General features: G+C 41.9%; 1 protein-coding gene and 1 pseudogene across 1 annotated transcript; one reads left to right on the forward strand and one right to left on the reverse strand.

The window, feature by feature from the left end:
• Positions 1-15,324: 15,324 nt before the first annotated feature.
• Positions 15,325-107,022, reverse strand: LOC102806764 (carotenoid-cleaving dioxygenase, mitochondrial-like). Its single transcript, XM_085493091.1, has 8 exons — positions 106,850-107,022; positions 81,747-82,150; positions 21,470-21,611; positions 19,920-20,374; positions 19,309-19,423; positions 18,660-18,745; positions 17,752-17,863; positions 15,325-17,408 (listed from the first exon to the last, which is right to left on the reverse strand). Exons 1-8 carry the CDS (start codon positions 106,959-106,961, stop codon positions 17,248-17,250), a joined length of 1,587 nt encoding a protein of 528 aa, XP_085349217.1. The 5' UTR covers positions 106,962-107,022; the 3' UTR covers positions 15,325-17,247.
• Positions 83,046-84,462, forward strand: LOC144358737 (uncharacterized; annotated as a pseudogene).
• Positions 107,023-114,897: the final 7,875 nt, after the last annotated feature.

Here is a 114,897-nt window from a genome sequence, read left to right on the forward strand (position 1 = left end):
CCAGCAAACTTTACTAACTTTCTCAATCTCATCCATAGTTGGATGACTACCCAACTTTGCTAACTTTTTAAATCTCCTCCATAGTTGGGAGGACAGCGAACTTTAATAATTTTCTCAATCTCATGCTTAGTTGGTTGGCTCACTAACTTTTTCAATCTCAAAAATAGTATCTGGATGAATAGAAAATGACAAGTAGAACTTTTTCTGCGTTTATGTATCAATGGTAAATGAACATCTAGTTGGTTGCCACTACTTTGCAGTACTTTGCCTCTACTTTTCCGTAATTTCCCACTACTTTGCCGTACTTTGCACTACTTTGCCGTACTTTGTCACAACTTTGCCGTACTTTGCAGTACTTTGCCCTTACTTTTCCGCACTTTGCCACTACTTTGCCGTACTTTGCGCTACTTTGCCGCACTTTGCCACTACTTTGCAGTACTTTTCCACTACTTTGCCACTACTTTGCCGTCCTTGCCACTGTTTTGTGGTACTTTTCAGTACTTTGCAGTAGTTTGCTACTACTTTGCCGTACTTTGCACTACTTTGCCGTACTTTGCCACTACTTTGCAGTACTGTGCCACTGCTTTGCAGTACTTTGCCACTACTTTACCGTACTTTGCCACTACTTTGTGGTACTTTGCGACTACTTTGCAGTACTTTGCCATTACTTTGCAGTTGTTCGCCACTACTTTGCCGTACTTTGCCACCACTTTGCAGTACTTTGCCACTACTTTGCCATACTTTGCCGTTCTTTGCCACTACTTTGCCGTACTTTGTGGTACTTTGCCACTACTTTACAGTACTTTGCCACTACTTTGCCGTACTTTGCCACTACTTTGCAGTACTTTGTACCTACTTTGCCGTAGTTTGCCACTACTTTGCCGTACTTTGCCACTACTTCGCAGAGCTTTGCCACCACTTTGCCGTACTTTGCCACTACTTTGCTGTACTTTACCTTTGCAGTACTTTGCCACTACTTTGTCGTACTTTGCCACTACTTTGCAGTACTTTGCCACTACGTTGCCGTACTTTGCCACAACTTTGCCGTACTGTGCAGTGTTTTGCCACTGCTTTGTCGTACTTTTCTAAATCTCATCCATAGTTGTGTGGCCAGCAAACTTTACTAACTTTCTCAATCTCATCCATAGTTGGATGGCTACCCAACTTTGCTAACTTTTTAAATCTCATCCATAGTTGGGAGGACAGCGAACTTTAATAATTTTCTCAATCTCATCCTTAGTTGGTTGGCTCACTAACTTTTTCAATCTCAAAAATAGTATCTGAATGAATAGAAAATGACAAGTAGAACTTTTTCTGCGTTTAAATATCAATGGTAAATGAACATCTAGTTGGTTGCCACTACTTTGCAGTACTTTGCCTCTACTTTTCCGTACTTTCCCACTACTTTGCCGTACTTTGCACTAATTTGCCGTACTTTGCCACCACACTGCCGTACTTTGCCGTACTTTGTCACAACTTTGCCGTACTTTGCCCTTACTTTTCCGTACTTTGCCACTACTTTGCCGTACTTTGCGCTACTTTGCCGCACTTTGCGTATAATTTGCAGTACTTTGCCACTACTTTGCCGTACATTGCCACTACTTTGCCCCTACTTTGCAGTACTTTGCCACTACGTTGCCGTTCTTTGCCACTACTTTGCAGTACTTTGCCACTACTTTGCCGTACATTGCCACTACTTTGCCATACTTTACCTTTGCAGTACTTTGCTACTACTTTGCCTCATTTTGCAACTACTTTGCCACTACTTTGCCGTACTTTGCCGTACTTTGCCGTACTTTGCCACTACTTTGCCGTACTTTGCCACTACTTTGCCACAACTCTGTGGTACTTTGCCCCTACTTTGCCTTACTTTGACACAACTTTGCCGTACTTTCCCACTACTTTGCCGTACTTTGCCGTACTTTGCCACTACTTTGCCGTACTTTTCCACTACTTTGCCACAACTTTGTGGTACTTTGCCACTACTTTGCTGTACTTTGCCACTACGTTGCCACTACTTTTTAGTACTTTGCCAATACTTTGCCGTACTTTGCCACGACTTTGCCGTACTTTGCAGTACTTTGCCACTACTTTGCCGTACTTTGCCACAACTTTGCCGTACTTTGCCACTACTTTGTCGTACTTTGACACTACCTTGCGTACTTTGCCACTACTTTGCCGTACTTTGCCACTACTTTGCCGTACTTTGCACTACTTTGCCGTACTTTGCCACTACTTTGCAGTACTGTGCCACTGCTTTGGCGTACTTTGCCACTACTTTGCCGTACTTTGCCACTACTTTGTGGTACTTTGCAACTAATTTGCAGTACTTTGCCACTACCTTGCCGTACTTTGCCCCTACTTTGCATTACTTTGCCACTGCTTTGCCGTACTTTGCCACTACTTTGCCGTACTTTGCCACTACTTTACCGTACTTTGCCACTACTTTGCAGTTGTTCGCCACTACTTTGCCGTACTTTGCCGTTCATTGCCACCACTTTGCAGTACTTTGCCACTACTTTGCCGTACTTTGCCATTACTTTGCCGTACTTTGTGGTACTTTGCCACTACTTTGCAGTACTTTGCCACTACTTTGCCGTAATTTGCCACTACTTTGCAGTACTGTGCCACTGCTTTGGCGTACTTAGCCACTACTTTGCCGTACTTTGCCACTACTTTGTGGTACTTTGCAACTAATTTGCAGTACTTTGCCACTACTTTGCCGAACTTTGCCCCTACTTTGCATTACTTTGCCACTGATTTGCCGTACTTTGCCACTACTTTGCCGTACTTTGCCACTACTTTACCGTACTTTGCCACTACTTTGCAGTTGTTCGCCACTACTTTGCCGTACTTTGCCGTTCATTGCCACCAATTTGCAGTACTTTGCCACTACTTTGCCGTACTTTGCCATTACTTTGCCGTACTTTGCCGTACTTTGCCACTACTTTGCCGTACTTTTCCACTACTTTGCCACAACTTTGTGGTACTTTGCCACTACTTTGCTGTACTTTGCCACTACGTTTCCACTACTTTTTAGTACTTTGCCAATACTTTGCCGTACTTTGCCACGACTTTGCCATACTTTGCAGTACTTTGCCACTACTTTGCCGTACTTTGACACTACCTTGCGTACTTTGCCACTACTTTGCCGTACTTTGCCACTACTTTGCCGTACTTTGCACTACTTTGCCGTACTTTGCCACCACTTTGCAGTACTGTGCCACTGCTTTGGCGTACTTTGCCACTACTTTGCCGTACTTTGCCACTACTTTGTGGTAATTTGCAACTAATTTGCAGTACTTTGCCACTACTTTGCCGTACTTTGCCCCTACTTTGCATTACTTTGCCACTGCTTTGCCGTACTTTGCCACTACTTTGCCGTACTTTGCCACTACTTTACCGTACTTTGCCACTACTTTGCAGTTGTTCGCCACTACTTTGCCGTACTTTGCCGTTCATTGCCACCACTTTGCAATACTTTGCCACTACTTTGCCGTACTTTGCCATTACTTTGCCGTACTTTGTGGTACTTTGCCACTACTTTGCAGTACTTTGCCACTACTTTGCCGTAATTTGCCACTACTTTGCAGTACTTTGTACCTACTTTGCCGTACTTTGCCACTACTTTGCAGTGTTTTGCCACCACTTTGCCGTACTTTGCCACTACTTTGCTGTGCTTTACCTTTGCAGTACTTTGCCACTACTTTGTCGTACTTTGCCACTACTTTGCAGTACTTTGCCACTACGTTGCCGTACTTTACCACAACTTTGCCGTACTTTGCAGTATTTTGCCACTGCTTTGTCATACTTTTCTAAATCTCATCCATAGTTGTGTGGCCAGCAAACTTTACTAACTTTCTCAATCTCATCCATAGTTGGATGACTACCCAACTTTGCTAACTTTTTAAATCTCATCCATAGTTGGGAGGACAGCGAACTTTAATAATTTTCTCAATCTCATCCTTAGTTGGTTGGCTCAATAACTTTTTCAATCTCAAAAATAGTATCTGGATGAATAGAAAATGACAAGTAGAACTTTTTCTGCGTTTATGTATCAATGGTAAATGAACATCTAGTTGGTTGCCACTACTTTGCAGTACTTTGCCTCTACTTTTCCGTACTTTCCCACTACTTTGCCGTACTTTGCACTACTTTGCCGTACTTTCCCACTACTTTGCCGTACTTTGCCGTACTTTGTCACAGCTTTGCCGTACTTTGCAGTACTTTGCCCTTACTTTTCCGTACTTTGCCACTACTTTGCCGTACTTTGCGCTACTTTGCCTCATTTTGCAACTACTGTGCCACTACTTTGCCGTACTTTGCACTACTTTGCCGTACTTTGCCACCACTTTGCCGTACTTTGTCATAACTTTGCCGTACTTTGCCACTACTTTGCCGTACTTTGCGCTACTTTGCCGCACTTTGCCACTACTTTGCAGTACTTTGCCACTACTTTGCCGTACATTGCTCCTACTTTGCAGTACTTTGCCACTACGTTGCCGTTCTTTGCCACAACTTTGCCGTACTTTGCCACTACTTTGCCGTACATTGCCACTACTTTGCCATACTTTACCTTTGCAGTACTTTGCTACTACTTTGCCTCATTTTGCAACTACTTTGCCACTACTTTGCCGTACTTTGCCGTACTTTGCCACTACTTTGCCGTACTTTGCCACTACTTTGCCACAACTCTGTGGTACTTTGCCCCTACTTTGCCTTACTGTGCCACTACTTTGCCGTACTTTCCCACTACTTTGCCGTACTTTGCCACTACTTTGCCGTACTTTTCCACTACTTTGTGGTACTTTGCCACTACTTTGCTGTACTTTGCTACTATGTTGCAACTACTTTTTAGTACTTTACCAATACTTTGCCGTACTTTGCCACTACTTTGCAGTACTTTGTCGTACTTTGCCACTACCTTGCGTACTTTGCCACTACTTTGCCGTACTTTGCCACTACTTTGCCGTACTTTGCCACTACTTTGCCACCACTTCTTTGCTACCACTTTGCCATACTTTGCCACTACTTTGCCGTACTTTGTCACTACTTTGCAGTACTTTGCCACTACTTTGCAGTACTGTGCCACTGCCTTGCAGTACTTTGCCACTACTTTGCCGTACTTTGCCACTACTTTGTGGTACTTTGCGACTACTTTGCAGTACTTTGCCATTACTTTGCAGTTGTTCGCCACTACTTTGCCGTACTTTGCCACCACTTTGCAGTACTTTGCCACTACTTTGCCGTACTTTGCCGTTCTTTGCCACTACTTTGCCGTACTTTGTGGTACTTTGCCACTACTTTACAGTACTTTGCCACTACTTTGCCGTACTTTGCCACTACTTTGCAGTACTTTGTACCTACTTTGCCGTAGTTTGCCACTACTTTGCCGTACTTTGCCACTACTTTGCAGTGCTTTGCCACCACTTTGCCGTACTTTGCCACTACTTTGCTGTACTTTACCTTTGCAGTACTTTGCCACTACTTTGTCGTACTTTGCCACTACTTTGCAGTACTTTGCCACTACGTTGCCGTACTTTGCCACAACTTTGCCGTACTGTGCAGTGTTTTGCCACTGCTTTGTCGTACTTTTCTAAATCTCATCCATAGTTGTGTGGCCAGCAAACTTTACTAACTTTCTCAATCTCATCCATAGTTGGATGGCTACCCAACTTTGCTAACTTTTTAAATCTCATCCATAGTTGGGAGGACAGCGAACTTTAATAATTTTCTCAATCTCATCCTTAGTTGGTTGGCTCACTAACTTTTTCAATCTCAAAAATAGTATCTGAATGAATAGAAAATGACAAGTAGAACTTTTTCTGCGTTTAAATATCAATGGTAAATGAACATCTAGTTGGTTGCCACTACTTTGCAGTACTTTGCCTCTACTTTTCCGTACTTTCCCACTACTTTGCCGTACTTTGCACTAATTTGCCGTACTTTGCCACCACACTGCCGTACTTTGCCGTACTTTGTCACAACTTTGCCGTACTTTGCCCTTACTTTTCCGTACTTTGCCCCTACTTTGCAGTACTTTGCCACTACGTTGCCGTTCTTTGCCACTACTTTGCAGTACTTTGCCACTACTTTGCCGTACATTGCCACTACTTTGCCATACTTTACCTTTGCAGTACTTTGCTACTACTTTGCCTCATTTTGCAACTACTTTGCCACTACTTTGCCGTACTTTGCCGTACTTTGCCGTACTTTGCCACTACTTTGCCGTACTTTGCCACTACTTTGCCACAACTCTGTGGTACTTTGCCCCTACTTTGCCTTACTTTGACACAACTTTGCCGTACTTTCCCACTACTTTGCCGTACTTTGCCGTACTTTGCCACTACTTTGCCGTACTTTTCCACTACTTTGCCACAACTTTGTGGTACTTTGCCACTACTTTGCTGTACTTTGCCACTATGTTGCCACTACTTTTTAGTACTTTGCCAATACTTTGCCGTACTTTGCCACGACTTTGCCGTACTTTGCAGTACTTTGCCACTACTTTGCCGTACTTTGCCACAACTTTGCCGTACTTTGCCACTACTTTGTCGTACTTTGACTCTACCTTGCGTACTTTGCCACTACTTTGCCGTACTTTGCCACTACTTTGCCGTACTTTGCACTACTTTGCCGTACTTTGCCACTACTTTGCAGTACTGTGCCACTGCTTTGGCGTACTTTGCCACTACTTTGCCGTACTTTGCCACTACTTTGTGGTACTTTGCAACTAATTTGCAGTACTTTGCCACTACCTTGCCGTACTTTGCCCCTACTTTGCATTACTTTGCCACTGCTTTGCCGTACTTTGCCACTACTTTGCCGTACTTTGCCACTACTTTACCGTACTTTGCCACTACTTTGCAGTTGTTCGCCACTACTTTGCCGTACTTTGCCGTTCATTGCCACCACTTTGCAGTACTTTGCCACTACTTTGCCGTACTTTGCCATTACTTTGCCGTACTTTGTGGTACTTTGCCACTACTTTGCAGTACTTTGCCACTACTTTGCCGTAATTTGCCACTACTTTGCAGTACTGTGCCACTGCTTTGGCGTACTTTGCCACTACTTTGCCGTACTTTGCCACTACTTTGTGGTACTTTGCAACTAATTTGCAGTACTTTGCCACTACTTTGCCGTACTTTGCCCCTACTTTGCATTACTTTGCCACTGATTTGCCGTACTTTGCCACTACTTTGCCGTACTTTGCCACTACTTTACCGTACTTTGCCACTACTTTGCAGTTGTTCGCCACTACTTTGCCGTACTTTGCCGTTCATTGCCACCACTTTGCAGAACTTTGCCACTACTTTGCCGTACTTTGCCATTACTTTGCCGTACTTTGCCGTACTTTGCCACTACTTTGCCGTACTTTTCCACTACTTTGCCACAACTTTGTGGTACTTTGCCACTACTTTGCTGTACTTTGCCACTACGTTGCCACTACTTTTTAGTACTTTGCCAATACTTTGCCGTACTTTGCCACGACTTTGCCGTACTTTGCAGTACTTTGCCACTACTTTGCCGTACTTTGCCACAACTTTGCCGTACTTTGCCACTACTTTGTCGTACTTTGACACTACCTTGCGTACTTTGCCGTACTTTGCCACTACTTTGCCGTACTTTGCACTACTTTGCCGTACTTTGCCACTACTTTGGAGTACTTTGCCACTGCTTTGGCGTACTTTGCCACTACTTTGCCGTACTTTGCCACTACTTTGTGGTACTTTGCAACTAATTTGCAGTACTTTGCCACTACTTTGCCGTACTTTGCCCCTACTTTGCAATACTTTGCCACTGCTTTGCCGTACTTTGCCACTACTTTGCCGTACTTTGCCACTACTTTACCGTACTTTGTCACTACTTTGCAGTTGTTCGCCACTACTTTGCCGTACTTTGCCGTTCATTGCCACCACTTTGCAGTACTTTGCCACTACTTTGCCGTACTTTTCCATTACTTTGCCGTACTTTGTGGTACTTTGCCACTACTTTGCAGTACTTTGCCACTACTTTGCCGTAATTTGCCACTACTTTGCAGTACTTTGTACCTACTTTGCCGTACTTTGCCACTACTTTGCAGTGTTTTGCCACCACTTTGCCGTACTTTGCCACTACTTTGCTGTGCTTTACCTTTGCAGTACTTTGCCACTACTTTGTCGTACTTTGCCACTACTTTGCAGTACTTTGCCACTACGTTGCCGTACTTTACCACAACTTTGCCGTACTTTGCAGTATTTTGCCACTGCTTTGTCGTACTTTTCTAAATCTCATCCATAGTTGTGTGGCCAGCAAACTTTACTAACTTTCTCAATCTCATCCATAGTTGGATGACTACCCAACTTTGCTAACTTTTTAAATCTCATCCATAGTTGGGAGGACAGCGAACTTTAATAATTTTCTCAATCTCATCCTTAGTTGGTTGGCTCACTAACTTTTTCAATCTCAAAAATAGTATCTGGATGAATAGAAAATGACAAGTAGAACTTTTTCTGCGTTTATGTATCAATGGTAAATGAACATCTAGTTGGTTGCCACTACTTTGCAGTACTTTGCCTCTACTTTTCCGTACTTTCCCACTACTTTGCCGTACTTTCCCACTACTTTGCCGTACTTTGCCGTACTTTGTCACAGCTTTGCCGTACTTTGCAGTACTTTGCCCTTACTTTTCCGTACTTTGCCACTACTTTGCCGTACTTTGCGCTACTTTGCCGCACTTTGCCACTACTTTGCCGTACTTTGCCGTACTTTGCCGTACTTTGCCGTACTTTTCCACTACTTTGCCACAACTTTGTGGTACTTTGCCACTACTTTGCCGTACTTTGCCGTACTTTTCCACTACTTTGCCACAACTTTGCCGTACTTTCCCACTACTTTGCCGTACTTTGCCGTACTTTGCCACTACTTTGCCGTACTTTTCCACTACTTTGCCACAACTTTGTGGTACTTTGCCACTACTTTGCTGTACTTTGCCACTACGTTGCCACTACTTTTTAGTACTTTGCCAATACTTTGCCGTACTTTGCCACGACTTTTCCGTACTTTGCAGTACTTTGCCACTACTTTGCCGTACTTTGCCACAACTTTGCCGTACTTTGCCACTACTTTGCAGTACTTTGACACTACCCTGCGTACTTTGCCACTACTTTGCCGTACTTTGCCACTACTTTGCCGTACTTTGCCACTACTTTGCCACCTCTTTGCCACCACTTCTTTGCTACCACTTTGCCACTACTTTGCCATACTTTGCCACTACTTTGCCGTACTTTGTCACTACTTTGCAGTACTTTGCCACTACTTTGCCACTACTTTGCCGTACTTGCCACTACTTTGTGGTACTTTGCAGTACTTTGCAGTAGTTTGCTACTACTTTGCCGTACTTTGCACTACTTTGCCGTACTTTGCAGTACTGTGCCACTGCTTTGCCGTACTTTGCCACTACTTTGCCGTACTTTTCCACTACTTTGTGGTACTTTGCGACTACCTTGCAGTACTTTGCCACTACTTTGCCGTACTTTGCCCCTACTTTGCATTACTTTCCAACTACTTTGCCGTACTTTGCCACTACTATGCCGTACTTTGTGGTACTTTGCCACTACGTTGCAGTACTTTGCCACTACTTTGCCGTACTTTGCCACTACTTTGCAGTACTTTGCCCCTACTTTGCCGTACTTTGCCACTACTTTGCCGTACTTTGCCACCACTTTGCCGTACTTTGCCACTACTTTGCTGTACTTTACCTTTGCAGTACTTTGCCACTACTTTGCCGTACTTTGCCACTACTTTGCCGTACTTTGCTACTACTTTGCCGTACTTTGCCACTACTTTGCAGTACTTTGCCACTACGTTGCTGTACTTTGCCACAACTTTGCCGTACTTTGCAGTATTTTGCCACTGCTTTGTCGTACTTTTCTAAATCTCATCCATAGTTGTGTGGCCAGCAAACTTTACTAACTTTCTCAATCTCATCCATAGTTGGATGACTACCCAACTTTGCTAACTTTTTAAATCTCATCCATAGTTGGGAGGACAGCGAACTTTAATAATTTTCTCAATCTCATCCTTAGTTGGTTGGCTCACTAACTTTTTCAATCTCAAAAATAGTATCTGGATGAATAGAAAATGACAAGTAGAACTTTTTCTGCGTTTATGTATCAATGGTAAATGAACATCTAGTTGGTTGCCACTACTTTGCAGTACTTTGCCCCTACTTTTCCGTACTTTCCCACTACTTTGCCGTACTTTGCACTACTTTGCCACCACTTTGCCGTACTTTGCCGTACTTTGTCACAACTGTGCCGTACTTTGCAGTACTTTGCCCTTACTTTTCAATACTTTGCCACTACTTTGCCGTACTTTGCCGTACTTTGCCACTACTTTGCCGTACATTGCCACTACTTTGCCCCTACTTTGCAGTACTTTGCCAGTACGTTGCCGTTCTTTGCCACTACTTTGCCGTACATTGCCACTACTTTGCCGTACATAGCCACTACTTTGCCATACTTTACCTTTGCAGTACTTTGCTACTACTTTGCCTCATTTTGCAACTACTGTGCCACTACTTTGCCGTACTTTGCACTACTTTGCCGTACTTTGCCACCACTTTGCCGTACTTTGTCATAACTTTGCCGTACTTTGCAGTACTTTGCCCTTACTTTTCCGTACTTTGCCACTACTTTGCCGTACTTTGCGCTACTTTGCCGCACTTTGCCACTACTTTGCAGTACTTTGCCACTACTTTGCCGTACATTGCTCCTACTTTGCAGTACTTTGCCACTACGTTGCCGTTCTTTGCCACAACTTTGCCGTACTTTGCCACTACTTTGCCGTACATTGCCACTACTTTGCCATACTTTACCTTTGCAGTACTTTGCTACTACTTTGCCTCATTTTGCAACTACTTTGCCACTACTTTGCCGTACTTTGCCGTACTTTGCCACTACTTTGCCGTACTTTGCCACTACTTTGCCACAACTCTGTGGTACTTTGCCCCTGCTTTGCCTTACTGTGCCACTACTTTGCCGTACTTTCCCACTACTTTGCCGTACTTTGCCACTACTTTGCCGTACTTTTCCACTACTTTGTGGTACTTTGCCACTACTTTGCTGTACTTTGCCACTATGTTGCAACTACTTTTTAGTACTTTACCAATACTTTGCCGTACTTTGCCACTACTTTGCAGTACTTTGTCGTACTTTGCCACCACTTCTTTGCTACCACTTTGCCATACTTTGCCACTACTTTGCCGTACTTTGTCACTACTTTGCAGTACTTTGCCACTACTTTGCCGTACTTGCCACTACTTTGTGGTACTTTTCAGTACTTTGCAGTAGTTTGCTACTACTTTGCCGTACTTTGCACTACTTTGCCGTACTTTGCAGTACTGTGCCACTGCTTTGCCGTACTTTTCCACTACTTTGTGGTACTTTTCAGTACTTTGCAGTAGTTTGCTACTACTTTGCCGTACTTTGCACTACTTTGCCGTACTTTGCAGTACTTTGCCACTACTTTGCTCCTACTTTGTATTACTTTGCCACTACTTTGCCGTACTTTGCCACTACTTTGCCGTACTTTGCTACTACTTTGCCGTACTTTGCCCCTACTTTGCATTACTTTGCCACTACTTTGCCGTACTTTGCCACTACTTTGCAGTTGTTCGCCACCACTTTGCAGTACTTTCCCACTACTTTGCCGTACTTTGTGGTAATTTGCCACTACGTTGCAGTACTTTGCCACTACTTTGCCGTACTTTGCCACTACGTTGCATTACTTTGCCACTACTTTGCCGTACTTTGCCACTACTTTGCCGTACTTTGCCGTACTTTGCCACTACGTTGCTGTACTTTGCCACAACTTTGCCGTACTTTGAAGTATTTTGCCACTGCTTTGTCGTACTTTTCTAAATCTCATCCATAGTTGTGTGGCCAGCAAACTTTACTAACTTTCTCAATCTCATCCATAGTTGGATGACTACCCAACTTTACTAACTTTTTAAATCTCATCCATAGTTGGGTGGACAGCGAACTTTAATAATTTTCTCAATCTCATCCTTAGTTGGGTGGCTCACTAACTTTTTCAATCTCAAAAAATAGTATCTGGATGAATAGAAAATGACAAGTAGAACTTTTTCTGCGTTTATGTATCAATGGTAAATGAACATCTAGTTGGTTGCCACTACTTTGCAGTACGTTGCCCCTACTTTGCCGTACTTTGCACTACTTTGCAGTACTTTGCCCGTACTTTGCCGTACTTTGCCACTACTTTGCCACTACCTTGCGTACTTTGCCGTACTTTGCCACTACTTTGCCGTACTTTGCACTACTTTGCCACTACTTTGCAGTACTGTGCCACTGCTTTGGCGTACTTTGCCACTACTTTGCCGTACTTTGCCACTACTTTGTGGTACTTTGCAACTAATTTGCAGTACTTTGCCACTACTTTGCCGTACTTTGCCCCTACTTTGCAATACTTTGCCACTGCTTTGCCGTACTTTGCCACTACTTTGCCGTACTTTGCCACTACTTTACCGTACTTTGTCACTACTTTGCAGTTGTTCGCCACTACTTTGCCGTACTTTGCCGTTCATTGCCACCACTTTGCAGTACTTTGCCACTACTTTGCCGTACTTTTCCATTACTTTGCCGTACTTTGTGGTACTTTGCCACTACTTTGCAGTACTTTGCCACTACTTTGCCGTAATTTGCCACTACTTTGCAGTACTTTGTACCTACTTTGCCGTACTTTGCCACTACTTTGCAGTGTTTTGCCACCACTTTGCCGTACTTTGCCACTACTTTGCTGTGCTTTACCTTTGCAGTACTTTGCCACTACTTTGTCGTACTTTGCAACTACTTTGCAGTACTTTGCCACTACGTTGCCGTACTTTACCACAACTTTGCCGTACTTTGCAGTATTTTGCCACTGCTTTGTCGTACTTTTCTAAATCTCATCCATAGTTGTGTGGCCAGCAAACTTTACTAACTTTCTCAATCTCATCCATAGTTGGATGACTACCCAACTTTGCTAACTTTTTAAATCTCATCCATAGTTGGGAGGACAGCGAACTTTAATAATTTTCTCAATCTCATCCTTAGTTGGTTGGCTCACTAACTTTTTCAATCTCAAAAATAGTATCTGGATGAATAGAAAATGACAAGTAGAACTTTTTCTGCGTTTATGTATCAATGGTAAATGAACATCTAGTTGGTTGCCACTACTTTGCAGTACTTTGCCTCTACTTTTCCGTACTTTCCCACTACTTTGCCGTACTTTGCACTACTTTGCCGTACTTTCCCACTACTTTGCCGTACTTTGTCACAGCTTTGCCGTACTTTGCAGTACTTTGCCCTTACTTTTCCGTACTTTGCCACTACTTTGCCGTACTTTGCGCTACTTTGCCGCACTTTGCCACTACTTTGCCGTACTTTGCCACTACTTTGCCGTACTTTTCCACTACTTTGTGGTACTTTTCAGTACTTTGCAGTAGTTTGCTACTACTTTGCCGTACTTTGCACTACTTTGCCGTACTTTGCAGTACTTTGCCACTACTTTGCTCCTACTTTGTATTACTTTGCCACTACTTTGCCGTACTTTGCCACTACTTTGCCGTACTTTGCTACTACTTTGCCCCTACTTTGCATTACTTTGCCACTACTTTGCCGTACTTTGCCACTACTTTGCAGTTGTTCGCCACCACTTTGCAGTACTTTCCCACTACTTTGCCGTACTTTGTGGTAATTTGCCACTACGTTGCAGTACTTTGCCACTACTTTGCCGTACTTTGCCACTACGTTGCATTACTTTGCCACTACTTTGCCGTACTTTGCCACCACTTTGCCGTACTTTGCCACTACTTTGCTGTATTTTACCTTTGCAGTACTTTGCCACTACTTTGCCGTACTTTGCCACTACTTTGCCGTACTTTGCCACTACTTTGCCGTACTTTGCCACTACGTTGCTGTACTTTGCCACAACTTTGCCGTACTTTGAAGTATTTTGCCACTGCTTTGTCGTACTTTTCTAAATCTCATCCATAGTTGTGTGGCCAGCAAACTTTACTAACTTTCTCAATCTCATCCATAGTTGGATGACTACCCAACTTTACTAACTTTTTAAATCTCATCCATAGTTGGGTGGACAGCGAACTTTAATAATTTTCTCAATCTCATCCTTAGTTGGGTGGCTCACTAACTTTTTCAATCTCAAAAATAGTATCTGGATGAATAGAAAATGACAAGTAGAACTTTTTCTGCGTTTATGTATCAATGGTAAATGAACATCTAGTTGGTTGCCACTACTTTGCAGTACGTTGCCCCTACTTTGCCGTACTTTGCACTACTTTGCCGTACTTTTCCACCACTTTGCCGTACTTTGCCACTACTTTGCCGTACTTTGTCACAACTTTGCCGTACTTTGCAGTACTTTGCCCCTACTTTTCCGTACTTTGCCGTACTTTGCGCTACGTTGCCACTGCTTTGCGCTACGTTGCCACTGCTTTGCAGTACTTTGCCACTACTTTGTGGTACTTTGCCACTACTTTGCATTACTTTGCCACTACTTTGCCGTACTTTGCCACTAATTTGCAGTACTTTGCCACTACTTTGCCATACTTTACCTTTGCAGTACTTTGCCACTACTTTGCCGCATTTTGCAACTACTTTGCCTTACTTTGCCACTCGTTTGCCTTACTTTGCCACTACTTTGCCGTACTTTGCCACTACTTTGCCACAACTTTGTGGTACTTTGCCACTACTTTGCCGTACTTTGCCACTACGTTGCCACTATTTTTTAGTACTTTGCCACTACTTTGCCGTACTTTATCACTACTTTGCCGTACTTTGCCACTTCTTTGCCACCACTTCTTTGCCACCACTTTGCCACTACTTTGCCGTACTTTGTCACTACTTTGCCACTACTTCGCCGTACTTTGCACTACTTTACCGTACTTTGCCACTACTTTGCCGTACTTTGCCACAACTTTGCCGTACTTTGCAGTATTTTGCCACTGCTTTGTCGTACTTTGCCTAATCTCATCCACAGTTGTGTGGCCAGCAAACTTTACTAACTTTCTCAATCTCATCCATAGTTGGATGACTACCCAACTTTACTAACTTTTTAAATCTCATCCATAGTTGGGTGGACAGTGAACTTTAATAATTTTCTCAATGTCATCCTTAGTTGGGTGGCTCACTAACTTTTTCAATCTCAAAAATAATATCTGGATGAATAGAAAATGACAAGTAGAACTTTTTCTGCGTTTATGTATCAATGGTAAATGAACATCTAGTTGGTTGTTGGGTCAGTATTAAACGTAACACACATAAGCTCAGTGATGCTGCAAGCTATTTAATTTAAAATGTGTTTCTTAAAGTACAATTTCAAAACAATTTTAAGTGTCATACATATATATTTTAAATCAAACCATTGATAATTTGAGGAGATAAAATTCATTCTATCGTAAAACCAAAAAAATACAAGAATATTGCTTTTCAAAAGTATCGATACAAATAAAAATTTCTCGTAGTAGACAATATGATAATGTACACATTTCCCAATTTTTGGTAGAGAAAACAACTCATACATTCGTTAAAACACCTGCATATCAATAGTAACAAATACAATGTAGTCCCACAATATAAATGATAAGAAAGGCAGGTTGTCTCAGGACGGACATCCAGACATTTTCCCTGCCTGGCAACCACAACCAGTGAAAAACAATGGTTGAAAACTCTCAAACCATTTCCCAAACATGTGCAACATGTATAAAATTGGTTGTGGATTGTCTCATAGTTGTTTGTGATGTTTTTCTTGAGTTAGCTTTTTTCATCGGCTCTTCGACCAGTGTTCCACAGCAGCTTGCATGCAGAGCCCATAGGATTACATGGTACAGTGGTGTATGTCTTAGCAACATTGAATGTTCTGTGATGCCCTTGAGCATAGTAATTCAATCTGATTAAAATCCCAACATCATTGATGTTTGTAAATAGATTGTCTAATATATCACCATCAGCCTTACAGACAATTTGATTTAAAAATGATCACCATTGGATTTGGTGACAAATTAATTAAAACATAACATTGAATATATATGTATGTAGATAGAACTTAACTTCTAGAAATACAATTTTTGAAACACCATTTTATTACATCATTAACAGATGATATAGTATAAGTTTTTATCAATGTAATTCACAACAATTTGTAACAATAATGAATTCCATACAGCATACAGTGTGTGTTCAATTGCATGGATTTGCATATAGTTTTTAAATCTAGAAACAAGCAGCCTGTCGGCTGCGATAGCTCCGCTGTTAGCAATGCACATTTCAATTAAAGAACTGAAGATATCATTAAAATGAACAATATGTATAGTATCAAAGCAATCAGACTTGTTGACAAAAAGTCAATATATCACTTTTTATCAAAAATTACAAAAATATTCACTAAAATTGCAGAATTGAAGATATCATCATGATATGAACAAATCTGAGATGGATCCAATATATGTAATATCAAAGCAATAAGAATTGTGGTTTTTAACAAGAAGTCGAAAATATCACTTTTACCAAATATTACAAAAATATTCACCAAAATTAGAGAATTGAAGATATCATCATGAAATCAACAAATCTAAGAGAGGTCTACCTAAGGTACACCAAGTATAAAAGCATTCAGGCTTGTAGTTTTCAAGAAGAAGTCGAAAAAGTAAAACATTGACATGGACGACGATGGACGCCGTCGGACAATCACTCAGATGATAAGCCGGACAATCACTCAGATGATAAGCTCTGCTCGACAAAGTCGGCAGCGGAGCTAAAAATGTAATCAGTGATTTCCAATAAGTGTTTTGACCATTATATTTGATGGAAATGTGTCTCCCATAACACATTGTAATACATTACAGTATGGCATCAAATCCCCTAATACTGCAATATGGTTAAACAATTATTACCGGGGGTAAGTATTTTTAGGGGTGTATAGCAAATCAGAAGAAGGAAATCAACCTGGATATATTCATCATAGAATATAAAGTGCTTTTTAACTAAATGTAGTTATTTAATTATTATTCGAAGTACTACTGTACCAATATGATTTAATATATTTTTAAAATCCAGTACTGAACAACTGCATATGCTTATTTTTATGAACTAATATTTTCTAAAATTCCACTGCAAATATATAATAATATAATATATATTATATGCAAACAGCAAATCACAATGGTGGTATTCTTACTGCTGTTAGAAGCTAGTTTATAGTGAAATCAAACAATCCATGCCCACCAAATGAGTTCTGCACATGAGCAGGTGTCACAGCTCTTCCAATTTCTTCAAAAGACTCTCCATCAAGTATTAGTAAAAATGATGACTTCTTTTCATCACCTGACAGTACAGATGAAATGACTACACCTGTTAATGTAATATGAACAATACATCACATTTTTATGTACCTTAACACTTGGGACATAGATCAAATCATTTACTCTTTAGACTGTGCTGACCAAATTTCTTTTGTTGTAGGTAAATAAAACAATTCACACCTATGATGTTTCAGTGCCTTTAGACACAGACTGTGTTATTAGTACCCATAATGCAAGGTATCATACATCAAGCTCAAGCTGATATGAACCCAATAACAAGGAACATGTTCATATTTTAGTCCAATATCACTCAGGTCATACATGTGGGTCAAATTAAGTTAAATTATATCACATGTTTATACAAAAGGTTATCATATACAAGTATAACCTACCTTCATCTTCCTTTGTAGCACCAGGTTTGGCAATAAATACCGGCTCTGATCCAAACATATCATCTTCCTTCCATGCCTTTATTGTTCTTTTCTCTAGATCATATTTCAAAAGCTGGTAAGACAAAAAATCAATAAAGTGCTTGACACCCATCGAAAAACTGAATAGCGCTAGTTACAAATGACACCAAGGCATCCCATTACAGCAAGTGCTAACAAGATTCGTATGGGTAATTTTCAACTTCCCTGGGAAAAAATCCTTATCAATATTGCAATAACCCCATCAACTTCCCCCAGATGGTTGAGGCGACCACAAATAATTTACAAATTCCTTTGTAGAGTCACAACAATATGAAAACAGACAATAACTTAGTTTCAGTATGTAACAAAAGTTAATCAGTCCAAAATCAAGTGGTGTCAAGGGAAGTAAGATTGTCACAAAATGTAGCAAATTGTTTTCACAACATTAGATTATTTAATAGCGCCAATAAGAAAATTCTTGCTATTTTGCAATGTTTACAAGGACTTTCCTAGGGAGTTTAATAACTTCCTGTATGAATCTTGGTCACGCCCACTGTAATTATTCATGAAGACGTTCAATATGAACAAATTTGTGAACATGGATAATAAAATGACAATTTTTCACATATTTTATTTTATTTAAAGTAACGCTCCGAGATTATACTACATTTATTGTATAGTACATATATTTAATGACATAAATATTTCACGAATACACCCTAGTGATGAAATGTCAAACTCACAGATATGGGTGAAACAATGTCAGTTAAACAATTTTAATTTAGTTGTTTAGTTATTGATTTCAAATTTCAATTGGATTTGTTAAATGTATTTTTTACTTGTATCTGCTGTATGTATGTATGTATATATATATTATAGGATTGACCTACCTGCATTAGATCACGTCCCGAACTATAAAAATATCTGTACTTTTTACCGTTACAGTCATCATAATTTATTCTTGGAAATTCTGCAACTGAAATTAACAATTATTTTGTTATAATAAGGATTTTTTTACTGCAATAGAATGAGGTAATTGTTCTTATTATAATGATCACTGCACGCAAATTTAATGACAACAAGCTTTTTAGTGAGTCAAATATTCAAGTTTATCATGCACATAATTTATTTTTGTGCTGAGACTGATAAATACTGATGTCTCTAGGGTTTGCATGCCAAGGCCTTGTAAATATATTTCTGGTTGAATTGTATTTCAAAAATAGAGTGGTGAAGTATTTTTTTTTTGTCTAAAAGATATGATGGTGCAGGAATTTCACATGTTTAATCAATTCAAAAACAGAGGCTGCTGAACAGTAATGAAATAAATGAAAAAAAGAAGCACTTTGTGTGTTGTGTTAGGCGTGTACCAGCAACAATACATTGTGTACACAGAGTAACTTACAGTCTAGTGTGAAATGTTTTTCTACATTTTCATAATCATAATAATAATTGTTGGTGTCTACTACATACCCTGACCTTTAGGAGTCATGGTTTTCTGCATGTGTGTGCAGCCATAAGTCTATCCGCATTGTAACTTACTTATGTTTGGATCAAAGAGCAGTTCATGGTGACAATAGACACTACCATCCTCACGTAGCATGGCTGTAGCTTGACAATTGTCCAATGTAACGAAGTTGACTCCAACCTTAGTATTCTGCAGACATTAGAAGACATGTTCAGTATATCACATAACATCTGACAATTACACAATACAACAAACATGGTTGCCATAACATCTAATAACTATGCAATAAAACAAACATACTTGGAAACTGTATTGGTTATTTCCATTCAAATTTTAAATTTTCATGAATTTTTATCTTTAAGGATGCAATAAAAACATAAAATCATGACAGTTTCTAAAAGCAAAAATAAGCAGATTACAATATTTTCTATCTGAGAATTAGATCTCCAAGAGTGTTATATGCGAGTCAAACAAAAGCATTCAGTTAAAAAGTACATATACTAAACTCACAGTAATCTAAGTGTTCAAATGTACACATGAAGCACATTTTCCAAATAAGAAAGACATTAAACGTATCTGTAACACTTTTGAACATCTTTATGCAGAGTTTTAAAGAGGGATAAATTCCATTCCTTACCATGCTACATATATAATAATGTTATCAAGATATAAAAATAAATTGTACCTTTGGTATATATAATGGTAAAACAAATCGATATGGCCGGGAGAGAGGCAGATCGTGGCCATCTTGTGCTACTTTCATGTACATTCTTTTCATGATCAGGTCATCTTCATATGCAAATATATCAATAACCATGTGGCCGTTATCTTCATATGCATTAACGTGATGAAATAGAAATAGTGCATCTGCTATGTATTTGATCTCAGTTAGCTGACTGGTTTCCCGATTACACAGATGAATACGTGTTGGCCAGTCTTTGTGGAACTCCATGCAGTCCGCAAACGTATATCCCATGATCTTCATTATGACTAGCTTCCAGATATTTAAAATAAGTGGTTGCTCTACATATATGAAGTAGTTGTCTGTCATTCCAAAACTATGATAATATGAGGGATGCTTGTTAGACATTGGTATAGTACAAACAATGGATGCTTTTTGCAGTGGATTGTCTTGCACACCTACAGATAAACAAATTGTGTAAGTCAAACATTGGTTAGTGACTAGCTCTATATAAAGACCACCTGATTAAAGTGATCAACTCTATATAAAGACCACCTGCTTATTGTAACCTCCTTTTTATAAAGAACATCTGTCTAGAGTGACAACCTGCCTAGAGTGACCACTGCTCTACAAAGACCACCTATTTATAGTGGCCACCTCTATATAAAGACCACCTGCTCATTGTGACCTCCTCTATATAAAGACCACCTGCTTAAAGTGACCACCTCTGTATAAAGACCACCTGTTTATAGTGGCCATTTCTATATAAAGACCACCTGCTCATTGTGACCTCCTCTATATAAAGACCACCTGCTTAAAGTCACCACCTCTGTATAAAGACCACCTGTTTATAGTGGCCACCTCTATATAAAGACCACCTGCTCATTGTGACCTCCTCTATATAAGGACCACTTGCTTAAAGTGACCACCTCTGTATAAAGACCACCTGTTTATAGTGGCCACCTCTATATAAAGACCACCTGCTCATTGTGACCTCCTCTATATAAGAACCACTTGCTTAAAGTGACCACCTCTGTATAAAGACCACCTGTTTATAGCGGCCACCTCTATATAAAGACCACCTGCTCATTGTGACCTCTATATAAGGACCACTTGCTTAAAGTGACCACCTCTGTATAAAGACCACCTGTTTATAGTGGCCACCGCTATATAAAGACCACCTGCTTAAAGTGACCACCTCTGTATAAAGACCACCTGCCTATAGTGACCAACTCTATTAAAAAAACCACCTGCTCATTGTGACCTCTTCTATATAAAGACCACCTGTTTATAGTGACCACCTCTATATAAGGAACACCTGCTTAAATTGGTCACCTCTATATAAAGACCACCTGTTTAGAGTGACCACTACTATACAAAGACCACCTGCTTATATATATTACATATAAATGAAAAAACAAAATAGAAATTTACTTACCAAATGAGTACAACTGTAGACAACATATTTACACTTTATTGTCATATACTGATAGAAATGTTATTTCTAAAGATGCAGTAAAACATAATTGAATTATAGCTTTGTTTATTCTCACCTTTATCAGGGGGCGGTACTTTAATAATGTTATAAGAACTGTATAGACCATATTTAGTTCCCATATTGTACACTGTACCATCACTATCATATAAGGCATGAGCAGTTGCACCATTCACTGCCAGCACATTACTGTAATTAACCTGTACATAGGAAAGTAATTATTCATTTACACATTTAAAAATAGGAACACATATGTACAGTCAACTTTTTGTTAGTGGCAACCTCTAAATAAAGACCACCTGCTTATAGTAACCAAATCTATACAAAGACCACCTGCTTATAGTGACCAGCTCTATATAAAGACCACCTGCCTATAGGGCCACTTTTAGGCAGTCCCAAGGCATAAAGTATGAGCAACCTATCTTTAAAGACCACCTGCCTATAGGGCCACTTTTAGGCAGTCCCAAGGCATAACTTATGAGCAACCTGTCTTTAAAGCCCATCTGCCTATAGGGCCACTTTTAGGCAGTCCCAAGGCATAACATATGAGTAACCTGTCTTTAAAGACCACCTGCCTATAGAGCCACTTTTATGTAGTCCCAAGGCATAACTTATGAGCAACCTGTCTTTAAAGACCACCTGCCTATAGGGCCACTTTTAGGTAGTCCCAAGGCATAACTTATGAGCAACCTGTCTTTAAAGACCACCTGCCTATAGGGCCACTTTTAGGCAGTCCCAAGGCATAAAGTATGAGCAACCTGTCTTTAAAGACCACCTGCCTATAGGGCCACTTTTAGGCAGTCCCAAGCCATAACATATGAGCAACCTGTCTTTAAAGACAACCTGTCTATAGGACCATGTTTAGGCAGTCCCAAGGCATAACGTATGAGCAACCTATCTTTAAAGACCACCTGCCTATAGGGCCACTTTTAGACAGTCCCAAGGCATAACACATGAGCAACCTATCTTTAAAGACCACCTGCCTATAGGGCCACTTTTAGGTAGTCCCAAGGCATAACTTATGAGCAACCTGTCTTTAAAGACCACCTGCCTATAGGGCCACTTTTAGGCAGTCCCAAGGCATAAAGTATGAGCAACCTGTCTTTAAAGACCACCTGACTATAGGGCCACTTTTAGGCAGTCCCAAGGCATAACATATGAGCAACCTGTCTTTAAAGACAACCTGCCTATAGGACCACGTTTAGGCAGTCCCAAGGCATAACGTATGAGCATCCTGTCTTCAAAGACCACCTGCCTATAGGGCCACTTTTAGGCAGTCCCAAGGCAAAACATATGAGCAACCTATCTTTAAAGACCACCTACCTATAGGGCCACTTTTAGGCAGTCCCAAGGCATAAAGTATAAGCAACCTGTCTTTAAAAACCACCTGCCTATAGGGCCACTTTTAGGCAGTCCCAAGGCATAACGTATGAGCAACCTATCTTTAAAGACCACCTGCCTATAGGGCCACTTTTAGGCAGTCCCAAGGCATAAAGTATGAGCAACCTGTCTTTAAAGACCACCTGCCTATAGGGCCACTTTTAGGCAGTCCCAAGGCATAACATATGAGCATCCTGTCTTTAAAGACCACCTGCCTATAGGGCCACTTTTAGGCAGTCCCAAGGCATAACATATGAGCAACCTATCTTTAAAGACCACCTGCCTATAGGGCCACTTTTAGGCAGTCCCAAGGCATAAAGTATGAGCAACCTGTCTTTAAAGACAACCTGCCTATAGGACCACTTTTAGGTAGTCCCAAGGCATAACGTATGAGCAACCTGCCTTTAAAGACCACCTGCCTTTAGGGATACTTTTAGGCAGTCCCAAGGCATAACATATGAGCAACCTATCTTTAAAGACCACCTGCCTATAGGGCCACTTTTAGGCAGTCCCAAGGCATAACGTATGAGCAACCTATCTCTAAAGACCACCTACCTATAGGGCCACTTTTAGGCAGTCCCAAGGCATAAAGTAAAAGCAACCTGCCTTTAAAGACCACCTGCCTCTAGGGATACTTTTAGGCAGTCCCAAGGCATAACATATGAGCAACCTATCTTTAAAGACCACCTGCCTATAGGGCCACTTTTAGGCAGTCCCAAGGCATAACGTATGAGCAACCTATCTCTAAAGACCACCTACCTATAGGGCCACTTTTAGGCAGTCCCAAGGCATAAAGTAAAAGCAACCTATATTTAAAGACCACCTGCCTATAGGGCCACTTTTAGGCAGTCCCAAGGCATAACGTATGAGCAACCTATCTTTAAAGACCACCTGCCTATAGGGCCACTTTTAGGCAGTCCCAAGGCATAAAGTATGAGCAACCTATCTTTAAAGACCACCTGCCTATAGGGCCACTTTTAGGCAGTCCAAAGGCATAACATATGAGCAACCTATCGTTAAAGACCACCTGCCTATAGGGCCACTTTTAGGCAGTCCCAAGGCATAACATATGAGCAACCTATCTTTAAAGACCACCTACCTATAGGGCCACTTTTAGGCAGTCCCAAGGCATAAAGTATAAGCAACCTGTCTTTAAAAACCACCTGCCTATAGGGCCACTTTTAGGCAGTCCCAAGGCATAACGTATGAGCAACCTATATTTAAAGACCACCTGCCTATAGGGCCACTTTTAGGCAGTCCCAAGGCATAAAGTATGAGCAACCTGTCTTTAAAGACAACCTGCCTATAGGACCACTTTTAGGTAGTCCCAAGGCATAACGTATGAGCAACCTGCCTTTAAAGACCACCTGCCTTTAGGGATACTTTTAGGCAGTCCCAAGGCATAACATATGAGCAACCTATCTTTAAAGACCACCTGCCTATAGGGCCACTTTTAGGCAGTCCCAAAACATAACGTATGAGCAACCTATCTCTAAAGACCACCTACCTATAGGGCCACTTTTAGGCAGTCCCAAGGCATAAAGTAAAAGCAACCTGCCTTTAAAGACCACCTGCCTCTAGGGATACTTTTAGGCAGTCCCAAGGCATAACATATGAGCAACCTATCTTTAAAGACCACCTGCCTATAGGGCCACTTTTAGGCAGTCCCAAGGCATAACGTATGAGCAACCTATCTCTAAAGACCACCTACCTATAGGGCCACTTTTAGGCAGTCCCAAGGCATAAAGTAAAAGCAACCTATATTTAAAGACCACCTGCCTATAGGGCCACTTTTAGGCAGTCCCAAGGCATAACGTATGAGCAACCTATCTTTAAAGACCACCTGCCTATAGGGCCACTTTTAGGCAGTCCCAAGGCATAAAGTATGAGCAACCTATCTTTAAAGACCACCTGCCTATAGGGCCACTTTTAGGCAGTCCAAAGGCATAACATATGAGCAACCTATCGTTAAAGACCACCTGCCTATAGGGCCACTTTTAGGCAGTCCCAAGGCATAACATATGAGCAACCTATCTTTAAAGACCACCTACCTATAGGGCCACTTTTAGGCAGTCCCAAGGCATAAAGTATAAGCAACCTGTCTTTAAAAACCACCTGCCTATAGGGCCACTTTTAGGCAGTCCCAAGGCATAACGTATGAGCAACCTATATTTAAAGACCACCTGCCTATAGGGCCACTTTTAGGCAGTCCCAAGGCATAAAGTATGAGCAACCTGTCTTTAAAGACCACCTGCCTATAGGGCCACTTTTAGGCAGTCCCAAGGCATAACATATGAGCAACCTATCTTTAAAGACCACCTGCCTATAGGGCCACTTTTAGGCAGTCCCAAGGCATAAAGTATGAGCAACCTGTCTTTAAAGACAACCTGCCTATAGGACCACTTTTAGGTAGTCCCAAGGCATAACGTATGAGCAACCTGCCTTTAAAGACCACCTGCCTCTAGGGATACTTTTAGGCAGTCCCAAGGCATAACATATGAGCAACCTATCTTTAAAGACCACCTGCCTATAGGGCCACTTTTAGGCAGTCCCAAGGCATAACGTATGAGCAACCTATCTCTAAAGACCACCTACCTATAGGGCCACTTTTAGGCAGTCCCAAGGCATAAAGTAAAAGCAACCTGCCTTTAAAGACCACCTGCCTCTAGGGATACTTTTAGGCAGTCCCAAGGCATAAAATATGAGCAACCTATCTTTAAAGACCACCTGCCTATAGGGCCACTTTTAGGCAGTCCCAAGGCATAACGTATGAGCAACCTATCTCTAAAGACCACCTACCTATAGGGCCACTTTTAGGCAGTCCCAAGGCATAAAGTAAAAGCAACCTATATTTAAAGTCCACCTGCCTATAGGGCCACTTTTAGGCAGTCCCAAGGCATAACGTATGAGCAACCTATCTTTAAAGACCACCTGCCTATAGGGCCACTTTTAGGCAGTCCCAAGGCATAAAGTATGAGCAACCAATCTTTAAAGACCACCTGCCTATAGGGCCACTTTTAGGCAGTCCAAAGGCATAACATATAAGCAACCTATCGTTAAAGACCACCTGCCTATAGGGCCACTTATAGACAGTCCCAAGGCATAAAGTATGGGCAACCTGTCTTTAAAGACCACCTGCCTATAGGGCCACGTTTAGGCAGTCCCAAGGCATAACGCATAAGCAACCTGTCTTTAAAGACCACCTGCCTATAGGGCCATTTTTAGGTAGTCCCAAGGCATACTGTATGAGCAACCTATCTTTAAAGACCACCTGCCTATAGGGCCACTTTTAGGCAGTCCCAAGGCATAACGTATAAGCAACCTGTCTTTAAAGACCACCTGCCTGTAGGGCCACTTTTAGGCAGTCCCAAGGCATAACATATGAGCAACCTATCTTTAAAGACCACCTGCCTATAGGGCCACTTTTAGGCAGTCCTAAGGCATAACGTATAAGCAACCTGTCTTTAAAGACCACCTGCCTGTAGGGCCACTTTTAGGCAGTCCCAAGGCATAACATATGAGAAACCTATCTTTAAAGACCACCTGCCTGTAAGGCCACTTTTAGGCAGTCCCAAGGCATAACGTATGAGCAACCTATCTTTAAAGACCACCTACCTATAGGGCCACTTTTAGGCAATCCCAAGGCATAAAGTATAAGCAACCTGTCTTTAAAGACCACCTGCCTATAGGGCCACTTTTAGGCAGTCCCAAGGCATAAAGTATGAGCAACCTGTCTTTAAAGACCACCTGCCTATAGGGCCACTTTTAGGCAGTCCCAAGGCATAAAGTATAAGCAACCTGTCTTTAAAGACCACCTGCCTATAGGGCCACTTTTAGGCAGTCCCAAGACATAACGTATGAGCAACCTATATTTAAAGACCACCTGCCTATAGGGCCACTTTTAGGCAGTCCCAAGGGATAAAGTATGAGCAACCTGTCTTAAAAGACCACATGCCTTTTGGACCACTTTTAGGCAGTCCCAAGGCATAACATATAAGCAACCTATCTTTGAAGACCACCTGCCTATAGGGCCACTTTTTGGCAGTCCCAAGGGATAAAGTATGAGCAACCTATCTTTAAAGACCACCTACCTATAGGGCCACTTTTAGGTAGTCCCAAAGCATAACGTATGAGCAACCTGTCTTTAAATACCACATGCCTATAGGGCCACTTTTAAGCAGTCCCAAGGCATAACGTATGAGCAACCTGTCTTTAAAGACCACCTGCCTATAGGGCCACTTTTAGGCAGTCCAAAGGCATAACATATGAGCAACCTATCGTTAAAGACCACCTGCCTATAGGGCCACTTTTAGACAGTCACAAGGCATAAAGTATGGGCAACCTGTCTTTAAAGACCACCTGCCTATAGGGCCACTTTTAGGCAGTCCCAAGGCATAACGTATGAGCAACCTATCTCTAAAGACCACCTACCTATAGGGCCACTTTTAGGCAGTCCCAAGGCATAAAGTAAAAGCAACCTGCCTTTAAAGACCACCTGCCTCTAGGGATACTTTTAGGCAGTCCCAAGGCATAAAATATGAGCAACCTATCTTTAAAGACCACCTGCCTATAGGGCCACTTTTAGGCAGTCCCAAGGCATAACGTATGAGCAACCTATCTCTAAAGACCACCTACCTATAGGGCCACTTTTAGGCAGTCCCAAGGCATAAAGTAAAAGCAACCTATATTTAAAGTCCACCTGCCTATAGGGCCACTTTTAGGCAGTCCCAAGGCATAACGTATGAGCAACCTATCTTTAAAGACCACCTGCCTATAGGGCCACTTTTAGGCAGTCCCAAGGCATAAAGTATGAGCAACCAATCTTTAAAGACCACCTGCCTATAGGGCCACTTTTAGGCAGTCCAAAGGCATAACATATAAGCAACCTATCGTTAAAGACCACCTGCCTATAGGGCCACTTTTAGACAGTCCCAAGGCATAAAGTATGGGCAACCTGTCTTTAAAGACCACCTGCCTATAGGGCCACGTTTAGGCAGTCCCAAGGCATAACGCATAAGCAACCTGTCTTTAAAGACCACCTGCCTATAGGGCCATTTTTAGGTAGTCCCAAGGCATACTGTATGAGCAACCTATCTTTAAAGACCACCTGCCTATAGGGCCACTTTTAGGCAGTCCCAAGGCATAACGTATAAGCAACCTGTCTTTAAAGACCACCTGCCTGTAGGGCCACTTTTAGGCAGTCCCAAGGCATAACATATGAGCAACCTATCTTTAAAGACCACCTGCCTATAGGGCCACTTTTAGGCAGTCCTAAGGCATAACGTATAAGCAACCTGTCTTTAAAGACCACCTGCCTGTAGGGCCACTTTTAGGCAGTCCCAAGGCATAACATATGAGAAACCTATCTTTAAAGACCACCTGCCTGTAAGGCCACTTTTAGGCAGTCCCAAGGCATAACGTATGAGCAACCTATCTTTAAAGACCACCTACCTATAGGGCCACTTTTAGGCAATCCCAAGGCATAAAGTATAAGCAACCTGTCTTTAAAGACCACCTGCCTATAGGGCCACTTTTAGGCAGTCCCAAGGCATAAAGTATGAGCAACCTGTCTTTAAAGACCACCTGCCTATAGGGCCACTTTTAGGCAGTCCCAAGGCATAAAGTATAAGCAACCTGTCTTTAAAGACCACCTGCCTATAGGGCCACTTTTAGGCAGTCCCAAGACATAACGTATGAGCAACCTATATTTAAAGACCACCTGCCTATAGGGCCACTTTTAGGCAGTCCCAAGGGATAAAGTATGAGCAACCTGTCTTAAAAGACCACATGCCTTTTGGACCACTTTTAGGCAGTCCCAAGGCATAACATATAAGCAACCTATCTTTGAAGACCACCTGCCTATAGGGCCACTTTTTGGCAGTCCCAAGGGATAAAGTATGAGCAACCTATCTTTAAAGACCACCTACCTATAGGGCCACTTTTAGGTAGTCCCAAAGCATAACGTATGAGCAACCTGTCTTTAAATACCACATGCCTATAGGGCCACTTTTAAGCAGTCCCAAGGCATAACGTATGAGCAACCTGTCTTTAAAGACCACCTGCCTATAGGGCCACTTTTAGGCAGTCCAAAGGCATAACATATGAGCAACCTATCGTTAAAGACCACCTGCCTATAGGGCCACTTTTAGACAGTCCCAAGGCATAAAGTATGGGCAACCTGTCTTTAAAGACCACCTGCCTATAGGGCCACGTTTAGGCAGTCCCAAGGCATAACGCATAAGCAACCTGTCTTTAAAGACCACCTGCCTATAGGGCCATTTTTAGGTAGTCCCAAGGCATACTGTATGAGCAACCTATCTTTAAAGACCACCTGCCTATAGGGCCACTTTTTGGCAGTCCCAAGGGATAAAGTATGAGCAACCTATCTTTAAAGACCACCTACCTATAGGGCCACTTTTAGGTAGTCCCAAAGCATAACGTATGAGCAACCTGTCTTTAAATACCACATGCCTATAGGGCCACTTTTAAGCAGTCCCAAGGAATAAAGTATGGGCAACCTGTCTTTAAAGACCACCTGCCTATAGGGCCACTTTTAGGCAGTCCAAAGGCATAACATATGAGCAACCTATCGTTAAAGACCACCTGCCTATAGGGCCACTTTTAGACAGTCCCAAGGCATAAAGTATGGGCAACCTGTCTTTAAAGACCACCTGCCTATAGGGCCACGTTTAGGCAGTCCCAAGGCATAACGCATAAGCAACCTGTCTTTAAAGACCACCTGCCTATAGGGCCATTTTTAGGTAGTCCCAAGGCATACTGTATGAGCAACCTATCTTTAAAGACCACCTGCCTATAGGGCCACTTTTAGGCAGTCCCAAGGCATAACGTATAAGCAACCTGTCTTTAAAGACCACCTGCCTGTAGGGCCACTTTTAGGCAGTCCCAAGGCATAACATATGAGCAACCTATCTTTAAAGACCACCTGCCTATAGGGCCACTTTTAGGCAGTCCTAAGGCATAACGTATAAGCAACCTGTCTTTAAAGACCACCTGCCTGTAGGGCCACTTTTAGGCAGTCCCAAGGCATAACATATGAGAAACCTATCTTTAAAGACCACCTGCCTGTAAGGCCACTTTTAGGCAGTCCCAAGGCATAACGTATGAGCAACCTATCTTTAAAGACCACCTACCTATAGGGCCACTTTTAGGCAATCCCAAGGCATAAAGTATAAGCAACCTGTCTTTAAAGACCACCTGCCTATAGGGCCACTTTTAGGCAGTCCCAAGGCATAAAGTATGAGCAACCTGTCTTTAAAGACCACCTGCCTATAGGGCCACTTTTAGGCAGTCCCAAGGCATAAAGTATAAGCAACCTGTCTTTAAAGACCACCTGCCTATAGGGCCACTTTTAGGCAGTCCCAAGACATAACGTATGAGCAACCTATATTTAAAGACCACCTGCCTATAGGGCCACTTTTAGGCAGTCCCAAGGGATAAAGTATGAGCAACCTGTCTTAAAAGACCACATGCCTTTTGGACCACTTTTAGGCAGTCCCAAGGCATAACATATAAGCAACCTATCTTTGAAGACCACCTGCCTATAGGGCCACTTTTTGGCAGTCCCAAGGGATAAAGTATGAGCAACCTATCTTTAAAGACCACCTGCCTATAGGGCCACTTTTAGGCAGTCCAAAGGCATAACATATGAGCAACCTATCGTTAAAGACCACCTGCCTATAGGGCCACTTTTAGACAGTCACAAGGCATAAAGTATGGGCAACCTGTCTTTAAAGACCACCTGCCTATAGGGCCACTTTTAGGCAGTCCCAAGGCATAACGTATGAGCAACCTATCTCTAAAGACCACCTACCTATAGGGCCACTTTTAGGCAGTCCCAAGGCATAAAGTAAAAGCAACCTGCCTTTAAAGACCACCTGCCTCTAGGGATACTTTTAGGCAGTCCCAAGGCATAAAATATGAGCAACCTATCTTTAAAGACCACCTGCCTATAGGGCCACTTTTAGGCAGTCCCAAGGCATAACGTATGAGCAACCTATCTCTAAAGACCACCTACCTATAGGGCCACTTTTAGGCAGTCCCAAGGCATAAAGTAAAAGCAACCTATATTTAAAGTCCACCTGCCTATAGGGCCACTTTTAGGCAGTCCCAAGGCATAACGTATGAGCAACCTATCTTTAAAGACCACCTGCCTATAGGGCCACTTTTAGGCAGTCCCAAGGCATAAAGTATGAGCAACCAATCTTTAAAGACCACCTGCCTATAGGGCCACTTTTAGGCAGTCCAAAGGCATAACATATAAGCAACCTATCGTTAAAGACCACCTGCCTATAGGGCCACTTTTAGACAGTCCCAAGGCATAAAGTATGGGCAACCTGTCTTTAAAGACCACCTGCCTATAGGGCCACGTTTAGGCAGTCCCAAGGCATAACGCATAAGCAACCTGTCTTTAAAGACCACCTGCCTATAGGGCCATTTTTAGGTAGTCCCAAGGCATACTGTATGAGCAACCTATCTTTAAAGACCACCTGCCTATAGGGCCACTTTTAGGCAGTCCCAAGGCATAACGTATAAGCAACCTGTCTTTAAAGACCACCTGCCTGTAGGGCCACTTTTAGGCAGTCCCAAGGCATAACATATGAGCAACCTATCTTTAAAGACCACCTGCCTATAGGGCCACTTTTAGGCAGTCCTAAGGCATAACGTATAAGCAACCTGTCTTTAAAGACCACCTGCCTGTAGGGCCACTTTTAGGCAGTCCCAAGGCATAACATATGAGAAACATATCTTTAAAGACCACCTGCCTGTAAGGCCACTTTTAGGCAGTCCCAAGGCATAAAGTATAAGCAACCTGTCTTTAAAGACCACCTGCCTATAGGGCCACTTTTAGGCAGTCCCAAGGCATAAAGTATGAGCAACCTGTCTTTAAAGACCACCTGCCTATAGGGCCACTTTTAGGCAGTCCCAAGGCATAAAGTATAAGCAACCTGTCTTTAAAGACCACCTGCCTATAGGGCCACTTTTAGGCAGTCCCAAGACATAACGTATGAGCAACCTATATTTAAAGACCACCTGCCTATAGGGCCACTTTTAGGCAGTCCCAAGGGATAAAGTATGAGCAACCTGTCTTAAAAGACCACATGCCTTTTGGACCACTTTTAGGCAGTCCCAAGGCATAACATATAAGCAACCTATCTTTGAAGACCACCTGCCTATAGGGCCACTTTTTGGCAGTCCCAAGGGATAAAGTATGAGCAACCTATCTTTAAAGACCACCTACCTATAGGGCCACTTTTAGGTAGTCCCAAAGCATAACGTATGAGCAACCTGTCTTTAAATACCACATGCCTATAGGGCCACTTTTAAGCAGTCCCAAGGCATAACGTATGAGCAACCTGTCTTTAAAGACCACCTGCCTATAGGGCCACTTTTAGGCAGTCCAAAGGCATAACATATGAGCAACCTATCGTTAAAGACCACCTGCCTATAGGGCCACTTTTAGACAGTCCCAAGGCATAAAGTATGGGCAACCTGTCTTTAAAGACCACCTGCCTATAGGGCCACGTTTAGGCAGTCCCAAGGCATAACGCATAAGCAACCTGTCTTTAAAGACCACCTGCCTATAGGGCCATTTTTAGGTAGTCCCAAGGCATACTGTATGAGCAACCTATCTTTAAAGACCACCTGCCTATAGGGCCACTTTTTGGCAGTCCCAAGGGATAAAGTATGAGCAACCTATCTTTAAAGACCACCTACCTATAGGGCCACTTTTAGGTAGTCCCAAAGCATAACGTATGAGCAACCTGTCTTTAAATACCACATGCCTATAGGGCCACTTTTAAGCAGTCCCAAGGAATAAAGTATGGGCAACCTGTCTTTAAAGACCACCTGCCTATAGGGCCACTTTTAGGCAGTCCAAAGGCATAACATATGAGCAACCTATCGTTAAAGACCACCTGCCTATAGGGCCACTTTTAGACAGTCCCAAGGCATAAAGTATGGGCAACCTGTCTTTAAAGACCACCTGCCTATAGGGCCACGTTTAGGCAGTCCCAAGGCATAACGCATAAGCAACCTGTCTTTAAAGACCACCTGCCTATAGGGCCATTTTTAGGTAGTCCCAAGGCATACTGTATGAGCAACCTATCTTTAAAGACCACCTGCCTATAGGGCCACTTTTAGGCAGTCCCAAGGCATAACGTATAAGCAACCTGTCTTTAAAGACCACCTGCCTGTAGGGCCACTTTTAGGCAGTCCCAAGGCATAACATATGAGCAACCTATCTTTAAAGACCACCTGCCTATAGGGCCACTTTTAGGCAGTCCTAAGGCATAACGTATAAGCAACCTGTCTTTAAAGACCACCTGCCTGTAGGGCCACTTTTAGGCAGTCCCAAGGCATAACATATGAGAAACCTATCTTTAAAGACCACCTGCCTGTAAGGCCACTTTTAGGCAGTCCCAAGGCATAACGTATGAGCAACCTATCTTTAAAGACCACCTACCTATAGGGCCACTTTTAGGCAATCCCAAGGCATAAAGTATAAGCAACCTGTCTTTAAAGACCACCTGCCTATAGGGCCACTTTTAGGCAGTCCCAAGGCATAAAGTATGAGCAACCTGTCTTTAAAGACCACCTGCCTATAGGGCCACTTTTAGGCAGTCCCAAGGCATAAAGTATAAGCAACCTGTCTTTAAAGACCACCTGCCTATAGGGCCACTTTTAGGCAGTCCCAAGACATAACGTATGAGCAACCTATATTTAAAGACCACCTGCCTATAGGGCCACTTTTAGGCAGTCCCAAGGGATAAAGTATGAGCAACCTGTCTTAAAAGACCACATGCCTTTTGGACCACTTTTAGGCAGTCCCAAGGCATAACATATAAGCAACCTATCTTTGAAGACCACCTGCCTATAGGGCCACTTTTTGGCAGTCCCAAGGGATAAAGTATGAGCAACCTATCTTTAAAGACCACCTACCTATAGGGCCACTTTTAGGTAGTCCCAAAGCATAACGTATGAGCAACCTGTCTTTAAATACCACATGCCTATAGGGCCACTTTTAGGCAGTCCCAAGGCATAAAGTATGAGCAACCTGTCTTTAAAGACCACCTGCCTCTAGGGCCACTTTTAGGCAGTCCCAAGGCATAACATATGAGCAACCTGTCTTTAAAGACCACCTGCCTCTAGGGCCACTTTTAGGCAGTCCCAAGGCATAACATATGAGCAACCTATCTTTAAAGATCACCTGCCTATAGGGCCACTTTTAGGCAGTCCCAAGGGATAAAGTATGAGCAACCTATCTTTAAAGACCACCTGTCTATAGGGCCACTTTTAGGCAGTCCCAAGGCATAAAGTATGAGCAACCTGTCTTTAAAGACCACCTGCCTCTAGGGCCACTTTTAGGCAGTCCCAAGGCATAACGTATGAGCAACCTGTCTTTAAAGACCACCTGCCTATAGGGCCACTTTTAGGCAGTCCCAAGGCATAACGTATGAGCAACCTGTCTTTAAAGACCACATGCCTATAGGGCCACTTTTAGGCAGTCCCAAGGCATAACATATGAGCAACCTATCTTTAAAGACCACCTACCTATAGGGCCATTTTTAGGTAGTCCCAAGGCATACTGTATGAGCAACGTATCTTTAAAGACCACCTGCCTGTAGGGCCACTTTTAGGCAGTCCCAAGGCATAAACGTATGAGCAACCTGTCTTTAAAGACCACCTGCCTATAGGGCCACTTTTAGGCAGTCCCAAGGCATAACGTATAAGCAACCTGTCTTTAAAGACCACCTGCCTGTAGGGCCACTTTTAGGCAGTCCCAAGGCATAACATATGAGCAACCCATCTTTAAAGACCACCTGCCTGTAAGGCCACTTTTAGGCAGTTCCAAGGCATAACGTATGAGCAACCTATCTTTAAAGACCACCTACTTATAGGGCCACTTTTAGGCAGTCCCAAGGCATAAAGTATAAGCAACCTATCTTTAAAGACCACCTGCCTATAGGGCCACTTTTAGGCAGTCCCAAGGGATAAAGTATGAGCAACCTATCTTTAAAGACCATCTGCCTATAGGGCCACTTTTAGGCAGTCCCAATGCATAACGTATGAGCAACCTGTCTTTAAAGACCACCTGTATGAGCAACCTGTCTTTAAAGACCACCTGCCTATAGGGCCACTTTTAGGCAGTCCCAAGGCATAACGTATGAGCAACCTGTCTTTAAAGACCACCTGCCTACAAGGCCATTTTTAGGTAGTCCCAAGGCATACTGTATGAGCAACCTATCTTTAAAGACCACCTGCCTATAGGCCCACTTTTAGGCAGTCCCAAGGGATAAAGTATGAGCAACCTGTCTTTAAAGACCACCTGCCTATAGGGCCACTTTTAGGCAGTCCCAAGGCATAACATACGAGCCACCTATCTTTAAAGACCACCTGCCTATAGGGCCACTTTTAGGCAGTCCCAAGGCATAACATATGAGCAACCTATCTTTAAAGACCACCTGCCTATAGGGCCACTTTTAGGCAGTCCCGAGGCATAAAGTATGAGCAACCTGTCTTTAAAGACCACCTGCCTATATGGCCACTTTTAGGCAGTCCCAAGGCATAACATATGAGCAACCTGTCTTTAAAGACCACCTGCCTATAGGGCCACTTTAGGCAGTCCCAAGGCATAACGTATGAGCAACCCATCTTTAAAGACCACCTGCCTATAGGACCACTTTTAGGCAGTCCCAAGGCATAAAGTATGAGCAACCTGTCTTTAAAGACCACCTGCCTGTAAGGCCACTTTTAGGCAGTCCCAAGGGATAAAGTATGAGCAACCTGTCTTTAAAGACCACCTGCCTTTTGGACCACTTTTAGGCAGTCCCAAGGCATAACGTATGAGCAACCTATCTTTGAAGACCGCCGACCTATAGGGACACTTTTAGGCAGTCCCAAGGCATAACATATGAGCAACCTATCTTTAAAGACACCTGCCTATAGGACCACTTTTAGGCAGTCCCAAGAGATAAAGTATGAGCAACCTATCGTTAAAGACCACCTACCTATAGGGCCAATTTTAGACAGTCCCAAGGCATAAAGTATGAGCAACCTGTATTTAAAGACCACCTGCCTATAGGACCACTTTTAGGCAGTCCCAAGGCATAACATATGAGCAACCTATCTTTAAAGACCACCTGCCTATAGGCCCACTTTTAGGCAGTCCCAAGGGATAAAGTATGAGCAACCTATCTTTAAAGACCACCTGCCTATAGGGCCACTTATAGGCAGTCCCAAGGCATAAAGTATGAGCAATCTGTCTTTAAAGACTACCTGCCTATAGGGCCACTTTTAAGCAGTCCCAAGGAATAAAGTATGGGCAACCTGTCTTTAAAGACCACCTGCCTATAGGGCCACGTTTAGGCAGTCCCAAGGCATAACGTATAAGCAACCTGTCTTTAAAGACCACCTGCCTATAGGGCCACTTTCAGGCAGTCCCAAGGCATAACATATGAGCAACGTATCTTTAAAGACCACCTGCCTGTAGGGCCACTTTTAGGCAGTCCCAAGGCATAAACTTATGAGCAACCTGTCTTTAAAGACCACCTGCCTATAGGGCCACTTTTAGGCAGTCCCAAGGCATAACGTATAAGCAACCTGTCTTTAAAGACCACCTGCCTGTAGGGCCACTTTTAGGCAGTCCCAAGGCATAACATATGAGCAACCCATCTTTAAAGACCACCTGCCTGTAAGGCCACTTTTAGGCAGTCCCAAGGCATAACGTATGAGCAACCTATCTTTAAAGACCACCTACCTATAGGGCCACTTTTAGGCAGTCTCAAGGCATAAAGTATAAGCAACCTATCTTTAAAGACCACCTGCCTATAGGGCCACTTTTAGGCAGTCCCAAGGGATAAAGTATGAGCAACCTATCTTTAAAGACCATCTGCCTATAGGGCCACTTTTAGGCAGTCCCAATGCATAACGTATGAGCAACCTGTCTTTAAAGACCACCTGTATGAGCAACCTGTCTTTAAAGACCACCTGCCTATAGGGCCACTTTTAGGCAGTCCCAAGGCATAACGTATGAGCAACCTGTCTTTAAAGACCACATGCCTATAGGGTCATTTTTAGGCAGTCCCAAGGCATAAAATATGAGCAACCTATCTTTAAAGACCACCTGCCTACAAGGCCATTTTTAGGTAGTCCCAAGGCATACTGTATGAGCAACCTATCTTTAAAGACCACCTGCCTATAGGCCCACTTTTAGGCAGTCCCAAGGGATAAAGTATGAGCAACCTGTCTTTAAAGACCACCTGCTTATAGGGCCATTTTTAGGCAGTCCCAAGGCATAACATACGAGCAACCTATCTTTAAAGACCACCTGCCTATAGGGCCACTTTTAGGCAGTCCCAAGGCATAACATATGAGCAACCTATCTTTAAAGACCACCTGCCTATAGGGCCACTTTTAGGCAGTCCCGAGGCATAAAGTATGAGCAACCTGTCTTTAAAGACCACCTGCCTATATGGCCACTTTTAGGCAGTCCCAAGGCATAACATATGAGCAACCTGTCTTTAAAGACCACCTGCCTATAGGGCCACTTTAGGCAGTCCCAAGGCATAACGTATGAGCAACCCATCTTTAAAGACCACCTGCCTATAGGACCACGTTTAGGCAGTCCCAAGGCATAAAGTATGAGCAACCTGTCTTTAAAGACCACCTGCCTGTAAGGCCACTTTTAGGCAGTCCCAAGGGATAAAGTATGAGCAACCTGTCTTTAAAGACCACCTGCCTTTTGGACCACTTTTAGGCAGTCCCAAGGCATAACGTATGAGCAACCTATCTTTGAAGACCGCCGACATATAGGGACACTTTTAGGCAGTCCCAAGGCATAACATATGAGCAACCTATCTTTAAAGACACCTGCCTATAGGACCACTTTTAGGCAGTCCCAAGAGATAAAGTATGAGCAACCTATCGTTAAAGACCACCTGCCTATAGGGCCAATTTTAGACAGTCCCAAGGCATAAAGTATGAGCAACCTGTATTTAAAGACCACCTGCCTATAGGACCACTTTTAGGCAGTCCCAAGGGATAAAGTATGAGCAACCTATCTTTAAAGACCACCTGCCTATAGGGCCACTTTTAGGCAGTCCCAAGGCATAACATATGAGCAACCTATCTTTAAAGACCACCTGCCTGTAAGGCCACTTTTAGGCAGTCCCAAGGCATAACGTATGAGCAACCTATCTTTAAAGACCACCTACCAATAGGGCCACTTTTAGGCAGTCCCAAGGCATAAAGTATAAGCAACCTGTCTTTAAAGACCACCTGCCAATAGGGCCACTTTTAGGCAGTTCCAAGGCATAACATATGAGCAACCTATCTTTAAAGACCACCTGCCTATAGGGCCACTTTTAGGCAGTCCCAAGGGATAAATTATGAGCAACCTATCTTTAAAGACCACCTGCCTATAGGGCCACTTTTAGGCAGTCCCAAGGCATAACGTATGTGCAACCTGTCTTTAAAGACCACATGCCTATAGGGCCAATTTTAGGCAGTCCCAAGGCATAACATATGAGCAACCTATCTTTAAAGACCACCTGCCTATAGGGCCATTTTTAGGCAGTCCCAAGGCATAACATATGAGCAACCTATCTTTAAAGACCACCTGCCTGTAAGGCCACTTTTAGGCAGTCCCAAGGCATAACGTATGAGCAACCTATCTTTAAAGACCACCTACCAATAGGGCCACTTTTAGGCAGTCCCAAGGCATAAAGTATAAGCAACCTGTCTTTAAAGACCACCTGCCTATATGGCCACTTTTAGGCAGTTCCAAGGCATAACATATGAGCAACCTATCTTTAAAGACCACCTGCCTATAGGGCCACTTTTAGGCAGTCCCAAGGGATAAAGTATGAGCAACCTATCTTTAAAGACCACCTGCCTATAGGGCCACTTTTAGGCAGTCCCAAGGCATAACGTATGAGCAACCTATCTTTAAAGACCACCTGCCTATAGGCCCACGTTTAGGCAGTCCCAAGGGATAAAGTATGAGCAACCTATCTTTAAAGACCACCTGCCTATAGGGCCACTTTTAGGCAGTCCCAAGACATAACATATGAGCAACCTATCTTTAAAGACCACCTGCCTGTAAGGCCACTTTTAGGCAGTCCCAAGGCATAACGTACGAGCAACCTATCTTTAAAGACCACCTACCTATAGGGCCACTTTTAGGCAGTCCCAAGGCATAAAGTATAAGCAACCTGTCTTTAAAGACCACCTGCCTATAGGGCCACTTTTAGGCAGTGCCAAGGCATAAAGTATGAGCAACCTGTCTTTAAAGACCACCTGCCTATAGGGCCACTTTTAGGCAGTCCCAAGGCATAACATATGAGCAACCTATCTTTAAAGACCACCTGCCTATAGGGCCACTTTTAGGCAGTCCCAAGGCATAAAGTATGAGCAACCTGTCTTTAAAGACCACCTGCCTATAGGGCCACTTTTAGGCAGTCCCAAGGCATAACATATGAGCAACCTATCTTTAAAGACCACCTGCCTGTAAGGCCACTTTTAGGCAGTCCCAAGGCATAACGTATGAGCAACCTATCTTTAAAGACCACCTACCAATAGGGCCACTTTTAGGCAGTCCCAAGGCATAAAGTATGAGCAACCTATCTTTGAAGACCGCCTACCTATAGGGACACTTTTAGGCAGTCCCAAGGCATAACATATGAGCAACCTATCTTTAAAGACCACCTGCCTATAGGGCCACTTTTAGGCAGTCCCAAGAGATAAAGTATGAGCAACCTATCGTTAAAGACCACCTGCCTATAGGGACACTTTTAGACAGTCCCAAGAAATAAAGTATGAGCAACCTGTCTTTAAAGACAACCTGCCTATAGGACCACTTTTAGGCAGTCCCAAGGCATAACATATGAGCAACCTATCTTTAAAGACCACCTGCCTATAGGCCCACGTTTAGGCAGTACCAAGGGATAAAGTATGAGCAACCTATCTTTAAAGACCACCTGCCTATAGGGCCACTTTTAGGCAGTCCCAAGGCATAACATATGAGCAACCTATCTTTAAGGACCACCTGCCTGTAAGGCCACTTTTAGGCAGTCCCAAGGCATAACGTACGAGCAACCTATCTTTAAAGACCACCTACCTATAGGGCCACTTTTAGGCAGTCCCAAGGCATAAAGTATAAGCAACCTGTCTTTAAAGACCACCTGCCTATAGGGCCATTTTTAGGCAGTCCCAAGACATAACGTATTAGCAACCTATCTTTAAAGACCACCTGCCTATAGGGCCACTTTTAGGCAGTCCCAAGGCATAAAGTATGAGCAACCTGTCTTTAAAGACCACCTGCCTATATGGCCACTTTTAGGCAGTGCCAAGGCATAACATATGAGCAACCTGTCTTTAAAGACCACCTGCCTATAGGGCCACTTTTAGGCAGTCCCAAGGCATAACATATGAGCAACCTATCTTTAAAGACCACCTGCCTATAGGGCCACTTTTAGGCAGTCCCAAGGCATAAAGTATGAGCAACCTATCTTTAAAGACCACCTGCCTATAGGGCCACTTTTAGGCAGTCCAAAGGCATAACATATGAGCAACCTATCTTTAAAGACCACCTGCCTATAGGGCCACTTTTAGGCAGTCCCAAGGGATAAAAGTATGAGCAACCTGTCTTTAAAGACCACCTGCCTATAGGGCCACTTTTAGGCAGTCCCAAGGGATAAAGTATGAGCAACCTGTCTTTAAAGACCACCTGCCTATAGGACCACTTTTAGGCAGTCCCAAGGCATAACATACGAGCAACCTATCTTTAAAGACCACCTGCCTATAGGGCCACTTTTAGGCAGTCCCAAGGCATAAAGTATGAGCAACCTGTCTTTAAAGACCACCTGCCTATATGGCCACTTTTAGGCAGTGCCAAGGCATAACATATGAGCAACCTGTCTTTAAAGACCACCTGCCTATAGGGCCACTTTAGGCAGTCCCAAGGCATAACGTATGAGCAACCTATCTTTAAAGACCACCTGCCTATAGGGCCACTTTTAGGCAGTCCCAAGGCATAAAGTATGAGCAACCTGTCGTTAAAGACCACCTGCCTATAGGGCCACTTTTAGGCAGTCCCAAGGCATAATATATGAGCAACCTATCTTTAAAGACCACCTGCCTACAGGCCCACTTTCATGCAGTCCCAAGGGATTAAGTATGAGCAACCTATCTTTAAAGACCACCTGCCTATAGGGCCACTTTTAGGCAGTCCCAAGGGATAAAGTATGAGCAACCTGTCTTTAAAGACCACCTGCCTTTTGGACCACTTTTAGGCAGTCCCAAGGTATAACGTATGAGCAACCTATCTTTGAAGACCGCCTACCTATAGGGACACTTTTAAGCAGTCCCAAGGCATAACGTATGAGCAATCTATCTTTAAAGGCCACCTACCTATAGGGCCACTTTTAGGCAGTCCCAAGGCATAAAGTATAAGCAACCTGTCTTTAAAGACCACCTGCCTATAGGGCCACTTTTAGGCAGTCCCAAGACATAACGTATGAGCAACCTATCTTTAAAGACCACCTGCCTATAGGGCCACTTTCAGGCAGTCCCAAGGCATAAAGTATGAGCAACCTGTCTTTAAAGACCACCTGCCTATAAGGCCACTTTTAGGCAGTCCCAAGGCATGACATATGAGCAACCTGTCTTTAAAGACCACCTGCCTATAGGGCCACTTTTAGGCAGTCCCAAAGCATAACATATGAGCAACCTATCTTTAAAGACCACCTGCCTATAGGGCCACTTTTAGGCAGTCCCAAGGCATAAAGTATGAGCAACCTCTATTTAAAGACCACCTGCCTATAGGGCCACTTTTAGGCAGTCCCAAGGCATAACATATGAGCAACCTATCTTTAAAGACCACCTGCCTATAGGGCCACTTTTAGGCAGTCCCAAGGCATAACATATGAGCAACCTATCGTTAAAGACCACCTGCCTATAGGGCCACTTTTAGACAGTCCCACGGCATAAAGTATGAGCAACCTGTCTTTAAAGACCACCTGCCTATAGGGCCACTTTTAGGCAGTCCCAAGGCATAACATATGAGCATCCTATCTTTAAAGACCACCTGCCTATAGGCCCACTTTTAGGCAGTCCCAAGGGATAAAGTATGAGCAACCTGTCTTTAAAGACCACCTGCCTATAGGGCCACTTTTAGGCAGTCGCAAGGCATAACGTATGAGCAACCTATCTTTAAAGACCACCTGCCTATAGGACCACTTTTAGGCAGTCCCAAGGTATAAAGTATGAGCAACCTGTCTTTAAAGACCACCTGCCTATAGGGCCACTTTTAGGCAGTCCCAAGGCATAACATATGAGCAACCTATCTTTAAAGACCACCTGCCTATAGGGCCACTTTTAGACAGTTCCAAGGGATAAAGTATGAGCAACCTGTCTTTAAAGACCACCTGCCTATAGGGCCACCTTTAGGCAGTCCCAAGGCATAACATATGAGCAACCTGTCTTTAAAGACCACCTGCCTATAGGGCCACTTTTAGGCACTCCCAAGGCATAACATATGAGCAACCTATCTTTAAAGACCACCTGCCTATAGCGCCACTTTTAGGAAGTCCCAAGAGATAAAGTATGAGCAACCTATCTTTAAAGACCACCTGCCTATAGGGCCACTTTTAGGCAGTCCCAAGGCATAAAGTATGAGCAACCTATCTTTAAAGACCACCTGCCTATAGGGCCACTTTTAGGCAGTCCCAAGGCATAACATATGAGCAACCTATCGTTAAAGACCACCTGCCTAAAGGGCCACTTTTAGACAGTCCCATGGCATAAAGTATGAGCAACCTCTCTTTAAAGACCACCTGCCTATAGGGCCACTTTTAGGCAGTCCCAATGCATAACATATGAGCAACCTATCTTTAAAGACCACCTGCCTATAGGCCCACTTTTAGGCAGTCCCAAGGGATAAAGTATGAGCAACCTGTCTTTAAAGACCACCTGCCTATAGGGCCACTTTTAGGCAGTCCCAAGGCATAACGTATGAGCAACCTATCTTTAAAGACCACCTGCCTATAGGACCACTTTTAGGCAGTCCCAAGGCATAAAGTATGAGCAACCTGTCTTTAAAGACCACCTGCCTATAGGGCCACTTTTAGGCAGTCCCAAGGCATAACATATGAGCAACCTATCTTTAAAGACCACCTGCCTATAGGCCCACTTTTAGGCAGTCCCAAGGCATAACATATGAGCAACCTATCTTTAAAGACCACCTGCCTATAGGGCCACTTTTAGACAGTTCCAAGGGATAAAGTATGAGCAACCTATCTTTAAAGACCACCTGCCTATAGGGCCACCTTCAGGCAGTCCCAAGGCATAACATATGAGCAACCTGTCTTTAAAGACCACCTGCCTATAGGAGCACTTTTAGGCAGTCTCAAGGCATAACATATGAGCAACCTGTCTTTAAAGACCACCTGCCTATAGGGCCACTTTTAGGCAGTCCCAAGGCATAACATATGAGCAACCTATCGTTAAGGACCACCTGCCTGTAAGGCCACTTTTAGGCAGTCCCAAGGCATAACGTACGAGCAACCTATCTTTAAAGACCACCTGCCTATAGGGCCACTTTTAGGCAGTCCCAAGGCATAAAGTATAAGCAACCTGTCTTTAAAGACCACCTGCCTATAGGGCCATTTTTAGGCAGTCCCAAGACATAAAGTATTAGCAACCTATCTTTAAAGACCACCTGCCTATAGGGCCACTTTTAGGCAGTCCCAAGGCATAAAGTATGAGCAACCTGTCTTTAAAGACCACCTGCCTATAGGGCCACTTTTAGGCAGTCCCAAGGCATAACATATGAGCAACCTATCTTTAAAGACCACCTGCCTATAGGGCCACTTTTAGGCAGTCCCAAGGCATAAAGTATGAGCAACCTATCTTTAAAGACCACCTGCCTATAGGGCCACTTTTAGGCAGTCCCAAGGGATAAAGTATGAGCAACATGTCTTTAAAGACGACCTGCCCATAGGGCCACTTTTAGGCAGTCCCAAGGCATAACATACGAGCAACCTATCTTTAAAGACCACCTGCCTATAGGGCCACTTTTAGGCAGTCCCAAGGCATAAAGTATGAGCAACCTGTCTTTAAAGACCACCTGCCTATAGGGCCACTTTAGGCAGTCCCAAGGCATAACGTATGAGCAACCTATCTTTAAAGACCACCTGCCTATAGGACCACTTTTAGGCAGTCCCAAGGCATAAAGTATGAGCAACCTGTCTTTAAAGACCACCTGCCTATAGGGCCACTTTTAGGCAGTCCCAAGGCATAATATATGAGCAACCTATCTTTAAAGACCACCTGCCTACAGGCCCACTTTCAGGCAGTCCCAAGGGATTAAGTATGAGCAACCTATCTTTAAAGACCACCTGCCTATAGGGCCACTTTTAGGCAGTCCCAAGGGATAAAGTATGAGCAACCTGTCTTTAAAGACCACCTGCCTTTTGGACCACTTTTAGGCAGTCCCAAGGTATAACGTATGAGCAACCTATCTTTGAAGACCGCCTACCTATAGGCACACTTTTAGGCAGTCCCAAGGCATAACATATGAGCAACCTATCTTTAAAGACCACCTGCCTATAGGGCCACTTTTAGGCAGTCCCAAGAGATAAAGTATGAGCAACCTATCGTTAAAGACCACCTGCCTATAGGGCCACTTTTAGACAGTCCCAAGGCATAAAGTATGAGCAACCTGTCTTTAAAGACCACCTGCCTATAGGACCACTTTTAGGCAGTCCAAAGGCATAACATATGAGCAACCTATCTTTAAAGACCACCTGCCTATAGGCCCACTTTTAGGCAGTCCCAAGGGATAAAGTATGAGCAACCTATCTTTAAAGACCACCTGCCTATAGGGACACTTTTAGGCAGTCCCAAGGCATAACATATGAGCAACCTATCTTTAAAGACCACCTGCCTATAGGGCCACTTTTAGGCAGTCCCAAGAGATAAAGTATGAGCAACCTATCGTTAAAGACCACCTGCCTATAGGGCCACTTTTAGACAGTCCCAAGGCATAAAGTATGAGCAACCTGTCTTTAAAGACCACCTGCCTATAGGACCACTTTTAGGCAGTCCAAAGGCATAACATATGAGCAACCTATCTTTAAAGACCACCTGCCTATAGGCCCACTTTTAGGCAGTCCCAAGGGATAAAGTATGAGCAACCTATCTTTAAAGACCACCTGCCTGTAAGGCCACTTTTAGGCAGTCCCAAGGCATAACGTATGAGCAATCTATCTTTAAAGACCACCTACCTATAGGGCCACTTTTAGGCAGTCCCAAGGCATAAAGTATAAGCAACCTGTCTTTAAAGACCACCTGCCTATAGGGCCACTTTTAGGCAGTCCCAAGACATAACGTATGAGCAACCTATCTTTAAAGACCACCTGCCTATAGGGCCACTTTCAGGCAGTCCCAAGGCATAAAGTATGAGCAACCTGTCTTTAAAGACCACCTGCCTATAAGGCCACTTTTAGGCAGTCCCAAGGCATGACATATGAGCAACCTGTCTTTAAAGACCACATGCCTATAGGGCCACTTTTAGGCAGTCCCAAAGCATAACATATGAGCAACCTATCTTTAAAGACCACCTGCCTATAGGGCCACTTTTAGGCAGTCCCAAGGCATAAAGTATGAGCAACCTGTCTTTAAAGACCACCTGCCTATAGGGCCACCTTTAGGCAGTCCCAAGGCATAACATATGAGCAACCTATCTTTAAAGACCACCTGCCTATAGGGCCACTTTTAGGCAGTCCCAAGGCATAACATATGAGCAACCTGTCTTTAAAGACCACCTGCCTATAGGGCCACTTTTAGGCAGTCCCAAGGCATAATATATGAGCAACCTATCTTTAAAGACCACCTGCCTACAGGCCCACTTTCAGGCAGTCCCAAGGGATTAAGTATGAGCAACCTATCTTTAAAGACCACCTGCCTATAGGGCCACTTTTAGGCAGTCCCAAGGGATAAAGTATGAGCAACCTGTCTTTAAAGACCACCTGCCTTTTGGACCACTTTTAGGCAGTCCCAAGGTATAACGTATGAGCAACCTATCTTTGAAGACCGCCTACCTATAGGGACACTTTTAGGCAGTCCCAAGGCATAACATATGAGCAACCTATCTTTAAAGACCACCTGCCTATAGGGCCACTTTTAGGCAGTCCCAAGAGATAAAGTATGAGCAACCTATCGTTAAAGACCACCTGCCTATAGGGCCACTTTTAGACAGTCCCAAGGCATAAAGTATGAGCAACCTGTTTTTAAAGACCACCTGCCTATAGGACCACTTTTAGGCAGTCCAAAGGCATAACATATGAGCAACCTATCTTTAAAGACCACCTGCCTATAGGCCCACTTTTAGGCAGTCCCAAGGGATAAAGTATGAGCAACCTATCTTTAAAGACCACCTGCCTATAGGGCCACTTTTAGGCAGTCACAAGGCATAACGTATAAGCAACCTGTCTTTAAAGACCACCTGCTTGTAGGGCCACTTTTAGGCAGTCTCAAGGCATAACATATGAGCAACCTATCTTTAAAGACCACCTGCCTGTAAGGCCACTTTTAGGCAGTCCCAAGGCATAACGTATGAGCAATCTATCTTTAAAGACCACCTACCTATAGGGCCACTTTTAGGCAGTCCCAAGGCATAAAGTATAAGCAACCTGTCTTTAAAGACCACCTGCCTATAGGGCCACTTTTAGGCAGTCCCAAGACATAACGTATGAGCAACCTATCTTTAAAGACCACCTGCCTATAGGGCCACTTTCAGGCAGTCCCAAGGCATAAAGTATGAGCAACCTGTCTTTAAAGACCACCTGCCTATAAGGCCACTTTTAGGCAGTCCCAAGGCATGACATATGAGCAACCTGTCTTTAAAGACCACATGCCTATAGGGCCACTTTTAGGCAGTCCCAAAGCATAACATATGAGCAACCTATCTTTAAAGACCACCTGCCTATAGGGCCACTTTTAGGCAGTCCCAAGGCATAAAGTATGAGCAACCTGTCTTTAAAGACCACCTGCCTATAGGGCCACCTTTAGGCAGTCCCAAGGCATAACATATGAGCAACCTATCTTTAAAGACCACCTGCCTATAGGGCCACTTTTAGGCAGTCCCAAGGCATAACATATGAGCAACCTATCGTTAAAGACCACCTGCCTATAGGGCCACTTTTAGACAGTCCCATGGCATAAAGTATGAGCAACCTCTCTTTAAAGACCACCTGCCTATAGGGCCACTTTTAGGCAGTCCCAAGGCACAAAGTATGAGCAACCTGTCTTTAAAGACCACCTGCCTTTTGGACCACTTTTAGGCAGTCCCAAGGTATAACGTATGAGCAACCTATCTTTGAAGACCGCCTACCTATAGGGACACTTTTAGGCAGTCCCAAGGCATAACATATGAGCAACCTATCTTTAAAGACTACCTGCCTATAGGGCCACTTTTAGGCAGTCCCAAGAGATAAAGTATGAGCAACCTATCGTTAAAGACCACCTGCCTATAGGGCCACTTTTAGGCAGTCACAAGGCATAACGTATAAGCAACCTGTCTTTAAAGACCACCTGCTGGTAGGGCCACTTTTAGGCAGTCTCAAGGCATAACATATGAGCAACCTATCTTTAAAGACCACCTGCCTGTAAGGCCACTTTTAGGCAGTCCCAAGGCATAACATATGAGCAACCTATCGTTAAAGACCACCTGCCTATAGGGCCACTTTTAGACAGTCCCATGGCATAAAGTATGAGCAACCTCTCTTTAAAGACCACCTGCCTATAGGGCCACTTTTAGGCAGTCCCAAGGCACAAAGTATGAGCAACCTGTCTTTAAAGACCACCTGCCTATAGGGCCACTTTTAGGCAGTCCCAAGGCATAAAGTATGAGCAACCTGTCTTTAAAGACCACCTGCCTATAGGGCCACTTTTAGGCAGTCCCAAGGCATAAAGTATGAGCAACCTGTCTTTAAAGACCACCTGCCTATTGGGCCACTGTTAGGCAGTCCCAAGGCATAACATATGAGCAACCTATCTTTAAAGACCACCTGCCTGTAGGGCCACTTTTAGGCAGTCCCAAAGCATAACGTATAAGCAACCTGTCTTTAAAGACCACCTGCCTATAGGGCCACTTTTAGGCAGTCCCAAGGCATAACATATGAGCAACCTATCTTTAAAGACCACCTGCCTATAGGGCCACTTTTAGGCAGTCCCAAGGCATAACGTATGAGCAACCTCTATATAAAGACCACCTGCTTATAGTAACCAGATCTATACTAAGACCACCTGCTTATAGTGACCAGCTCTATATAAAGACCATCTGCCTATAGGGCCACTTTTAGGCAGTCCCAAAGCATAACGTATGAGCAACCTATCTTTAAAGACCACCTGCCTATAGGGCCACTTTTAGGCAGTCCCAAGGCATACTGTATGAGCAAGCTGTCTTTAAAGACCACCTGCCTACAGGGCCACTTGTTGGCAGTCCCAAGGCATAAAGTATGAGCAACCTATCTTTAAAGACCACCTGCCTATAGGGCCACTTTTAGGGTAGTCCCAAGGCATAACATATGAGCAACCTATCTTTAAAGACCACCTGCCTATAGGGCCACTTTTAGGCAGTCCCAAGGCATAAAGTATGAGCAACCTGTCTTTAAAGACCACCTGCCTATAGGGCCACTTTTAGGCAGTCCCAAGGCATACTGTATGAGCAACCTATCTTTAAAGACCACCTGCCTATAGGGCCACTTTTAGGCAGTCCCAAGGCATAACGTATGAGCAACCTGTCTTTAAAGACCACCTGCCTATAGGGCCACTTTTAGGCAGTCCCAAGGCATACTGTATGAGCAACCTATCTTTAAAGACCACCTGCCTATAGGGCCACTTTTAGGCAGTCCCAAGGCATACTGTATGAGCAACCTATCTTTAAAGACCACCTGCCTGTAGGGCCACTTTTAGGCAGTCCCAAGGCATAACGTATGAGCAACCTGTCTTTAAAGACCACTTGCCTATAGGGCCACTTTTAGGCAGTCCCAAGGCATAACATATGAGCAACCTATCTTTAAAGACCACCTGCCTATAGGGCCACTTATAGGCAGTCCCAAGGCATAAAGTATGAGCAACCTGTCTTTAAAGACCACCTGCCTATAAGGCCACTTTTAGGCAGTCCCAAGGCATAACATATGAACAACCTATCTTTAAAGACCACCTGCCTGTAGGGCCACTTTTAGGCAGTCCCAAGGCATAACGTATGAGCAACCTGTCTTTAAAGACCACCTGCCTATAGGGCCACTTTTAGGCAGTCCCAAGGCATAACATATGAGCAACCTATCTTTAAAGACCACCTGCCTATAGGGCCACTTTTAGGCAGTCCCAAGGCATAACGTATGAGCAACCTTTATATAAAGACCACCTGCTTATAGTAACCAGATCTATACAAAGACCACCTGCTTATAGTGACCAGCTCTATATAAAGACCATCTGCCTATAGGGCCACTTTTAGGCAGTCCCAAGGCATAACGTATGAGCAACCTATCTTTAAAGACCACCTGCCTATAGGGCCACTTTTAGGCAGTCCCAAGGCATAAAGTATGAGCAACCTGTCTTTAAAGACCACCTGCCTATAGGGCCACTTTTAGGCAGTCCCAATGCATACTAGTAACATATGAGCAACCTGTCTTTAAAGACCACCTGCCTATAGGGCCACTTTTAGGCAGTCCCAAGGCATAAAGTATGAGCAATCTGTCTTTAAAGACCACCTGCCTATAGGGCCACTTTTAGGCAGTCCCAAGGCATAAAGTATGAGCAACCTGTCTTTAAAGACCACCTGCCTATAGGGCCACTTTTAGGCAGTCCCAAGGCATAAAGTATGAGCAACCTGTCTTTAAAGACCACCTGCCTATAGGGCCACTTTTAGGCAGTCCCAAGGCATAACATATGAGCAACCTATCTTTAAAGACCACCTGCCTGTAGGGCCACTTTTAGGCAGTCCCAAGGCATAACGTATGAGCAACCTGTCTTTAAAGACCACCTGCCTATAAGGCCACTTTTAGGCAGTCCCAAGGCACAAAGTATGAGCAACCTGTCTTTAAAGACCACCTGCCTATAGGGCCACTTTTAGGCAGTCCCAAGGCATAAAGTATGAGCAACCTGTCTTCAAAGACCACCTGCCTATAGGGCCACTTTTAGGCAGTCCCAAGGCATAAAGTATGAGCAACCTGTCTTTAAAGACCACCTGCCTATAGGGCCACTGTTAGGCAGTCCCAAGGCATAAAGTATGAGCAATCTGTCTTTAAAGACCACCTGCCTGTAGGCCCACTTTTAGGCAGTCCCAAGGGATAAAGTATGAGCAACCTATCTTTAAAGACCACCTGCCTATAGGGCCACTTTTAGGCAGTCACAAGGCATAACGTATAAGCAACCTGTCTTTAAAGACCACCTGCTTGTAGGGCCACTTTTAGGCAGTCTCAAGGCATAACATATGAGCAACCTATCTTTAAAGACCACCTGCCTGTAAGGCCACTTTTAGGCAGTCCCAAGGCATAACGTATGAGCAATCTATCTTTAAAGACCACCTACCTATAGGGCCACTTTTAGGCAGTCCCAAGGCATAAAGTATAAGCAACCTGTCTTTAAAGACCACCTGCCTATAGGGCCACTTTTAGGCAGTCCCAAGGCATAAAGTATGAGCAACCTCTCTTTAAAGACCACCTGCCTATAGGGCCACTTTTAGGCAGTCCCAAGGCACAAAGTATGAGCAACCTGTCTTTAAAGACCACCTGCCTATAGGGCCACTTTTAGGCAGTCCCAAGGCATAAAGTATGAGCAACCTGTCTTTAAAGACCACCTGCCTATAGGGCCACTTTTAGGCAGTCCCAAGGCATAAAGTATGAGCAACCTGTCTTTAAAGACCACCTGCCTATAGGGCCACTGTTAGGCAGTCCCAAGGCATAACATATGAGCAACCTATCTTTAAAGACCACCTGCCTGTAGGGCCACTTTTAGGCAGTCCCAAGGCATAACGTATGAGCAACCTGTCTTTAAAGACCACCTGCCTATAGGGCCACTTTTAGGCAGTCCCAAGGCATAACATATGAGCAACCTATCTTTAAAGACCACCTGCCTATAGGGCCACTTTTAGGCAGTCCCAAGGCATAACGTATGAGCAACCTCTATATAAAGACCACCTGCTTATAGTAACCAGATCTATACTAAGACCAACTGCTTATAGTGACCAGCTCTATATAAAGACCATCTGCCTATAGGGCCACTTTTAGGCAGTCCCAAAGCATAACGTATGAGCAACCTATCTTTAAAGACCACCTGCCTATAGGGCCACTTTTAGGCAGTCCCAAGGCATACTGTATGAGCAAGCTGTCTTTAAAGACCACCTGCCTACAGGGCCACTTGTTGGCAGTCCCAAGGCATAAAGTATGAGCAACCTATCTTTAAAGACCACCAGCCTATAGGGCCACTTTTAGGTAGTCCCAAGGCATAACATATGAGCAACCTATCTTTAAAGACCACCTGCCTATAGGGCCACTTTTAGGCAGTCCCAAGGCATAAAGTATGAGCAACCTGTCTTTAAAGACCACCTGCCTATAGGGCCACTTTTAGGCAGTCCCAAGGCATACTGTATGAGCAACCTATCTTTAAAGTCCACCTGCCTATAGGGCCACTTTTAGGCAGTCGCAAGGCATAACGTATGTGCAACCTGTCTTTAAAGACCACCTGCCTATAGGGCCACTTTTAGGCAGTCCCAATGCATAACATATGAGCAACCTATCTTTAAAGACCACCTGCCTATAGGCCCACTTTTAGGCAGTCCCAAGGGATAAAGTATGAGCAACCTGTCTTTAAAGACCACCTGCCTATAGGGCCACTTTTAGGCAGTCCCAAGGCATAACGTATGAGCAACCTATCTTTAAAGACCACCTGCCTATAGGACCACTTTTAGGCAGTCCCAAGGCATAAAGTATGAGCAACCTGTCTTTAAAGACCACCTGCCTATAGGGCCACTTTTAGGCAGTCCCAAGGCATAACATATGAGCAACCTATCTTTAAAGACCACCTGCCTATAGGCCCACTTTTAGGCAGTCCCAAGGCATAACATATGAGCAACCTATCTTTAAAGACCACCTGCCTATAGGGCCACTTTTAGACAGTTCCAAGGGATAAAGTATGAGCAACCTATCTTTAAAGACCACCTGCCTATAGGGCCACCTTCAGGCAGTCCCAAGGCATAACATATGAGCAACCTGTCTTTAAAGACCACCTGCCTATAGGAGCACTTTTAGGCAGTCTCAAGGCATAACATATGAGCAACCTGTCTTTAAAGACCACCTGCCTATAGGGCCACTTTTAGGCAGTCCCAAGGCATAACATATGAGCAACCTATCGTTAAGGACCACCTGCCTGTAAGGCCACTTTTAGGCAGTCCCAAGGCATAACGTACGAGCAACCTATCTTTAAAGACCACCTGCCTATAGGGCCACTTTTAGGCAGTCCCAAGGCATAAAGTATAAGCAACCTGTCTTTAAAGACCACCTGCCTATAGGGCCATTTTTAGGCAGTCCCAAGACATAACGTATTAGCAACCTATCTTTAAAGACCACCTGCCTATAGGGCCACTTTTAGGCAGTCCCAAGGCATAAAGTATGAGCAACCTGTCTTTAAAGACCACCTGCCTATAGGGCCACTTTTAGGCAGTCCCAAGGCATAACATATGAGCAACCTATCTTTAAAGACCACCTGCCTATAGGGCCACTTTTAGGCAGTCCCAAGGCATAAAGTATGAGCAACCTATCTTTAAAGACCACCTGCCTATAGGGCTACTTTTAGGCAGTCCCAAGGGATAAAGTATGAGCAACCTGTCTTTAAAGACCACCTGCCTATAGGGCCACTTTTAGGCAGTCCCAAGGGATAAAGTATGAGCAACATGTCTTTAAAGACGACCTGCCCATAGGGCCACTTTTAGGCAGTCCCAAGGCATAACATACGAGCAACCTATCTTTAAAGACCACCTGCCTATAGGGCCACTTTTAGGCAGTCCCAAGGCATAAAGTATGAGCAACCTGTCTTTAAAGACCACCTGCCTATAGGGCCACTTTAGGCAGTCCCAAGGCATAACGTATGAGCAACCTATCTTTAAAGACCACCTGCCTATAGGACCACTTTTAGGCAGTCCCAAGGCATAAAGTATGAGCAACCTGTCTTTAAAGACCACCTGCCTATAGGGCCACTTTTAGGCAGTCCCAAGGCATAATATATGAGCAACCTATCTTTAAAGACCACCTGCCTACAGGCCCACTTTCAGGCAGTCCCAAGGGATTAAGTATGAGCAACCTATCTTTAAAGACCACCTGCCTATAGGGCCACTTTTAGGCAGTCCCAAGGGATAAAGTATGAGCAACCTGTCTTTAAAGACCACCTGCCTTTTGGACCACTTTTAGGCAGTCCCAAGGGATAAAGTATGAGCAACCTATCTTTAAAGACCACCTGCCTATAGGGCCACTTTTAGGCAGTCACAAGGCATAACGTATAAGCAACCTGTCTTTAAAGACCACCTGCTTGTAGGGCCACTTTTAGGCAGTCTCAAGGCATAACATATGAGCAACCTATCTTTAAAGACCACCTGCCTGTAAGGCCACTTTTAGGCAGTCCCAAGGCATAACGTATGAGCAATCTATCTTTAAAGACCACCTACCTATAGGGCCACTTTTAGGCAGTCCCAAGGCATAAAGTATAAGCAACCTGTCTTTAAAGACCACCTGCCTATAGGGCCACTTTTAGGCAGTCCCAAGACATAACGTATGAGCAACCTATCTTTAAAGACCACCTGCCTATAGGGCCACTTTCAGGCAGTCCCAAGGCATAAAGTATGAGCAACCTGTCTTTAAAGACCACCTGCCTATAAGGCCACTTTTAGGCAGTCCCAAGGCATGACATATGAGCAACCTGTCTTTAAAGACCACATGCCTATAGGGCCACTTTTAGGCAGTCCCAAAGCATAACATATGAGCAACCTATCTTTAAAGACCACCTGCCTATAGGGCCACTTTTAGGCAGTCCCAAGGCATAAAGTATGAGCAACCTGTCTTTAAAGACCACCTGCCTATAGGGCCACCTTTAGGCAGTCCCAAGGCATAACATATGAGCAACCTATCTTTAAAGACCACCTGCCTATAGGGCCACTTTTAGGCAGTCCCAAGGCATAACATATGAGCAACCTATCGTTAAAGACCACCTGCCTATAGGGCCACTTTTAGACAGTCCCATGGCATAAAGTATGAGCAACCTCTCTTTAAAGACCACCTGCCTATAGGGCCACTTTTAGGCAGTCCCAAGGCACAAAGTATGAGCAACCTGTCTTTAAAGACCACCTGCCTTTTGGACCACTTTTAGGCAGTCCCAAGGTATAACGTATGAGCAACCTATCTTTGAAGACCGCCTACCTATAGGGACACTTTTAGGCAGTCCCAAGGCATAACATATGAGCAACCTATCTTTAAAGACTACCTGCCTATAGGGCCACTTTTAGGCAGTCCCAAGAGATAAAGTATGAGCAACCTATCGTTAAAGACCACCTGCCTATAGGGCCACTTTTAGACAGTCCCAAGGCATAAAGTATGAGCAACCTGTCTTTAAAGACCACCTGCCTATAGGACCACTTTTAGGCAGTCCAAAGGCATAACATATGAGCAACCTATCTTTAAAGACCACCTGCCTATAGGCCCACTTTTAGGCAGTCCCAAGGGATAAAGTATGAGCAACCTATCTTTAAAGACCACCTGCCTATAGGGCCACTTTTAGGCAGTCACAAGGCATAACGTATAAGCAACCTGTCTTTAAAGACCACCTGCTGGTAGGGCCACTTTTAGGCAGTCTCAAGGCATAACATATGAGCAACCTATCTTTAAAGACCACCTGCCTGTAAGGCCACTTTTAGGCAGTCCCAAGGCATAACATATGAGCAACCTATCGTTAAAGACCACCTGCCTATAGGGCCACTTTTAGACAGTCCCATGGCATAAAGTATGAGCAACCTCTCTTTAAAGACCACCTGCCTATAGGGCCACTTTTAGGCAGTCCCAAGGCACAAAGTATGAGCAACCTGTCTTTAAAGACCACCTGCCTATAGGGCCACTTTTAGGCAGTCCCAAGGCATAAAGTATGAGCAACCTGTCTTTAAAGACCACCTGCCTATAGGGCCACTTTTAGGCAGTCCCAAGGCATAAAGTATGAGCAACCTGTCTTTAAAGACCACCTGCCTATAGGGCCACTGTTAGGCAGTCCCAAGGCATAACATATGAGCAACCTATCTTTAAAGACCACCTGCCTGTAGGGCCACTTTTAGGCAGTCCCAAAGCATAACGTATGAGCAACCTGTCTTTAAAGACCACCTGCCTATAGGGCCACTTTTAGGCAGTCCCAAGGCATAACATATGAGCAACCTATCTTTAAAGACCACCTGCCTATAGGGCCACTTTTAGGCAGTCCCAAGGCATAACGTATGAGCAACCTCTATATAAAGACCACCTGCTTATAGTAACCAGATCTATACTAAGACCACCTGCTTATAGTGACCAGCTCTATATAAAGACCATCTGCCTATAGGGCCACTTTTAGGCAGTCCCAAAGCATAACGTATGAGCAACCTATCTTTAAAGACCACCTGCCTATAGGGCCACTTTTAGGCAGTCCCAAGGCATACTGTATGAGCAAGCTGTCTTTAAAGACCACCTGCCTACAGGGCCACTTGTTGGCAGTCCCAAGGCATAAAGTATGAGCAACCTATCTTTAAAGACCACCTGCCTATAGGGCCACTTTTAGGGTAGTCCCAAGGCATAACATATGAGCAACCTATCTTTAAAGACCACCTGCCTATAGGGCCACTTTTAGGCAGTCCCAAGGCATAAAGTATGAGCAACCTGTCTTTAAAGACCACCTGCCTATAGGGCCACTTTTAGGCAGTCCCAAGGCATACTGTATGAGCAACCTATCTTTAAAGACCACCTGCCTATAGGGCCACTTTTAGGCAGTCCCAAGGCATAACGTATGAGCAACCTGTCTTTAAAGACCACCTGCCTATAGGGCCACTTTTAGGCAGTCCCAAGGCATACTGTATGAGCAACCTATCTTTAAAGACCACCTGCCTATAGGGCCACTTTTAGGCAGTCCCAAGGCATACTGTATGAGCAACCTATCTTTAAAGACCACCTGCCTGTAGGGCCACTTTTAGGCAGTCCCAAGGCATAACGTATGAGCAACCTGTCTTTAAAGACCACTTGCCTATAGGGCCACTTTTAGGCAGTCCCAAGGCATAACATATGAGCAACCTATCTTTAAAGACCACCTGCCTATAGGGCCACTTATAGGCAGTCCCAAGGCATAAAGTATGAGCAACCTGTCTTTAAAGACCACCTGCCTATAAGGCCACTTTTAGGCAGTCCCAAGGCATAAAGTATGAGCAACCTGTCTTTAAAGACCACCTGCCTATAGGGCCACTTTTAGGCAGTCCCAAGGCATAAAGTATGAGCAACCTGTCTTTAAAGACCACCTGCCTATAGGGCCACTTTTAGGCAGTCCCAAGGCATAACATATGAACAACCTATCTTTAAAGACCACCTGCCTGTAGGGCCACTTTTAGGCAGTCCCAAGGCATAACGTATGAGCAACCTGTCTTTAAAGACCACCTGCCTATAGGGCCACTTTTAGGCAGTCCCAAGGCATAACATATGAGCAACCTATCTTTAAAGACCACCTGCCTATAGGGCCACTTTTAGGCAGTCCCAAGGCATAACGTATGAGCAACCTTTATATAAAGACCACCTGCTTATAGTAACCAGATCTATACAAAGACCACCTGCTTATAGTGACCAGCTCTATATAAAGACCATCTGCCTATAGGGCCACTTTTAGGCAGTCCCAAGGCATAACGTATGAGCAACCTATCTTTAAAGACCACCTGCCTATAGGGCCACTTTTAGGCAGTCCCAAGGCATAAAGTATGAGCAACCTGTCTTTAAAGACCACCTGCCTATAGGGCCACTTTTAGGCAGTCCCAATGCATACTAGTAACATATGAGCAACCTGTCTTTAAAGACCACCTGCCTATAGGGCCACTTTTAGGCAGTCCCAAGGCATAAAGTATGAGCAATCTGTCTTTAAAGACCACCTGCCTATAGGGCCACTTTTAGGCAGTCCCAAGGCATAAAGTATGAGCAACCTGTCTTTAAAGACCACCTGCCTATAGGGCCACTTTTAGGCAGTCCCAAGGCATAAAGTATGAGCAACCTGTCTTTAAAGACCACCTGCCTATAGGGCCACTTTTAGGCAGTCCCAAGGCATAACATATGAGCAACCTATCTTTAAAGACCACCTGCCTGTAGGGCCACTTTTAGGCAGTCCCAAGGCATAACGTATGAGCAACCTGTCTTTAAAGACCACCTGCCTATAAGGCCACTTTTAGGCAGTCCCAAGGCACAAAGTATGAGCAACCTGTCTTTAAAGACCACCTGCCTATAGGGCCACTTTTAGGCAGTCCCAAGGCATAAAGTATGAGCAACCTGTCTTCAAAGACCACCTGCCTATAGGGCCACTTTTAGGCAGTCCCAAGGCATAAAGTATGAGCAACCTGTCTTTAAAGACCACCTGCCTATAGGGCCACTGTTAGGCAGTCCCAAGGCATAAAGTATGAGCAATCTGTCTTTAAAGACCACCTGCCTGTAGGCCCACTTTTAGGCAGTCCCAAGGGATAAAGTATGAGCAACCTATCTTTAAAGACCACCTGCCTATAGGGCCACTTTTAGGCAGTCACAAGGCATAACGTATAAGCAACCTGTCTTTAAAGACCACCTGCTTGTAGGGCCACTTTTAGGCAGTCTCAAGGCATAACATATGAGCAACCTATCTTTAAAGACCACCTGCCTGTAAGGCCACTTTTAGGCAGTCCCAAGGCATAACGTATGAGCAATCTATCTTTAAAGACCACCTACCTATAGGGCCACTTTTAGGCAGTCCCAAGGCATAAAGTATAAGCAACCTGTCTTTAAAGACCACCTGCCTATAGGGCCACTTTTAGGCAGTCCCAAGGCATAAAGTATGAGCAACCTCTCTTTAAAGACCACCTGCCTATAGGGCCACTTTTAGGCAGTCCCAAGGCACAAAGTATGAGCAACCTGTCTTTAAAGACCACCTGCCTATAGGGCCACTTTTAGGCAGTCCCAAGGCATAAAGTATGAGCAACCTGTCTTTAAAGACCACCTGCCTATAGGGCCACTTTTAGGCAGTCCCAAGGCATAAAGTATGAGCAACCTGTCTTTAAAGACCACCTGCCTATAGGGCCACTGTTAGGCAGTCCCAAGGCATAACATATGAGCAACCTATCTTTAAAGACCACCTGCCTGTAGGGCCACTTTTAGGCAGTCCCAAGGCATAACGTATGAGCAACCTGTCTTTAAAGACCACCTGCCTATAGGGCCACTTTTAGGCAGTCCCAAGGCATAACATATGAGCAACCTATCTTTAAAGACCACCTGCCTATAGGGCCACTTTTAGGCAGTCCCAAGGCATAACGTATGAGCAACCTCTATATAAAGACCACCTGCTTATAGTAACCAGATCTATACTAAGACCAACTGCTTATAGTGACCAGCTCTATATAAAGACCATCTGCCTATAGGGCCACTTTTAGGCAGTCCCAAAGCATAACGTATGAGCAACCTATCTTTAAAGACCACCTGCCTATAGGGCCACTTTTAGGCAGTCCCAAGGCATACTGTATGAGCAAGCTGTCTTTAAAGACCACCTGCCTACAGGGCCACTTGTTGGCAGTCCCAAGGCATAAAGTATGAGCAACCTATCTTTAAAGACCACCAGCCTATAGGGCCACTTTTAGGTAGTCCCAAGGCATAACATATGAGCAACCTATCTTTAAAGACCACCTGCCTATAGGGCCACTTTTAGGCAGTCCCAAGGCATAAAGTATGAGCAACCTGTCTTTAAAGACCACCTGCCTATAGGGCCACTTTTAGGCAGTCCCAAGGCATACTGTATGAGCAACCTATCTTTAAAGACCACCTGCCTATAGGGCCACTTTTAGGCAGTCGCAAGGCATAACGTATGTGCAACCTGTCTTTAAAGACCACCTGCCTATAGGGCCACTTTTAGGCAGTCCCAAGGCATACTGTATGAGCAACCTATCTTTAAAGACCACCTGCCTATAGGGCCACTTTAGGCAGTCCCAAGGCATACTGTATGAGCAACCTATCTTTAAAGACCACCTGCCTGTAGGGCCACTTTTAGGCAGTCCCAAGGCATAACGTATGAGCAACCTGTCTTTAAAGACCACTTGCCTATAGGGCCACTTTTAGGCAGTCCCAAGGCATAACATATGAGCAACCTATCTTTAAAGACCACCTGCCTATAGGGCCACTTATAGGCAGTCCCAAGGCATAAAGTATGAGCAACCTGTCTTTAAAGACCACCTGCCTGTAGGCCCACTTTTAGGCAGTCCCAAGGGATAAAGTATGAGCAACCTATCTTTAAAGACCACCTGCCTATAGGGCCACTTTTAGGCAGTCACAAGGCATAACGTATAAGCAACCTGTCTTTAAAGACCACCTGCTTGTAGGGCCACTTTTAGGCAGTCTCAAGGCATAACATATGAGCAACCTATCTTTAAAGACCACCTGCCTGTAAGGCCACTTTTAGGCAGTCCCAAGGCATAACGTATGAGCAATCTATCTTTAAAGACCACCTACCTATAGGGCCACTTTTAGGCAGTCCCAAGGCATAAAGTATAAGCAACCTGTCTTTAAAGACCACCTGCCTATAGGGCCACTTTTAGGCAGTCCCAAGGCATAAAGTATGAGCAACCTCTCTTTAAAGACCACCTGCCTATAGGGCCACTTTTAGGCAGTCCCAAGGCACAAAGTATGAGCAACCTGTCTTTAAAGACCACCTGCCTATAGGGCCACTTTTAGGCAGTCCCAAGGCATAAAGTATGAGCAACCTGTCTTTAAAGACCACCTGCCTATAGGGCCACTTTTAGGCAGTCCCAAGGCATAAAGTATGAGCAACCTGTCTTTAAAGACCACCTGCCTATAGGGCCACTGTTAGGCAGTCCCAAGGCATAACATATGAGCAACCTATCTTTAAAGACCACCTGCCTGTAGGGCCACTTTTAGGCAGTCCCAAGGCATAACGTATGAGCAACCTGTCTTTAAAGACCACCTGCCTATAGGGCCACTTTTAGGCAGTCCCAAGGCATAACATATGAGCAACCTATCTTTAAAGACCACCTGCCTATAGGGCCACTTTTAGGCAGTCCCAAGGCATAACGTATGAGCAACCTCTATATAAAGACCACCTGCTTATAGTAACCAGATCTATACTAAGACCAACTGCTTATAGTGACCAGCTCTATATAAAGACCATCTGCCTATAGGGCCACTTTTAGGCAGTCCCAAAGCATAACGTATGAGCAACCTATCTTTAAAGACCACCTGCCTATAGGGCCACTTTTAGGCAGTCCCAAGGCATACTGTATGAGCAAGCTGTCTTTAAAGACCACCTGCCTACAGGGCCACTTGTTGGCAGTCCCAAGGCATAAAGTATGAGCAACCTATCTTTAAAGACCACCAGCCTATAGGGCCACTTTTAGGTAGTCCCAAGGCATAACATATGAGCAACCTATCTTTAAAGACCACCTGCCTATAGGGCCACTTTTAGGCAGTCCCAAGGCATAAAGTATGAGCAACCTGTCTTTAAAGACCACCTGCCTATAGGGCCACTTTTAGGCAGTCCCAAGGCATACTGTATGAGCAACCTATCTTTAAAGACCACCTGCCTATAGGGCCACTTTTAGGCAGTCGCAAGGCATAACGTATGTGCAACCTGTCTTTAAAGACCACCTGCCTATAGGGCCACTTTTAGGCAGTCCCAAGGCATACTGTATGAGCAACCTATCTTTAAAGACCACCTGCCTATAGGGCCACTTTTAGGCAGTCCCAAGGCATACTGTATGAGCAACCTATCTTTAAAGACCACCTGCCTGTAGGGCCACTTTTAGGCAGTCCCAAGGCATAACGTATGAGCAACCTGTCTTTAAAGACCACTTGCCTATAGGGCCACTTTTAGGCAGTCCCAAGGCATAACATATGAGCAACCTATCTTTAAAGACCACCTGCCTATAGGGCCACTTATAGGCAGTCCCAAGGCATAAAGTATGAGCAACCTGTCTTTAAAGACCACCTGCCTATAAGGCCACTTTTAGGCAGTCCCAAGGCATAAAGTATGAGCAACCTGTCTTTAAAGACCACCTGCCTATAGGGCCACTTTTAGGCAGTCCCAAGGCATAAAGTATGAGCAACCTGTCTTTAAAGACCACCTGCCTATAGGGCCACTTTTAGGCAGTCCCAAGGCATAACATATGAGCAACCTATCTTTAAAGACCACCTGCCTGTAGGGCCACTTTTAGGCAGTCCCAAGGCATAACGTATGAGCAACCTGTCTTTAAAGACCACCTGCCTATAGGGCCACTTTTAGGCAGTCCCAAGGCATAACATATGAGCAACCTATCTTTAAAGACCACCTGCCTATAGGGCCACTTTTAGGCAGTCCCAAGGCATAACGTATGAGCAACCTTTATATAAAGACCACCTGCTTATAGTAACCAGATCTATACAAAGACCACCTGCTTATAGTGACCAGCTCTATATAAAGACCATCTGCCTATAGGGCCACTTTTAGGCAGTCCCAAGGCATAACGTATGAGCAACCTATCTTTAAAGACCACCTGCCTATAGGGCCACTTTTAGGCAGTCCCAAGGCATAAAGTATGAGCAACCTGTCTTTAAAGACCACCTGCCTATAGGGCCACTTTTAGGCAGTCCCAATGCATACTGTAAAATGGTTAATTTTCACTGGGTTTAAATTTCGCTGATTTAGCATTTCAGGCATATTCAGTGGGTTTTAAATTCACGATTTTATTATTTAGATAATGTGTTCTATGCTAAATTTTACATATTCACTGGGTTTTAATTTAGCGCATTTTTGCAGTCAGCGAAATAAGCGAAATTAAAACCCAGTGAATAATTAACCCTTTTACAGTAAACATATGAGCAACCTGTCTTTAAAGACCACCTGCCTATAGGGCCACTTTTAGGCAGTCCCAAGGCATAACGTATGAGCAACCTTTATATAAAGACCACCTGCTTATAGTAACCAGATCTATACAAAGACCACCTGCTTATAGTGACCAGCTCTATATAAAGACCATCTGCCTATAGGGCCACTTTTAGGCAGTCCCAAGGCATAACGTATGAGCAACCTATCTTTAAAGACCACCTGCCTATAGGGCCACTTTTAGGCAGTCCCAAGGCATAAAGTATGAGCAACCTGTCTTTAAAGACCACCTGCCTATAGGGCCACTTTTAGGCAGTCCCAATGCATACTAGTAACATATGAGCAACCTGTCTTTAAAGACCACCTGCCTATAGGGCCACTTTTAGGCAGTCCCAAGGCATAAAGTATGAGCAATCTGTCTTTAAAGACCACCTGCCTATAGGGCCACTTTTAGGCAGTCCCAAGGCATAAAGTATGAGCAACCTGTCTTTAAAGACCACCTGCCTATAGGGCCACTTTTAGGCAGTCCCAAGGCATAAAGTATGAGCAACCTGTCTTTAAAGACCACCTGCCTATAGGGCCACTTTTAGGCAGTCCCAAGGCATAACATATGAGCAACCTATCTTTAAAGACCACCTGCCTGTAGGGCCACTTTTAGGCAGTCCCAAGGCATAACGTATGAGCAACCTGTCTTTAAAGACCACCTGCCTATAAGGCCACTTTTAGGCAGTCCCAAGGCACAAAGTATGAGCAACCTGTCTTTAAAGACCACCTGCCTATAGGGCCACTTTTAGGCAGTCCCAAGGCATAAAGTATGAGCAACCTGTCTTCAAAGACCACCTGCCTATAGGGCCACTTTTAGGCAGTCCCAAGGCATAAAGTATGAGCAACCTGTCTTTAAAGACCACCTGCCTATAGGGCCACTGTTAGGCAGTCCCAAGGCATAAAGTATGAGCAATCTGTCTTTAAAGACCACCTGCCTGTAGGCCCACTTTTAGGCAGTCCCAAGGGATAAAGTATGAGCAACCTATCTTTAAAGACCACCTGCCTATAGGGCCACTTTTAGGCAGTCACAAGGCATAACGTATAAGCAACCTGTCTTTAAAGACCACCTGCTTGTAGGGCCACTTTTAGGCAGTCTCAAGGCATAACATATGAGCAACCTATCTTTAAAGACCACCTGCCTGTAAGGCCACTTTTAGGCAGTCCCAAGGCATAACGTATGAGCAATCTATCTTTAAAGACCACCTACCTATAGGGCCACTTTTAGGCAGTCCCAAGGCATAAAGTATAAGCAACCTGTCTTTAAAGACCACCTGCCTATAGGGCCACTTTTAGGCAGTCCCAAGGCATAAAGTATGAGCAACCTCTCTTTAAAGACCACCTGCCTATAGGGCCACTTTTAGGCAGTCCCAAGGCACAAAGTATGAGCAACCTGTCTTTAAAGACCACCTGCCTATAGGGCCACTTTTAGGCAGTCCCAAGGCATAAAGTATGAGCAACCTGTCTTTAAAGACCACCTGCCTATAGGGCCACTTTTAGGCAGTCCCAAGGCATAAAGTATGAGCAACCTGTCTTTAAAGACCACCTGCCTATAGGGCCACTGTTAGGCAGTCCCAAGGCATAACATATGAGCAACCTATCTTTAAAGACCACCTGCCTGTAGGGCCACTTTTAGGCAGTCCCAAGGCATAACGTATGAGCAACCTGTCTTTAAAGACCACCTGCCTATAGGGCCACTTTTAGGCAGTCCCAAGGCATAACATATGAGCAACCTATCTTTAAAGACCACCTGCCTATAGGGCCACTTTTAGGCAGTCCCAAGGCATAACGTATGAGCAACCTCTATATAAAGACCACCTGCTTATAGTAACCAGATCTATACTAAGACCAACTGCTTATAGTGACCAGCTCTATATAAAGACCATCTGCCTATAGGGCCACTTTTAGGCAGTCCCAAAGCATAACGTATGAGCAACCTATCTTTAAAGACCACCTGCCTATAGGGCCACTTTTAGGCAGTCCCAAGGCATACTGTATGAGCAAGCTGTCTTTAAAGACCACCTGCCTACAGGGCCACTTGTTGGCAGTCCCAAGGCATAAAGTATGAGCAACCTATCTTTAAAGACCACCAGCCTATAGGGCCACTTTTAGGTAGTCCCAAGGCATAACATATGAGCAACCTATCTTTAAAGACCACCTGCCTATAGGGCCACTTTTAGGCAGTCCCAAGGCATAAAGTATGAGCAACCTGTCTTTAAAGACCACCTGCCTATAGGGCCACTTTTAGGCAGTCCCAAGGCATACTGTATGAGCAACCTATCTTTAAAGACCACCTGCCTATAGGGCCACTTTTAGGCAGTCGCAAGGCATAACGTATGTGCAACCTGTCTTTAAAGACCACCTGCCTATAGGGCCACTTTTAGGCAGTCCCAAGGCATACTGTATGAGCAACCTATCTTTAAAGACCACCTGCCTATAGGGCCACTTTTAGGCAGTCCCAAGGCATACTGTATGAGCAACCTATCTTTAAAGACCACCTGCCTGTAGGGCCACTTTTAGGCAGTCCCAAGGCATAACGTATGAGCAACCTGTCTTTAAAGACCACTTGCCTATAGGGCCACTTTTAGGCAGTCCCAAGGCATAACATATGAGCAACCTATCTTTAAAGACCACCTGCCTATAGGGCCACTTATAGGCAGTCCCAAGGCATAAAGTATGAGCAACCTGTCTTTAAAGACCACCTGCCTGTAGGCCCACTTTTAGGCAGTCCCAAGGGATAAAGTATGAGCAACCTATCTTTAAAGACCACCTGCCTATAGGGCCACTTTTAGGCAGTCACAAGGCATAACGTATAAGCAACCTGTCTTTAAAGACCACCTGCTTGTAGGGCCACTTTTAGGCAGTCTCAAGGCATAACATATGAGCAACCTATCTTTAAAGACCACCTGCCTGTAAGGCCACTTTTAGGCAGTCCCAAGGCATAACGTATGAGCAATCTATCTTTAAAGACCACCTACCTATAGGGCCACTTTTAGGCAGTCCCAAGGCATAAAGTATAAGCAACCTGTCTTTAAAGACCACCTGCCTATAGGGCCACTTTTAGGCAGTCCCAAGGCATAAAGTATGAGCAACCTCTCTTTAAAGACCACCTGCCTATAGGGCCACTTTTAGGCAGTCCCAAGGCACAAAGTATGAGCAACCTGTCTTTAAAGACCACCTGCCTATAGGGCCACTTTTAGGCAGTCCCAAGGCATAAAGTATGAGCAACCTGTCTTTAAAGACCACCTGCCTATAGGGCCACTTTTAGGCAGTCCCAAGGCATAAAGTATGAGCAACCTGTCTTTAAAGACCACCTGCCTATAGGGCCACTGGTAGGTTGCTCATATGTTATGCCTTGGGACTGCCTATCTTTAAAGACCACCTGCCTATAGGGCCACTTTTAGGCAGTCCCAAGGCATAACATATGAGCAACCTATCTTTAAAGACCACCTGCCTATAGGGCCACTTTTAGGCAGTCCCAAGGCATAACGTATGAGCAACCTCTATATAAAGACCACCTGCTTATAGTAACCAGATCTATACTAAGACCAACTGCTTATAGTGACCAGCTCTATATAAAGACCATCTGCCTATAGGGCCACTTTTAGGCAGTCCCAAAGCATAACGTATGAGCAACCTATCTTTAAAGACCACCTGCCTATAGGGCCACTTTTAGGCAGTCCCAAGGCATACTGTATGAGCAAGCTGTCTTTAAAGACCACCTGCCTACAGGGCCACTTGTTGGCAGTCCCAAGGCATAAAGTATGAGCAACCTATCTTTAAAGACCACCAGCCTATAGGGCCACTTTTAGGTAGTCCCAAGGCATAACATATGAGCAACCTATCTTTAAAGACCACCTGCCTATAGGGCCACTTTTAGGCAGTCCCAAGGCATAAAGTATGAGCAACCTGTCTTTAAAGACCACCTGCCTATAGGGCCACTTTTAGGCAGTCCCAAGGCATACTGTATGAGCAACCTATCTTTAAAGACCACCTGCCTATAGGGCCACTTTTAGGCAGTCGCAAGGCATAACGTATGTGCAACCTGTCTTTAAAGACCACCTGCCTATAGGGCCACTTTTAGGCAGTCCCAAGGCATACTGTATGAGCAACCTATCTTTAAAGACCACCTGCCTATAGGGCCACTTTTAGGCAGTCCCAAGGCATACTGTATGAGCAACCTATCTTTAAAGACCACCTGCCTGTAGGGCCACTTTTAGGCAGTCCCAAGGCATAACGTATGAGCAACCTGTCTTTAAAGACCACTTGCCTATAGGGCCACTTTTAGGCAGTCCCAAGGCATAACATATGAGCAACCTATCTTTAAAGACCACCTGCCTATAGGGCCACTTATAGGCAGTCCCAAGGCATAAAGTATGAGCAACCTGTCTTTAAAGACCACCTGCCTATAAGGCCACTTTTAGGCAGTCCCAAGGCATAAAGTATGAGCAACCTGTCTTTAAAGACCACCTGCCTATAGGGCCACTTTTAGGCAGTCCCAAGGCATAAAGTATGAGCAACCTGTCTTTAAAGACCACCTGCCTATAGGGCCACTTTTAGGCAGTCCCAAGGCATAACATATGAGCAACCTATCTTTAAAGACCACCTGCCTGTAGGGCCACTTTTAGGCAGTCCCAAGGCATAACGTATGAGCAACCTGTCTTTAAAGACCACCTGCCTATAGGGCCACTTTTAGGCAGTCCCAAGGCATAACATATGAGCAACCTATCTTTAAAGACCACCTGCCTATAGGGCCACTTTTAGGCAGTCCCAAGGCATAACGTATGAGCAACCTTTATATAAAGACCACCTGCTTATAGTAACCAGATCTATACAAAGACCACCTGCTTATAGTGACCAGCTCTATATAAAGACCATCTGCCTATAGGGCCACTTTTAGGCAGTCCCAAGGCATAACGTATGAGCAACCTATCTTTAAAGACCACCTGCCTATAGGGCCACTTTTAGGCAGTCCCAAGGCATAAAGTATGAGCAACCTGTCTTTAAAGACCACCTGCCTATAGGGCCACTTTTAGGCAGTCCCAATGCATACTGTAAAATGGTTAATTTTCACTGGGTTTAAATTTCGCTGATTTAGCATTTCAGGCATATTCAGTGGGTTTTAAATTCACGATTTTATTATTTAGATAATGTGTTCTATGCTAAATTTTACATATTCACTGGGTTTTAATTTAGCGCATTTTTGCAGTCAGCGAAATAAGCGAAATTAAAACCCAGTGAATAATTAACCCTTTTACAGTAAACATATGAGCAACCTGTCTTTAAAGACCACCTGCCTATAGGGCCACTTTTAGGCAGTCCCAAGGCATAAAGTATGAGCAATCTGTCTTTAAAGACCACCTGCCTATAGGGCCACTTTTAGGCAGTCCCAAGGCATAAAGTATGAGCAACCTGTCTTTAAAGACCACCTGCCTATAGGGCCACTTTTAGGCAGTCCCAAGGCATAAAGTATGAGCAACCTGTCTTTAAAGACCACCTGCCTATAGGGCCACTTTTAGGCAGTCCCAAGGCATAACATATGAGCAACCTATCTTTAAAGACCACCTGCCTGTAGGGCCACTTTTAGGCAGTCCCAAGGCATAACGTATGAGCAACCTGTCTTTAAAGACCACCTGCCTATAAGGCCACTTTTAGGCAGTCCCAAGGCACAAAGTATGAGCAACCTGTCTTTAAAGACCACCTGCCTATAGGGCCACTTTTAGGCAGTCCCAAGGCATAAAGTATGAACAACCTGTCTTTAAAGACCACCTGCCTATAGGGCCACTTTTAGGCAGTCCCAAGGCATAAAGTATGAGCAACCTGTCTTTAAAGACCACCTGCCTATAGGGCCACTGTTAGGCAGTCCCAAGGCATAAAGTATGAGCAATCTGTCTTTAAAGACCACCTGCCTATAGGGCCACTTTTAGGCAGTCCCAAGGCATAAAGTATGAGCAACCTATCTTTAAAGACCACCTGCCTATAGGGCCACTTTTAGGCAGTCCCAAGGCATAAAGTATGAGCAACCTGTCTTTAAAGACCACCTGCCTATAGGGCCACTTTTAGGCAGTCCCAAGGCATAACATATGAGCAACCTATCTTTAAAGACCACATGCCTGTAGGGCCACTTTTAGGCAGTCCCAAGGCATAACGTATGAGCAACCTGTCTTTAAAGACCACCTGCCTATAGGGCCACTTTTAGGCAGTCCCAAGGCATAACGTATGAGCAACCTCTATATAAAGACCACCTGCTTATAGTAACCAGATCTATACTAAGACCACCTGCTTATAGTGACCAGCTCTATATAAAGACCATCTGCCTATAGGGCCACTTTTAGGCAGTCCCAAAGCATAACGTATGAGCAACCTATCTTTAAAGACCACCTGCCTATAGGGCCACTTTTAGGCAGTCCCAAGGCATACTGTATGAGCAAGCTGTCTTTAAAGACCACCTGCCTACAGGGCCACTTGTTGGCAGTCCCAAGGCATAACATATGAGCAACCTATCTTTAAAGACCACCTGCCTATAGGGCCACTTTTAGGCAGTCCCAAGGCATAAAGTATGAGCAACCTGTCTTTAAAGACCACCTGCCTATAGGGCCACTTTTAGGCAGTCCCAAGGCATACTGTATGAGCAACCTATCTTTAAAGACCACCTGCCTATAGGGCCACTTTTAGGCAGTCCCAAGGCATAACGTATGAGCAACCTGTCTTTAAAGACCACCTGCCTATAGGGCCACTTTTAGGCAGTCCCAAGGCATACTGTATGAGCAACCTATCTTTAAAGACCACCTGCCTATAGGGCCACTTTTAGGCAGTCCCAAGGCATACTGTATGAGCAACCTATCTTTAAAGACCACCTGCCTGTAGGGCCACTTTTAGGCAGTCCCAAGGCATAACGTATGAGCAACCTGTCTTGAAAGACCACCTGCCTATAGGGCCACTTTGAGGCAGTCCCAAGGCATAACATATGAGCAACCTATCTTTAAAGACCACCTGCCTATAGGGCCACTTATAGGCAGTCCCAAGGCATAAAGTATGAGCAACCTGTCTTTAAAGACCGCCTGCCTATAGGGCCACTTTTAGGCAGTCCCAAGGCATACTGTATGAGCAACCTATCTTTAAAGACCACCTGCCTATAGGGCCACTTTTAGGCAGTCCCAAGGCATAACGTATGAGCAACCTGTCTTTAAAGACCACCTGCCTATAGGGCCACTTTTAGGCAGTCCCAAGGCATACTGTATGAGCAACCTATCTTTAAAGACCACCTGCCTATAGGGCCACTTTTAGGCAGTCCCAAGGCATACTGTATGAGCAACCTATCTTTAAAGACCACCTGCCTGTAGGGCCACTTTTAGGCAGTCCCAAGGCATAACGTATGAGCAACCTGTCTTTAAAGACCACTTGCCTATAGGGCCACTTTTAGGCAGTCCCAAGGCATAACATATGAGCAATCTATCTTTAAAGACCACCTGCCTATAGGGCCACTTATAGGCAGTCCCAAGGCATAAAGTATGAGCAACCTGTCTTTAAAGACCACCTGCCTATAAGGCCACTTTTAGGCAGTCCCAAGGCATAAAGTATGAGCAACCTGTCTTTAAAGACCACCTGCCTATAGGGCCACTTTTAGGCAGTCCCAAGGCATAAAGTATGAGCAACCTGTCTTTAAAGACCACCTGCCTATAGGGCCACTTTTAGGCAGTCCCAAGGCATAACATATAAGCAACCTATCTTTAAAGACCACCTGCCTGTAGGGCCACTTTTAGGCAGTCCCAAGGCATAACGTATGAGCAACCTGTCTTTAAAGACCACCTGCCTATAGGGCCACTTTTAGGCAGTCCCAAGGCATAACATATGAGCAACCTATCTTTAAAGACCACCTGCCTATAGGGCCACTTTTAGGCAGTCCCAAGGCATAACGTATGAGCAACCTTTATATAAAGACCACCTGCTTATAGTAACCAGATCTATACAAAGACCACCTGCTTATAGTGACCAGCTCTATATAAAGACCATCTGCCTATAGGGCCACTTTTAGGCAGTCCCAAGGCATAACGTATGAGCAACCTATCTTTAAAGACCACCTGCCTATAGGGCCACTTTTAGGCAGTCCCAAGGCATAAAGTATGAGCAACCTGTCTTTAAAGACCACCTGCCTATAGGGCCACTTTTAGGCAGTCCCAATGCATACTAGTAATATATGAGCAACCTGTCTTTAAAGACCACCTGCCTATAGGGCCACTTTTAGGCAGTCCCAAGGCATAAAGTATGAGCAATCTGTCTTTAAAGACCACCTGCCTATAGGGCCACTTTTAGGCAGTCCCAAGGCATAAAGTATGAGCAACCTGTCTTTAAAGACCACCTGCCTATAGGGCCACTTTTAGGCAGTCCCAAGGCATAACATATGAGCAACCTATCTTAAAAGACCACCTGCCTGTAGGGCCACTTTTAGGCAGTCCCAAGGCATAACGTATGAGCAACCTGTCTTTAAAGACCACCTGCCTATAAGGCCACTTTTAGGCAGTCCCAAGGCACAAAGTATGAGCAACCTGTCTTTAAAGACCACCTGCCTATAGGGCCACTTTTAGGCAGTCCCAAGGCATAAAGTATGAGCAACCTGTCTTTAAAGACCACCTGCCTATAGGGCCACTTTTAGGCAGTCCCAAGGCATAACATATGAGCAACCTGTCTTTAAAGACCACCTGCCTATAGGGCCACTTTTAGGCAGTCCCAAGGCATAACATATGAGCAACCTATCTTTAAAGACCACCTGCCTATAGGGCCACTTTTAGGCAGTCCCAAGGCATAACATATAAGCAACCTATCTTTAAAGACCACCTGCCTGTAGGGCCACTTTTAGGCAGTCCCAAGGCATAAAGTATGAGCAACCTGTCTTTAAAGACCACCTGCCTATAGGGCCACTTTTAGGCAGTCCCAAGGCATAACATATGAGCAACCTGTCTTTAAAGACCGCCTGCCTATAGGGCCACTTTTAGGCAGTCCCAAGGCATACTGTATGAGCAACCTATCTTTAAAGACCACCTGCCTATAGGGCCACTTTTAGGCAGTCCCAAGGCATAACGTATGAGCAACCTGTCTTTAAAGACCACCTGCCTATAGGGCCACTTTTAGGCAGTCCCAAGGCATACTGTATGAGCAACCTATCTTTAAAGACCACCTGCCTATAGGGCCACTTTTAGGCAGTCCCAAGGCATACTGTATGAGCAACCTATCTTTAAAGACCACCTGCCTGTAGGGCCACTTTTAGGCAGTCCCAAGGCATAACGTATGAGCAACCTGTCTTTAAAGACCACTTGCCTATAGGGCCACTTTTAGGCAGTCCCAAGGCATAACGTATGAGCAACCTATCTTTAAAGACCACCTGCCTATAGGGCCACTTTTAGGCAGTCCCAAGGCATACTGTATGAGCAACCTATCTTTAAAGACCACCTGCCTGTAGGGCCACTTTTAGGCAGTCCCAAGGCATAACGTATGAGCAACCTGTCTTTAAAGACCACTTGCCTATAGGGCCACTTTTAGGCAGTCCCAAGGCATAACATATGAGCAACCTATCTTTAAAGACCACCTGCCTATAGGGCCACTTATAGGCAGTCCCAAGGCATAAAGTATGAGCAACCTGTCTTTAAAGACCACCTGCCTATAAGGCCACTTTTAGGCAGTCCCAAGGCATAAAGTATGAGCAACCTGTCTTTAAAGACCACCTGCCTATAGGGCCACTTTTAGGCAGTCCCAAGGCATAAAGTATGAGCAACCTGTCTTTAAAGACCACCTGCCTATAGGGCCACTTTTAGGCAGTCCCAAGGCATAACATATAAGCAACCTATCTTTAAAGACCACCTGCCTGTAGGGCCACTTTTAGGCAGTCCCAAGGCATAACGTATGAGCAACCTGTCTTTAAAGACCACCTGCCTATAGGGCCACTTTTAGGCAGTCCCAAGGCATAACATATGAGCAACCTATCTTTAAAGACCACCTGCCTATAGGGCCACTTTTAGGCAGTCCCAAGGCATAACGTATGAGCAACCTTTATATAAAGACCACCTGCTTATAGTAACCAGATCTATACAAAGACCACCTGCTTATAGTGACCAGCTCTATATAAAGACCATCTGCCTATAGGGCCACTTTTAGGCAGTCCCAAGGCATAACGTATGAGCAACCTATCTTTAAAGACCACCTGCCTATAGGGCCACTTTTAGGCAGTCCCAAGGCATAAAGTATGAGCAACCTGTCTTTAAAGACCACCTGCCTATAGGGCCACTTTTAGGCAGTCCCAATGCATACTAGTAATATATGAGCAACCTGTCTTTAAAGACCACCTGCCTATAGGGCCACTTTTAGGCAGTCCCAAGGCATAAAGTATGAGCAATCTGTCTTTAAAGACCACCTGCCTATAGGGCCACTTTTAGGCAGTCCCAAGGCATAAAGTATGAGCAACCTGTCTTTAAAGACCACCTGCCTATAGGGCCACTTTTAGGCAGTCCCAAGGCATAACATATGAGCAACCTATCTTTAAAGACCACCTGCCTGTAGGGCCACTTTTAGGCAGTCCCAAGGCATAACGTATGAGCAACCTGTCTTTAAAGACCACCTGCCTATAAGGCCACTTTTAGGCAGTCCCAAGGCACAAAGTATGAGCAACCTGTCTTTAAAGACCACCTGCCTATAGGGCCACTTTTAGGCAGTCCCAAGGCATAAAGTATGAGCAACCTGTCTTTAAAGACCACCTGCCTATAGGGCCACTTTTAGGCAGTCCCAAGGCATAACATATGAGCAACCTGTCTTTAAAGACCACCTGCCTATAGGGCCACTTTTAGGCAGTCCCAAGGCATAACATATGAGCAACCTATCTTTAAAGACCACCTGCCTATAGGGCCACTTTTAGGCAGTCCCAAGGCATAACATATAAGCAACCTATCTTTAAAGACCACCTGCCTGTAGGGCCACTTTTAGGCAGTCCCAAGGCATAACGTATGAGCAACCTGTCTTTAAAGACCACCTGCCTATAGGGCCACTTTTAGGCAGTCCCAAGGCATAACATATGAGCAACCTATCTTTAAAGACCACCTGCCTATAGGGCCACTTTTAGGCAGTCCCAAGGCATAACGTATGAGCAACCATTATATAAAGACCACCTGCTTATAGTAACCAGATCTATACAAAGACCACCTGCTTATAGTGACCAGCTCTATATAAAGACCATCTGCCTATAGGGCCACTTTTAGGCAGTCCCAAGGCATAACGTATGAGCAACCTATCTTTAAAGACCACCTGCCTATAGGGCCACTTTTAGGCAGTCCCAAGGCATAAAGTATGAGCAACCTGTCTTTAAAGACCACCTGCCTATAGGGCCACTTTTAGGCAGTCCCAATGCATACTAGTAATATATGAGCAACCTGTCTTTAAAGACCACCTGCCTATAGGGCCACTTTTAGGCAGTCCCAAGGCATAAAGTATGAGCAATCTGTCTTTAAAGACCACCTGCCTATAGGGCCACTTTTAGGCAGTCCCAAGGCATAAAGTATGAGCAACCTGTCTTTAAAGACCACCTGCCTATAGGGCCACTTTTAGGCAGTCCCAAGGCATAACATATGAGCAACCTATCTTTAAAGACCACCTGCCTGTAGGACCACTTTTAGGCAGTCCCAAGGCATAACGTATGAGCAACCTGTCTTTAAAGACCACCTGCCTATAAGGCCACTTTTAGGCAGTCCCAAGGCACAAAGTATGAGCAACCTGTCTTTAAAGACCACCTGCCTATAGGGCCACTTTTAGGCAGTCCCAAGGCATAAAGTATGAGCAACCTGTCTTTAAAGACCACCTGCCTATAGGGCCACTTTTAGGCAGTCCCAAGGCATAACATATGAGCAACCTATCTTTAAAGACCACCTGCCTGTAGGGCCACTTTTAGGCAGTCCCAAGGCATAACGTATGAGCAACCTGTCTTTAAAGACCACCTGCCTATAGGGCCACTTTTAGGCAGTCCCAAGGCATAACATATGAGCAACCTATCTTTAAAGACCACCTGCCTATAGGGCCACTTTTAGGCAGTCCCAAGGCATAACGTATGAGCAACCTTTATATAAAGACCACCTGCTTATAGTAACCAGATCTATACAAAGACCACCTGCTTAAAGTGACCAGCTCTATATAAAGACCATCTGCCTATAGGGCCACTTTTAGGCAGTCCCAAGGCATAACGTATGAGCAACCTATCTTTAAAGACCACCTGCCTATAGGGCCACTTTTAGGCAGTCCCAAGGCATAAAGTATGAGCAACCTGTCTTTAAAGACCACCTGCCTATAGGGCCACTTTTAGGCAGTCCCAATGCATACTGTAAAATGGTTAATTTTCACTGGGTTTAAATTTCGCTGATTTAGCATTTCAGGCATATTCAGTGGGTTTTAAATTCACGGTTTTATTATTTAGATAATGTGTTCTATGCTAAATTTTACATATTCACTGGGTTTTAATTTAGCGCATTTTTGCAGTCAGCGAAATAAGCGAAATTAAAACCCAGTGAATAATTAACCCTTTTACAGTAACATATGAGCAACCTGTCTTTAAAGACCACCTGCCTATAGGGCCACTTTTAGGCAGTCCCAAGGCATAACATATGAGCAACCTATCTTTAAAGACCACCTGCCTATAGGGCCACTTTTAGGCAGTCCCAAGGCATAACGTATGAGCAACCTATCTTTAAAGACCACCTGCCTATAGGGCCACTTTTAGGCAGTCCCAAGGCATACTGTATGAGCAACCTATCTTTAAAGACCACCTGCCTGTAGGGCCACTTTTAGGCAGTCCCAAGGCATAACGTATGAGCAACCTGTCTTTAAAGACCACTTGCCTATAGGGCCACTTTTAGGCAGTCCCAAGGCATAACATATGAGCAACCTATCTTTAAAGACCACCTGCCTATAGGGCCACTTATAGGCAGTCCCAAGGCATAAAGTATGAGCAACCTGTCTTTAAAGACCACCTGCCTATAAGGCCACTTTTAGGCAGTCCCAAGGCATAAAGTATGAGCAACCTGTCTTTAAAGACCACCTGCCTATAGGGCCACTTTTAGGCAGTCCCAAGGCATAAAGTATGAGCAACCTGTCTTTAAAGACCACCTGCCTATAGGGCCACTTTTAGGCAGTCCCAAGGCATAACATATAAGCAACCTATCTTTAAAGACCACCTGCCTGTAGGGCCACTTTTAGGCAGTCCCAAGGCATAACGTATGAGCAACCTGTCTTTAAAGACCACCTGCCTATAGGGCCACTTTTAGGCAGTCCCAAGGCATAACATATGAGCAACCTATCTTTAAAGACCACCTGCCTATAGGGCCACTTTTAGGCAGTCCCAAGGCATAACGTATGAGCAACCTTTATATAAAGACCACCTGCTTATAGTAACCAGATCTATACAAAGACCACCTGCTTATAGTGACCAGCTCTATATAAAGACCATCTGCCTATAGGGCCACTTTTAGGCAGTCCCAAGGCATAACGTATGAGCAACCTATCTTTAAAGACCACCTGCCTATAGGGCCACTTTTAGGCAGTCCCAAGGCATAAAGTATGAGCAACCTGTCTTTAAAGACCACCTGCCTATAGGGCCACTTTTAGGCAGTCCCAATGCATACTAGTAATATATGAGCAACCTGTCTTTAAAGACCACCTGCCTATAGGGCCACTTTTAGGCAGTCCCAAGGCATAAAGTATGAGCAATCTGTCTTTAAAGACCACCTGCCTATAGGGCCACTTTTAGGCAGTCCCAAGGCATAAAGTATGAGCAACCTGTCTTTAAAGACCACCTGCCTATAGGGCCACTTTTAGGCAGTCCCAAGGCATAACATATGAGCAACCTATCTTTAAAGACCACCTGCCTGTAGGGCCACTTTTAGGCAGTCCCAAGGCATAACGTATGAGCAACCTGTCTTTAAAGACCACCTGCCTATAAGGCCACTTTTAGGCAGTCCCAAGGCACAAAGTATGAGCAACCTGTCTTTAAAGACCACCTGCCTATAGGGCCACTTTTAGGCAGTCCCAAGGCATAAAGTATGAGCAACCTGTCTTTAAAGACCACCTGCCTATAGGGCCACTTTTAGGCAGTCCCAAGGCATAACATATGAGCAACCTGTCTTTAAAGACCACCTGCCTATAGGGCCACTTTTAGGCAGTCCCAAGGCATAACATATGAGCAACCTATCTTTAAAGACCACCTGCCTATAGGGCCACTTTTAGGCAGTCCCAAGGCATAACATATAAGCAACCTATCTTTAAAGACCACCTGCCTGTAGGGCCACTTTTAGGCAGTCCCAAGGCATAACGTATGAGCAACCTGTCTTTAAAGACCACCTGCCTATAGGGCCACTTTTAGGCAGTCCCAAGGCATAACATATGAGCAACCTATCTTTAAAGACCACCTGCCTATAGGGCCACTTTTAGGCAGTCCCAAGGCATAACGTATGAGCAACCTTTATATAAAGACCACCTGCTTATAGTAACCAGATCTATACAAAGACCACCTGCTTATAGTGACCAGCTCTATATAAAGACCATCTGCCTATAGGGCCACTTTTAGGCAGTCCCAAGGCATAACGTATGAGCAACCTATCTTTAAAGACCACCTGCCTATAGGGCCACTTTTAGGCAGTCCCAAGGCATAAAGTATGAGCAACCTGTCTTTAAAGACCACCTGCCTATAGGGCCACTTTTAGGCAGTCCCAATGCATACTAGTAATATATGAGCAACCTGTCTTTAAAGACCACCTGCCTATAGGGCCACTTTTAGGCAGTCCCAAGGCATAAAGTATGAGCAATCTGTCTTTAAAGACCACCTGCCTATAGGGCCACTTTTAGGCAGTCCCAAGGCATAAAGTATGAGCAACCTGTCTTTAAAGACCACCTGCCTATAGGGCCACTTTTAGGCAGTCCCAAGGCATAACATATGAGCAACCTATCTTTAAAGACCACCTGCCTGTAGGGCCACTTTTAGGCAGTCCCAAGGCATAACGTATGAGCAACCTGTCTTTAAAGACCACCTGCCTATAAGGCCACTTTTAGGCAGTCCCAAGGCACAAAGTATGAGCAACCTGTCTTTAAAGACCACCTGCCTATAGGGCCACTTTTAGGCAGTCCCAAGGCATAAAGTATGAGCAACCTGTCTTTAAAGACCACCTGCCTATAGGGCCACTTTTAGGCAGTCCCAAGGCATAACATATGAGCAACCTATCTTTAAAGACCACCTGCCTGTAGGGCCACTTTTAGGCAGTCCCAAGGCATAACGTATGAGCAACCTGTCTTTAAAGACCACCTGCCTATAGGGCCACTTTTAGGCAGTCCCAAGGCATAACATATGAGCAACCTATCTTTAAAGACCACCTGCCTATAGGGCCACTTTTAGGCAGTCCCAAGGCATAACGTATGAGCAACCTTTATATAAAGACCACCTGCTTATAGTAACCAGATCTATACAAAGACCACCTGCTTAAAGTGACCAGCTCTATATAAAGACCATCTGCCTATAGGGCCACTTTTAGGCAGTCCCAAGGCATAACGTATGAGCAACCTATCTTTAAAGACCACCTGCCTATAGGGCCACTTTTAGGCAGTCCCAAGGCATAAAGTATGAGCAACCTGTCTTTAAAGACCACCTGCCTATAGGGCCACTTTTAGGCAGTCCCAATGCATACTGTAAAATGGTTAATTTTCACTGGGTTTAAATTTCGCTGATTTAGCATTTCAGGCATATTCAGTGGGTTTTAAATTCACGGTTTTATTATTTAGATAATGTGTTCTATGCTAAATTTTACATATTCACTGGGTTTTAATTTAGCGCATTTTTGCAGTCAGCGAAATAAGCGAAATTAAAACCCAGTGAATAATTAACCCTTTTACAGTAACATATGAGCAACCTGTCTTTAAAGACCACCTGCCTATAGGGCCACTTTTAGGCAGTCCCAAGGCATAACATATGAGCAACCTATCTTTAAAGACCACCTGCCTATAGGGCCACTTTTAGGCAGTCCCAAGGCATAACGTATGAGCAACCTATCTTTAAAGACCACCTGCCTATAGGGCCACTTTTAGGCAGTCCCAAGGCATACTGTATGAGCAACCTATCTTTAAAGACCACCTGCCTGTAGGGCCACTTTTAGGCAGTCCCAAGGCATAACGTATGAGCAACCTGTCTTTAAAGACCACTTGCCTATAGGGCCACTTTTAGGCAGTCCCAAGGCATAACATATGAGCAACCTATCTTTAAAGACCACCTGCCTATAGGGCCACTTATAGGCAGTCCCAAGGCATAAAGTATGAGCAACCTGTCTTTAAAGACCACCTGCCTATAAGGCCACTTTTAGGCAGTCCCAAGGCATAAAGTATGAGCAACCTGTCTTTAAAGACCACCTGCCTATAGGGCCACTTTTAGGCAGTCCCAAGGCATAAAGTATGAGCAACCTGTCTTTAAAGACCACCTGCCTATAGGGCCACTTTTAGGCAGTCCCAAGGCATAACATATAAGCAACCTATCTTTAAAGACCACCTGCCTGTAGGGCCACTTTTAGGCAGTCCCAAGGCATAACGTATGAGCAACCTGTCTTTAAAGACCACCTGCCTATAGGGCCACTTTTAGGCAGTCCCAAGGCATAACATATGAGCAACCTATCTTTAAAGACCACCTGCCTATAGGGCCACTTTTAGGCAGTCCCAAGGCATAACGTATGAGCAACCTTTATATAAAGACCACCTGCTTATAGTAACCAGATCTATACAAAGACCACCTGCTTATAGTGACCAGCTCTATATAAAGACCATCTGCCTATAGGGCCACTTTTAGGCAGTCCCAAGGCATAACGTATGAGCAACCTATCTTTAAAGACCACCTGCCTATAGGGCCACTTTTAGGCAGTCCCAAGGCATAAAGTATGAGCAACCTGTCTTTAAAGACCACCTGCCTATAGGGCCACTTTTAGGCAGTCCCAATGCATACTAGTAATATATGAGCAACCTGTCTTTAAAGACCACCTGCCTATAGGGCCACTTTTAGGCAGTCCCAAGGCATAAAGTATGAGCAATCTGTCTTTAAAGACCACCTGCCTATAGGGCCACTTTTAGGCAGTCCCAAGGCATAAAGTATGAGCAACCTGTCTTTAAAGACCACCTGCCTATAGGGCCACTTTTAGGCAGTCCCAAGGCATAACATATGAGCAACCTATCTTTAAAGACCACCTGCCTGTAGGGCCACTTTTAGGCAGTCCCAAGGCATAACGTATGAGCAACCTGTCTTTAAAGACCACCTGCCTATAAGGCCACTTTTAGGCAGTCCCAAGGCACAAAGTATGAGCAACCTGTCTTTAAAGACCACCTGCCTATAGGGCCACTTTTAGGCAGTCCCAAGGCATAAAGTATGAGCAACCTGTCTTTAAAGACCACCTGCCTATAGGGCCACTTTTAGGCAGTCCCAAGGCATAACATATGAGCAACCTGTCTTTAAAGACCACCTGCCTATAGGGCCACTTTTAGGCAGTCCCAAGGCATAACATATGAGCAACCTATCTTTAAAGACCACCTGCCTATAGGGCCACTTTTAGGCAGTCCCAAGGCATAACATATAAGCAACCTATCTTTAAAGACCACCTGCATGTAGGGCCACTTTTAGGCAGTCCCAAGGCATAACGTATGAGCAACCTGTCTTTAAAGACCACCTGCCTATAGGGCCACTTTTAGGCAGTCCCAAGGCATAACATATGAGCAACCTATCTTTAAAGACCACCTGCCTATAGGGCCACTTTTAGGCAGTCCCAAGGCATAACGTATGAGCAACCTTTATATAAAGACCACCTGCTTATAGTAACCAGATCTATACAAAGACCACCTGCTTATAGTGACCAGCTCTATATAAAGACCATCTGCCTATAGGGCCACTTTTAGGCAGTCCCAAGGCATAACGTATGAGCAACCTATCTTTAAAGACCACCTGCCTATAGGGCCACTTTTAGGCAGTCCCAAGGCATAAAGTATGAGCAACCTGTCTTTAAAGACCACCTGCCTATAGGGCCACTTTTAGGCAGTCCCAATGCATACTAGTAATATATGAGCAACCTGTCTTTAAAGACCACCTGCCTATAGGGCCACTTTTAGGCAGTCCCAAGGCATAAAGTATGAGCAATCTGTCTTTAAAGACCACCTGCCTATAGGGCCACTTTTAGGCAGTCCCAAGGCATAAAGTATGAGCAACCTGTCTTTAAAGACCACCTGCCTATAGGGCCACTTTTAGGCAGTCCCAAGGCATAACATATGAGCAACCTATCTTTAAAGACCACCTGCCTGTAGGGCCACTTTTAGGCAGTCCCAAGGCATAACGTATGAGCAACCTGTCTTTAAAGACCACCTGCCTATAAGGCCACTTTTAGGCAGTCCCAAGGCACAAAGTATGAGCAACCTGTCTTTAAAGACCACCTGCCTATAGGGCCACTTTTAGGCAGTCCCAAGGCATAAAGTATGAGCAACCTGTCTTTAAAGACCACCTGCCTATAGGGCCACTTTTAGGCAGTCCCAAGGCATAACATATGAGCAACCTATCTTTAAAGACCACCTGCCTGTAGGGCCACTTTTAGGCAGTCCCAAGGCATAACGTATGAGCAACCTGTCTTAAAAGACCACCTGCCTATAGGGCCACTTTTAGGCAGTCCCAAGGCATAACATATGAGCAACCTATCTTTAAAGACCACCTGCCTATAGGGCCACTTTTAGGCAGTCCCAAGGCATAACGTATGAGCAACCTTTATATAAAGACCACCTGCTTATAGTAACCAGATCTATACAAAGACCACCTGCTTAAAGTGACCAGCTCTATATAAAGACCATCTGCCTATAGGGCCACTTTTAGGCAGTCCCAAGGCATAACGTTTGAGCAACCTATCTTTAAAGACCACCTGCCTATAGGGCCACTTTTAGGCAGTCCCAAGGCATAAAGTATGAGCAACCTGTCTTTAAAGACCACCTGCCTATAGGGCCACTTTTAGGCAGTCCCAATGCATACTGTAAAATGGTTAATTTTCACTGGGTTTAAATTTCGCTGATTTAGCATTTCAGGCATATTCAGTGGGTTTTAAATTCACGGTTTTATTATTTAGATAATGTGTTCTATGCTAAATTTTACATATTCACTGGGTTTTAATTTAGCGCATTTTTGCAGTCAGCGAAATAAGCGAAATTAAAACCCAGTGAATAATTAACCCTTTTACAGTAACATATGAGCAACCTGTCTTTAAAGACCACCTGCCTATAGGGCCACTTTTAGGCAGTCCCAAGGCATAACATATGAGCAACCTATCTTTAAAGACCACCTGCCTATAGGGCCACTTTTAGGCAGTCCCAAGGCATAACGTATGAGCAACCTATCTTTAAAGACCACCTGCCTATAGGGCCACTTTTAGACAGTCCCAAGGCATAACGTATGAGCAACCTATCTTTAAAGACCACCTGCCTATAGGGCCACTTTTAGGCAGTCCCAAGGCATAACATATGAACAACCTGTGTATAAAGACCACTTTAAAAGTACCAACTCATTTTCTCCTGAACAAATATTATATTAAATGTATGAGTTGGCAATCTATAAAAAAATAATCCAACCTCCATATAAAGAGCATTTTAATGAAATCCCTTGGGGTGGTTGCTATACACAGGTTTGACTATATTACCTGGTACATGTATCATGTATGAAGTGTACTTACTTTATGCTTTGCAGAGTCCAGTGTTCGTGGGTCTATTTTACGAATATAGTTGGTCTCAGATGTTGCATAAAACTCTTCTCCAACCCTAAATAAACTGACAAGGTCATTGTCAGATTGATCTCCAGACACAAAATATGACATGAACTGTTCATACATACTCTTACAGGGGTCAGGCATGGAACGCGTTCCAAACTCTCCAGCCAGAACACGATTACGTCCAACAGCTTCATTAAAACTTTCACTTCGGACAAATTTATTCTGGTAAGTAACTGAGCCATTATTGATGTGCCAGCGGTGGAGAAGTCCTAGACCATCAAAGAAATGGTTATAATTTTCCCTTCCAAGTTCATAGCCAGCTGGACCATTGCGAAGGAAACTACCAGTTAACCAGTCTGGTATTTCACCTGCAGAAAACATCATAAAAATTGGAATAAAAATGATATTTGTATTTATCAATTAAGCACCATAATTTTTCGAGATAAACATTTTGTTTTTTTATGTGTTTTTCTATAATTGATAATTGTGGTCCAAATGGTCATAATTTTTTATCGGCTACAAGTCTTGAAAAATGTTAATAAATTTTGAAAACAAGCCATGCATAGCAGTCCTCAATAGTTATCAAACTTAATATATATAATTTTGTTTATATATACAAATAATAGTTCAAATATACATAGTCAGAGATATGGATCCAGAAGCTGATGCTTGATTATGGTGATTTTTTAACACTAAAATGATTGACATTCAGTCATCTTGTATTTGAACATCAAAGGAGATATTGCTGTGGAACAGCATTAATTAAAACAAAATAGCCACTAGTCTTCCATTTTGAGTACATCTGTATCTCTATAACATGATGTAGAATAAATATATAAAATTTTAAGTCAAATCATGTGAGAGATACGGCTCTAGAACCACATTCACTAAAACAAAATGGCCACCAGTCAGCCATTTTGAATAAGATTTGAAAAATAAAATGACGTCAATCAGGGACCCATAATGCCTTATGTATGTACCAAGTTTGAACAAAATCCATCCATAAACGACCAAGATTCAGTTCCACAATACAGAAATGCTATATTTTTGATAATGTTTTAGCACAAAGATGGCTGCCACTTGGCCATTTTGAATACAGGACTCCCACTGCCAAATCGCCACATAGTCAATCACACACAATCATGTAATTAGAATGCAATATTTATTGTGGTGAACGTGGTGATAACTGGAATAACTCACACGAAGTACTAACAGTCTATTGCACTGAGAAACAGACACTGAGCGTCGATTTGCATAACCACTATGTCTAATGAACAACTATTGAAAAAACTTCAAGAGTACTTGAAATTAAATTTTGTTACGCCGAGTTGGTTCGTACGTTTTCGTTGTAATTTTTATATGCTGGCAATAGCACTTCCAGGATCAAATAGGTCAATAAGTTTGTGCATTTCCATAACAATGGCATTCAAATGAACATTGACCAATTTGGGGGGGGGGGGGATGAGTTGGAGAAAAAATCTCAGGAGCAATGTTCTGCGCCAGAAACGAGAAAAACATGCTACTCCTCGTCACAAAATAAAATCATAATGGTTTCCATGCTACCCAAGGTTGAAGTATGATTCTGAAAAACTGTTCTTTTGTAAGTCGTGTATTGCAGCCGGTAGAAGCAATATCTTTACCAGAGGTAAACGATCAGAAAATCCAAAAGCAAACGATTTTTTAAAACATGAGAAAAGTAAAGATCATAAGTTCGCTGTGACAGCAGCAGACTACTGTTAATGAAGAGATGCCCCGAGCAGCGGCGATTGCGTACAGTGCCATCAAAGAGGCTATTGTGGTAGTCGTGAAGCATGTTCACTTTGTTGCAAAAGAAGATATTGCGAAAAGTAAAGTGAGATCTGTTAATGATTTTTGCAGAATTCTGGTGAATGATTGTAGATATTTTATTGGTTTCTTTTTTTTTGATTACATGTAAATTCCAAATGTATACGTAATATTTTTATTGGATATCATGATCATGTGACAATTATTACTGTAATCATTAGCTTTATATTTTTAAATAATACATGTATAGCAATAATTTGTGTTCTATTTTGTTATTATTATCAGGGGTGCAAGTCTTTAGAAATTCTGCGGCATTCAGAAAGAGTTTGTTATACGCATAGTACTAGTGTTGATGACATTTTTGAGTGCATTGCCGAAGTAGTTGACAATGAAAATATTTGGAAAATGAAGTCAGCTAAATTCTACTCGCGAGAATTAGATGAATCTAAAGACATTATATTTGCCAAAATCTCATGATCTACATCTGTGGTGAAAGATTGAAAGAATCACATTTTTTGAGTGTTAGCATGATATCTAGTGCAACTGCGGAGGCACTTTACGTAGAGGTGAAACATGTTTTTGATGACAAGAGCCTATACTTCTGTCAAATTTAATTTCACTGGGTACTGATGGTTACCTAGTGTTATGAATGTACAGAGAAAGGGATTAACAACTAATTTAAAGGACAATCAGTTTATTCTGTCACAACATTGCGCTGCATATAAACTTGCCCTAGCCAGTGGCCAAGCTGCAGACTGCATTCCTTACCTTGTTAAATACCAAGCAATGATCTTTATAAATATTATCATTATTCACCCAAGAATGAACTGCTAGTCAGAAAATAATGGGTAAAAGTCAGTTGAAATATTACAAGGTGGTTATTATTCTAAAATAGTGTTTCAGCAATTTGTAGCACAGTGAGCTCACAGCACTCAAAGACGGTGTTGACAATAATAGGAACAATACCTGTGTGTCTGGACTTCTGAAGAATATGGCCAGATTTGATTTTCTCACTTGTCTTTTTTTTTTGTTATCGGTTGATGTGTTATCAGTTTTAAACACCACCTGTTTAGCTTTGCAGTCTGATGGTCTTACTTTTACTGAGGTTAAACATCACATTAATGCTTATCAAAAAGCTGTAGAAGACTTCAAAACTAAAAAGGATAGCAATTATCAATCTTTTATTGATACTATAACACATGATACTACCAATGATGCTGATTTGCCAACAGAAGTAATTCCATGGACACATTGTAACTGCCACTAAAAAACAAAGGGACAATTTTGCTAAGACGAGTGAAATATCCCTTAGTTGTCTCTCAGAAAATTTGGTTAATAGATTCCATGAAGATGATGACCAAATCAGTTCAGCCTTTGATATTCTGATACCTTCAAAACTACCAGACAATGAAGACCAGATTGCAGAATATGATACAGCTGAAATAGAAAAGTTGAGTGAGTTGTTTGGTACAAGTACCACATGTGTGCCCCCCCCCCCCCCAGTTGTAATTAATGAATGATCTATTTTCAAACATGTGATACACAAGTATAGACGGCAGTCTTTCACAGATTTTTGGGAGTGGGTTTCGAATAAATATAAATCTGCTTATCCAAATATTTGTAACATGTCCAGTTACTTCTGTTAATGTGAAAAGGGTTTTTTCTCGTTATAATAATGTGAAAACAGCACTGAGTGTCAAAATGTAAAATTTAGAGTCCTGACTAAACTGAGTCTAACTTTGACAACATTTTTCAACTTTGGTGATAGGAGAGCACTTAAACCAACATTTCAACAGAAAGTTCATGTGGAGAAGGCTGCAAAAACCATGCATTCTAGATATGGGGTGAGAATAACGACAAAATTAGCTTGGTGTCATTATTTGAACATGATGTTCATTTGGAAACCTCTTTGGTTATTGTTTGGTCATTATGCAGTTATTTGGTCTTAACTTAAACTTTATTTTGTGCTTATTCCATTATTGTATTATGACTGCAGCATTTATAACTTTATTTCTTATTTCGTTATTGTGTAATTGCTACAATATTAATTTGTCATTGTTTCATTATGTTACAATTGTGTTGTTATTTACACATTATCTTGATATTCAATTGTCATAAGATTTGGTTATTTTCACATCCAAATCTTGACATTCAGTTCGCTTGACTTGCAATTACCTCAATATTCGATTACCTGACCTACATTAGCTGACCCCACTATACATGTAGTATTCAATCCATAGTCCTGGGCCGTCTCTCATACATGTAAAGCATTGACCAAGATGGCAATGCAGCCTTTGTAAAAGTGTTAGAATGTATATGTGATTTACATGTATATTGTATTGTACTTTAAAAACTCTGTATACAGGTGCAGTCTAGAGCCACCTACAGTTGGATATTGTGTGTAATAAAAGTCCCCGGATGTTCTTGTTATACTTCCGGTTAATGGCGTGAACTTATAGTTGGATGTTGTTTATTTTGCCTATATCTTTGATTATTTCCCCCATCATGGCTAACCCCGCTCCTGTGACAAAATGTTAGTGGGAATTAAATAATGGTTGTTTCACCAACACCCAGGGAAATGACTGACGTCGCAGAGCCTGTCAGAACCTGTCGTGACGCAATATCAAATGCCGCAAACTTGGTTGGAGAATATTAGTGAGGATTTACAAAGAATTGTCTCTGTACTAAATACGACTGATATGTGAGGGTTTACAAAGAATTGTCTCTACTAAATACGGCTGATATGTTAGGGTTTACAAAGAATTGTCTCTGTACTAAATACAGCTGATATGTGAGGGTTTACAAAGAATTGTCTCTACTAAATATGGCTGATATGTGAGGGTTTACAAAGAATGGTCTCTGTATTAAATACAGCTGATATGTGAGGGTTTACAAAGAATTGTCTGTGTACTAAATATGGCTGATATGTGAGGGTTTAAAAAGAATTGTCTCTGTACTAAATACAGCTGATATGTGATGGTTTACAAAGAATTGTCTACTAAATATGGCTGATATGTGAGGGTTTACAAAGAATTGTCTGTGTACTAAATATGGCTGATATGTGAGGGTTTACAAAGAATTGTCTCTGTACTAAATACAGCTGATAAGTGAGGGTTTACAAAAAATTGTCTACTAAATATGGCTGATATGTGAGGGTTTACAAAGAATTGTCTCTGTACTAAATACAGCTGATATGTGAGGGTTTACAAAGAATTGTCTCTGTATTAAATACAGCTGATATGTGAGGATTTATAAAGAATTGTCTCTGTATTAAATACAGCTGATATGCGAGGGTTTACAAAGAATTGTCTCTGTACTAAATATGGCTGATATGTGAGGGTTTACAAAGAATTGTCTCTGTACTAAATACAGCTGATATGTGAGGGTTTACAAAGAATTGTCTCTGTATTAAATACGGCTGATATGTGAGGGTTTACAAAGAATTGTCTCTGTATTAAATACAGCTGATATGTGAGGGTTTATAAAGAATTGTCTCTGTATTAAATACAGCTGATATGTGAGGGTTTACAAAGAATTGTCTCTGTACTAAATACAGCTGATATGTGAGGGTTTACAAAGAATTGTCTCTGTACTAAATACAGCTGATATGTGAGGGTTTACAAAGAATTGTCTCTGTACTAAATACAGCTGATATGTGAGGGTTTACAAAGAATTGTCTCTACTAAATACGGCTGATATGTGAGGGTTTACAAAGAATTGTCTCTGTACTAAATACAGCTGATATGTGAGGGTTTACAAAGAATTGTCTCTGTATTAAATACAGCTGATATGTGAGGGTTTACAAAGAATTGTCTCTACTAAATATGGCTGATATGTGAGGGTTTACAAAGAATTGTCTCTGTATTAAATACAGCTGATATGTGAGGGTTTACAAAGAATTGTCTCTACTAAATATGGCTGATATGTGAGGGTTTACAAAGAATTGTCTCTGTAGTAAATATGGCTGATATGTGAGGGTTTACAAAGAATTGTCTCTGTACTAAATACAGCTGATATGTGAGGGTTTACAAAGAATTGTCTACTAAATACAGCTGATATGTCAGGGTTTACAAAGAATTGTCTCTACTAAATACGGCTGATATGTGAGGGTTTACAAAGAATTGTCTCTACTAAATATGGCTGATATGTGAGGGTTTACAAAGAATTGTCTCTACTAAATATGGCTGATATGTGAGGGTTTACAAAGAATTGTCTCTACTAAATATGGCTGATATGTGAGGGTTTACAAAGAATTGTCTCTGTACTAAATACAGCTGATATGTGAGGGTTTACAAAGAATTGTCTCTGTACTAAATACAGCTGATATGTGAGGGTTTACAAAGAATTGTCTCTGTATTAAATACAGCTGATATGTGAGGGTTTACAAAGAATTGTCTCTGTACTAAATACAGCTGATATGCGAGGGTTTACAAAGAATTGTCTCTGTACTAAATATGGCTGATATGTGAGGGTTTACAAAGAATTGTCTCTGTACTAAATACAGCTGATATGTGAGGGTTTACAAAGAATTGTCTCTGTATTAAATACAGCTGATATGTGAGGGTTTACAAAGAATTGTCTCTACTAAATATGGCTGATATGCGAGGGTTTACAAAGAATCGTCTCTGTACTAAATACAGCTGATATGTGAGGGTTTACAAAGAATTGTCTCTGTATTAAATACAGCTGATATGTGAGGGTTTAAAAAGAATTTTCTCTTCTAAATATGGCTGATATGCGAGGGTTTACAAAGAATTGTCTCTGTACTAAATACGGCTGATATGTGAGGGTTTACAAAGAATTGTCTCTGTACTAAATACGGCTGATATGCGAGGGTTTACAAAGAATTGTCTCTGTACTAAATACAGCTGATATGTGAGGGTTTACAAAGAATTGTCTCTGTACTAAATACAGCTGATATGTGAGGGTTTACAAAGAATTGTCTTTGTATTAAATACAGCTGATATGTGAGGGTTTACAAAGAATTGTCTCTGTACTAAATACGGCTGATATGCGAGGGTTTACAAAGAATTGTCTCTGTACTAAATACAGCTGATATGTGAGGGTTTACAAAGAATTGTCTCTGTACTAAATACAGCTGATATGTGAGGGTTTACAAAGAATTGTCTCTGTATTAAATACAGCTGATATGTGAGGGTTTAAAAAGAATTGTCTCTTCTAAATATGGCTGAAATGTGAGTGTTTACAAAGAATTGTCTCTACTAAATACGACTGATATGTGAGGGTTTACAAAGAATTGTCTCTACTAAATATGGCTGATATGTGAGGGTTTACAAAGAATGGTCTCTGTATTAAATACAGCTGATATGTGAGGGTTTACAAAGAATTGTCTCTGTACTAAATACAGCTGATATGTGAGGGTTTACAAAGAATTGTCTCTGTACTAAATACGGCTGATATGTGAGGGTTTACAAAGAATTGTCTCTGTACTAAATACGGCTGATATGTGAGGGTTTACAAAGAATTGTCTCTGTACTAAATACAGCTGATATGTGAGGGTTTACAAAGAATTGTCTCTGTACTAAATACGGCAGGTGCTAATGCAAATTTCTGGACAAATCAATCCTCAAGTATTTCCAGCATTTCATGCATATTCAAATATTTCACATAATATTAGCTCTAACAATACGAACCATTTCGGTGTGAAACTTATATAACAATATAACAAGAAATGATCTTAATGTTGTGGATTGAATTGTGTGTGTAAACTGATAACAGCTTATAGCTAGTCTAGTCATAGACCTTAGAAAACAGGGACATGCTACTGTGGGTATCCCTTTCATGTAACCTTAGTTATAATCCTCTACCCAATTAACATCTTAGTGAAACTGACAATAAAGCTATGTCAACACCACTGTTACATCCTCTCCTGTTACATAAGCCAAACATGGCTGCCAGGGAGTAGCAACACAAAATGAGCCAAATTTGGGGTTAGAATATAATCAGAAAAATTACATTTGATTAAAACTGAATAGCCAAGCCCATTCTATTGATACGAGTGAAACTAAAAATTGCAAAGTTAACAGTTTTTATTTCACTATGAAAACAGAAAAGGGAAATAAGAATGGTCAGTTTTCTCTACAAGAAAACAAAACTGCCTAAACGTAAACAATGACCTGTCAAAATTTGTATCATTATAACAAGTGGATTTTTCATCCCATTTAGAGCAGATATAGCATAGTGCACTTGTTATACACTGACAAATGGGAATATTGGCACAGCATAACTTATCAAACATATAAAAAAGCGTAGAAAGGTAAGAACTAAAACTGTTTCAGATGTATAGGTATATGTATTAATGGGATTAATCTATACAGAGGATTATAACCCATGTTGCACACAGGAAACTGAATTTTCTTTTGTCTTAGACAAAAGTTGCATGTCCCTGTTTTCTAAGGTCTATGGTCTACTAAGGTCTATGGTCTAGTCTGGTTTCCTTAATTGAACTTTGATACTTATGTACACAGGAATATTGTAAAGGTCTTAAGTTGCTTAAAATACAACAGGATAAATATACATATTCTTTTATATCAGAATTGTCAACAACAGAGTCTACAGATGAGATGTTATCATTTAAACCCTTCCAAAGATAAACATTATGCAAATATGCATGAATCAGCAGTTGTAGTCTTTTCTTCTAGAGTTTTAAAACACTAATTTAAGCAACGTTATTTTGCAATTTCGATCTTTTGTAAACCTGGGATGATGTATCAAGGTCTAAAGTAACCATTTTATCAATTTTTGAAAAATCAAGAAACAAGTGAAAATTTCCCTTCTTGCTACCTTAAGGTTTAAACAAGCAGCCTGTCGGCTGAGATAGCTCCGCTGTTAGCAATGCACATGGCAATTAAAGAACAGAAGATATCATTAGAAAATGAACAAATCTGAGAGAGGTCCACATGTAGTACCTATATGTATAATATATCAAAGCAATTGGACTTGCGGTTTTCAACAAGAAGTCGAAAATATCACTTTTTACCAAAAATTACAAAAATATTCACCAAAATTAGAGAATTGAAGATATCATTACAAAATGAACAAATCTGAGAGAGGTCCACATGTAGTACCTATATATGTAATATCAAAGCAATTGGACTTGCGGTTTTCAACATGAAGTTGAAAATATCACTTTTTACCAAAAATTACAAAAATATTCACCAAAATTAGAGAATTGAAGATATCATTACAAAATGAACAAATCTGAGAGAGGTCTACCCAAGGTACATATACACCAAGTATCAAAGCATTCAGGCTTGTAGTTTTCAAGAAGAAGTCGAGAAAGTAAAACATTGACACGGACGACGACGGACGACGACGACGACGGACAATCACTCATATGATAAGCTCCGCTCGACAAAGTCGACAGCGGAGCTAAAAACTATGTATATCCAAGGTACCTTAAAGATATGGGTCTTATATAACAAAGATGGTGACTTTGACTATTTTTTTAGGTGGGTGGAAGGTATTGTAGGAATCACCATTGGTAATTTAATTCGCACCTAAGGTCAAAACTCATACTTGTGATTTTCAGCACAATGGATTGGGGAGAAATCAATGTTTATAAACACAAATGTCACACATGCGTGGTGCGAAGACCACTGCCCTTTAAAATTGCCTGGTGACAGTTATCAAAAAATGTATAGAAAAATACATCAAAACTGGCAAAATGTTGGACCAAAATTATCCAGGAAAAAATTATGGTGATTAATGTATTCTAAAGACAATGCAATGAATATTTATGTTATGACAACAATGGTAAAAACTATAGAAAAGATAAGAACTTGCACACACTGACAAATGGAAGACTTTGTAAATATTTCCTATCAGTGAGATAAATCTGTGTTACATTTAAAGTGATTTATTTTTAGCTTGGCATTCACCATAGGATCACCACTACATGGTTTAAACCTGAGACCTTATTTGATCACATCGTATCTCATCTTGGAGTTGAACACAGAACTCAGGGTCAAGACCTGCCTTCCAATCCTGATCTAAACCAGATAGAGTGGAGATTGGATTAATCTGTTCGTACATGTTTGAACAGTGGGTTAAAATTAACTAAAAATAAACCCCTCAGTATGAACTCTAGACTTCTGTCTGGAAAACTATCTTAATGTGATTATAAAACATGTACCTTTCATAGAGCTGCCTTAACCTTTCCACCTCCAGTTCCCTCTTTTCATCACAAATTCCCAAAATAGTCCTGTTTATAGTCTGCACTCTTCTTCAAAAGATTGGGACCAAATTTTTTTAGTAAAAACTGGAAATTGACTCAAATTTTGTCTGTTGGCTCCAAAATTAGAATTCATTTTTTAGAAACATTGAAGAATATACATGTATAAACAAAAGTGCAAGGAAGTCTGGTGGTGAAAAGATTAACAGAATTGAGAATTACAGTGATCTCATTGGTTCATAGAGACGACACGCAGCCGTGCATCAGAATTGAGAATTACAGTGATCTCATTGGTTCATAGAGACGACACACAGCCGTGCATCAGAATTGAGAATTACAGTGATCTCATTGGTTCATAGAGACGACACTCAGCCGTGCATCAGAATTGAGAATTACAGTGATCTCATTGGTTCATAGAGACGACACTCAGCCGTGCATCAGAATTGAGAATTACAGTGATCTCATTGGTTCATAGAGACGACACGCAGCCGTGCATCAGTCATGAACTGGGCAGTGATTAACAGAATTGAGAATTACAGTGATCTAATTGGTTCATAGAGACGACACTCAGCCGTGCATCAGAATTGAGAATTACAGTGATCTCATTGGTTCATAGAGACGACACGCAGCCGTGCATCAGAATTGAGAATTACAGTGATCTCATTGGTTCATAGAGACGACACTCAGCCGTGCATCAGAATTGAGAATTACAGTGATCTCATTGGTTCATAGAGACGACACGCAGCCGTGCATCAGTCATGAACTGGGCAGTGATTAACAGAATTGAGAATTACAGTGATCTAATTGGTTCATAGAGACGACACTCAGCCGTGCATCAGAATTGAGAATTACAGTGATCTCATTGGTTCATAGAGACGACACGCAGCCGTGCATCAGAATTGAGAATTACAGTGATCTCATTGGTTCATAGAGACGACACTCAGCCGTGCATCAGAATTGAGAATTACAGTGATCTCACTGGTTCATAGAGACGACACGCAGCCGTGCATCAGTCATGAACTGGGCAGTGATTAACAGAATTGAGAATTACAGTGATCTCATTGGTTCATAGAGACGACACGCAGCCGTGCATCAGTCATGAACTGGGCAGTGATTAACAGAATTGAGAATTACAGTGATCTCATTGGTTCATAGAGACGACACTCAGCCGTGCATCAGAATTGAGAATTACAGTGATCTCATTGGTTCATAGAGACGACACGCAGCCGTGCATCAGTCATGAACTGGGCAGTGATTAACAGAATTGAGAATTACAGTGATCTCATTGGTTCATAGAGACGACACGCAGCCGTGCATCAGAATTGAGAATTACAGTGATCTCATTGGTTCATAGAGACGACACGCAGCCGTGCATCAGTCATGAACTGGGCAGTGATTAACAGAATTGAGAATTACGGTGATCTCATTGGTTCATAGAGACGACACTCAGCCGTGCATCAGAATTGAGAATTACAGTGATCTCATTGGTTCATAGAGACGACACTCAGCCGTGCATCAGAATTGAGAATTACAGTGATCTCATTGGTTCATAGAGACGACACGCAGCCGTGCATCAGAATTGAGAATTACAGTGATCTCATTGGTTCATAGAGACGACACACAGCCGTGCATCAGAATTGAGAATTACAGTTGATCTCATTGGTTCATAGAGACGACACGCAGCCGTGCATCAGTCATGAACTGGGCAGTGATTAACAGAATTGAGAATTACAGTGATCTCATTGGTTCATAGAGACGACACGCAGCCGTGCATCAGAATTGAGAATTACAGTGATCTCATTGGTTCATAGAGACGACACGCAGCCGTGCATCAGTCATGAACTGGGCAGTGATTAACAGAATTGAGAATTACGGTGATCTCATTGGTTCATAGAGACGACACTCAGCCGTGCATCAGAATTGAGAATTACAGTGATCTCATTGGTTCATAGAGACGACACTCAGCCGTGCATCAGAATTGAGAATTACAGTGATCTCATTGGTTCATAGAGACGACACGCAGCCGTGCATCAGAATTGAGAATTACAGTGATCTCATTGGTTCATAGAGACGACACACAGCCGTGCATCAGAATTGAGAATTACAGTTGATCTCATTGGTTCATAGAGACGACACGCAGCCGTGCATCAGTCATGAACTGGGCAGTGATTAAGATCAATAGTTGCATTCAAACACAGCTTCCTAGCACAGGCTAAGAGGTCAAAAACGTTAGTTATCACAAATATGGGTTGAATCTGATCTGTTTTTTCAAGAATCGGCACAGATCCTTAGGGCTAATGAACAGCAGAGAAAATAATGAATTCTCACAGCACCAAATCAAATTTGAAAAAAGACCTACATGTACACGCGATAGTGTGTTTGCCTTCACCTCACACAACAACAATATAAAATAACATTTTTATAGAGTGATTTTTAACATTTTAGAATAACTTATCATAATGTACGAGAAAACAGTTACAGTTAGGGATGTAGGTTTACCTATCAGATTATGTCAGGTTTTTTAGTATTGTTAATAAATAAATTATGTACTTGTAACACTTTTGTAACAAACAGTCTCACAGCTTCCCTTGTAACTTTAACATACAATAGATAAAAACATAGTTGAACTCTGGTGACCTTGCCCTTTGTTATATAATATAATTCCCTTTATCATAGTTTGTTTCAATATAAATATGCATTGTCATAATTAATTTTGAATACAAACAAGTTTTGGGGTTGAACCAACAGTGGGGAATCAGTCTACTGAATGTCTTAAAAGATGTAAATATCTTACAAAAACATTGGTGCCTTATTTGTTTAATTATTTTAAGGAACATAATTTCCAGCTTTGTTGAAAGTAATTGAGATATTTAGAATAAAAACAAATGTCTCGTTGCAAAAAAAAAGTGCTGCATTTAGATGTGAATAGATTCATAAAACATGCAAGATAACAGAAAAATTTAGCTGGCTTTAGTTCAAGTATTTTGTACAGGTGTCTGTCAAAAATGAATGATTCACTGAGACAAATATGAACTGCCTCATTGTGTGACTACTGTATTATATGAAAAGGAAAAAAACACCCTTTATGAATAGCTATCATGTTGCAAGCTCTGCTTTGTATGCAAATCAACTTAAATAGTTGGTGTCCAGTGGAGGGAGAAGTCAACAGTACTGTTGCCTCCTGAGAAACTACATCTTCAAACACTGCAATCTCTGAAGTGCGTTTTAAAACTAGTATTATAATCAAAGAAAGCTTAGAAAGAACTCCCGTGTGCTGAGAGTATTGAAGACACAGTAAAAATTAATTCAAAATTACTTGTACTTGAGATATTGATGGAATAGCTGAAAACTAATTATGTAAATCAGGTAACTGATATGAACAGATTTAAGTGTAAAACTAACAAGGTCTGTACCTAGTTTCATTGAAATGTGATTAGAACCCAAAAAATATTAATTATTATGCTAATTAGAGAGTTAATATGAACAGATTTTAACCCAAAATTAATCAGGCTGTCTATTGTCCTAGAGCATTTATGTACCAAGTTTTATTCAAATGTGATGATCAATACTTGAGATATCAGTATTAATTAATTATGTTAATTAAGTGATTAAGAAGCATACATATTTACCAAAAACTAATATGGTGTATAGTCCTAGGTTCATTGAAATGTGATGGGTACTCTTTAAAAGTTTCATTGAAATTCAATGAGTGGTTTGTAGACATCAGTGCGACAGCCATAGAACAGCAAAAAATTAACTAATTATGCAAATTAGGTAATTAATAGGCACAATTATTTATTCCAAAATTAATCAGGTCTCTGCATAGTCCTAGAAAATGTCGCAAGTCTCATTGAAATGTGATGATTACCGGTAGTACTTGAGATATCAGGTGAAAAGCTGAAAATTAACTAATTATGCTAATAAGGTGATTAATATGCACAAATATTTACCCAAAAACTAATTAGGTCTCCGCACAGTCCTCAAGTAACTATGTACCAAGTTTCATTGAAATGTGATCGTTACTACTCGAAATATCAAAAGCTGAAAATTAATTAATTATGCAAATTAGCTAATTAATATGTACTGATATTACCCTAAACACTACCAGGTCTGTGCAGTGTCATATGACATCTATGTACCAAGTTTTATTTAAATGTTATGATTAGTACTTGAGATATCAGTGGAAAAGCCACACACACACACACGCACGCATGCGCGCACACGCGCACACGCGCACACGCACACACGCACACACGCACACACGCACACACGCACACACGCACACACACACACACACACACGCACACACACACACGCACACACACACACGCACACACACACACACACACACACGCACACACACACACACACACGCACACACGTGCACACGCGCACACGCGCACACGCGCACACGCGCACACACACACACACACGTGCACACGCGCACACGCGCACACGCGCACACGCGCACACACACACACACACACACACACACACACGCACACACGCACACACGCACACACGCGCACACGCGCACACACACACACACACAAGACTGAAATGTGCGAAAAATAATGATATGTTGAAATTACACGGGTACATAAATGAGTTGCATTTTGCGATTGTTCCTTTACCAATGTCTATTTTGCGTTGATCTTCTGTAGATTTGTTACGTGATAAGTAGTCTAGCCATTGTCGATGAGGTCCGAAATTCTTAGTGCGTCCCCGTCTAGTGTAGCCACTGCACCATTAACAAACCACTGTAGTTCAAATACGCCCAATGTCTTCGTAAGTAGATGGTAGTTGTAATCGCACGTTATTCTATATTTTAGGTGAGAAAAGAAGCACTGTACCACACTGACCTGAGCTGAATTTTTCAGTTTGTTGTATCTGGTTATAGGTATAGCTGTTTTGAGTGATGAAAGTAAATAGCACAGCAAGCGATGTGACTGAGTGGTGTTTTTTCTCTTCGGTGGACCAAGAACATAGTAGGCAAGAGGTACATTTTGCCAATCAAGTAATTTATAGATAATTGTGTTGAAAATATCAAAAAGTGGTGTAAGCCGTGGACACTCGACAAAAATGTGAGCTATATCCTCCTTTTGTTTACAGAATGGGCAATTATCAGTATTTTGGAGACCAGATTTCAGTAGGAAGCTGCCAGTGGGGTAGGCGCCATGTAAGAGCCACCACTGGAGGTCGCCTTCCTTTTTGGTAATAGGTGAAATATAGCAGTCGTTGTAATTTGGCCGATGTTCATCTGTCAGAGAGAGTACATTTGGTAATTTGTAGAAATGATAAATTTGTAGATGGAACCTTTCTGTAACTTATAAAGTGGGCAGTTGAGTAGTATATTATTGTCATCATCACGATAAAGAAGCTCAAGATGATAAGATGACTCAGTGACTTGTGTGCTAACATTACTGTAATTGTTGATAATTGTTTTCATTCCTACTGGTATCGCCCGGTGTGTGATGTCTAGTGCCATTTTAAGCAGCCTTTTAGAATAACATGGTACTTTGCCATATAAGCTTTCTGTGTCTAGCCATTTGTTGTTCGACAAGAGATCACATACATACATACATACATACATACATACATACATACATACATACATACATACATACATACATACATACATACATACATACATACATACATACATACATACATACATACATACATACATACATACATACATACATACATACATACATACATACATACATACATACATACATACATACATACATACATACATACATACATACATACATACATTTCTAATTTTTATTCGCAGGTATAAAAAAGATATTTACATTTCTGTTATTACATAACTAAAAAAGATAAAAATATAGGTTTACATGAAAACCAAGATATCAAATTCGAATAAATACGACGAGTAAGTATTGTTCAGGTAGGTAGTAAAGATACTATTTAAGTATTAATCGTTATAAATAATACAGCTCTCATTGTTATTAACAAATACGATGATGATAATGTTCATAAGGGTGTTATTTCAAATAATCCGCGTAGACGAGTATATCTTCTGCAATGGATGCCAGCGCATTGTTGTTACACCACCGATACTTGAACTGGTCAACGGTATGGTTGAGATAGTGGTAGTTGTACTCTGTGTTAATTCTCCATTTTAGTCTCGCCTTAAAGGCTTGAGTGACGTCCGTTTTCGGTAGTCCTTTCATTTTCTTTACCCGTGTCACGTGGATAGCTGCTTTCAATGAGACGAGTATGTAGCATAGTAATCTATGGTTCTGTGTTATGCTCTTGCCTCTAGTGGCGCCTAGTAGATACTGTGATAGTGGTATTCTTTCTCCGTCAAATAGATTTTGTATGATGCTGTTGAACAATTTGAAGAGTGGTTCAAGTCTTGTACACTCTACAAAAATATGGACGAGATCGTCTTTATCCTGGCAAAATGGACAGTTATCTGTTTGTTGTAAACCAGACTTAACCAGAAAACCTCCAGTAGGGTATGCCCCATGAAGAAGTCGCCACTGTAAATCTCCATCTTTTTTCGTTAGCGGTGCAATGTAGCAATCTTGAAATATTGGTTTGTCGGGATCAAGAGATAACAGATCACACCAAAGTGTGCCTGGGTGGGTGGGATCTTTTATCAGTTTTCGGGTATAGATTAGAAATTTATAAATTGTGCCCTTTTCTAATTTATACAGTGGACAGTTTATTAATATGTCATTATCGTCATCTCTATAGATTAATTCAAGAGAATATGTGGTAGTCGTGACATTCGTATTTGGCGCATTGTTAGTTTTTTGTAATATTTCTTTAAATTGAGCTGGGATTGCTTTGTGTATTACATTCAATGCGATATTAAGAACACGTTTGGAGTACATATTAATATGAGGATGGAGCAGTTCAGCTGAGCGCCATTCATTACCATCGATGAGATCACCAATTTTTGTGAAGCCGGCCTCGATAAAGTGTGTGAGATTCAATGGCGTTTTATGTAGATGGTGTAGGATTAGTTTATTGTGAAACAACGGTTCTTGACATAGATTATGCATATTAGATGGCGTATCTTTACGAATATATGTGACTGACCGCCAGGTTTTTAGTAAGTTACGATAGAAATCAGGCATATTATACGAATGTTGTGGGAATTCAGTAATAAACAATTGTTTGTCATATTTCAGGTGTTGGAACTTTCTAAGAAAGAAGTCAGTAAACATGAAACAAGGGTGACCTGGACTGAAGTAAAGATATCGCTGTATAAATTGCAGACGGTATGAAGTAATGCGCGTTGGTAGATGCGTCAGTCCTTGTCCACCCTCATTTATTGGTAAGTAGACAACTTCTGCATTTACCCAGTGTTTACCTTGCCAAAAAAAGTCAAGGAGCTTTCGTTGGACAGACTCAACAATATGTGTGGGCGGGGACAGACATATCAACCCATGAAGCAATTTGGATACTACAAGGTTATTAATTACAATAGCACGCCCTCTATAGGACATGACAGGTGCATATTTGCTCCACTGACCTAGCTTTACCTCAACTTTTTCTAAGATACCGGACCAGTTTTTATCCACGAACGTGGGATTATTTCCGATATAGATACCAAGGATTTTCAACCCGTTATTGTTCCAACCTATATTAAGTGGTTTGTCAGTTCTAGTTTTCCATGCACCAACCCATAAGCCCTGCGATTTACCATAGTTGATGCGCGAGTTGCTAGCTTTCTCGTAAATTGAAAGCCACTCCTGCAGTTTGGCAAAATCGGAGTTTTCGGTGATGAAAAAACTGATATCATCAGCATATGCAGTTTGGTTTACTTTTTGTTCAGGCATGTTATCAATTATGATACCGCGAATGCCGCTTTGGGTACGAATTTTGTGCAGGAGCGGCTCGATAGCAATACTGTACAATTGTCCTGACAGTGAACATCCCTGTCGGATACCACGCATAAACTGCACGGGACTGGTCAAAGAGTCATTTATGCGAACAAGACTTTGTGTGTCGGTGTATAAAAGTCGTATATACTTAATCAGCTCTGGGCCAAACCCAAATGCTTTTAAGGTTTCTAAAAGGTATCCGTGGTGCACCCGATCAAAAGCTTTTTCTTGATCGAGGGATACAATACCCAATGTTATATTTAGTTCATTACCATATGTAACGACGTCTCTGACGAGGTGTATATTGTCGTATATCTGTCGACCAGGAATGGAATAACTTTGATCAGAATGAATAATATCACCTAAGACGGTTTTTAAACGGAGGGATAGTGCCTTTGTTAAGATCTTATAATCAGCGCACATCAAGCTCACTGGTCGCCAATTTTTTAAAAGATTGGTGTTCCCTTTCTTTGGTAGAAGCGTTATGACCGCTCGCCTACAAGAAATAGGAAGCTGATTAACCTCGATCGAAGCTTCAAATACCTGGTGAAGATCAGTGCCCAAAATGGGCCAAAAGTGTTTGTAATATTCAACGGGCAGACCATCTATTCCCGGAGTTTTGTTGCTAGAGATTAATTTCATTGCATTTGTCAGTTCCTCGTGAGTGATAGGTGCGTCACAATTTTCACGCTTGATACTGTTCAGTTGGGGTAGATCCGCCAAGATTACATTTTGGCACTCTGGTGAGACATTGTCTGGAGAGAAAAGATCGCTGTAGAAGTCCCATGCTAGTTTTCGCATTCCACTTTGTAGTTCAGTAACTTCGCCGTTCGGTTGTTTTAGCTGCGACATCATTTTCCTATTTCCTTTGTATTTCTCAAGATCAAAGAAAAACGATGTTGGGGCGTCGTTTTCATTTAACATTTTATAGCGTGATCTAATAGCGGCTCCTTTAGATTCTGTCATCATTAATTTTTCAAGAAGTGACTTTGTTTCGTCCAGCTTGTTGCTAAGTGCAGGATTGTTAGCTATTTCCTGTTCAATAGATTTAATTTCATCATTTAATTTGATTTTATTCTGTTTGTATGTATTTGCAAGTCTAGCAGAGTATTGTTTAGTCAGCTGTTGAATTTTAAGTTTACCAATGTCCCACCATACAGATAGAGACTCAAAGCGAGCTTTTTCTCGACGCCATTTTAACCAGTACTCATTTATTATATTACAGTATTCTTGATCCTGGAGGAGGCTGAGATTGAGATGCCATACAGGATTCCGAGTACTCGTGTGATTAAAAGATACAAGTATTTTAACAGGGCAGTGATCAGACATATTACAGTGTGGTTGAATTGATGATGATTTGACTCTTGATACAATAGATTTCGAGATATAAAATGTATCAATCCGCGATTTACTCTCATGCCTTGACCACGTGAATTGTTTAGCGGTAGCATGAAGAGTACGCCATGCGTCTGCGAGCTTGAAACGACGGATAATGTGTTGCAAAGATGTTGAAGAGTGAGCATGTGGTTCAGAGCTGTCAGCTCTGTCTACATTAGCATTGAGAGTACAGTTAAAGTCCCCTCCCATTATAATGGGGTCATTATTCAATCTATTAATGAGACTTTTTACGTGTTGAAAAAATTCTACACGTTCTGGGCCATTGGTGGGTGCATAAACATTTATTAAATGAACCGGGAGACCGTTGATATCAACATGAACATGCAATAGTCGTCCTGTGATCACATTGTCAACATTTAAAATAGTGAAATTTCTGTTTGGGTTTAATAATATTGCCACCCCAGCTGAGTGTGTGTTTTCGTGACTAAAAATAATCGGTCCTCTCCAGACAACTTGCCAAGTAGATTCATCGGATTGGATGGTGTGTGTTTCTTGTAGAAAATAAAATGAACTAGGATGATTAATTTTGAGAAACTCGAAAAGTTGGTATCGTTTAAATGCGTCACGACATCCATGGACGTTCCATGTCAGCGCAGATACATCAGCCATGTACGAAACAGAGAACAAGACCAGGAAAAACCAATTCAATATCTTGTACACTTGTTACACACTCAGGCATAACATAGAATAGTTGAAACCCAACTATGAGAACCAGTTTCAAGTTTGATTTTAAAATATTAAACAATGCCTGATATAGGAAAAACACAGATAACGACGTTGTTGTCATGGTGACAATAGCTTGTACACTTGTTACACATTCAGGTGTAACATGGAATGGTTGAAACCCAACTATGAGAACCAGTTTCAAGTTTGATTTTAAAATATTAAAAGATACGTTATATAGACATAGCCCAGATAACGACGTTGTTGCCATGGTGAACATGGTTTGTACACTTGTTACACATTCAGGTGTAACATGGAATAGTTGAAACCCAACTATGAGAACCAGTTTCAAGTTTGATTTTAAAATATTAAACAGTGCCTGATATAGGAAAAACACAGATAACGACGTTGTTGTCATGGTGACAATAGCTTGTACACTTGTTACACATTCAGGTGTAACATGGAATAGTTGAAACCCAACTATGAGAACCAGTTTCAAGTTTGATTTTAAAATATTAAAAAATACGTTATATAGACACAGCCCAGATAACGACGTTGTTGCCATGGTGAACATGGTTTGTACACTTGTTACACACTCAGGTGTAACATAGAATAGTTGAAACCCAACTATGAGAACCAGTTTCAATTTTGATTTTAAAATATTAAAAGATGCGTGAGATAGACACAGCCCAGATAACGACGTTGTTGCCATGGTGAACATGGTTTGTACACTTGTTACACACTCGGGTGTAACATAGGAGAGTTGAAATTCAACTATGAGAACCAGTTTCAATTTTGATTTTAAAATATTAAACGATGCGTGATATAGACACAGCCCAGATAACGACGTTGCTGTCATGGTGACAATAGCTTGTACACTCGTTACACACTCAGGTGTAACATAGAATAGTTGAAAGTCAGCTGTGAAACCAAAAACTGTGTATATAGTATTAAGCAATGAGCAATGTAAAAAATTGCCACAGAGTACAAACATTGCTGCTACGGTGATAGTTGACACACCAGTTACAATCTTTGATGTAACATAAAAGAGTTGAACATCAACTCCGGAATTAATTTCCAGGCATGGTTTTACATTATTAAACCATGAACAGAGTAGACAATACCCGAAGAGCTCGGACGTTGTTGCTATGGTGAACATAGCTGGCAAAATTATCATACAAATAACGGAGGATAGTTGAATATCGACTGCAAGAGCAATCTGCATGTTTGATTTTATAATATCAACGACTGAGCAGTACAAATTATACCCAAGAAGCATTGTTGCCATAGTGACCATACCTGAAAGACTAGTAGCAGAGCAGAGTTTCATTTCAACTGTGAAAACACTCCCCAAAATCGATTTGATGATTGTGACAAATAAGGATATTAAATAGCACAATGTAGGCAAGAAGACAGATGTTAAAATCTGACAAGCAATGACTATGAAGAACATATATCCAGTTATTGGAACAATAAATAATATAATAAAACTAAGACTCATATATGGATGAATATGAGAACAACAAATAGACCATTGATACGTCACAAGTGGAGAATCCATTATTATAGTTGATACAATTACTGTTTATCTCTTTTTGACCTTCTACTACAGGTAGTAGAAATACCACGCTTTTTATCGAGGATTTCATTGCTCCGTTTGTTTTCAACTGGTGTTCTTGTGATCCCAATATTTTTAGCGATTCTGCAGGATAGTCGTTGGATGCGGACCTTTTCCTTGGAAGGCAGGTCATTGTTTTTGCGGAAATCAGTTAGCGATCTTATTAGTAAGCGGAGGTCAGGACAAAACTGGCTTGCTTGTTCCATAAGATGTTTTGAGTTGTAGGACTCGTCTAGAAATTTCTGCAAAGAGTCATGTGGAAGTAGAGAAACTTCTAAATCAGCTGCACTCTCCTCCTGGAGAAATTGGGACACATCTGACACGTCAGAAGCGACAGACTCCACATCGTCCATGTCGTGAAAGGGAAAGGATGATGAGGTCTGCTTCCTGTCAAAGACATCAATGGGCGTTGCAGTGACAGCAGCGTAAGAGAGAGGAGAAGCGGAGAGGGTTTGTACCTCTGCCGCACCAGTGGTAGTTGTTGAGCCGTTTGGTTCAGATTCAGTTGAGCGAGTGGTTGTGTCAATTGTTTCAGTGGAATGCGGGTCTGTTTGAATGAGTGACGGTGTGGGTGTATTGTCATTGACACACTCATTTTGAGAGGCATCATTTGCATTAGAAAGGACTGAACGCGTGGCAGATTGTTTGTTTTGAGCTGGTTCAGATGACGTTGTGTCGATCGCTTCGTTCATATTTGTGTCTTTATTTATATTAACGTTTTGTATGGTATCGATTGTGTTGTTTTCACTATCTGTAACATTATCGATTTGCATATCATTTGGGGGAGTGCTATCGTCATGGTTTGGGTTTTGATTTACGTTATTATCGTTTTGAATACCAGTTTGTGGGTTTGTATTGTTAGTGACTGCGGGTGTAGGTACAGGTGTTATAGTCTGAATACAGTTACGTTGAGTGTGGCCTTTTTTGTGGCATTTATAACAAATAATTTCGTCCGTTGACAAATAAATACGATAAGTACGCTCCTCAAAAACGATATTAAGAACACCTTCTAGTTTATCCTGATCGCACAGCATGTATACTTGTCTGCGAAAACTTTTAACATGTCTCAAATTGGGACTTTTGCAGCCTAGTGGGATTGTATTTATTTTGCTCACTACTTTACCATACCGTAAAAGTTGTTCTTGTAGTAGGTAATCGGGTATAAACGGGGGTACACCAGATAGCACGACTTTCGTTGCGGGTTTCACGAGTGGTTGTACAGTAATAAATGTGTGCTCAATTCCACACCCAGATGCACACACAGATTCGGCAGACTCAAGTGAATTAAAGAAAACAATTACGCTGCCATTAGCACGAGAAGCTGCAACAATTTTTTCCGGACCACAAAGCTGTGAGAAAGCCTCAACATATTTTTCAATTTTAACGCCATCCAGTGACATGCATTTAACTCCATGTTTTCGTGTCAACCCGGCAAAGGGGTTGACACGTGTACTCGTCATGGAGGCGGCCATCTTGGCAGGCCTCTTGACGAGTAACACAAACAGAGAAAACTAAAACAACTGAGAACAAGGCAGATTTTTGCCAAAAAAAACAAGAGAAGCACCAACCAAAAACGGGAAGGTTACAAAAAAGGTGCAGTGAAATAAAGTGTAATAACTGACCTATAAAAGGATGAAAAGTCGATTTACCAGGAGAGCGACGTGAAGGCGTGTGTATGCTCATTTACATACATACATACATACATTTGAATCTTTTATTCTCGAGTAATAAAAAATCAGTTAACAATCACTGTTTAAATACAAGAATTGGACATATAGCGGTAAGTATAAATCAAAGGCGAATACAAGTGATACAGTACAGAAAAGTATACAATATAATATGTTTGAATATAAAACGATGAAAATTAATTACACATGATAATGCAACGAAATATAAAGTAATTGTACAGGTAGGTATAAAACAATATCGGATACAGTACAAATTATAGTCGAATATGTACAAACAGAAACAGTAAAATAATCTTGAGAATAAAATCAAAGTGTTCATTTTATTATAAAAATAGTTCAATTTATTATTTACATAATATAATCTGGATGGACGAGGTCTTCGCCGATGACCGATGCTACTGCGTCATTGATGCACCACCGTTGGATGAAGGCTGCCATAGTACCAGTCAGCTTGTGGTAGTTGTATTCATCCCGTAATCTTGATTTCAGTCGTGCTTTGAAGCAATGGGTGACATCAGTACCAGGTAAGTTCTTCATTTTCTTTATCCGGGTAATGTGTATTGAAGCTTTTACCGATGTACATACATACATACATACATACAGACAGACAGACAGACAGACAGACATACAGACATACAGACATACAGACAGGGTAACTGCAAAGACTCCCTTTTGTGCTTCGCACACGGGAGTCAAAAACTCTATCATTCTGTTCTAATAGCTGAAACATATTCCTGTGAGTTTTCATTTGTCGAATGAACTGTTTGTCAAATACAGAATACATATATTTTAGAATAATTTTCTTTTTAAAATGTGGATGAAATGTTTTGCTTTTAATGTATTTTTTATGTATTGTTTTTGATTTGATAACTTTTGACTAAACAGATTTTCTATTAGCTTCAGATCTTGATCAAAGTTTGGCACCCAGTTCATAGCAGTGCTTATATTGATTTTCTGACATCTTGTTTTCTGTAAAGATTTTATTGGTAGGTTTGCAAATGTGTATCAGATTGTGCAATCTCTCCATGAGTTGGTTTTGAAACCCAGTATGGGATTCTGAGATACATTACCAAGGATATTATTACAAGATAAATCATTTGCTTCATTGAACACATACAACAATGCATATTTCCACTGAGATCAGTGACCTATGATGTGTATCACCAGTGATCAGTCAAGTAGAAACAGTCAAAATATTTTATCAGATTTTCTCAATTTTTGCAAGATATTTTCATACAGGACATCTGTTGTTCAAACTCAGGGAAGACTTTATACTGATGAAAAAGGTGACCAAGTTTGATAAAGTTTGGAATAGAATTAGTAAAGTTATTATGCACACAATAACAATTATTAACAACGACGACAACAACAACAACAACAACGACGACGACGACGACAACGACGACAACGCCGGACAAAATTTTTCCCTTAATATACCTTTCCCTTCCATCTTTGATGGTACGGGCAAGGTAAAAAGATCTACAAAAAAGAGCTCTGGCAAATTTATTTTATTTTATTTTTAATTCAGACAAATGTGTCCATACCAAAAATAAACACTGAAATGAATAATGAAATGTAAACTGGAAACAATAGTTCGCCTGCTATTACGTAATTGCACACAAAGTATCAGTATAACATTTTATTCCAAGTGTAACAAGGTTGACCTCTAACTTACGTCACTGTTCCACAAACGAGTCAATATACTGTTGTTGGTCAAGCAAGCACGCTCTCTAAATTTATTTAAACGGTTAACAAGAAACATAGATTGGGCAATGTGGTCATATGGATAGCCAAACGGCATATCTATATGTCCGTTGCATTGTTCTACTCGTGTACTGTGACTTTTTACTGACCTCGAATTTCAGCCTCCACTGGTCTTGTTTGTTCAAGATGTAACTTGACGGGTATTGCTTTGAACAACTTTGCAACATTTTCATTTCGGTCATGTGGTACCGTTTCTGACATCGTAAATTATTAGGAAAAAAATATCTTATACCATCCAAACAAGCTCCACGATTCGCTGACCGCTGTTGCGCATGCGTATTTCCAAGTTTGCGGTCTGATTACACGTGTAACACATACAGGTCATGAGGTCATGACAATATATCTGTGTGGTTGGTTGCTGATGTCTGCGTTGAGCGAGCAGACGACGGCCGGATATATAAATAACACCCACTCTGACAACGTCGTAAATCCACGGCTAAACCTGTGGCAGTTTGTTGAAACACGCTTACCCGTTATTTTAATTATGGTATTCGCGATTACCAACACATTTACAAAGCAAAAAAATGATAAATTAAAATAGATTAAAAATAAAGTGTCGGAAAAATAAATAATTAAATACATATTTAAAATGAAAAAATGAGAGACAAATTAGAAGCACAAACTAGGATCTTATTATAATCATATTAGTATATACTTTGTTTAGCTTTGACTTTTCGAAACATAATAATTTTGTTCGGGAGTAAAAATGGTAATTCCTTGTCTTATGATTAGTCATAAGTAAATAATAATATTTTGGCTGCCACTTTAAATAATAATCTGCATATTTCATCGGATGGATAATGAAATACTAGTAGTTGCAGCCAAAAAAAATCAAGTTATTTGTTTAGAATCAATCATACCACATTGTTTTATTATCATGCACTATCAAACAGTATGCTGCCAAAACAAGGCCTGGTTTTATAAAAATATCATTTTTTTAAGATGCAATATTAACCCTTTCTATATACAAGTTGTGTTTTTGAAATATATTTTTTCGCCACAAGCTAGGCTTTTCTTTTTCGGTAATTTGTTTGTAATTTGAAAGATTTACCTTCTACACATTTGTTCCCGCTTTCAATGAATTTAACTACTGAACTGAATTCATAGAAGTTAGGCTGAAAACACAAGAATTTTATATACAGAAACAATTCCATGAAACTCTACGGATCCACTTATATTGGATGTCCGGTTTCCGTCCACCAAACTAGTACTCTCGGCAATGGCCCGGGGTGGGGGCACGCAAAACAGGAACTTAGCAAGTACCGAAATCACGCCCTCATTTGTCAATCTGTTATTTAGCCCAAACTTGGCATACATTACGCATATGTTGATAATAATAATTAATCTATTGAGATTGTATCAATTCACTGTTATGGTATTTGTTATTAGTCATAATATTATTATTATTATTAGTTTTGAAAATACAGTATTCCTACCAGAACAGTAGCAATAAAAATGTAACAAAGTATAATAATAATGAAATAATAATGAAAGACAAAAATATTATAATGTAAAGCTTCAAAATAATGTGTTGAAAATATTATATTTCTTTTAGGACTAATAATAATAATATTAAATTTCAGTCAACACTAAGAAAACAAATATTATGATATTTAATATATAAATATTTTTTTCTTTTTTTGCTTTTTATTATCCAAACAGTCTTGACTATAGACTGTTAAAATTTTACAGCATTATGAATAGTGGAACATACTCAAAAGACGATTTTAAAATATAGAAAACTGGTACAAACATTCTCTCTTTTGAATGCTTAGCAAGATTTAGCAAGGCTGTACATAAATGATCAAAAAGAAACATGGTGAAAAAAGTCATGACGGGATCTCCATATTATGCACTATATTTAACTTTTTACAAAAAGATAATAGGTTTAAATTTGGAACTGTTACAGTCATTTTGATTATGAGCATTAGAAAACTTCTTACTGAGTGAATGGTTATGCAAATTAGCAATTATCTCAACTTGTGTTTTTCAGTTTACCGTGGAAGTTCAAAGCTAAATAGCTTTGAGTAAAACTTTCACACAACGTTTATCAGTTGTTTATTAACAAAGGGGTGTCCAGGCGAATATATAGTATGTTTTGTTTTCATTTTACAAAGTTGTCAAGCAGAATGTGTGCCGTTTAGTCAATCCCGGTCAGTATTTCACACTTCGAAAGTCATTGTCCGAGAATACAAAGCTTTAAAAAATAAGCCCAGATGTCCTTTTGCTCGTAGAGACGTTGTCAAAATAGTGTGAAAATGTTAAGACAAACTGACAAAAACTGTGGGAGCTAATTAATTTTCAATCTAGAGAGACCAACCAGAAAAACACGAACGGAGATAATGGCCGTTTTATGAAAGTGACGTTAATCGTCCAAAAAAAGGCTATTGAATCACGACGGCATGCCAAAATCCATCATACACCGACGCTTGCTGATGTTCCATCGTCAGATAAAAAAAATTAAATAAAAATATTTATAATACTAGGGAAATGGACGTAAAATCGTCCGCGGAGTCAAAACCTTGCGTGAAAACTGTCATGGCGTGTGTTATCTTTTCCACTTAGGGAGGGGCACAATTGATTACGTAAAGCCGATGAGATATTCACACAGTTATACAAACATAGCGATCCCCATTGGGTGGGTTGAGTCTAAATTTACCTTTCCTCAAACCTTTAAAAAATACTCTGTATGCGCAGTTTTTCACGATCTCCGGTGAAATGGATCGTGCGAAGTTAGACGGCCAGGATGAAATGGGCCGTAATATTTTGCTACTACTACTACTATTTATTTATTTCAGACAAATAAGTCCATATCCACACATACACATAAACAAAAATAATAATAATAATAATAGTAAATAAATACTAGAAAGAACAAGAAACATAAACAGGAAATGATAGTTCGCTTGCTATTACATAATATTATGCACATAGCATCTCAGTTCAGCATTTCATTCCAACGCTGCAACAAGGCTGACTTCCATCTCAAATCACTGTTCCATAAACTAGTTAATATACTGTTGTTGGACGATCATGCACGCTCTCTAAATTTATAAACTATATTCCTGTTAGTTTCATAAAATGATTTGACACGGTTAGCAACAAACATGGATCTGGCACTGTGGTCATATGGATAGTCAAAAAGTCTACGGAATAGGTTGTTATAAGAAACCTTCAAAGAATTAAGGGTTGCTCTGTTAAAAAAGCACCACAACTGTGAACAATAAATATCATAACAATACGTTTTGAACAAGATACATTTTACATTATAGCTGCATTTAACGAATTTCCTAAGAAGTAGGTTTGCTCTCACACAAAACAAGCGACGTTGGTGGTCAATGTCTGCATTATCTTTCATGTCACACGTGACCCTATGACCCAGATACGTAATCTGCGAGACAAATTCTATGTTCTGGCCCATCAGTCTAATCTGTGGCAGAATGTTCAGTTTAAGCTTGGATGGAAAGTACATACACTTCGTTTTCAACACGTTATAGAGCATATTAGTAGCAAACAATTCACAAGTTTTCAGCAGTTTTCGTAGCCCTTGTATAGAGGACGCTATTAGACACATGTCATCCGCATAACTGATATTATTAATTACTTTGTTGCAACAAGACAGCCACATGAAAGTTTATTTAACTTCACATTTAGGTCATCTATATACACATTGAACAGGGAAGGTGACAAAACACCACCTTGTCTAACTCCATTGGATACACTGAATGAGCGGGAAATAGAACTTCCCCATCTTACGCAGTACATTTGATTTTCATACCAGTTGATAAGAAACCGAATAATGTAACCCGGCACCATGCGTTCCGTGAGCTTATTAAACAAGGTCCAATGATTGACCCCGTCAACGACCTTAGATGCATCGAGAAAGCAAACAAATACATGACTTCCACGGGAATTGTAATGCTTAATAATTTATTTCAGAGTAAAAATACATAAGTCAGTCGAGTGTTTCTTTTTAAAACCGAATTGATTGTCTGAAACATCAAGATAATTTTGACATCTGTTTAGAAGAATGTGTTCAAAGACTTTGGATAAAACTGTAGTTATGGCAATGGGACGATAATTACCTTTGCTGGTCATATTTCCACATTTGGAAGATCTTCAAGAAAGACTTAGTATCGACTGAGCACACATCGCTTAAATACAGAAACTAGAAAACAAGCAATAGTAAAATACCTTGAAGCAGAAGATGAACACCATTTTATATCATGTTTGCTTTATGAAAACCAAAGACAGACTTATTTAATGAAAAAACGAAATACATCACAGACTTTGCTGATTTAGCCAGTGTCTTTTGTATGTAGTTTCTTTTGTATTAGTTCTCTTGTTCTGAATTTTCATTTTCATTGTTATGTATAGCCAATTTAATTCAAAGCTCACGGTAAACACTCTAGCCATTATTTACTAGTCACCCAGTCCCCTCCAAGGCAGCAGCCACTAAAACAACCCCTGGAATGTCTTACTTGTACAACTTATGTTTACGTCAATATCTGTATTATGATTATATTCATGATTTTTTTACTACAAAATACGGTAAAATGTAAAATCTGCAAGGTATCTGGGAAATTTTGTTGAATCATTTTTGATACATGTTTTCTTTTTCAAAGAACATCATCGTCTCCCATCCCGCTCCTAACTGCACAAATAACATAGCAAAATGAATATATGTACAATGCATTCTTTACCTTTCGTCGGTTAATGTATTACTATGATATTTATAGTTTTGTTGTACTATTGACGTGTTTTTGTCTCCAATGGTTTTACCACTTGTCCATTCGACCTGGGTTATTTATGTTTTTATCAGGGGGGTAAGTCTTCTCTTCGGGGTTCTCCACACGTGTCAGGGGGGAATCTCGTCTCGTCTCTATATCGCGTCCCCTTGAGGTATGGGATCGGGAAAAATAATTACGCATTTATGCTGATGATAAGAAGGTTTTTTTTTCTCTTTTCCTAGTTGTTCAATAGTCTGGTAAATTGAATGTGTCTGGTCAGTTTTATTCAAGCAGCGCGTTTTGAAAAATAGTGTCCTGAATTTTAATTTCTGTTTTAGTCGCATTGCCCCAACTCAAACCGCAACACATTGGTAAATAATCCATGAAATAGTTTGTCTGGACACATTCAAGTTCCTCTCATTGTCACCTTAAAGCTGTGAAAATTTGGTGTTAATCCGACGACAATAAGTATACGTTATTTTTTGTTAAAGACCTTGTATTTTGAAAAACATAAACTCCTAGAAAACGTCCATGAAGTAACAGCAAAGATTTTCAAGCTTGTTTATCGGCACAAACGATTTGTTTTTCCTTCAAGGTCTGTTTTAACATGTGTAGGGGGCATCCAAATGTGTAAGGCTATTGGAAACAAAAAAATAAAGGAATGGGATAGCTATAATTCGATAATAGTCTGAATAGCTACGGTTATCTCGTAATTAGTTCCAAATCACTGAGCCAAGTTCCGTCCAAAACCTCAAATAGGCCTAAACGATGACAGACATAACTCAGCAATTCGCTAATAATCAACTAATTAAGTCGGTTAACAGATACGCGAAAACTAATTCATGACATTTTCACAATTTAAGATGGCAAATCTGTAAATATTCGGCCTTTTTTACATTTACTCAACGAATTGTATTAAAATGCAGCACTTACAAGGTCAAAACTTCAAATGTCTGTGTCGGTTGGAGGATTATTTATGCTTGTTATAAAAAAATGAACTCAGTTTTGCCTGGATTTTATCTATCAACATTTTAGTTTTTGTCTTATAATTCGTGGTGGACAATCAAATTTATTTGAAGTTTTCTCTTTAAATATCTATGAATATTTCCTTTTTAATTATAGATATGCTAATTTTTGTGTTGGTTCAACAAGTAAGCTATTACTGGTGGACCGTGGCTATAAGGGTTAAGATGGGGAAGTCGTCACCCGCACATGCGTCAGATGGCCATAGCGAGTCATTGTTTACAAACAAGCATCTACCGATGAGCCTTTGCGTTTTTAGCGTGTGTTGTTATCGTCGTTTGGGACGCTGCAGGTCGACGTCCTTTCTACACCGATCTGACGCATATCACGCAAGGTGCGCCGGGAGTCGGTTCGAAACTTCGAAGGACAAACTGGCCCCAAAATTGCGTCATACGTGACATTCGCTGGTTCCCGGCGTCCTTTGCGAATAGTAGTTTATAAATAAATAAACGCTGCTCGGACTGATAAATATGATATATAGAAGATAATATTTGGTAATCGTAGTCCTAAATAACTATTAAAAATAGCTAGACGTTTCGAGCAATGGCTCTTTATCGATAGCATAGAAGAAAGTGTTAATATTGTTCCATTTGCAAAGCTTCAAACGAAATATCACATATTTAAACAATGTTTTATCGGTACTCTAAACAATGTATGTTTCTGGTCAGCGTGCGCACGATCCCAAAAATACGGACCTATCTGTTATCCTATTATTTTGCAGCACGCCCTCTGTTGACGATGTTATGACATCTGCGAAATTTGTGCATCTTAAAATATTTTTGGAAAAATAAATAAATAAATCTCCCCCATTGCCTATTAAAAACACTGAATTGAGAAATAAATCGTTCTAAACATAAACTATGATTGTAAAACATGCGCTAAGATGTAAATCTACTAATTAGAGATTATAGTGTTCGGAAATATCCTGGTCTCGGCACCAAATTGTGAATAGCGTCACATAAATACAGACTCGGTTAGGTTTTCCGTTGAATATTACAATCACAACCTGTATACCATTTATATCAAAACGACTCCAGTAAAAATACAGCGGTCATAAAATGTCGTCTGGAAAAGGAATGCAGAAGAAATTGAACTGCACACGAGCAGAAGTAAACAAACACTGATTGGTCAATACCGACCACGTGCGGACGTAGACTGACCCCAATTAACATAACTTATGCATTTCAATTATCGGCAATATCATCGTAACATTGAATATAACAATAATAACTTCGAAATTAATAAAAAGCACCAGATTGCAGAATATTAGTTGCTCTTTTAAATTTCGCCAAAGCCTTACCTCTATTTTACCTATATCTACAGAATAAATCAAGAAAACTACACAAATTGACTCAATTTATGAACAATTAACGGTTGGAAATAGAAATTAAATGATGAAATGTCCAGGTGCTGTTGCCGGAAAATAAAGATTTTTGTGTGGAAATTACACAAGTATACAACTCATATTTTCGTATTCGGTCCTAATTGTATTACAATGTAATTTTGTGTGTAAATGGAGATACTGTATTGTTAAATAAAGTATGTATATTACTATATCAGTGTATTTGTAATAACTGTATGCAACATGTTTTATGCATCACTAAAAAACGTAATTATGGCATTATGACAATTTACGTAAATAAATCACATAAGAAGAACTGTATTTTTCTGTTATAAAATACCATTACGATAAAGGTATGACATTTAACATTGCCATTCAAGCGTTTTTGGCAAACGTCACTATGACGTACCCAGGGGAAAAAAAAAAAACGTTATTAGTATGATATTGCAAAGCATAATTATGCTGTTTTTTTTGCAAATGTCATTATAACATAATTATTTACACTGTAAATGCATCATTTAGTAATGTTATAAAGTTGGACTAATTTTTTTTGGTTATTATAACGTTTTTTTTTAAAAACGTAATTGTGACACATCTTATAACGCTATAATTACGTTTTCAATCAGCAGCTGTATACTTCAAAGTTGAGTTTGTGTTGTTTTCTCGAATTTTCACTGGCTCAACCGGCGTTCCACAGCAGTGCAGTGGTGCGCGTCTTAGCAACGTGGAACGTCTTGTGACGTAGCTCCGCCCCGAGGATGCATGCGTGGTGTCGTCACCGGAAGCGCTGTCCCAGCACAAACAAGACGCCGAACTGCAGCGTCAATGGGATGCATGGTACAGTGGTGCGCGTCTTAGCAACGTGGAGCGTCTTGTGACGTAGCTCCGCCCCATATTCAGTTATCGACAGATAGGAAAAACATAATGAAAAAACGGACAGAAAGCAAATCACTCCCATCTCTGGAAACGAAACTTTGAAAACCTCAAATGGGTTTAACCTATTTCAATCCGTCATGTGTTCATAGCGTACTAGTATATGATA

The sequence above is a fragment of the Saccoglossus kowalevskii genome, chromosome 18 (genome assembly GCF_978046115.1).
Source record: "Saccoglossus kowalevskii chromosome 18, keSacKowa6.1, whole genome shotgun sequence".
NCBI classification, from domain to species: Eukaryota; Metazoa; Hemichordata; class Enteropneusta; family Harrimaniidae; genus Saccoglossus; species Saccoglossus kowalevskii.

What these genes read in the sequence shown, in the direction of transcription:
- LOC102806764 (XM_085493091.1), bottom strand. Translation starts at nt 106,961, where the DNA reads ATGTCAGAAACGGTACCACATGACCGAAATGAAAATGTTGCAAAGTTG. An exon ending in TGGACTCTGCAAAGCATAAA is followed by an intron (nt 21,612 to 81,746) that starts GTAAGTACACTT and finishes TCCTATGTACAG; the next exon opens with GTTAATTACAGTAATGTGCT. An exon ending in GCTCTTTGATCCAAACATAA is followed by an intron (nt 18,746 to 19,308) that starts GTAAGTTACAAT and finishes TGTTAATTTCAG; the next exon opens with TTGCAGAATTTCCAAGAATA.